We start from the raw sequence: 141289 nt of genomic DNA, 5'->3' as shown, positions 1-141289 counted from the left end.
TTGTCAAAAAAGGGTGCCGAACTCCCAGGGACCCCAAAAACATACATCTTCACTGCACACCACTTGGTTTGGGATAATATGGTGGCTTGTTCTTTGTCATTTGCAAAGAGGTTATGTGTGAAAATATGTTTTTTTACATTCATTACTTTCCAGTTTACATTGTGCTCAGATAGTGCACTAAAATACTGTAGTTTCAGGGGACAGCCAATCTTTGCCCAGGATCCTCTCAAGAGGTTAATTAAGCCAAAAAATGATTTGAGTCTATAAATCTGCAGCCGTGTTAAATGAATAAAACAGGTTACTGTGGCAGATGCTCAGACAGGTTGGGAAAAAGGACAACAGAGCTTTAAGAAGACCTGGTGACTGATAACACCCTGATTCAAGAGGCAGCGACGGAAGTGGGTACATACACACACACACACACACACACACACACACACACACACACACACACACTCACACTCACACTCACACTCAGACACACAGATCAAAACCGAGCGCTGGACCTCAGGGGTCGGACCATTATCAGGCAGTCGCTGCTTTCCCCTTGCTACGCTTCAGACTGGAAGGCTGTCCCATTGATCTCTGACTAATCCATACCTGTGACAGGTGATCGATGAGGCAGGTCACCTCATAACGGTGACCCCCGGGCCCGTCATCAAGTCCAACAAAGCAGGCAGGCGGGAAACAGCCAGCTGAGGAATGAGCAAGGGCATCGAGGACCAAGCAAACAAAAGAACCCTCCTTTCATTCCATCAATGTTTTGCATGTGTGTGCATGTTTGGTTTCCCTCTAGACTCGGGGTTTCACTTGCGCCGCTGGCCGCTGTGTTACACGCTCTTACAGCACATTGTTTATTGCAAGGTGTTGCATCAGACCCAGCCCTGCCGCCATGCAGGCCTGAGCGAGTCCCCAGCTGAGCACAATGAGTGACAATGCATATTGATCAGGTCCACGTAGAGGAAGGGAAGCAAATGGTTTCGATGTTGAAAGGTGGCTGTAAATATTTCATTAAAATGAAAAATGGAACACTTTTATCACTGTCGCCCCTGGTTTTATGTGTTTCAATGATCTGTGGAGGGAAAAGTCCTCCTGGGGTTAACACGGTACTAACAATACTGTGATTTATGTCACTTTGATTACAGTAAATATGGATAGTGCAGTCCAAGTATGCAAAGTAATTCATCATTAGTATGATTAATAGAGGGCTGAGTAATTACAATCTGTCCTTTCTTCGGTAACAGACTTGTCTGTGATCCATTTGTTTGTTTTTAAAAGCGTTAGTTTCCAAAGGACGGATTACCTGTAAACAGCCAGAATACCATGGGGAGCAGTACAAATGCAGATTCAGACAGGCAGGAATTGACTGAAGTCCTTTCAGTCAGTGGGGAAGCTGCTTGATAATGATCTGGTCGATCCAAAAAAAAAGAAAGCAGGTAACAGAAAAGTGTGCTGCTGCTGCTACGGTGCATTCAAACAGTCTGATTGCATCCTTTACCTTGTCAGAGTATGAAACGTGTGAATCTAAATATAGTCATATAGTCAATGGCAGCTGTCTGAGCAAACACGTCTCCTCCTTCGAGAATGAAAAACAATAGAATGAAATGCTTGACAGCCGTGTGGGGCGATGTGACTCACATGCATGCAGGAATATCCATGCACACACATGTACACACACACAGACACACACACACACACACACACACACACACACACACACACACACACACACACACACACACACACACACAGTGTCCTCTGCTTTAGAAACACAGTAACTATAACTCCTCATCTGGAAACAGATATGGCACAAAAATACGTTTCCATCACCAGGTTTGATTTTTCTACTTTACAACCCAGAGCAGCGTCGTCACACACAGCTCGATGTGCTGGATTTGTCACCACGCAGAGCATCCAAACATAATATCAAACGTTGGTGCCTTTGATACGTTCCTGATGTAAGAGTGCAGCACCAGGTGGTTGTTGACTCCGCTGACATTTTGAGGGGGGAATACCTGAGACGGTCATGCAGCATGTTGTTGTCAGTTGCATGTCAGCGTGAGTTGATTCACCAGGCACTGCTGGAAATGCTAAACCAGTCTCAGGCCGGTTACCTCGGCAACAAGCCATGCATGGCAGAAGAACGATGTTGTGAGAGAAAAAAGATGAGGAGCCTGTCGAGGAGCTCTGACACTCTTAAAGTGATAGGTCACCCTCAAAAATCCTTCTGCTATATACACAGCGGGCGCCCACCCCTCTTCTTTATTATTTCAGTAAACCTTGTAAACATGAGTTTATGGTCTCAATCTTTAGTTTCAAGTCTTCTTCAATACAGCATGATGTTCATTTAGTAAATCATGGTTCCATTTAGAGGTAAATAGACCAAAAAGCAGGATACGCTTTAGGGTGGGTCTACCTTGTAATTGACAGGTCCCTTCCACGGCGTTGTCCAGTCTGGGAGTCGTCCGTGTTTTCGTCTTACTACTTTAAACCGATAACAGTGTGTTGTGAAATTCAATTGTAACATTTTGATAGTCTAAAAATTCAGCGTTCAGTTGCAGCCACCCTCTCGTGTCACTTCTGGTTGTGAAAAAACAAAGATGAAGACCACCAGAAACCCAGAAGGCAACGGCCAAAATGCCAAACTCTATGCTTCAAAAAGCACAAACAAATGGATGATGTTTCTACATCTACTTCTTATATACAATTTATGCAACCGCCCCTAAGCATATACAAAAGCACTGAGCACTCTTTAAAGAACACATGATACAGTCTCCATTTAACAACTGCCCCTGTACACCTGTGAGGAGATAGAAAAGACAGAAAGTAAGAATGAAAAAGGGGAAACAATTTCAAAAATATGAAAGAAAAATCTGCTTTTGGGCAACTTTTATTTAGACATCCTCTTTCATTGCTATTTCAGAAATTACACCTGCCAGTTGAACGTACACACTAAATAAATAAATATTTATAAATGTCCTGTAAACCTCTGTAAAGACAGTCCCAACATGTTAAAGAATGATTTGTGGCGTATCATTGAATAAATAAAAAGAAGGGCTGGGTCTTAAGCATAAACAGGCCACAAAAACCAACCACTTACAGAATCAGCAGGAATTAAAAAGCCTGAACAAACTGGAGTGTCTGATTGACAGGTGCAAAGCAGAAACACCTCTGCTCTGAGCCCTGAGCACCACAGATGGAGACAAATAAAAGTTCACTTAGAGTTCACATCTTCAACTGCCAGATGATCTCATTCTTACAAAATGCTGAGGCCACATCTCTGCATTTTACCTCTTCTTTTATCTTATATAACTCGACAGATGAATCACAGGCACATTTAGCTCATACAAATTAAAAGGTCGCTTTCCTGACCTTGCCAATGCTATTTATGCAGCGGAAGTATTCTGCACTCACTGTTGCTAATTTCCCTCAGGTTACCAAGGAAACTGAAGCGAGTGCAATTCCACAGTCCTCCATGTTTTGCTGGTCATATTGCGTCTGCCATCTTCAGCTCCAGAGTTTCTACAATAATTCCCTTTTTATCCACGGCTAAATTTAACCGCCGAGCCGGTGTACAAACAGCAGAGCGCTAAACCGTGGGCTCACACACCTGGTTTCTTAAGCTCAGTATCACGATTGAGAAGAGAGAGAGAAAGAGAGAGACTGAAACATGACAGATTTTTTTGGATCTGGAACCTTTAGGAGGCCAGCTTGATATTAAAATAGTACAAAGCTCATATTGTATGGCTTGAATACCCACACCTTACAAGAATATATTTGTACTAAACAACGGGGCCTTCTTTTGAATTGTAATAAGTACCAGCATATCTTTCAGAGGCCAAAGTGACAGAAGTATTTACATTTTGTAGGCCATACCACATTGAACATTGGCCATTTCGGGGAGGGAAATTATGATACCAAAACATGATACCAGCTTAAATATACTGATTAAAAAGCTTGAAATTGTGGCTGTGGTGAACTAATACATTTTAAAGATTCTAGGTCTCTTCCTCTCCTCGTGATTTACAAGCACCAGCCACCAGATAGGTGCACAGTAGAGTGCAGATCTTCACCAGGTGTGTCAGCGGCGACCGCTGCTTTAATGTGTGATTGAATGAACACAACCCACAATTAGCAAACCGCTCAGTCAAGTCACCTACGGGCTATAATGCGTCGTAAAAAAACATGTTTAAACTCAAAAACAATCGTCAATGTATGCAGGCGATTGGTCGAATTCGTCTTATAACACACTTTAGAAAATCTTGATAAAGACAATATAAAACTCACCAAGCTCTCTGAATGCTTGGAAGTGGTAATGTTGTGGCGATGTACTGCAGTGGGTATATTGTGGTTCCGTTAGCTTTTCGCCAAACACAATGCGAACTGTTATATGGTCAAAGAGTAGCTTGGGGTCGGCCATGCACTCGGCTGTGCTATCAGTGGCGGCACTACCATGAGGAGTCAGCAGGCAGCTGATGGTAAAAACAGGAAATAAAAGGTGTTTAGAGAAAGTGGAGTTCATTGAGCATGAAGCCATAACTGGCCATCCTAAATATGTTGCAGAATGCGAGATTAGCCGTGGACAGACACCGAGGTGCACACTTACTCACCCGCTCGCTTCACCCACTGACTTACGGACGCACGCACAAACAAACACGCTCACACATGCCACAGCTCACATGATCCTCCTGGGGGAGATAAAAAACTTGTACACTTTTTAATTTGACTTAATCTAACAGTTTGTACAGCACTGCAGCTAACATTATGAACACTGAGGTCATGTCCTCGTTATTGTTTATGTCTCATACAGGATTTTAGTGACCTGTGGGGTTTATATCTGAAACTTAAAAACTTACATACACTGGGTATTTCACAGATATGTATATATATATATGTACAGTATATACAGGTATATAGATGTACTCAATATGATTAAATGGGACTACTTTTAGGCTAACAAAAAATAAATCCAATATATAAGTAGGCCTGGGTGTCAATATAATTGCCTATTTGATACCTTACTTTTGGTCATATCAACATGTTTCTATTTTTTTTTAATTTGACTATTATAACTGAAATAATAATTTGGACTTGCAACCTTTTTCTGCAGTACTGGCTTTTACTCTGAGTATGAATTCTTCCAAAATGTAATGTTGATACAGCATGTTAACACTTGATGATGATGATGATTAATAGTACAAGTAGTAGTAATACAATATGGGAAGTATGTCTGCTGATGTATACTGTACATTTCCAGTAACTGCTCTACAATCCAAACAGCCACTAGATGGCACCGAAGGTTTAATACTCACTTCAATATGTTCTGAGCTTCAAAATTAGTGAGGGCAGCAGATCCACTGAATACATGTATTTTGAGCAAGAACATCTTTATTTACCTTTGTGGACATCATCCATCATTGATTTTAATAGCCATTAGGATTGTTGTTGAATGAGATCAGTTCTTCATTATACAATATACCAGCATAATAAAGCATATCAATTAAACATTGCTTTCCATTGACAGAGCAGTGATTAAACATCTGACTGGTTGACCTTTGACACCCTTTCATTGATGTTTGTTCTCTCTCTTTGCAGCTTTTCACATTTCTCGATCTAATGCAATTAAAATATTGAGTAATGTCTTCGAAATATAACTTTGTGTTTTAAGTTCCTTTGTTCCTTTGTTTTTCATTAAAAGAACATCTAAAACTGCATCTATTAAAGTTCATTCAAACTTACAAACCTACTGGAACACGATTTGGACAAATAAAAAAAATTAAGGATGCAAGAAGAACGTTTTCGCACATTTTAGTTATATTTATTTGTATTTATTCATATATGTCGTGAAATGGACGCTTATAGCAGGAAGAGCTGATTTTCTATCCTCTTAGGGGGCCGATGAACAAGTTTAAAACACAAGAAGAACATATTTTCACTTTGTGAAGTTGTCGTGGTGGATGATGTGTTCACAAATAGTTTCCTATTTACACATTTGGGAGACACAGAATTCTTTGTTTGTGTTGTGTTCAATATTGACTATTCACAATAATATTTTAGCTCTGTTTTAGGTCTCCACAGACTCCTGAAGGAAAAATCTAGCTCTTTAATGTGCTTAACGCTCCACCATGTTCACCTGTTATTTTTCTAACTATATCTTGCTGCTGCTTAGTGCTGCTCAGGTAGTGTACAGTGGATTTATCAGAGCGTTTTCGCAAAAAGCAGCTGCAAGAAGTTAATACAGAGCAGTCAGAGTAAACCAAAACTATATTGTTGCATGCCAAAACAATGAGCTGAAAGATGCTAAAACGCTTTGTAGAGCTGAGCTGAACTTTAGAGTCGGCTAATTCTTCTTCTTCACATTACATGTGGGCACATGATCAATCGTCAACATATGTTAATAGGTGTAGCTTTAATTGTCTCACTGTATCAAACAGTGGACAGAATGATCTACTTGTGGGGTCCAACATGTACTGGCCCTTTAAATTGATCTTTAAATAACAACCATTTGTCAAGAGACAGATATTAAAGCCAGGTTTTTTAATTATGCCGTTTATTTATCAGTTTTTACAGGCCTGATGCCAACAGTAGTCACCAGCCTTACATCTGACACAAAACTGGCAAGCTCACCTAGCAGCTGCTGTTTCCCATGAAAACAAGGAAGGGAAGGGAAGGAGAGGCTTTGAGTTTTGTTTGGTCTAATGGTCCCGTTATCCAGACTTTGTAAGGACATTTTTTATCTCTATTTTGATTCTCTTTATCTTTACACCTTGAAGAAATCTCTAATGCTGAGCAACAGGCAAAGTACCTCAAAATTGTAAGTAGCCATGTCAGCAGTAGGTAAAGGGACATTTTACACACGTGGCCCCGCTAATGATAGAATATATATCTCGCTCACAGATTCAGCCCGGCGCTGCCTGTCTTAGAATGCATTTCCTGTTAACATCTGCACTTGTTCTTCCCAAAGCATGCTTATCAGATTAGCCCTCTACAGTATCTAGACCGCATGCTTTTAACTAAATGCTGCAAGCAGCTTATCTGATGATTGTTCTTGGCCAGCAAATAGTTGTAATGTAATCACTATATCATGACACAAAGCTTCCAGTTGTCTCAGTAACATTGCTGGCACATTAAAAGAGGGCATGGCTCGTTTTCTGCTGAGACTCTTTTGTTTTCAGCAGGATCGCTGAAGATTTATATGGTGAATATTTAGGTGCCGTATTTCTGTCAAGCTAATTCGTGATATTGATTATTTATATGTTAATATGACACTAGATCAGGTGTCAACTTAGCATCGCACTGGTTCCCTCGACGAAAAGCAGATGGGGTTTTTACATTCTTGTTTTGATTATTGCAGAAAATAAGCTCTGTGGAAATCGAGTTTATGATAGCCACTTATATGTGTTTTCTTCAGCAAGATAATCTTCACAAATGACCACCACTTTTATGTTTTTTAAAGCATGTATGCAATCGGCAGAAGTAAATTGCTATCGTTAGGTTACAAAATAACTACACCACGATTGCATGACCGCGAGTGTACAAAACGAGAGGGTAAAGGCAGACTAGCCGCCTGATGCTGCTTTGTATAATTATTTAGCCACTAGTTAGCAACCCCCTGTTATAAGACATTTAAAAGCTTCAAAATTAGAGTCAAGGATATTTAATAACATATCAGAAAACCTATTGATTTTGGAAGAAAACATCACAAAACCTATTGAGATGAGGGAAAACATCACAAAACCTATTGAGATGAGGGAACAGGAAGTGCAAAAATGCTGACTCATTTACGGGTTCTAGGACTCATTAAGTGCTGCAGGATTGAATATTCTCACGGAACAAAACATGTAGCCTAAGTATCATAATACTTGTTTGCCACTGAGCTAATTTTCTGCAATAATCCAAAACCCAATTAAAAAATCCCATTGGCTTTTTGTCGAGGGAACCAGTGTGATGCTCACAGCACCACTGATGATGAAAGTCCTTGCATTATAAGTATTACAAACAACATTTCCAGAGAAAATCAAAAGTGGCGCGCAGAGAGTGATACGTGTCCAATCACTAAGAAGTGGTATGTCCGCCAGCGAGGGTAGGGGGAGCAACAGTAGCCCAACGGAACGACCGATCTTAAACCTTCTACTGTGTGGAGGGGGGTACTGTTTTTTTCCGGTCTCTGCTAGCTTTGCAATTCAACTTATACGGCTGGAGAAACAAAGAAAAGAGTGATGCCTATGAAACTTCAAAAACAAAGTTTACTTTCATTATTATTCCTTTTAATTGTTGGGCAAAATGGAGATGTAATAAGTGATTTAAACAAGCCAACTCTAGGCTAGCCGCCCAGCAACAAACCAAGCAGAACGACAAAGTTAGCAACTAGCTTGTGAACATAAGCGATTTAACGTTAGTACTGTGGACACCAAAACAGAGATAAAGGGAGAATGAACAAGACGCACAAATGCCAGTTCATCAAACGAATGCTCAGGTTGCTCCATGTCTGCATAAGCAACTTTTTGCTCACGAGTTTGCCTTATCAACTCTATAATGTGATAACACAGAATGGCAATATTGTTTACAGGTTGTTCTGCTGCCCCCAAGTGGCCAAATAAATAAAATGAGCACATCTTTAAGAGCAAACACAAGTTAAATTTCCGCCGGTATATTTGTGCTCTTAGCTAATCACCATTTAGGACCGACATAAGAGAAGGACTTTGACATATGGCCTGTATTTCCTTCTTGCATCATAAATTATTCAGCGCACAGGGAAGTTACAACATGAAACCAGGATTTGTCTAACATGTTTAATTGTGTTTCATCAAAACAGTGCATTGGATAATGACTAATAAATGAAACATTAGTTCAAAAAATCAACTGTAAAGAGGATGGCAAACAATTCAGGTCGGAACGACGTGTAGTTAGTACCATGGTTTGTTGTCACCCTTTAGATAAAATTGTACGTGGCATCAATACGGAGTACACAATATTCGAACAATTTTCTTTTCCACAAGTCCATGTGATTCAGGCAATGTTGCAGAAAATCATCTGCAAACCAGTGCGCTCAGAGCTCTGCACTGTTGCTCAAATATTTACTCGAGGGTCTGTTAGTGTTTGATTATGAGTTGAATTTAATTAAGGTGTTTATCTTAAATCCTTACATAATGGAAAAGCATTGTGATGAGTCCTTTGGTGCAGCTTTAGTTTATGTCAGGAAGCAATTTAAGATTGTGTGCACACTGTATGTCGTGTTATATGATTTTGTTTACATTATTGCTGTCTTTGTGTGACTTATCTAATACCCTAAATGTTGTTGTAATTGGTGCTCCTACTATCAAGTATCGTTATTGAGGGTTTTCGTCACAATCATGACTCCAGAAATCAGTGTTCCAAGTCACCTGGTGCAAACATGCACCAGCAGGAATATGGAGATGACCGTTGTGACACAAAAAAATGATGTCGTTCTTCTTCACTGGGAGGATTATTAACCCCTGAAGTGATTTACACATTTGCTAGAAGGTATAATTCAAATTAGAATGTATTATCCTATTACCTACCCGTGGCATTCGCATAACTGAGTTAAGTGAGCTCTTATTGCACATGAAACCATTCAGATACACAGGCTACATGAAAAAAGAACAATTTGAAAAGATCACGGTGTATTCGAAAAACAAAACGTTTTACATGTGACACGTGGCATCGGACACAAAAAGCAACATCGGTATAAATATGATGTAACAATGGGACGAAACCTTCATTGCACAATCTGTAAGCAAAACGTATAATCATAATACACCTCAGCCTTTCTCTTAAAGCTGGAATTGAAATGCCCCCAATAAGTTATAGACACTGGGTTGAGTCCAAAACACCATGAGACAGTACATGTAAAAATATGACCACATTTGGGAATAAAAGTTTAATCCCATTCTGTCAGTTTTCATTGCTGAAGCTTCTGTGTTTACACCAAGAAACCCCAGATCCTCTACATGAGTGCCACCCTCCCTCCCCTAAGTGGCAAGATTTGGCCTGAAGGGATCCTCATTTATGAAGACAAATGAGTGATGAGAATAATAATATGGAGGGTAGACCTACATTGTTACCGTCCTAATCTCTTGAGGGCGGCTCACAAAATGAAACCATTCCTCATTTAGCTGCAGACCGTGAATCCCCCCACTGTCAGAGCTGGAGTTTGACACAATAGGAATGCTATCCATATAGATCTGATGCTTCAAAATATGTTAAAAACTAACGTAAGTGCAAAATCAGAACGTATGACTGTGATCGGTTGGATTCAGAAGAAAAATCACAGCGCGTTGCTCCCTCTAGTGGTTCCCCTTGCTCAAGATGTGAGAACTGAAGAACTTTCTGATCTGTGTGATGCCATGGAGAGGACCTAACAACCGACATATAGATACGTTTGTTCTGAGATCATTGATCACATCCCACCACAAGGCATCAGCCATATGTTTTTTGTGTGTGATCAGATGATCAACCCTGACCTGAAAGTCACTCAGTTTGATTCTATACATAATAATTCAGGTTGATATCGTCTTCTGTTCTCATGCTTGACTAAGATGGAGTTTTGAAAAAAGAAACTACAGCGAAAAACATAACACTTTATGTATTTTCAATTAGTTAAGTACATTTTTTTCTGACCCTATTGGATTTATACTCTATTAACTGGAATTGAAAGTTTATGGGCCTGTAGGTATATATTTTATACCACTGTCTTAATGTCACTTACAGTACTAAATTATTAATATACAAAGGTCTCAAAGTCCCTCTGAGACGAGGATGAACTGTATATGTATATATATATTAAACAAGGTGAGTCAGATCACACTCACCTTTTGTACATTTTGTGTCGGTAAATTACAATTTGAAAACATAACAGACTTTGCTCTGTAAGCACGAATCACAGAATTGAAACAAAGCAAAACACACTTCAAACCTCCATTTAAAAAATACAACTAAAAACGTCATCTCAGTGGTCTGTTTTGAAATTCTGAATACACCTTTGCCAGTGTGAATATATTAAGTAGACAGTGTCAGTGGGTTAATGGACGCCTTCCATTCTCTGCTTTGTTTCTGCGTTATTGTTAGCGTTCAGATTTTCAGCGGACCCAATCATGAGGAATTCAATGCAAATATGGTTGTGCTGATCAGTCAGCCATACAAGACGAGCAGATGCTTGAATTAAACTCTCATTACGAGGTAATTAATATACCTGACTGGCACAAAGCAGGATATCTCTCTCTACTGTGACATTCAACTGTTTCAAAAGAGCCTGTCTTACGATAGCATTGTGTTTAAAATGAAAAGGGGGGCAGTTGAACCACTAGAGGGAGCGGTACGCCATGATTTACTTCAAAAGTGCATGGGGCACCAAAATTACAATAAATGCCCCATTTTACCCAGACAGCTTCACACTGTGGTGATTGACACATTTTATTTTTTTTCAAAAGCTGTTTTGATGCTCTTGAACTATTAGAACAGCTGGAGTGACAACAATTAATTGAGAGCTCGGTCTCAGTTTGTGATTGAACTTTCCGTGTCAGCCTTCAAAATGGCTAGCGCGAGCATGTGGAGCATCGTCAGTCTGTCATCTAGAACAGCATGTTTGTCAGAAGAGAGAGAAAAAAAATAAAAAATAAACACAGAAAACCCACAACCTGGCGTTGGCAGCTCCATCAATCATGCACACATTTGGAGCAGCAGTCATACCACAAAAACATCAATCTGTTGTTGACAGGGTCCTCATTAGTACATGGTTATTCTGTGTTTTTTTTTACCAGGAGATGTATTTTGTGAGAGACAGAGCAAGAGACAGGGAGGGAGAGCAGGGGGTGGCCAACAGGGAGGCAATAATGGCAAAATCAATTTCACACACGACTGCGTTTGGGAGAGGTGAGTGGCAGCGGGCATCTTGATCTGTCCATCGGCCCGATGCATCATAACTCCTGTTAGACTAACCGATCGACGAGGGCCAACAAGCGTGACTGCATGGATGATGTGGCTATTAGAGCAGGAAACAGGGCAACCAGACATCTCTGTCTGCAGGTGTGCAGTGGAGCTGAGCTCATACACCAACTGTTTAACCTTCAGCTTCCACAAACGGACTCCGAGGAATAATAAATTAGGCCACGAGGAAACATATTTTACTCCTCTGGAAAGATATTTTTGTGATTCCCTCACCAAAATATACTGGAGATAATATCTTGGTAATTATCTTCTAACAGTTCAAAAGCTCTGTTCCTGATGTATGAGAAGGCCAGAAATTTGCACTTATACAAAACAAGTGATGACTGATATGTGTCTTTGTCCAGAAAACGACTCAATGACAATAAACCCCCTACTTCACCTCTACCGGTCAGTGACAGAACAGTCACAGGGGACAGCGGAGAGGACAATCTGTCTGACGTCATGTTTGTGATATTTAGATAATAACGTCCTTCACACGTTCAATGATTCAATTATCAGCCGTGTCCTTTATCATCACCCCTGAGGGTCATCGGAGTGCAAAACTGCGCAAGGTCCTGATCACAAAGGAGGCTATTTTCAGTGACTTTGTGGTTGGTTTAAGGTTTTCAGGGCTATGACTAGGAGGAGATTAGAAATGTGATTTATTTTGAGTCCAGAGAAATTAACAGAATTTCGAAAAAGTAAAATCAAGTTAAACGGAAAGTTCATGTTGTCAGTGGGTTTATTTGACTTTTTTGTTGAGCGCTAGATGAGAACATCGATGCCACTCTCATCTATTTGGCTATAAGCTAAACATGTGGCAATAAGCTAAACATGTAGCTACAGCAAGCAGCCAGTTAGCTTAGCTCAGCATAAATACTGTACACACAGGGGAAACTGCTAATCTCCTTGCCGACTTCCTAGAGTCTAATTGTAGAAGTTAATTAGCGAGCATGAAAGGTGCTAAATGCGAGTATGAGAGCATTTCTATTTCCGCCCAACGACTCTCAACATGGCGACCACTGAGCCAGTGGCTCGAGCTAATGGTGCTCCAGGGTTCAAACTACGGCAAAAGCGCTGACAGAGCTAACTGGAGGGTGTAGGCGACACTTCTGCAGCTGTAACCGCCATATGAGCGCGGTGCAGAGCGACGCCATAATCTAGACAGCAGGGCGCGCTAGCATGCACGAACATACACTACAAGACTCAAGCTTGAAACTCTGCTAAACAGCACACACAGAGGCAGTAGTTGTTTGCTGCAATATCATTTCTTAAAATATAATATAGCACAACTTTACAGGTGCTAGTAGGTTTTTTTTGTTACCTTTGCACGGAACCAGTCTTAAACTAAGCTAAGCTAAGCAACTAGCGACTGTAGCCTTATATTTAGTGTAGAGATGTGAGAGGTATCGGTGTTCTCATCTAACTCTCTGCAAAATGATGTCTTTAACGTGATCTAAACAGAGAGAGCCAGAGCATGAGGCATTGCTGGACTTTTATTAGTTTTTTCTCTTGTTGGTAATGTAGTGTAGCTACAGTAAATCCCATTACCCTACCTTAGCTGCCACAATTACCAGTAGCTGAATGAATGATTGAATAATAAAAAGTCCACAGGGCTGTTCTACTTTCGGCTTTTAACGAAAAAGAGCAAGCCTTTCTTCGCTCAACCTCGAACATGTGGTGTGATGGTGTTCCACTGCAGATTTATAATAATAATCATGATAACACTGCGTGAGCTCTGGTCCATAGACTTTGTGAAAGTTCCCAAGATTAATGCCACAAAATGCAGTGAAATATGTATGTAATGTGCGTAGGGCAGGTCACATCTGTTAGACACAATCTAAAGAAGTGGATGACAGCAGTCAGCATCTGAGTGTCTACCCTGGAGGAGCAGCTGTTGAGAGGTTCAGTCACATTCCTTTATTGTACATGCCAACAGGTCGCTTAATAAGCAGATGACTCACTGTTTTATTGCTGCAGTGATCTGCTGACTAATTGCTTTGCTTTCATTTACTTTTTATTCATGCTATGACACTGCTATGGCACAATCTTTGTCTGCCATTTGATTACACCATTGCGGCAGGAAAGAAGCTTAACTCCTACTGATACACGTTTAAATTATTTGCCTTTTCTACTTTCTACCCTACTGATCCCCGAATTTCATCTTTGACATTTCAATATCTTTGGATTATTTCATCCATTTTTGAACGTCATCTGGCCCGCATTCAGGATTTAAATTGAAAATCCAAGAAAATAATTTGCAAGGACCCTTTGTTCTTTCAAACAATTCAACTTTGAATCATCTAGCCTGCTGGCACCAAAAGCAACATGTCTAAATATTCAAATGGAAGTACACTGTAATCATTAAATATAAATCCGTTTTATCCTAATAAATTCATATATTTACACAGCATCGGTGCAGTTCATTCCAGGACGGCGGTGCACGCATCCAAACATCTTGCCAGGTGCACGGTACAAAAATAGGAAAATGAAAAAATCCCATGCTTTATCTTGACTGCAGGCCAAAAGGGATCATGAGGCAGTTGAAGCCGATGCAGACCTTTTAACAGTCATACGTAGCACGATATAAAGAGGACAGTGGCATCTTCCAGTGTGCAGGTGTTCTTCCTTATGTCGAGTCAGATATTTCTAATTTGGTTGATTTGCTCCCATGCTTGCTGTTTCGAGGACCTTAAGAAGAAGAAAATAAATGTGTTCTCCGGGATATGGAAGTGCTTGGTGAGCACATTTTGTTTATCTGTTTGGCAAGAACAATAGTTTTCCTCTTATTGTTTGCAAACTTCCGTAATCCTTGTTTGCTTCCCATCTGTTGAAGGAAGAGAGTCTTCACTCTCACCGGTACAGAGCCTAGCCCCCTTTAGCCACCATTGTGTCCTTTGATAGGTAAACCACCCAGTAGACCATGTTAAAAGCTCCGAAGGACACTGGGAACAGGATCCGTGCATACTTGTCAATTTTGCTGGTTCCTCCCATTCCGGCGGTGGTGGGCTGGGAGCATGGCGTCTGCTTCAGCTCCGGTTTGTTCCCCATCATCTGGATGCGCTCCAGCTTGGGCCCCAGCAGATGCTGCAGGGACGAGGAGCTGGCATTCTGCTTGCACGTCGTCGCCGCCATCACGTCTGGCGTGGACGCCGCAGCCTGGGGCGCGCTTTTCACCAGCTGGGCAGAGGAGGAGGCCACGCTGAGCAGGCTCTCCGACTTGGGGCTGGTGCGCGAGAGGGTGGAGGAGCTGCCGTTGACTCCGCCGGCCAAAGATCGCAGCGCTCTCGCTCGACCAACCCCCGAGATGTTGATGGTGGACATGGCTCTCTGGTGACTGCGGGCCTCTTGGTGGGAAACATAATTCATCCGCTTTCTCAGGTTACCGTTGCTGTCGGGATTCTGCTGAGACAGAGGGAAAAAAATAGATAGTGATATATCTACGTCTTAAGACCTTTAACCACAGGGGGCATTGTTTTTGTGCAAATGATTTGCATTATTTTGACATACATTTTTACAAAACTGTTTCACACAGAACGCAAGCACTATTTGGGGAAAAATCAACGGTTCAAAGACGAAACCTAGTTAAGACAAGGCTTTAGTTTGGCTAGTACAACCCACTCTAGAGACTGGTCTAAACAAAGACTGACTTAGCAGTTAGCACTAGGCTTAGTAAAGATGAGTTGTTGCAACCCGCCCCTTCTCATGTTCTACAGTAGAACCTGACCAATAGATCGACTAACCAGTATTATCTAATAACAGCTATGTTGGTAATGGTACATTTGTTGTAAGAAATTGACTGCTCGCTCAACCCCTCCCCCAAACACTGATGGTCCAACCACGGCTTAGCAAGCACGGCAGACCTGTAAAGCTTTGGACTCAATTACATGTTGAATTGATGGGGTAATCGGAATACAAAGTATTTGTAGAGTGGTGTCTTTTTTCGCCCTTAAAAAATCAATAAATCAAGAGTGAATATATGAGGAACGACAGTGTTCATGTTCTATAACAAGAGCTGCAAACGTTAGCATGGCCAAAGGGTAGCATATCATTAGCTGACTATATTTTGTGGGCTAACAGTGAATTTGAGTTTAAGCTAACGTAGGCAGCTCTCTCCTGCTCTTTGTTGGACCCATTGTTTCATACGTTTCTATGAATTTTGAGTCGTAAATGTTACGAGCATAGCAACAGTAACTAAGTGGATTTTGCCCATTGTGAATTGCATTACAGTATTGCCATCGATATGTTTGAGTTTGTTTAGAAACAGTGTTGGTAAGTTTATTTTTCAACTGTAAAATGTCCTGCTTATATTGTACACAACTCTTTGATAACCAAAGAATTATCAGCATAAATTGTTGTTTATGTCATGTGTTCATGTTTTACAAAGTAGTAATTGGTCATGATATAGTCATCAGCATTTAAAAACGTCAAATATCTATGTAGTAACGGCCTCTCAGTATCTGTCAGGCTCTGTTCTATAGTCCACATGTTTCATAACAGAAGTGTCAATTCATGGTCTGAAGGGTGATTCTGAGGCTTATATATCCTATTAAAGTAAAAATCAAGGATAATAAAATATCTGACCAAAACATTAAGCAAACTGATAGATATTGCTTTTTGTGATAATAATACATTACAGTTAAAGTTCTGGTCTCTTGTTTTGTTAAACTGTAGGCCAACATTTGAAAGAAAATCGTTGGAGGATTTATCGTGTGAATAATCACATTCCTCCCGTCTGCCTCATGTTTTAAGTTGTTTTGCAGTCAAGGTTCTATAAAGCTTTTTTTTCCCTCTCTGAAAACGTAAACCTTGTCATATTGGTCTGATTACGATCCCCCTGACACAGATGGCCTTCATCTTGAAGCAGACGATGTACAGATGTCACTTACCAAGGATTTCACTCATTTCACACAAGCTTAAGACAGAAAGTAGGTAGCACTTCATCGGGGCGGTTATGCAGTGCAGTGTCAAAGGAGCTTATCCTTTGAGAGTTGCTGTTTTCAGGCAGGGAGAGTGTGATGCTGGTTCTGAGGCATTTGCAGGATTTATCCACCCCCCCTCTGAAACTGAAAGGGTTTTATTGTGTCCCGTGTGTGTATGTGTGTATGTAGGTTTGCTTTTTTCTCACGGAGGAGGTCAATGGCTAAGGGGCTGGAACCGTCAACGCGGCCGGTCCCGCACGCCGAGCCCTCTGGTTAGAGCCAACAGGACTTGCTCTCGAGGAAAAGAGTATTAGTTATTTTCCCCAGAGCCCTTCTGAAACCTATACAGATGTACTCGGGCAGCGTTGCCGTGGCAACCTACTAATCCACTGAAGTGCTGTTGTCACTATACCGCATTCAGGCATGATTACGCCACACTGGGATTTGAACTGGAGGGGGTAACTTAAAGTAGTGAGTGTAAAACTGACATATGCATTGCTGGGTGATGTCAGCTCCAGTGATCGGTTAACAGTAGGCCTATATATATTCAATGTTGGCTCTTCGGGAAGAACATGAAGTCTAAGAAATATGCCCTTCTCCTTTCTTTCCACATTCCGTGTGTCAAAACAGTGTTTGCGCAGCACCATAAATACGTTGCTACAGTTACGCGAACAGCGATTTGTAACACGTTCATCATATCTGACTGGGAGCTCTAAAATAGCAGCATGGTATATTCATGAATTCTGATCCAATCCATATGTCAGCTGCCATGGTGTCAATGTGATTTGTCTCAACTAGTGGTGCAGAAATGGGAGATTATGGCAATGTATCCGTGTGGAATTTCAAAACTAGGCTTTCAAAGAAAACACCGTCATTGAGAAACGCCACGATCTGCCGTAAAAATCTGGCCTGTGAAGCTGTTTCAGATGCTTTCGTTGTATTTTTTTTCACACTTTCACATTTTTTATCTGTCAGCTTTAAGTCAGAGTCAAATAAACAGCTGCTAAATTTAAGGTTGAATAAAAGCTAATTTAGTCCAGGCAGATTTTTGGTGTAACAGGGATGGACTATTTTAAAGGGACAGTTTGTATTATTTTTAAAGTTGGGTTAAATGAGCTACCTGTCCATAGTCATTGTATTTCCTACAGTAGATGATGGTTCAGAGATACAGACAGGAGTACCAGCACAATGGCAAAGCAATGTACTGTTGTTGACGGGGGGCAGCAGCCTGAGAGAAAGGCCCAACTAAAAAAAACAATATCAGTTTAAGTGTACCTTATATTTCGAAAATTTGCACCACATTATCTTGCTGTCAGACGGCCATTTCCGTTGGGGATCAGAAGCTGTTTTCTATGCTCTATTAGAAGCCACTAGACTCCTTTGACAGAAAACAGTAACTTTGCCTTCAAAACACAGGAGTTGCTGATACAGATAACAGCTTTAGTTCCCCGTCGAAAAGGGCTGTCTGACAGCAAGGTAAAGGAAATATTCTAAATACAGCGCACAGTTTATGCATCCACAGCAGTACATTGTGTTGCTCCTGTGCTGGTACTACTGTCTACTGTAGGTAATACACTGACAAAAAATAAGTGCCTCATACAACCCCACTTCAAAAAACACCCGAACTATCCCTTTAAGTGTGTCATTTAAATGTCCACCTCATTTAACCACGTTACACAAGTATGTTTTTTCAACATGTCGAGCTATGATGGACAGAGCATTCATGTGTGTAATCAGATAGATATAATCCATGTTCTGACCTTTTCTCGGAACACTGGCAGTCCCAGAATCTTTTTTTGTAATTTTCCACATAAGCAAATATCATTTGTGGGCGGAGAAAGCTCAAACATGGTGGTTTTGTGTGTCACCTGCAATACATTAGTCTATTGTGGGATTTAAGTATAGTATGTTAAGATTGGCAGTGCTAAAAATGATCAGATAAAGGTTCTGGTGATACTTGGGAGTCTAGACTCACATCCTGGGCTCAGATTTCTCCTGTTCACTGTTACAGCTCAAATCCTCTCTGCTCTTCTGAGCAGGAGCACAGCTGACGGTCCTCAGGCAGGCCCACTCCTGGCTGCTCAAAAAGTCTAGGCTAAAGGCCAGATACAGTAAGCACATAATATGGGACACGCTGTGTAAGTGCTACTCAAAGTTAAGTGCTATCAGACTATTCGCCGGGGCCACTTTGAGGGAAGCTCAAAAATCACCTGCAGCGCCTCCTCAGTGTCCTTGACCTTGACAGGCGTGGTTTGGGGCACCGGAGGACATTTGGCCGGCTTCTTCTTGGCGTGCTCGATCTGCGCGTTGGTGAAGTAGTTCACGGCGGCGAACTCGATGAGGGCCGAGAAGACGAAGGCGAAGCAGACGGCGATGAACCAGTCCATGGCTGTGGCGTAGGAGACCTTGGGAAGGGAGTGGCGGGCACTGATACTGAGCGTCGTCATGGTGAGGACGGTGGTGATGCCTTCAATGGAATCAGAAACAGGAGAATGTCAAACATATGAACCTGCACATGAGTAATAGTTGACACGTGATCTGTGTTGGAGGCCAAGATATTCTAATTTAAGATTAAAGACTAAATATCTATATCTATATGCCTATGAAACAGCATGCATTGCATCAAACACCATCACATTGAAGATGAGAATGAAACTCCCAGAAAGACATTTCCTTCATGTAGTTGCCAAATAAATGGGTATAAAGATCATTTGCACAGTGTTCAATAACCCATGTACATTATGTTGCCCTCCATCAGCATATTTCATTAACTGAATGTGGGGGATAATGAACCAAATATATTTGGCTCTCTGAAGGGGGAGACATGTACAAAGAGAACCACAGTATTTACACCTGCATGGATTTTTTGGTCACTAGGAGGCAGCGCAACAAGCTGTAAACACAACATTAACATTTTATGACCTTATAACGTTGATTATTTCAGCCTGCAGATAATCTCTGCCTCAAAATAATATTTTTACAACTATAAATTTGATGTTTATCAAAAGATATTACACCACCAAGAGCTTCCAGTCGCGTACAGTACATCTCCTACTCTACAGCAGCAAATGTGGAATCTCTAACTTCACTCCTCGCAGTGGATCTGCAGTGGCACTGTTCTTAACGTAAGCAAACACTGAGATGGTTGATAGATATACTGGAAATCTGCATCTGTTAAAGCTTTTCTTGTTCCTAACCACGTGAGTTTAAAATTCCACTTACTGTGGCACTAATGGTGTATGCAGTACAGTATGTAATAATCATCAAAGAAATCCATCTTCTTACTGTTTAAGCTGGCATTTGGGTAGCTGTATTTTGGGGGATTTTTTCACAGTAAAAATATCACTTTCACTCAGGCAATGTTTGTGACGAGCGGCCCTTCACTAAATCAGATCTTTACACCAACTGTTTTAATTTTCACCTCCCCACAATAACAGGATTTCACCCTCTTGCCGCAGATATTTTGGTACTTCAGCTTCCTCTGAAAATAGAAAAACAGATGCTGAATCCCAGTTGAAGTTTAATGGATACACAAAAATCTAATCACTCCAAGTCCTCTCAAATAAAAAGTTCAAGATTTTGGGAAACACATGTATTCAATGGATTTCCAAGAGTTGGACGAGATGATTGATATAAATCTCATCTTTGTACGTTAAGTATGGAGACAGAGCCAGGAGGCGATTAGCTAAGCTAAACATAAACCGTGCATTACGAAACAGCTAGCCTTGCTAAATTTAAAGTAAGAAAATACATCTTCTGACAATCCTAAACGGCACTTTATCCAGCCTATCAGTACTTCTGCATCTAATTTAATGCTGTTTCCTTGGCAACCTCACTGAGACAACATGACTTTGGCAGGTCGTGTGCTTGGCTTTAGTTGGCCAAAATAGTAACATAATTCTCCTTAAAAACACAAAATAAATCTAAATCCTACACACTGGACCTTTAACACAGACATGACAGTGATTATAATAGTTTCTGTCTGTATATATAATATTTCAGTTACTGTGGATTCTTAACTGTTTTTTACGTTTTTTTTATTGCTCATTTGCTTAATTATAATACTTATTTTTGATCTTGTTTTTTTTTACTATGTCTCTTGTTTGCACTATCCTCTCTGCTGCTGTAATCCTGTAAATTTCCCCGCTGCGGGACTAATAAAGGATTATCTTGTATCCAGCCACTCATCAACTTTCGCAAGAAAAACAAACAAGCATATTTTGTTAAATGTTGAATTTTGCCTATGAAGTGCACACTGCAGTGATCGGTCTCTGACCCCTCCATCTGAAGCCAAGAATCTCCAGCTCTAATCCTCCCTCCACTCCTCTTTGTCTTCCTGACAAACTGCCTGTTCTGCGCTCCTAGCAGGACACTGTGGTTGAGTCACCCAGGCGGGAAGTCAAAACAGAGTTTGGCTTCAGGGAGGAAGAGGAGAAATCCAAACATCGACCACCCTCTTCCCTTCCCACCCCAGCCTCACCCACCACCGCCTCACGCACATTCAAACACAGCGGATAACGGCAGAAATCCGCTGCCTCAGAGGCTCGACTGATACAACAACAGTTGTGCGCTGTGGCGGGGGGCTGTTCATCTGGACTGTCAGATACATTGGTCACTGCAGGAGAGCGCCATTGATCCCCTACTACTTTATTACACTCCACGACACCGAGAGACATTTCTACTGAGGGTCACACTGTGTTTCTTCTGCTCAGCAGACTCGGACTCAAAAACACAAACTGCACTGTCAGCAGAAACACACGCTGTGTCAAATGCACTCTGAATGGATACAGGTGACACTGCAGTGTGTGTGTGTGTGTGTGTCTGTCACTAGCAGCAAAACCATTACCGTTGATGGTTGGGTCACCATTAGTGATTCAGTGTGCCTAAATGTCGCTGCCAGCCAAAAACAGGCGCGTTATGATAATTAAAGGGGAAGTGCTCCAGTTTTACACATCAGAGTCAGTCTAAAGGTGTTGGGCAGCACATGTTCATATGAAAAATGTTTCATGGGGCCTGATGTGGCTCAAGAGGGAGCTAGGTGAGGTCTGATAAATTACCTCAAGCGATGTCACTTGAAATAGATTAATGGTTTGTAGATCTTTTACTTTTGCTTTACAAATCAGTTTTAAGCCATTAATTGGAACTTGTGGTGTAATGTGTTTTTTAATGTGTGGATTTTAGTGCAGCTCCTTCACAGCCCTTTTCAAGAATGCAAATGGTCGAACAATTCAAACTGTCAGGAAGTTTTCAAAATCCAGCAGCTCAAGTGTTGTCCTAATTAATTTCTTATAACTGATTTATAAAGCATTAGTTAATGATTAACACTATGAACCATTAGTTATATTCATTAAATCTTATTGGAAAGTTGTGCATTTTCACTGTGAAAACCAAAACCAACATTAACTAGAGACAATCTTGAGACACCAAAGTCGTGACACCAAATGTGTTTAGGGGCCACTTCACCTCCTCCAACGCCCCGGCACCCTTGTACGGACCACATACATCTTCACATCGGCCTTCATCTTGATCTCAACTACACACCTGTAAAGTTTCGTGAATGCTTCTTGCAAAGTTGCTACGCTATTGTGTTGTCAAAATCTGTCCACCGATAGACAGAAACATAAACACAAAAGGACACAAAAGCATCTCTTTGGTAGTTCCCGCTACAAAAGTGTCTCCAGGACCACAAGACACAAAAAAACACAAAGAAAAAATTAAAACAATAAGACTATATTTCACTAACAGACCACTTTCATGTTGTAACTCCCCATACTTCTGGCATCATTAATAGTCAGCATGTCACAAAGCTGCTCAAAGAATCATTAATCACCACCGACACTCACATTTCTCTCATAACCCAAGTTAAAATGACCCCTCGAAAATGATGCTCCAAACAGATAATCTACCAGAGCTACTTTTGAAATGGCGGACGAGTGTGTTTGCCATTATCATTGAATGACTTTCCATCAACATAAGTGGAGGGACGTGGTGGACAAATTACCAGACTGAGACGTCCCTTGATAACAAACCAAAAACAGCCGGCAACACTGGTCTAGTTTTAGCAGCACTGTCTGTCACCCTGCCTCTCTATCGACACACACTCATCAGTCTATTCTAGGACAGGGACCCAAACGCTGTAACAGGGGAGCCATGGAGAGCGCAACTGGGTCACAGGCCAAAAAACGAAAGTTACTGATGATGTAGTGATGCTGGATAAAATGTGATAAAATGCCAGATAATGTTATAACATCACTCTTTTCATAAGCAATGTGTAGTTGTCAATTATTTTAACTGTAACAATACTACTGAGTAATACTGCATTGTTTTATTTTTATATAATTGAAAACTGGAAATCCCTGGTTTTGGAGCAAAACGTACTAAGTAACTTAATAACAATGCAGAGGGGTAAGATAGGTGATACGCTGCAACTACTTATAACTTAGCCTGACATTTAGTCAATGGGTCACATTTACAAACCTGTTCAAATCTGTTCATAAACTGTGTGAACCAAAATGTTATGCACAAATCAGGGATACATTTATATTTTCTTACCTAAATTTGTTTTTACACTGCAAATATATATTGAAATGCTACTGACAAAGCCTAAGCACAAAACATGAAGGCAAACCTCATTCATTGATGCTATTAATAAATATTACATTTCATTCAAAGCTTCTATTGAGGTTTTCAAATAAAGCTTAAACTGTCGGCCCTATACATTATATTTTATGACGCAATCACCCTAGAAAAAAGAAAATATGATTTGATGTTTTTGTGATTATATAAATGTAATTTATATATGGATTAAAGCAGTATTTCATCAGATAAAAACATGTTGTGAATTGTAGAAAATGATTACATCCATCTTTTTTTCACTAGTTTATGACTTTTGGACTTTGCAACGTTCTCGAGTAATTGGGTAAGGTTGAATCACACAAGTCGAAACCAACCTAGCCACCACTGAAATCTAGTAGTATAATACTAATAATATTAGTGTAGTCTGATCTCTTTCCGCCGTGCAAAATTACGGAATTATAACTTTGTAAAGTGTGCCTTTTCTGCCTTCCACCCAGACACTATTGTCTACATTTCTTAATTATTTAAAAAAAAAAATGCATAGAGCAAAATGTAGAATTTAATTTTCTGACTATTATACATGTGATTACATCTGAGACTATCCATTTGGAGCAAAATGTTCTGGGGGCATCATCACATCCTTTTTTTGATGAGTTAAAATTTGTTAAAAAGATCATAACCTCAATAAATTACACATTGCTCCTTGAAAAAGTACATTTACCAATACTCTACTAATTACTCAGCAGCAAAAATAACGTTCTATATTATCTATATAAGATAATATAGAACGTTATTACATTTTATTCTATTTGAGGTCCTTACTCTATAAAGCTGAACCTCATATAAGTACCATATACCCTTTTTTTAATTAACTGCTCTTGATTGGGTATTCTTTATGTAAAATAAAAAATCTGTCGACACTGAAATTCAAAGTTTCCTCTGGGGGCATCTTGCCTATAACAACTACTTAAATACTCTCACAGGGCATCCTTTCCCATCAAGGTTGTATAAGAGTTCCAACCCATCTAGAGAACATTTTATATCATTCACTATTTGAGAGCCAAAATCGTTTATGTAAAACTGCATTTCTGGTCGTAGCTTGAGGCGTCTCTGCTTAGAAGATGCATCCAAATGTTTTTTCCTAATGCTGTCAGCTGTTTATTCTAGCGTTTCAACCCAGTCTTAAAAAACTAACAGCAGGGAATTTGCATTGCATGAGGTAAAGGTAAAAAAAAAATAATCTAAAAACACTGAAGTTCTTTATATTCCTCATAATCACCTGGCACTGTAACATCACATTGTAGCGCAGAGTGGAGAGACACACATGCAGCAGGCATCAAGTAGAAAATAAACAGAGAGCAGAGACGAGGGATGAGGGATGTGTGAGGTCTACATACCGAAGACTGTGCGTGCCGGGACCGATTCTTTATTTATCCAGAAGGACACTTGGGAGAGGATTACTGTCATAATGCAGGGGATATACGTCTGAATCATGAAGTAGCCCATTTTACGTTTCAAGTGAAAGTAGACCGTCATCACCACGTATTCACCTGGAGGATCAACAGAAGTGAATTAGTTTGATTAACAAAGAATTTCAAAGTCTCGGCGCGACAGATTCCACTTAGCGTGGCTTCAGACCCCTTTTATTCTATTTGATGGCTTTTTCATGCTCCTCTACATTTTCACCCAGACGGACACATGGCAGCAAACTTTCTGCTGCTAAAATCTTTTTGGGAATGCTTCAGTATTTATTTATCTGAATCCGCCTCAATACACGATGTTGACAGGGTCTGACTTCAAAAGGCTGGTGCTGTCTGCTGGTGGAGGCCCAATGGAGGGTGTTACATTTTTTAAGTATTTTTCCTGTCATTCATGCGGAAAATACAGTGCAGACCTGGCAACATCTACCAGGTTTGACATAGTATAATACATGCAAACGTCTTTTCTATCCCCAAAAATATTTTACGCTCTTTTGTAATTCATCTGTAAAAGACAGAAAAGTATTTTGCTTTGAAGCATTGAGTATACCGTTTGATAAGTCATAAATGGTATGAGGAGGAGCGAGTCTCACCTGTGATGGATTTAATGGTTTCGCTGGAGACCGTCTGGCCGATGAGATCATACTGAACGAGGCTGGAGGACTCAGGAGGAACCTCCACTGAATGCTCAGGCCCTTTGGTCCACGTGTAGATCATCTCTGTTTTAGGATAGGCATCTGTGGGCAGACAGCAAAGCCCCCCGATGTGAGTCACTGACTGTAAGTTATGAGCAGTGCAGTAAAAAAAATGTGAATGTGTTGGTATGCTGTGTACTCATCTATGATATGATTTTACATAGCTGTAAGCGTGTATGTATATATATTTATATATATGTATATGTATATATCTGTTTTGTCAATATAGATACATTTGTAGGCCTTCTTGACACCCAACTGGTTGGATAACATCTTCTAATCCTACCATCTGTCTCCTGATTGGCTAAGAAATTGTTCATAAATTGGGCTCGTTATAGTCCTGCGACTGACACTTTTTTAGAAGCTTTTTGAGCGGAGATCAATAAACGGAGAGACTTGGTTTCTTCTCATGCTTGCACTTCGCGGTTGTACATTTTGGTCCTTATTCTATTTCCTCATTGCAGCAATCCACAGACAGAAATGAGCAGCAGGAAAGTGAGTGGACAGTCAGCCTCCCCCAGCTTATTTTATCGAATTCAATTCAAAATCTATCTAGCACTCATATAGTACTTAGTTCTTATGCGAGTGCTCTGATTAGTAGGCCTGTTTTTTGAAATAGCCATGTTGGTATTCATCAATGATCCATTGTTTGATTACAACATTTTCCTGTCACTGCTAAGAATCAACTGTGAGATTGGCTCCTTAGATCGAATCGTTGAATAATCAAGAACTCGGGGTTACCTCTTGGAAACGAGATGGCTGTGCTAAGCGTCACTTTGGGGCTGAACAACTGCAACTGCGTCAAACCTGATTGTACACTCATAAAGCAACTTGAAGACGTTTTTTCTTCTTCGCCTATCCTAGCTCCGCTGCGCAAGCCTTCCCAGCAGCTGATTGGCTGTGAGCTAAGACCTACACATGATCCAGGGGCGTGTACCCTAAAGAGATGATGCATCAATATAAAGGGGGAATAAAGAGTGTATTTTTAAAGTGCCTGGCCACACTGGCTATACACATCTGACACCACTTGTCAGCATTATTAATACTGTAAAAGAACATATACCATGAACTATGTATCAGGTGATTCTTTGGGTGTTAATGGGACAGTAGACATTTCATAAACTTAGATGTTATGGGGCATACATCCTCATACAACGGTTGGTATGATATCTTACGAATTAGTTACTCCTTATTTTTCATGTGTCAATTTCTGCTTATTACATACTATCGGTCTTCACAAGAAACATCTTAGTTAGGTGTGGGCAACGTGTCTAGTTGGTTAGGTTTTGGAAAAAGATCATGTTTGGGTTTAAATAACTACGGAGGTGGCGTGACTTAAAGAACGGAAGTTATGTGACACACAGCAGTCTCTTTGGTGAAAGACGTTTTTTTTGTTTGGTAGTGTACAGTGTACAGTTTGTCAGAGTTTTACTTACTGTAATAAAACAGCGGCCTGCTGCTGCTGGAGTTATTGATGTAAATAAGAGCCATGAGAGTGGATCAAAACATTAAAGTTGACATAAAACCAAAACAAGGAGCTTAAAGACACTTTATGAATAATATTTCATGATATATTTAATTTGATATTCATTGTTTCTCAGACAATTGTAATCATGGCAGGGTGGAAAACCTCTGAAGCAGCATTACAGGAAACTAAAACTCTCCACTGACTAATTCATCTTTTAAGGCTACCAGCTCTTTAGGCAGATTGACCGTTCGGTTCCATTCAAACTTTAGTGTGATTCATTTCATACTCTGCAGGTGTTTGTTTGGTTGATTGACGAGAACGATCACTTTCTGGTATTGCTGATACAAATACACAACAACAACCAATCCACTCTTTCAGACCCACTGAAACTAGTGCAGTGTGGTTGGAGTCAAAGTTTTTAGAGGTCCCATCTGTCACTTATTCACTCACTAATGCATCACGCTAACAGATACATTCTTAACTGTGTCTGACTTAAGGATACTTTAAATCCTAAAAGTCTCTTCTTTTTTTTTTATTTCCCAGCGTTTTTGCTGTATGTATCCTGGCCAGGTTGGCCGGTCTAAAAAGCCAGTCGTCTCTGCCTGCCACTCCCTATGGGACTCCACATCGGCAGGATACCAACTGTGCTGCCAAAACAAAATGACTCTGGTGTGTCATGGAGTGGAACGCCACGCAAGTCCAGATGGAGGAACAGAAAAAAGGAGTCGAAGCGAGGGAGCGAGGGAAGGAAAAGAGTGATGGAGGAACGATGAAGGCAGGGCAGACAGAGAGAGAAAATGAGCACATACACACACACACACACACACACACACACACACACACACACACACACACACACACACACACACACACACACATACACACACTTCAGCTATGGAAAATAGCTGCATAGGTCTGCACTATCCTGAGGCAGAGGAAGGGATTGTGACCTTTCCTTCGCTTCAGGCCCCATCAGATCCATGGTCGCTTCCTCCTGACTGGAGGCTAGCAGCAGCAGAGCAGGATGGTGAGAGGAGGGGGACGAGGAGGAGGGGGGGGGACGGATGACAATAACTGAGAAATGTGAATTTGTCCTCTGCAATGTCACCACACTGGGTAATTGTGTAGTGTAAAGGCAGACTCGTTGTCTTTTCCCTTTCCCTTTCTCTTGCAGATGTAAATCTTCAAATCGCTGCTCTCCTCCGATAAGACGGAGCCGAGAAACTCCTTTTATTCCAGATAAGTCGTTTCTGCTGACCAGTGGGCCCACTATGAACACTGATGCTGAGCCAGGACTCCATTGTTCCCAGTGAACAATGAAATACTTAATTATTAGTATTAGCAGTCTTTGTGTCTCACAGAGAGCTCAGCGTCTCGGCACTCTTTTCACCACGGAGACCGTCTCCCTTCAGGTCTCCCTTCAGGTCTCCCTTCAGGTCTCCCTTCAGGTCTCCCTTCAGGTCTCCCTTCACGTCTTCAGGTCTCCTTCACGTCTCCCTTCAGGTCTCCCTTCACGTCTCCTTCCGTCCCTTCAGGTCTCCCTTCAGGTCTCCCTTCAGGTCTCCCTTCAGGTCTCCCTTCAGGTGATCAGGGTTTTTGTCAAGACCGAGCCAGGACAAACTTTTGATTTGTGACAAGCTTCTTCACCTCCATAAACTCTTAAAAAACTTTACTTAAAAGCTAATTCCCCACCAGTTTCCAGTCTTTATGCAATGCTAAGCTTCATATTCACTGTACAGACATGAGAGTCTAAAAAATAAGTCAAACTATAATCTTTAAAGTTTTTTTCATTTTCTAATGTCCTTGCTCCTTCTTACCGAAGTCACTCCATTATCTCTGAGATGGATAAACAGCTTTTGAGGGTAAAACATTCAGAAACAACCTGCTGTGTATTACTTGCAAATTGCGACTCCCCTCCTGTTTAGTGATGCAAAGTGATCCGGTGGGGTCTCCTATGAAACGATGCAAAATGCAAAATGCAGTGTGGAGGCTTCTCAGCGACGGGGTTTATTTGTTTACAGCTACTATGATAACGACTCAGACACAAAGCGGTAAACGGCGTTAATGATTCATGGATGAAATATATCACACACGTACTGTAGCTATCTGTTCACGCTCTGTTAATGGCATCTTTTGCACGTCTCTCCCATATGTGAATGAAAACATGCATGACCGCTACATTTATTAGAAGCTGTAGAAAGGTCAGAGGTCAAGCAGCAGCTCAAGCATTGCAGTAATACACACACACACACACACACAACACATACACTGGACTTACAGCTTCCAAACTTGAGGGGGCACGCATGTCCATCCATGGGGAAGTCCACAAGCTTCATGGGACACTGAGCACTGATGGTCAACCTGTTGCAGTCCAGAGAAGAGTTGCTCAATTAAGAGACAAATAGACACACACACTCACACACACACACTAAATGTTAGCATGCACTGTTGTAAACTAGCAGTAGAGAAATCACAGCAATTGGTTGCAGAGCCTACGGTTGGTTATTGTGACATAAATCTCCATCAGCGATGAGATAGAGGGCTATCACACCAAAACCTTCTCATTTAAGAGGTAAAGGAGCAGTTACGTGACTGTTATATTGTACTAAAGTTTTTAAACGTTTGGCAGCCTCTGCACTGCCTCCACACAGCTCTGCACTGTTTACACAATATGAGCCAGTGGGTTTGGACTTCACAGCAAAACTGCACAATCGCTTTAAATCAAACAAAGTCTGTTTTTCTTTTTTAAATCGGTGCGAACACAAAAATATTTAAAACGAATTATGTGATGATACCCATCTTACCAAAATAAATATTCAAGTAGTAGGAGAATAGACAAACCCCAATGATGAAGTTCAGGCCAAAGTTATAGCTTTGAATATTCATCATCAGGTGTTTAATGCCAATAGACTTAATGTGACATTACATTACAGTCATTTAGCAGACGCTTTTATACAAAGCGACTTACAATCAGTAGTATATTGCATATCATTCACCCATTCACACACTGATGACAGGCTACCATCAAGGTGCCACCATCAGACTCTAACTAACATTCATGCAACATCCAGTCCACACCGATGGCAAGGCTTCGGGAGCAACGTGGGTTTCAGTGTCTTGCCCAGGGACACATCGACTGCCGAAGCCGGGTATCGAACCACCGACCCTCTGATTGGAGAACTACCTTGCTCTCCACTACGCCACAGCTGCCCCTGTGGTGATGTAGTATCGTACAGTACCTCATGGTGTACAGGATGGTGCCGTTCTTCATGATGCGGAAAAGCTTGTTGGGGGCCGTCATGTTGTGAGCCACGGACTTCTTGCCGTTCCTGAAGAAGGTGTCCGGGGTCCAAACTTTGGTCACCATCAGGTTGTTCAGCCTCAGGATCTCTATGGGGCCCTCGTACCTCAGCCTCCGGTCCACCCACGTCTGCCGAAAGAACACGTCCATCGTGTACTCCTAGGACAGGGAGATTGGCGAAAGCAAGAGAAAACATCTGAGGTCACGTGGGTTGGAACGATATCGCTCCGTGATTATCTGAATCTTGTTTTTGAGGGAACAATGGTTTCCCCTGTGCTCTTCTGTGATGACCAGATGTTTAACAAAGCAAGTATTAACAGTATTAATACAACAAACACGTGTGTTTAACTCCATTCAAAGCGTGGGTACGTACCATTTCAACATCCGAGACAGGCCCAAAACTGGTCACATAAATGTCCGTCTTGACCTCAGTCACAGTTCCTATTGAGCCAATGAAACAGACAACAAGTGTCACATTTCATTTCCCCATTTTAAACCCTGCAGTGATGTCACAGTCCAGCCTCAGTGAGACTCCAGTCTTAAACACTTCATATCAAACCTGCAGCTCATCAAACCCAGAAGACATGCAATAGCTTATATAGAGCTGTAGGGCCTTTGCATAATGGAATGGAGGAAAAACAGCTTTAAAGATGTAAAAGCATAATCCTGCGTGATTTCTTTCTACCAGTGAATGAATGTGGAGGCAGACCATTGTCTATAATTGCATAAGATAAGCAAAGCTACAGCGCATGCATGTCTGTTGACAGACTCTATGTTAGAATGACGCTGGTTCTTAACAACTTGGAGACACGATGTACAGAAAAACCAAATCCGCACTTTTAGCACTTGAAGTTCCATGCATCAAACGTTTGTCCTGCAACATACACACACAAACACACAAACACACACACACACACACACACGCTGGTTATATAACCACATTCGCTTAAATGTGTGAGCTTACAGGCCCCTCTTCCCTCGGCAAAACTACCAGGCTTACAGGATCAAGTCTGAACCATTGCGTGTGTTGTGACATACTAAAGCAACATGTTCTATATGATGCAAGTCTCCCACTCAGAGAGAAAAATAAAATGTATGCTGACGTGTTTTTGAGGGCCTAAAGATTGTAAAGCCATTTGATGCAGATTTATGATTTAAAGGGACAGTTCACCCCAAAATTGGGAATATAGGAGTCTATTTTTCCTTTATGTTTTGGTGTGAGTTGTCTTGCTTTGTAAGCAACTGCTCACAACAAGGTCTGTGGATTATTTTCAGCAACCGGGTCATGATTTCTGAAATGAGACCCTGCTGTTGAGTTTTTCAAATGTACTTTTTGCCGGTTTACACAAGTCAATATAGTCCCATTTTATTAGAGAGAAGGCAGACATCTCTATGTCAGATATCTCCAATAATATGCCACTCACAACAAAACAATCTAGAATTATAAATAGCACTACAGGTGGGAGCAAAAATGTCCATTTTTTATTTCGGGTGAACTGTCCCTTTAAGTCTATACAAATCAAACTGACTTAAAGGGTGTATTTGGTGCTCAATAGTGACTTAACAGTTTATTGCACTGTTTGAATATCATAGGCATGAAAAAAAGTCAAAGAAAAACTAAAATGTAAGTGTTTTAGAGGTGACATACAGTGTGTGTTTGCTGTTTAATGGTGGCTTTACAGCTACCTTTATTGCACCTATTATATACCGTTTTAAGCTGCTATGGCACACAAAAAAAGTCAAATAAATGATAAAGTTGCATCTTCCTTCTTTTAAAGAGAAGATGTCATGTGATTGCTATTGGTAGTTCTAGTATGCAAAATGCTTCCTACTGCACAAAATGCAGTTTCCTTCTTCTACCTACCGCCGAATCCAGGTCGCAGCCTGTTGTCATAGCCGTCCAGAAGTCGGTCCAAAATGCGAGTAAAATTCTCCGGATAAATCCTTTCATCCTTCTTTGTTTGTCCGGAGATTTTCTTAACACTAGAAAGAAGAGAAGAAACAAAAAAGAATCAGGGTACCATAACTTCAGCTCCAAAAAAAAAAAAAAAGAAGAAGAGGAAGAGGAGGAAGAGGAGGAGCGGGAGGTTTCAGCACCGCGGACAGCGGCGACACTTTGGGACTCACCAAGTGGCCAAACAGAAAAAGTAGAGGAGGGTCCGGATGGAAGCGGGCCACATCGCTGTCGCCGTCTCCTTCTTCTTCTTGGCAGAAAGCATCTCTGCATGCCATGCTTCAAGCCTCTTCACATCTCACCCCGACACACGCCCCACGTGTCCCGGGGAGCAGCGGGAGAGGGACGCGGCGGCACCGGGGAGAGCCTCTCTGCAGTCTCTCCAGACGGGCACAACACACGCACACGCACCTGCACACGCACGCACGCACACGCACACACACACACACACACACACACACACACACTACACCTTCAACCCCCAGCCCCGGTCACCTCTTGTCCGGATCCGAGGTGGTGCTGCTGCTGCTGCTGGCGTCCAGAGAAAGAAACAATCCTCTCTCTCTCTCTCTCTCTCTCTCTCTCTCTCTTCACTCTCTTGTTTGCTTCTCTGTCTCACCCTCTCCTCTCCATCCCTCCCTCCCTCTCTCTCTCTCTCTCCTGCTCACCCCCCTCTCTGCCTGTGTTTGCTTTCTCCTTCTCCCTCTCACACACACCTGCTCTGGTCAGGACACAGATTTTAGACGTGCACTGCTTTGAAAATGACTTCAGTAGAGTCATGCCCCCCCCCCCCCCCAAAGCCCTCCTCCTCCTATGTCAAAACTGGAAAAGGGTGGAGGCAGATAGGCCCGTTCATCTCCTCAACACCCGTCTGAGTATTTTAGGTGTTTCCTGACAGCATCACCCCCCCCCCCCCCCCCCACAGCCTTTCACAATCCCACATAAAGAAAAAAAAAAAAAACTTCCATTGGAGGACTTATTTTCCCAGATGTGTTCCCAGCGTGCCCTTTGACCTCCCCCCACCCCAGCATCAGTCAGCGTCCGCCGCTGCCTCTGCTTTGTGCCGACGCTAAACGCAGCCTAGGTTGCCTACATGTTGAACTAGTTTCAGCAATGCATTGGTGAGCGCCTGTATTAGGATTCAAATGGGTCAGTCTTGTCGCAATCACACAATCACACACACACACACACACACACACACACACACACACACACACACACACACACACACACACACACACACACACACAAAGGCACACAGGTACTGTAGAGGAACTGGGACAAGCCACATGCTGCTTCACAGATTTTTCTGCACCTGGGACAAGCACAAGACCTTCACTGTGTGTGTGTGTGTGTGTGTGTGTGTGTGTGTGTGTGTGTGTGTGTGTGTGTGTGTGGCTCTGAAGGTGAAGTGCGGGTAGATCTCGCAGGATAAACAAGATGTCTGGGTTCCACCACACTGGCTTTCCTGATTAGTTTTGAAGTGCATACAGTATAAATGCATACACACACACACACACACACAAACTGGACTAAAACAGAAGCCACTTAGTGCAAAGGGACGTCGAGGAGACATTATGCTGATACGTTTACATGCAGGGCTGAAGTCATGCAGTGTAGTCTTATAACGCAGCTCCCAATCCCCTGCACAGCCGCCCACCCCGTCCTCCCACAATACACTAGAGCAAGGCGGCTCTGTGGGGGATGAGTAATATGCGTGCTCTTTGTGGGGGCAGGCTTTCGTCCAAGTGATTTCTGTTTTTGTTTCTTTTTATTTGTCAGAAATTTGATTACAATATGCTCTTCTTAACGACAGCACTTTCGGAGCACTGTAGGAAAAAGGTTGTAATAGTATTTTAATATTCAACAGGAGTCGAATTCCTGTAAATGTCAGAAGTACAGTTTTAGGAAGAAGTCCCGTCGGCCTTATTATTATGCCACGCTGACCTTTCCCTGTAAGTCAGCCCTGTGTTTGAACTACAGTACATGATGTATTATTGTGTTCACATTTGTGGCCGTGAGTCACAAGCTGCGTACAGAGCACTAAATAATTCTTAGAGGTTTCTCATTTAATTTCTGTTTTATTGTGTGTGTGTGTGTGTGTCTCCGACAGAGTTTGTCCTGAGATTCCTTGAAACAGGTTATTCTGCTTTGTAAGCTTTATGCCCCGCAGCAGAAGGAACTGCTATGATAACCTAGTTCAGTGTGAGCGTGTGTGTGTGTGTGTGTGTGTGTGTGTGTGTGTGTGTGTGTGTGTGTGTGTGTGTGTGTGTGTGTGTGTGTGTGTGTGAAGGAGAAAGGTAGACGAGGTGAGGCACAGCTCTGTGATGGCTGCTGCTCGTGTTGTGAGGGGTTGAGGGCCACGGCAGCAGAGGGGCATTACATTACCTCCTGGAGGATCCACTCCGGGCCTGATGACAGCCTTCAGAGAGTCCCAACCTGACGACACACATACTCACGCACACACACACACACACACACACACACACCTACAGCTGCTGCAGCAGAGCTTGTTAGCTGGAGCTCAGAGCACATGAAAGACTGCTGTCTTTACTGTGTGGCAGCTACAGCGAGATCTCATTAACTCTGCAGATACCGATTTTTAGACTAGCAGTCCAATAATCCTCGTTATCATTCTTTCGATCGGCAGTAAACAGAAGTGAAATGTAACGTTTACTATCATACAATTTTGAGGTAATCACACTTTTTAAAGTATTTAATTTCTGTCAAGTATCTTAAAAGTATCACTTTTTACTTTTAATGATATAAAATATGATCCCAACCTACAAAAATACAAAACACTTTTGCTTTCAGACGTAGTGCATGTTCAGCCATACAGTACGATTCTTTACTATTATAAACCGACGCTAACACTGTGTCTGCTTAAGCTCCCAGGAAAGGAGCTGGGCTGTGAAGCTATTTCCTATTAATGGTCACATGGGGTTATTGCAACTTCCGCATTTAATATGTGATGCACATTGGTCCGAAAAAGTGTTTTCCCCTGTACAAAATCCCTGGAAAAAGAACGGCTGTAAAATAAAAACAAAAACCCCCCAAATGACTCCTTCTACCAAAATGTTATCCATTACGTACAATGACATTTGGAAAGTTTAAGAAGGCTCTATGATTAGATTACTCCAATCGTAATCACCCTTGGCTAAGCCCCGCCCCCGCTGCTACTCCTTAAAGCTCAGATACCATGGAGCCCACACTGTCACTAACTGCATTTAATGAACAAAATATGATCACATTTTTGAAAGAACTAAAAAAAGTAGTTTAAGAGAGAAGCAGACAGAAGAATTTACAATATGTGTTTGAAAAAAGCCTACAGGTCACAGAATAAAATCAGCTGACAATCGTGACAAAGGATAATGAAATTAAGAAACAATACTGTTCCCTTAAACGCAGTTACGTCTTTATTCGTGGTTACAATTGTCAAAACGCAAAAGCAGCATTTGTAGACATTAAGTATACCTTCAGAAGCTAGCGTAGCATAGAAGTGCTAACCCTCAGTATTTAGTGTGGTGTACCTTCTTTCTGGCAAAGCTCCACACGCACATATAGTATGAGTGAAACACAAGTTGTAACATGGATTGTGTGGACAGCTGTTTTGGTATAATAGTAGCTTATCTGTTTAATCAGGTGCACATGCGACGACAAGTGAAAAACACGCCTGAAACGCATCGTGTGTACACCCGCTGTAAGTCACCTTTTAGCTCTGTTTTGGACTCCACCAACTCCAGAGGGAAATATGAATACTGCAAACTGTGTCTATCGGTTGCTTGGTGGATAGGTAGCGTACAGTTGGTTTATCAAACTGTTTTGTCTGAAAACAGCTGCGTGCTAATGCTAGAAAACTAGATGCTAGGAGCGTCACCAGTGAACCAAATGTAAAGTTATGGGCCGTAAAAACAAATCAAGAACTGAAGGGAAATTCAGAGTTGGTGATTATTTGTCACTGTGAGTGACGTGTTTAACTTTATACACGATCATTTGATCCATTGTTAATATTAATGTATTGAGAAGTGCAGTTTTACGTTGAGTTAAGCTTAATAAAGTTATGTTGAGCTTCAGTTAGGTTAAGTTAAACTAAGTTAAGTTTTGTCAAATTAAGCCCTGGCAGGCGGAGGCGGGAGGCTTATAGAAGCTTAGATATCTCAGCCAATTGAAAGTATTGTTGGAGCATGTAAGTCTTTCCTACTTCCTGCTTGCTCAGTATCACAATAAAAGCCTCTGGCGACTGATCGGCAGGTCACTACATCTCTATCCTCAGTGTGTGATGGATCTTTGTAAAACTCACAGCTCAGACCTGCAGCCCACACTGTTTGTGCATGAATGCAACATGTGCCTACATGAGATACCAAATCGTGTTCTCCTGTCTGATATAGCCTGAATAGAATAATTGAGTGAGTCACTGTGAAAATACTCTCACTTTTGACAGCATTTATAAAAACGTTGCTGTTGTTTATCCCCCTGCATCGAGCCGAGCCACTCTGTTTTCTGGGCTTGTTGAGTTGTTGAGGAAAGAGAGCCGTAATGGCCAGGTAGGGAGAGAGCAGCTCTTTTGCGCTGGGGGTTACGATTGATGAGGCTCATTCTGGCAGTGCAGGAAGCTAATGAGTCAGAACCACGAGTCAAGCTGTCGGGAAATCACACCACCACAAAAAAACAAAACACAGCCCAACGAGACATCTTCAACACCAAACAAATGCAGGGAGAGAGACACGCAGACTGAAAATGAGACAGCAGAGAGCAGAGCTTATGCCACTGATTCACTTCAGCTGTAATTATTTTCTTTAACGTGCATTTCACATTAGCGGTGCTCAAACTTCAATCTGAAAGTGAATGTCAGCACATTTGCACTCAGTCTGATGAAGTCAATGTGTCTCTTTCTGGATTTCCCTAACATTTAAGGCATAAATAAACCACATCCTCATCAATCCTCCTCCTCTCTACTTTAAATGGGCGATCAGTTCTTAACACATCAGGGACCAGAGTGCCACATTAGACCTGTAGAGTTCCAATGTTAAAGCTGACTGTATTAGTGCTTTGTGCAACTTCACATGTTTTGATTGGTGGATGCTCTAAGTTTAAAGCTGCATTAATGGATTTTTTAGCCACTTGGGGCAGCAGAGCAAGCAGTCCTGCTCCAAGCATTACATTACATTACAGTCATTTAGCAGACGCTTTTATCCAAAGCGACTTACAATCAGTAGTATATTACATATCATTCACCCATTCACACACTGATGACAGGCTACCATGCAAGGTGCCACCATCAGACTCTAACTAACATTCATGCAACATCCAGTCCACACCGATGGCATTTATTAAACTGGCAACACTGACGACAATGGAGAACTTACACTTATATTTTATTGAATATTTATTAAATAACTATTTTTAAAGGCCGCTAATTTTAAATATATTTTTAAAAAATCTCACGTCCTGGAGTGCCTTCACGTACCCCCAGGGGTACACGTACCCCATTTGAGAACAGCCTTCGGGAGCAACTTGGGGTTAAGTGTCTTGCCCAAGGACACATCGACTGCCGAAGCCGGGTATCGAACCACCGACCCTCTGATTGGAGAACTACCTTGCTCTCCACTACGCCACAGCCGCCCTAGAGCAGTGGTTCTCAACCTTTTTTCAGTGAAGTACCCCCTGTGAAATACTTTTTTAGCCAAGGACCCCCTAACCAGCGCAAAGCATTTTTGGTTGAAAAAAAGATGTAATACTAAGCGCTCTGCCATCAGTGTCTGATTTATTAAACTGGCAACACTGACGATTGCATTGTTGCATTAAATTCAGTTTATGAACTTACACTTATATTTTATTGAATATTTATTAAATAACTATTTTTAAAGGATTTTTGAATGGATGCTAATTTTAAATATATTTTTTAAAAATCTCACGTACCCCCTGGAGTGCCTTCACGTACCCCCAGGGGTACACGTACCCCCATTTGAGAACCACTGCCCTAGAGGATAAGATTTGATAACTTCGGTATGCCCCTGACTTTTTATGCAGAGCCATCATCAGGTCATAACTACATTTGTCCAATATTTCTGTTTATGAACAAATAGCTACAGAACTAATCCCACCTTTTTTAAAGCCGATGAGATTCATCAGAAGCTACTTCTGGGAGTAGAGCTGCTGATGAATTCAACTCTTTATGTAGCAGCAACCATATATACAAATAAAGGAGGATCGTCCTCAAAGGGGCATGGTTTGTTGCATTGCATATTCACATAAGGGGATTACAATGTGCCCTGGTGCACAGACATGAAAAATGCCCTAACGACTCACAGAGGAGCAAGACATACAGACTTTATAGTTGTTAAACCTCTTTTTGTTTTGTTTTGTGACTTGTTGCAGTGGTAACGCATATCACTGCAGTTTTGTGTCTCTTTGTAGCCATGTTGTGTCTCTTTGCAGTTGTTTCGAGTCTCAGTCGGTACATCCCAAGTCTCTTATTTGTCGTTTCCTCGCTCCGATACTTGAACCGGAAGTCAGCATTGTTCTGCGCCGCCATCCTCCGAGGAGCGAGGATCGAGGAGCGAGGAGGGATCTCCGAGGAGCCATGAGCGAGGATGCACGAGGGCATCCTTCCAGGAAGTGTTGTGAGGGCCGACACCCCCCCTCATTGTTCATCAGTTATTTGATTGGACGCTGCAGCCGATCGTACTGATCTGATATAGCTCATCATCACTGGAGTTTCATACCAGAGTGATGACAGATCACAGATTGAACAGATTAAAAAGTCAGAGAGAGAGAGAGAGAGTTGGAGAGTCTGTCTGTTTGTCAGTAGAAACACTTTTTACATCATTTATCTTCATTTCCATTCATTCATATGAGGCTAATAACTCCTGAGTGTAGGTTTCATGAGTTATGTAATTCCAATTTACCCCGAAACATTGAGCCTAATAAATTAATTCCAGTGTTTAGGAGAAACCATAATCATATTCTTGATCATTTAATAATGACTTCACAATCCGAATTTCAAAACATACAGACGTTAATAATTAATAAATAAGACAAACGCATTCCGCTGGTAGAAATCGGTCCTGCGCTTATGAGCAGGACAGAGAACACAATATAAATACACAGAACACAGTATAAATACACAGAACACAGTATAAATACACAGAACATAGTATAAATACACAGAACACAGTATAAATACACAGAACATAGAATAAATACACAGAACACAGTATAAATACACAGAACACAGTATAAATACACAGAACACAGTATAAATACACAGAACACAGTATAAATACTCAGTGCAGTTTCTTAAACAGGTACCAGGTTGCAGAGAGAAATACATTTCTACTCTGGCAGTGATGATTACTTTGTTTCATTATTAATATTAGTACAGTGATCATGTGTGCAGACATAAAATCAAAAGTCTCTCCAGCTGTTAAAGCCGACTGACAGCTGATCCAGCTGTGATCAGCGGCCGCCGTCATCAGAAACAGACGTCGCTTCACGTGGCGCTACAGAGGAAAGGACGTCTCATTTCTCTTAAAACACATTTCCTCGTTTCCTCTCTCCTCGCAAGGAAACGACGCAAGTGAGGGAATCGAGGATGCAATTTAAGAGACTTGGGAGGTACCCTATGTGTTTGTCTTGCCTCTTTTTGTAGTTGTTTTATTGTCTTTGTAGTCATTTTGTGTCTCTTTGTAGTTGTTTGATTGATCTATGTGTTTGTCTTGCTTCTATTAATAGTTATTTTGTGTCTTTGTGTGTTTTTCTTGCTCTCTTGTAGATGTTTTGTCCCCTTTGTAGTCATTTTGTGTCTCTTTGTAGTCATTTTGTGTCTCTTTGTAGTTGTTTTGTGTCTCTATGTGTTTGTCTTGCTTCTCTTTGTAGTTGCTTTGTCCTCTTTGTAGTTCCTTTGGTCTCGTTGTGGTGGTTTTGCTTTGCATTGTTGTTTATGTTGTCCCTTTGTCGTCTTTTTGTAGTTGCTTTGTGTCTATTTGTTGCTGTTTTGCTTCGCTTTGTTCTTGTTTTGGTCTCTTTGTTGTCGTTTTGCGTCTCTTTATAGCTGTTCTTGTTTTTTTGTAGTCATTCTGAGTCTCTTTGAGTGACACTTACAGGCCTTTCACTCCATGTTTGGATTTCAATCATCAATACATTTTGAAATCCGAAATGACAGTGGTTATTTTACTGGGGCTGCTGCAGTTTCACTAATCCAATAAGATCCTTTTTGCCTTTCAAAAAAAAAGAAAAACTCCAGATTGCAAGTTAATCCATTTGCTTCATATTAAACTTGGCTGACGTCCACCATGGATGCATTTATCCACTGAGGCTGCACTTCCATGCCTCACTCAGCAGTTGGAAAACCCAGCTTGCTTTAATACAGGCTGAGGCAAACATGAGCATGAATATCGTCCTTCAGCTGAAAGACGGGGATGTTGTTTTGTAGCTGACCATGACCTCTGACCTTCCAGTAACCGCGGAGGAGGAGCCATAAGGAGAATCTCGCCCCAGGGTTAAAACAGCATAAAAAAAACACCTTCACTGACATAAAAGTCTATAAAAACAACAACAATTCCACTCATCCATGTTCAGAGGAAAGAATATTGACATAAATCCTTTCCTTCAGGGGTTCTAGTTACCACCTCACAGCCCACATTGCTGTTGGCCGGTTCCTCCCTTTATTAAGACTTTGTTGAAACAATGGGAAGATGTGACTGCAATAGATGAACGTCTTCACATCGAGTCTATAACCTTGTATGAGTATGATTGACAAATTAACACCTGTCCTCTGAAGCTGCTGTTGCTGCAGTCTGAAGGCTCTCCAATGGCCAAAAGGATCGTGATCATTTCCAGAGAAGCTTTCAGAAATCAGTGCCTTAATAACCCAACTCTTATTTAGTACTCTTTCTTCAGTGCTATTACTGCCCACAATCCTGGGGAATTAAGTCGTTTCATCCACAGGAAGCATCATCCTGAACCATTATCTACTTGTGAATCTGATTGGGAGTCATTTATGCTCTGCAGTGCCCTGAAGGCCTCTCATCTGCTTCGGTAAGCCTGCCCGCCCATTACATGCAAATACTTGACAACACTTAAGTGCCCTATAATGTACAGATGACAAATTTCCCTCTCTCTTGGCAATTCTGTCACCCTTACATGAAGTTTATGTCTGGGCTGTTGCGCAATGGGAAACCAACCAAAGAGGTGGGCACTGAGCTAAGCTTTGGTCAGAAGTGCACTGCATCCATCACCTCAAAACAGCCTCCTGAAAGTTAGGACTTTAACTTTAATTATTTTTTCTGTCAATCTCCAGTCAATTAAATAAAGTGTCCACCATAAGAAGCGTCCACTAGTTTACCTTAATGACCCACCGCCCTGTTGGTCTGACCTCCCGGGGTTCCAAGTTTAGGCATTGCCCTAATTTAAAGGGATAGTTTGGTTTTGGGAGAATTGTGCTATTTTTTTTCCCATTTGCAGTAAAACTTGTTCACACCTCCTTTATATTTATGCGAGAAGCTGTGCTGAATGCCAATGAAAAAGGAGTGATTGATGGGAATTTTTGGTAAATTCTGACAGGTTGAGATTGCAAATAAACACAAAGACACAAAGACACATTCCCACACAACACATTCTGAGCCCAATGTGTGAAATACCACAGCTCAGTCAGTTCTCCCGAGCTTCAATCTATGACGCTCTACGTAACCCTCTAGAGTCAGTTATGGACGTATCAGCGACAGAGTGTCAATACATCTTTGTCCATTGCCCCCCGCACATGGTTAGTGTGTCCATTTCTAGCAAGTTTAAAGCTAACGTCTGTATGGAGGCAGCTCTCAAATTTGCTTTCTGTTAACCAACTCAAAGCTCACGCTGTATCTCTGTCTAATACACAAACAGAAATGGACAGTTGAGGTGTCAGAGGGAGTAACGCTGTAACTATTTTGTTGTCATTCGTCTTCACACTACTTCTAAAAGCATCTGTGGCTAGCAGCTATTGTCATATAGGTAGAGACGGTGTAAGTGAGCAGAAGTTTTGGTTTTGGTTAGTGGTGCAACAGATCATTGTCAGTCCGTGATTCGTGATCCGCGTTGTGGCCCCCTCGCGGTTCGGCGTGCATGTGAACTGCGAATTAATTACACAATTTAACGTTAACATCACAGTGTGAAATAAAGTTTTACTGACGATCGTTATCTGTAGAAATAACTGTGTGGACATCGGCATTTATGCTTTCTGTTCACCGATCCCTGATAATGTCACATTGTAAACAACCAATTTGTGTATAAATCGACAGGAGGTGAGCCAGTAACCATGGCAGCATCGCTTACGGTGGCAAAATAAATTGCCTAGAGACTTGTAGACCATCTGCTATAACCAAAAAAAAACAGATCTGTATATAACAATATGGCTCATCAATGATCTGCAATTATTGTCGGTGGCAAAATAACGTGATTGGGGATCTCTAAAAGTTATGCTTGCCCCCCTTTTTCTATTGTGTTGATTGGATCCGTGACTCCAATCCGTGATACTATCCGAGCTGTCAGTTTTAATGATGCGTTCCATTAGTTTTGGTCTTTGTAGTGGTGTCACGATATACCAGTTTTGACCACAATCATGATATTAAAAGAATTGATTGAAAATGTATTCTGTGTTATCTGTTAATATTGTGTAAATTACCCAGCGCCTGTTAAAATGTTTTTTATACACAGTATGGTTAGTTATGGCTCTCTCTCCACCTCCCTATTTTGAGTGTAATTCATTAGCCAAAAAAGAGACAAAACGCACATGTTAAAGAATGAATTTCACTGATAGAATTATTATTGTTTTTTCAAACTACGTATATATATCGAAATACTGTTGTTATCCTGAATTGTTTTGTCCACGATAATCGTGTAGTGCAAATCATATATTCTGACAGCCCTAGTTCCTTATATAGACAAGTGTATGTTTTTAAACAGATACATTCTTCTGTCTGTGTGCCTCCTTTCTCTGACCCATATAATGTTCCAATGTGCTTCTTTTTTTTTTTTTACACAGACATAAATGAGGCGTTCATACATTTATAGATTGTTTCTGGTGATGATTTTGAATCCGTCTGTAGGGGACGTGGCCGGTGGGAGACGCAAGAAGAGGCGTAAATGAAGGTGGGAGAAGGTTTGCCCTGCAGCAAATGGTGTTTGAGTGCAATGTGTTTGTGTTTGGAAAATTTTATTCTTCTACGTTTGTATATTGAATCTCAAATACCTTACAGTTGGTTTGAATCCCATTAATGACATTTTTCTCTCTGTGCTACCGAAAATGAACAAATCCCATCCACTGGAAAAGGCTCACAGCATTTTCTGGTGGAAGACTTATTGGAAAACAGGGTCCCAGTTTGCTCCTGCTCCGCTTCCTCAGTCTTCTCCACAGCAGCCGGGCCCCCCACCGGCAGCAACAGATGTAGCCACAACACTTTACTGAGCCGTTTTGCTGAGCCATGGCAGAAACAGGGTGACACCAGATAACCTTGGTTTCGCAGACAGAGAACACACACACACACACACAAGGGCAAACTAGGCATGTCATTAAATGGCAACTGTGTCGTAATTTTCATTTCTGCAGGCAACATGAAGTCAAGAGACCAAGTTTGGATGTCAATTTTGGGAGGTGTTTGTCATGGTAGGGACATTATGGGCTCTTCCAAAAAGTAAAAAAAAAAACACCCTATAAAGAAAACAATATGTCCTTGCAGAAAGTCCCTTTAAGAGACATTTATACCTGAGCAGATGTGACGAAAAACACTTAGCAGACTGTTCCAGCGCCCTACAGGCATTTTAGCATCAGTAACCTGGAGCACATATATTATCCAGCCGCTCCAAACTCAGAAGATTGGGCTAATGAATTCAGTTCAGCTGTGATGGGATCCTCATCTCTGCAGTCGTCACCAGATCGTTAAGTTCGCCAACATGGTGCTATAACGCCTTGGCCAAACTGATCTCTAGTTTCCCTGAGCCTTTTTTAGCTCTGTTTCTACCTCTTCCAAATGTAAAAAAAACTAACTAATCAGAAATTATGACAATATGACATATTTGTAATAAGTGCCTAATTTCTTTTGTTGTATATCGTCCCATTTTCACTCCATTTGTCTTAACAAATGTAATTCTTTCCAAACACTTTGGATGAAAATGTACCCTAACCTTGTCATTGGAAAAAGTGTAATTTATTAATTTGCGCCCCCTGCCCTTCAGAAAGTCTGTGCATGCAACTATCACTCATAGCATAATTATAAAACAGATACATTCTTCAATTCAATTCATTGTTATTTGTGTAGCCCAATATCATGAATCAGAAACACACTTCCTATGTTACATAATTCTGCGGGTTTTTCTATTACAAAATATGACAAATTTCTGATAGATCACTTGTCTGATCATGGCATCTATATATCCAGCCCAGTATCACGGCAGTTAGTGAAATAGTCATGAAATGGAATGTATTGGTTTTTGTGTAAATGGAGACGAAATTGTGTTTCTTTCCGAGTTGCTCAGGACAATAGATATTGCAAAAGGAAAATCTAATAGGATCCCTTTTTGTGGTTGACACACTAATTAAATGCATCCACTTATAGTGAGTGCGACGGGAAGTGGATGGGTCCAACAACACAGGATTTTTAACCTGGGGACCAGTGTTTCACACCACATAGTCGGTTTATGTTTGTGGATTTGATGCCCAAACCTAACCTCCGTGACAGTTTTCCTAAACCTAATTATGTGGTTTTGTTGCCCTAACCTTACGTTCATTTTGTTGACTTAACCTAACTTTTTGAGTTATTTTAAGCCATAACATGTTTTTCAAAAAACCTAACTAAGTGGGTTTTGTTTCCTAAACATAACTTTTGTTTTTTAATGTAATGACGTCCTGAACAAAAAGTTGTTCCGAGCGAAACAAAAAATACGAACAATACGTGTCCCTGTACGTGAAACCAATAGATTGCATTTCCTGACTATATCACAAACTGCAGTGAGACTGTGTTGATATATCCGGGTTACAATGAACAGGCTTCAAGATGAAACTTCACCAGATAAAATGTGGACTACCTGAAGATCCCTACTACAGTATTGTAAAACCCAAGAGTGCATGTAACCAGGCAAAATCAATGCTGAATGCATCATCACCTATAATACCACTTGTAATCTGATGCTAAACAGGGTTTTAGTAAACTGAACACTTCCATACAAAATATAAGGTAATGTTGCATTGAGTGTATTCATTTTGGGAATGGTTGCAATGGCGGGATACATTCACATGTATCAAAGTGAAAATGTGATTTTGATCCATCGTAGCTCCTCCTCAGTTTCCTGGCCTGATTGCTGGGAAGATCTTGCTTCATTTTGCCTCTCTATTGAGGCAAGCACTGTATAAATAGGCACACTGGAAATAGATCCTCACTCTCAGAGGAGCCTCTCAGGAGAGGACCGATGGCCAGGTTTCCAACACTGAGATATAGGCCATACATTACAGACAGCTGGACTGCCAAGATGTTTTGTGGAATCCCTTCACTCTGAGAAGAAGGAGTTGTAAACAGTCAAATATCTGGAATCGGCATATCTGCCCGTTTTAGCAGATGTCTTTTATAGAGGAAACTTTGATGCACTGAATTCATTTCAAAAATAGATTCTTGCTCCTGCAGCTAAAAACATGTATTCATTTACTATCCATTTACTCTGCCATGCCTCATTTACTGTGTGCTATGACGTCCATTGCCGTTATCCTCAAAAGTGTGTGCAGGTCTCTTTACCCACCCTGTTTTGAGTAATGTTTTTGCAATTATATGTTTCACATGAGCGGACATGTTTCCCCTAAAGACGTCCATGTTCCTTTCAAGGCGCTAACGAACGATGATCTCACAATATCTTTCCGGATGCGTCAGATATTTGATGACTATGCAACTCCTGGGTAAACTTGTGAACTTTTTGATTAGATCCTTTTTTAGTTTTGATTCAGCCCGAGAAACTTCACTTGTCACTGTCAGAGAAAAAAAAATCAACCATATAGTCTTTGACTCAGAGTTAATAGCGAATGTTAGCTATTTATAGTCAACAAATAGACCCTGACTTGTTTCCTGTGAATACTTAAATGTTTGAAAACCTTGTAAAATGTGTAGTATTTAAATAAAAATTTTAACAATTGTATGCACACAGAACAGTTCAGTATATCACTGTTTAAAAACGATTCAAATTTAAAGCAGCAATTCAAAGTTATTTTGGGGGGAGAGAGAAACAAGCAGCAACAAGCACAACATTGACATATTATCATATAAAGCAGCGAATGGCAATACTTTTAGCAAACAGGTGCCTATTAACATATTTTTAGCTGCTAAATATATCACAAAGTTCAAAAGTTCATTACTATTAACTCTGTACCATTGGTATTGTAGGAAGCGTGCAGTGGGTTTGTCAGAGCTTGAAAAAAGCTGAATGGTGGTGCTGGATACAGTGCTGGTAAGAAACAACCAGAACAGTTTAACTAAAATGCTAAAACAGTTACGCTAAAACGCTCTGTAGCGCTGAGGGGAAAAGTGACTCCTTTCACAATCATTTGATGCATTTTTTATGTAAAAATATCAATTAATGCAGTTTTTTTTTTAAATTGTCAAGTCGTAGATGTAACTAATATAATTCAAGATCTGCATTTTTATGGATGTAGAAGCAAAAGACGAGCCAAATTACATCCATCACGGCGACAGATTTTCAGCATATTTCATTTACTGCCAGGTTGTCTATCATTTTTCTTTAAACATCTCCAATTCAGAGCGTATGAGTATTGTGACCACATCTGCTATGAGTTATCATGTCTGATTTGCACCAGTATTGTTTGCCAGCGTTCTGGCATGAGTGATGATCATCATGTCAGAGTCATTTAGGATGGTCCAGTTACACTGCCCACACAGTCAGAAGGTGCTGAATCTGATACCGGTGGAAGGCCTGTGGATCTTTATTTATTGACCAGGGACAGTGCACTTTAATGAACATTTCAGTTTTTAATGTGCAAGTAAACTAATAAGCAATTTTTCATCTGTAGTCCCTGGTTAAATTGGGATCAGATTTTTCAAAATGGTGCATTTGTCAATTAATAAAATTGCTTTTGATAATGAAAGGGGTTGTTTAGCAGTGAATGGAGTAGCTATGGTGTCATGTTGGCAAAAAAAGAGAGAGACAAAAAAACCTCCTCTCTGAGGAGTAAAATGGCTGCTGAAAGGAATCTAACCCAAATCTCCTTCATTTTCCGTCCCTCGACTGGCACAGCTCTTCAAAGGAAACTGATTTTCAAGCAATTGTCTTCTGATTAAATCCTAATCTATTTTTACAACTCAGTGAGGAGACAGTCTTCGTTATAATTCCTCTTTTACGCTGAGGTCTGTCGAACAGAAACCGGTCTTTCACTCAGGAGACTGTTGGTTATTCCCAGGTGTGTTAAAACAGGAATGTATTTGTCAAGTAACTTCCGTACTTTAGTAACGCCACCTCGGTAGATATTTTAACTCAAACTGTGACCTTTTCCTAAAACTAACCAAGTTGGGTTTTTTTCCTAAACCTAACTTTTCTCAAACCTAAGTAGTGTTATTGCCCAAACCAATCCAACTATTACACGATCTTTTCCTAAACCTAAATTTGTATTTCACGACCTATTTTTAACCTTACTAAGTAGTTTTATTTTCAAAACCTAACCAAGTTGTTTCCTGTGAAGATGGAAGTTTACGCATGTAAGAAGCAGAAATGATGTTGCTGGACTTTGGTAGAAAAATGCACAAAAAATGAGGAGTAACTTTTTTCCGTAAGATTTCATACTAACTGTTGTATGAGGATACGGCTCAATGTTTAGTCCAGGTGGTAGATTTGGTCAATTATTAATTGTAGGGTTGTTGTTTTAATTCACAGCTCTATATGTCAAGGTGTCTTTGATCAAGACACTGAACCCAAAATTACCTCCCAAATGTAAGTGACAGACTGTTAGTTTGACTGTCCTGTGGTGACAGAACTTACCTCTGGACACAGTGGAGCAATGGAGATACCGATTGGTACATTTATTTAAATGTACAGGGAACCGCAGATTATCAAAGTCAAACACATTATCTCTTAAATCCCACTGGAAAGAAAACAAATATCCAAGTTAAATAATTTAACACTATTATTATCCTCCCAGAGTCAATTTATCCACACTAATGGGTTTAAATAAAGTAAATTTGTGGGCCAAGGTGAAAGTACTCATTATCCTTTGTCATTAGTGGTGTATGTAGGAGGTGGATCCCATTATTCTCAACAGTCTGTATGGCAATTTCTAGGTTTGTAGTTGAAGTACTTCCTATTATGATAAATTTAAAATGCAAATAGGAAAGAACTGTTGAACAACATATACTGTGGGCATACTGTAGGTCAGAGGGAAATACTTTTGCATGTGCCTCAACACGAATAGTCCCCACAGATGGAATACAAAACTCTATTTAATTTCAAAAGTTCAATATTTTCCCCTTAAAATGTCCTTTTGCTGCCAAACAGTCACCCGAGTATCCAAATACAGACAGCATTTTCTCCAGACAAGACCAAGCGTCTGTCTGCTAACAAGTTTTTAATTATATGAGGATTAATTCTGCTGGGATCAAAGCCGACAGGCATGGACGGATCCCCCAAATATGCAGTTGTATATTCCCACAGCCACATGAACACATCACTCACAAGTACCTCAATTTGCAAATGGAAATGTAAACATGAAAGCATTAATTAATTAGGGCTTAGAGGACTAGCAATAAATGCAGTATTCATATATAGCCAGAAATAAGTCGAAGGTGTTCCGTTTGTATGTCTTCAGCAGCATGTTGAAGACATGATTTGGGACTTTTTTTTCTGAGTTATATGACTCAATAGTGATTCAGCTCAATATACATGGTGTTCAAGTGGTTAAGTTGTGAGAGAACCGCTTCTAGGCAGCAATATCAGCGTTAGGGTCGATGTCTAGAAGCAAGGCATACAGTTTAGCAACCTTCAAGCGGGTAACGTAATGCAGGAAATACAAAGCCAAAAGGACAGAGGAAAAAGATGAGGACTTTGGGAAAATCAAAAATGTTCCTCATACATTATAACATTAGGAACAAAAACTCTATTAGACTAAAATTACAATATATTATTATGTCATCCACCACAAAATGAACATGCATGTCCTCTGCCATTTATGACAACTCAAAGCTGACAACATCACAACTCGTGAACCCTGAGCTTTGAGAAAATGTCCAAGTACGACATTGTGAATATCACAAAAGAGGGGAGTTCGTATGGATTCTTCTCATGAACGTGGTAAACACTGCTCCATTGAAAAGCAGCATTATTTTCCTCTTAAAGCAGCTATAGCCTGTGTTGGGCTAGGCAAGTCACTTGAAAGATTGAATCAATTGTTCAACATTGGAAAATGTACACTTCATTTCGTTCGTTACCCAGCTCCGTCAAAAAATCATTTTAACAACGCCATAGCCCCCACACCCACAAGTCATGCGTTCTGTATTTAACACATGTAGAAAAAGAAAACAAGACACCACTGTGTTTTAACAAGCAGCCTACTGACTAGCAATAGCTAGCTAAACGTTAGCCGGAAGTCCTGTCCGCACTGTGAAGCCACTAGTTTCCTCTCCCTCCATCTCTAAACAAAACCCATTCTGGAACTGATAAGGGCAAGTAATGGCTAACGTTGGGAAGCCAGCTAAGAATATATATTATGCAAATAGCACAACTTTTTGTGCATTTATCTTTTGCCTCCACACACTTCCAGCCCCTGCACCAGGCTAACACGTCCTTGACTAGTCTTTCCACTGAAGGCGCAGGGATAAAACTGACATACACTAAACATTCCTGAAAAAGGTGTACTGTAACATCTTACGAAGTAGTGCGTTAACCCGCTGGTAAAGGCTAACGTGTTAGCATAACCAGCAGGTAGTCAAAGAGCAATTTGGAGTTTTAACATCTGACACATTTGAGGCCAAAACACACATTCCGCTTAGCTCTGTCCTCACCAAACCCTAAAAAAATGATCTGGCTCTGTTGTTTAGTAGATGTTCCATTGCTTCACCAGCTAGCCTCTAATTGTGTCTGTCAGTGATATATAATCAATTCTGATTCATTGAAGCATAAGCATAATTTTAACGCTGTAGCTGGTGGAGATGGTCCATCCACAGAGGTGTTTTCACGTCAGTTCCCTGATTAGTGCCGTCCTTGATTGAGATCTCCGTCACCCTCATGATGTACATGCCAGGAGGGGCAGCTCAATGTGTTATCATCCGTATTAGCAAATTGGTGAGGTCTCATACAACCACCCAACTTACACCTGATTAGAGTTTAAACCAGCCATGGTAATTGGAAACACCTGTGTGGCTGTGCACAGCCATTCATTTGCAAGGTAACTAGAAACTACACCTTTAAAAGCAACAAGGTGGTTTGATTAGAAATGCACAAAAAAAAGCACAATGGCCTGACTCTAGAGAAACTGTCTTGGCAAGATTTCAATTTAATTTCCCCGCCGGCTTTACTGCATTGAGCGTGTGTGTAAAAATGAATGTTGTTCATATTGATTTAAATTTAGACCATGTCCTCTTCTCCTCATCAAATATTTTTCTTAAGTACAAGGAAATGAAAATGCCAATACTGTAGAACCTTTCACAGGACCGTCTTGCCATAGAAAGAAAGTAGGAACTGAGCTGGCTCTGCTGAAAGACATTTGGAGGATTTGAATAATGTCTCAATTTCTGCGCTTCATGTCTAGCTGAAGATTCACTCAGTAAATAATTATTCAGTGTAAACTGGCATTAGACATGCTTATAAGTGTCCTATATTTAGAAAATATCTTTCATATTCACAGAGCAATAATTAATTCAATTAAAAATATTGTCTTTTACTCCAGGAGAGGAAGACCATAATACCAAATACAATTAATTAAGCATATTCATTACATTTTGAGACTTTGCCAATCACGGCCCTCCAATATTAATTTAATTATCAATGGCATGATTATTATTTGAAAGACTTGACAAAAATACATGTACGAGTCTGAAAATAAAGACTTTTCCATCTGAGGAAAAGCAATGGATCAAACGCAGAGGCCTTCAACTTTGTGCTGCAGTTCTTCGGTACCAGGCCAAAGTTAGTGACACACAGTACTGTGAGTGGATGTTACATTCTATAAGAGATGTTGCATTGCTTTTAATATCAAATGAGAGCACAGGAACAGATGTGCCTCTGCTGGTTGTGTGAAGAAAAGGCATGGTTGTCAGAATTCACTTCACATGGATAATAATGGATATATATAATAATGGATAAGTTTCCACATTTTTTTATAAATCAAATGTCATTACATCGATGAAAAAGATAGAACAGCTTTCTGTTCATTTATAAAGATTCATGTATGTGGATATGTTTCTTTTGACATTAGCTGATTACATGTCACAGCCCTTTGTGTCCAGAAAGATTATCTTTGTCAAAATTACTGTCTCGTCAATTATCCTAAACTCATATTCCCCTTACTAGCTTTTTCCCCCAAAATCTTTCGACCTTATCCCATGGCCTTCATCAGCAAGCGGAACCTGCCCAGGTGTCATCATGTAACCTAAGTATGCAACTTTGTTCACTTAATTGAATTGAATCTTCAAGATCAAGAATGAGTCTCATTACTCAAATCACAAACTAACAGTGTCAATTATCAACATATACACAATTCACATATTTGCATTTACAAAAAAGATGTTTTTATTTTGAGGGAGAGAATTAGCTTTTTAAAATCTGTCAATCTCACATTTATTATGAGCAGACTCAAAATGTATATATTAAAGTCTTATCTTCTGACTTTTTCTGTGTGTATTTATTATTCTGGGCATATATGGATTTGCATCTTTTTTCCCCTTTTTGTGTTGATTGAAGGTGGTGGTGTTAATTATGTGTAAAGAAAAGCTGTCTATGTCATTATGCATAGAGGGCTGAATGTTCACCTCTTATATAATATCAAATATCTACTGTCTTTGGGCTACAAAGCGGAGGAGGCGAAGGCAATGCTCAAGCAACCCATGCAGCACTGCAAGAAACCAGCTGCTTAGAGGCTTATCTACATTGTAAGACAGTTATACTGTATGCAGAGCAACTTTCTGGGAAACTGTACGAAAGGAGTGGCTTCAGAAACGTTGTTTAATAAACTTGAGAACAGTTGTGACAACATGTGACGTGACAATAATGTACGGAAAGTTTTAAATGTAAAGCACCTTAATTGGTTGCTTTATGCGTCCTTTCAATCCCTGAAAAGTATAAAACTGATCATTCAAATCTGAATAAAACATCATTCCTCTTTCCTAACACAACGTGCCCTTTTCTGTTGCTAGAGCCAACACTCCCCCATGTGTTTGCGTTACTTTGGCCTGACGATCTGACACTGGGATTTCCTACAAGCAAGAGTAGTGTGTGGGCTGCTTTGTTGAGCAGAGCTGTGCGGGGTCATGTGTGGATGCGTGGGAGGAAATGTACAGTATCAGGTTCTAAGTATATTCATTGGTACACACTGAGAACTAAAAGAAATGTTGGCAGACAAGTCAACTTAATTTAGGAAGAAATTATCATTCACACAGATACCGCACTTCTCCCTGCAAATACAAACATGTCTACATGTTTTTAAACAGCATCTCTTATAGTCCTGAAATCTGGGTTTCTCTACCTAAGAAGGCAATCCGACACAGGAAAGAGTTCTGCCAAGGACAAATTGCATGATATGTCTATGCCATCTAGTGGAGAATTAATATGACTGGCCCACAGAATTGAAGATCAATTGCTGTAACTCTGCCTGATGTTAGAAGGGCAATCATCACACCACAGTAAAATAGCAAAGTATTGTTATTTTACAAGCTTTCTGTTAATCTTATTTGATGTTTTTTTTAATATAAATTTTTTTCTTGTCCCAAAAGTAATCAATGAATCAATTTTAACACTCAATCAATTTTATAAAAATATATGAATGATAGCAGCTACAGACATATTTAAATGCATTCAAGGTACAGTACCAGTCAAAAGTTTGGACACACCTTCTCATTCAATGTTTTTTTATTTATTTATTTATTTATTTTTTCTAATGAATGTACACGTGATCATGATAATCTAAATATTTAAAGTGCTAATGAACAACAGTTAAACTTATTATCACCGCAACCAGATAACTTTATTATTTTTAATTACAGTACCAGTCAAAAGTTTGGACACAACTTCTCATTCAATGGTTTTTCTTTATTTTTATTTTTTTCTACATTGTAGATTAATATTGAAGACATCCAAACTATGAAGGAACACATATGGAATTATGTGGTAAACAAACAAATGCTCAACAAAACAGAATATGTTTTATATTTTACATTCTTCAAAGTAGTTGAATGAGAAGGTGTGTCCAAACTTTTGACTGGTACTGTACATACATATAATTAAGGTTGGGGGAATATGCACCATTTGTATATATACCATTTATATATATATATATATATACTGTATATATATATATATCTTCAAAGTAGTTGAATGAGAAGGTGTGAACAAACTTTTGACTGGTACTTACATATACTTATATTCTTCAAATATAGTTGATATGAGAAGGTGTGAACAAACTTTTGACTGGTACTATACATATATATAATTAAGGTTGGGGGAATATAACTTTTGATATATACCATTATATATATATATATATATATATATATATATATATACTGTATATATATATATTCTTCAAAGTAGTTGAATGAGAAGGTGTGAACAAACTTTTGACTGGTACTGTACATATATACATATATTTATATATATATATATATACTGTATGTATATATATATATATATATATATATATATATATATATATATATATATATATATATATATATATATATATATATATTCTTCAAAATAGTTGATATATATATATATATATACTATATATATATATATTCTTCAAAATAGTTGATTGAGAAGGTGTGAACAAACTTTTGACTGGTACTGTATATATATACATATATTTATATATGTATATATATATATATATATATATATATATATATACTGTATGTATATATATATATTCTTCAAAATAGTTGATTGAGAAGGTGTGAACAAACTTTTGACTGGTTCTGTATGAACTCCAGATTAGTAGAGAGGACTACTAGGAGGCCGTGAAGGCAGCAGTCTCCAGGACAACAGTACATAGAAACAGCGCAGCCTGTGACCGTGTGACCGTGTGGTTCTGCGCGTGTCACATCTATGCACAGCATGATCAGGCGGTAGGTTCAATGCGTTATTAATATCAGATTAAAGAAAGTTCATTGTTAGCCGATTATTTGCAGGATGCAATGTCCGTCCGTGATATGCTTGTTAAATACACAGCGCGTTTCTGTTTTTTAAACTAATGCTGCATCATAAACCCGCTGTATTTAGTTTAACGTCAGTAGGAATAAATGCAACTATCGTTTAGCTTACAGAAACACAACCTGCAGTGTAGCCTACTTCATCAAATAGATTAAAATGCATGTATGTATATAACATTAATTCACCAGGGCTGCTTGGCACCATTTATTCTCTGTTCATACCATGATGCCTTCAAGTACCATACACACTTAACCAGTATGTCAGCACATTTATGTACAGTACCAGTCAAAAGTTTGGACACACCTTCTCATTCAATGGTTTTTATTTATTTATTTTTATTTGTTTTTCTACATTGTAGATTAATATTGAAGACATCTAAACTATGAAGGAACACATGTGGAATTATGTGGTAAACAAACAAATGCTCAATAAACCAGAATATGTTTTATATTTTAATGTAGTTGAATGAGATGGTGTGTCCAAACTTTTGACTGGTACTGAATATAGAATCAGGAACAGTGTTGTAGTAGGAAAACATGTTTGATAAATGAATGTACACATGATCATGATAATCTAAATATTTAAAGTGCTAATGAACAACAGTTAAACTTATTATCACCGCAACCAGATAACTTTATTATTCTTAATTACGGTACCAGTCAAAAGTTTGGACACACCTTCTCATTCAATTGTTTTTTCTTTATTTTTTTTTTTTTTTTTTTTCTACATTGTAGATTAATATTGAAGACATCCAAACTATGAAGGAACACATATGGAATTATGTGGTAAACAAACAAATGCTCAACAAACCAGAATATGTTTTATATTTTACATTCTTCAAAGTAGTTGAATGAGAAGGTGTGTCCAAACTTTTGACTGGTACTGTATATACATATAATTAAGGTTGGGGGAATATGCACCATTTGAGCACAGTATACATTGAAATAAAGAAGTTGTAAACACTATGAAATGCTCTCTGTAGAATTATGTCTTGAAGTTGACACTCTAGCAAAAAAGCAGACAATAGTTCCAAAGCTAGTAATATAGTTTGAAAATCGACTATTAGGGCTCGTACTGTTTGTCACCCACAAGAAGGCTGAAATAATCTTTTTTTTTGTAACCAGCAGACAAACAAACTCTGAGCCAGCGCAGCGCCAGATGCCAGATTCAACCTCCGAGATGTTGTCGCCACATCCAAGTAAATATTTGTCATAATGCCGTGCGTCACACATAAGAAACTTTGTGAATACAGTCAGTGATTGATCATGTTTCCAACAGAAGGACCAACGATTTCTTCGGGCAGCATTGTTGTTTCAGAGACTGATAGTGCTGCCAAATCACCTAAACCAGGTACAGTGGGCAATGACAGATCTGTAAAATAGAAAACAGAAACAATGAAAATGCTTTCCCCCCCCCCTTATAAACACAATGTCTTCATTACGTTGTGTTTAGACACGAGGAGGAGAAGAGAGACTCGACAGAGCCCATTCAAAGTGCCAGACAGTAATAGCATTTTCCTGCTGAGTGTGAATGAAAGAGGAGAACAAAAAGAGGTTGGTGTGTGTTTTTCGAGTACAACTGTGTAAATACAAATAAGTTATTTTACACACACTGCATGATGACGCCTGTGACACAGTGTGTGCAAAGAGAAAAATCGAGCAACATTTCAAAGTCCTGCTGCCGTTCTCCCCCATGAACAGGAGATGCGTAAATTCCTGGCTTTGCCAATCAATGAGAAGACGACCCACGCTGCTCGAATGATGACCAGGCTGAGGAAGGAGCTGGGGGAACAAGGGGAGGAGGAGATAAAGGAGATGAAGAATCTGAAACAAATCAAGAGTAAGACAGTTCTCCCTAAACAGACACCCATCAGACAGGAGCTGAAGAAGGCCATGATGAAGCGAGGTGAGCAGAGTTTGAGAGTAGAGTGCACGCCATTGGCATACTTGCTAGCGTATATATTAACTGTTGTCTGTCCTCTGTCTGCAGAAAACGTTACCAAAGACAGCAAACATGACTTAATCTCAATGGAACGGCAGAAAGCAGTGTTGGAGGTAAATGGTTTCGAGGGTTGCTAAGATCATAATAGAGGTGGAGCCTTGACTCACGTTTTTCGAGTGTTTGCTCTTTGGGTCAAAATCAATAATTCAGCTATGTAATAAAAAAAAAAAGGATCTTGCTTCTCATGCCATTCCTCCCTCCCGCAGTTATCTCTGATGACGAAGAGGTCCGAGATTTTGAAGATGGACGGGGCCATTGCGAAAGAGGAGGAACAGCTTAGACGGCTCGAAAAGTTTATTGAGCAAGACAACCTCAAGTTCGAGGAGTTCCTCAGGGAGAACGAGAAGAAGTCCGTGGAGGCGAGGACCTTGTAAGAAGAAGCATCAAGTATACCACGTCAGGTGCACGTTGGACGTTTAAGGAGTCACGTTGCAAACGCTTGTCTTCTCTCTGCCGACAGTTTTGAATGCGAGGCCAAGTCCAAACAGGAGAAGAATGCTGAGATCAAGAAACTGACTTCTGAAATAGGGACCGTTACGAGGTTGACTCTGATAATGCTGTTGAATAACACCTATGAATGTGCACTTTACCCGTGTTTAAAACGGGCTGGCGGTGTTATGTCGTGGATTTAAATCTAACCTCTCTTTTTTCATAGCGATCTCGCCAAGTTTGGAGAAATCCTGATAGACTACAAGAGATACAAGGAGCTGCTGTTCGAATTGTCTCCTCCAGAGTGGCAGGAGGCCCAGAAAAACAAGGCTTTGAAAGTCCCGTCTGATGGAGACGCCAAGGACAAGCAGAACATGGAGCCTGAGGAGTCAGCCAATAAGAACGGCAAGTGCAAAACCATGTGAATCAACAGGAAAATAAACAAACAGGACCAGAGCAATACTGTTCCATGACCTGATATTGTTTATTTTTTATTCTAACTCCAAGGAGGGCATTGTTACAGTAAATATGGGTTGTTCTAGTAGAGTGATTTGAATGTACCGTGCCCACAGGTTTGGAGAGCAAGGTTTCCGATCCAGGTGGAGAGCTGCCTTCCATCAGAGAGACCAGGTTGTCCTCAGACGGTGGGAACACACTGTGAGGAGACACCAAGACACCCACCAACATCACAACACTGATGGCTGCACATCTAGTATTTATCCTTTACATTCACACACACTGATGTGGGGTTAAATCATGACAATGACTTCCTTAATGTGTTCAGGGGAAGGAACCACTTATATACATAAAAACATAGCTTTAGAAATCTTTTTTTACATAATAAAGACCTATGTCTTTGCATAAAGTATATTTCCTCTTATCGCTATACAGTGTCTGCATGTGGTCAAAACATCCTTTCACAGTAAATGTCTTTCCGTTGTAGGAAACTGTAGCATGCTGGTATCATTTTGAACACGTCATTTTAAAAGCTGCAAAAGCTTCTCCCGAAACGAAACTTTTTATTTTTCCTTTTCAGGAGCACAACCACTAAACTCGATAGCGACAACTCAGAATATGAGGTAAGTTTTCTAAAAAAAACGGAAATTCTGCGTCTCCGACTTATCGTCTCTTTCCATCTTGAGTATTTCGTTAGTTTGTTTTGGTCCATATTGTTTGTTGTCTCTGAAGGATGAGCCGGAGCTGTTCTTCACCGATCCCCAGCAGCTACTGGATCTGGTAACAGACCTGACGGAGCAGAACCTCTCCCTGATTCAGAACTCCACAAGGGTGGAAGTGACCGTGGAAGGGCTTCGACAGTCCATGGAGACAACCAGGAAGAAGATGTGAGCATCGGGGGTCGAGGGGTCAAGGCTCTGGGGATGAATGATTTTGGCATTTTTCCTGTTGTGTTTCTTAAAGAGGTGTCTCAATTTTCCCTTGGTGATTCAGACCTGACGTATTTTATTTACTCCCTTATCTCCTACACTTTACCGACATCTATCAAATGCTGAATCTCCCCTGTGTGAAGCGAAAAGGATGAGGAGCAGCTAACACTGCAGATAAACGACATGATCCGGAGGATCGACACAGAGAAGGCCAGAGGCACTAAGCTCAAACAGATGGTTGAGCTCCATGTGTCATTAAACACAGAAGACCAGGTCAGGGAGCAGAATGTGTTTGACTACATTTTAATCCAAGATCTGATTGGCAGCCGCAGCCAGCAATTGCGTGCAGTGGCATTAACAATTTAGAGCTGCAGATATTTTCCTCATTTGTCCCTCCTCTCCTTCCAAAGGACGTCATGTTGGACGCTCTGGGCGAGAAGGTGGCGGAGGTCCATCGGCGCTGTGTGGATGACAGGATTACCAACCTGAGCACCTTGGAGAAGCTGGCCAATATTGAGAACCGCATGGCGTTGCTGCTGCAGGGCCTCGAGAGCCTCCCAGAGGAGAGCTTGAAGATGATAAAGAAGATCAAGGACAGTGAGAGGAGGAGCAGGTACGTCTCAGTGAGCAGAAGTTGCTCTTTTTTGCTTTTCTGCAAGAAACAGTTAAAAGAACAAACTTGCTGAAGGTAATGCCAAATGGCAATAGTATTACAGAATAACTTCCCTTTAATTAATTGTTTCCAATTGTTTATTGCTTCCAAACATGAAAATAAACTTTGCTAATGATGACATCATCATGTCGCAGGCAGCGGGAGGAGAAGCTAAGAGAGCAGCAGGAGAAACAGAAGGAAAGGATGAGGAGGTACTTGGAGAGATCTCTGGCTGACTCCAAGAAAATAGTAGGTCCTTTATAATGTGAATACAGTACAGCTCATAGTAACAGAAAAACAAAATAATTTGTCTATAATAAATTAGAACTTTAACAGAAGCCGGCTGTGTATCCTTTGAAATGAGAACCTGTCTTAAAACGTGTCGGAAACTGAATTTACAGTAAAAGCTAAAACCAAAAAATGAAAGGGGAGCAGTGCTTTGACATTAGCCAATTTTCTTTTTCAGAGTGGGAAAAAGCTCATGTCCAGATGCAAGCCTGTTAACCAGAAAGTAAGAGTCAGTAAAGTGGACAACAGCCCCGCTGAAGATGAGATGTATTCCTACCTCTTCACCTCTGAGGACTTAGAGTAAAACATGTAAATACATTATTGGATATATCTGGTCACCACATTCATGACGTGAAATCAAATAGAATCAAATCAATAAATCAATAACAAGCTGAAATGTTCATTATAATTCATGTGTAAGAGAACTAATTAAGAACAATAAAGTTATCTGGTTGCGGTGATAATTTATATAACTGTTGTTCATTAGCACTTTAAATATTTGGATTATCATGATCACGTGTACATTCATTTATCAAACATGTTTTCCTACTACAACACTGTTCCTGATTCTATATTCAGTACCAGTCAAAAGTTTGTTCACACCTTCTCATTCAACTACTTTGAAGAATCTAAAATATAAAACATATTCTGGTTTGTTGAGCATTTGTTTGTTTACCACATAATTCCATATGTGTTCCTTCATAGTTTGGATGTCTTCAATATTAATCTACAATGTAGGAAAATAAAAAAATAAAGAAAAACCATTGAATGAGAAGGTGTGTCCAAACTTTTGACTGGTACTGTAATTAAAAATAATAAAGTTATCTGGTTGCGGTGATAATAAGTTTAACTGTTGTTCATTAGCACTTTAAATATTTAGATTATCATGATCATGTGTACATTCATTTATCAAACATGTTTTCCTACTACAACACTGTTCCTGATTCTATATTCAGTACCAGTCAAAAGTTTGGACACACCATCTCATTCAACTACATTAAAATATAAAACATATTCTGGTTTGTTTACCACATAATTCCATATGTATTCCTTCATAGTTTGGATTGTCTTCAATATTAATCTACAATGTAGAAAAAAATAAAAAAACAATTGAATGAGAAGTTGTGTCCAAACTTGTAACTGCTACTGTACAGTCTACTATTCCAGTTAAGTGCTTATATTGAAATATGCCTCCATCTTTTGCAAATACAATCAAATATTGTCTCAAAACGTGGTCAGAAGCGATCCTAATGAGGAGAAAGCGACAGTAGGTGGTGGTGTTGAACACGTGCGTCATCAGCCGGAGAGGAAGGAGGATGAGGAAGTGAAGGAGGATGAGGAAGTGGTGGAGAGCAGGACTGGACCTGGAGATGTAGTCGGCCTGCCTGCACCAATGCACCAGCAGCTGTCGGGAGGCCACCGTTAACATTTGACAATGCGATGGGTAACTGCTGGGCATACTGTGTGGGGCTCTTCAGGAGAGAAGCCAGCCGGATCCAGAGAGGAGGCGGGTGAGTGGCTTATGGCACAGGCTAGCTCCGTGAAGCTAACTTAGCACAGAAGGCATCTGAACATCCAGCCGATAGCTGACACCACAGTGCTGGGGGCAAAAGACGCACCGACAGCCCGGTGTGTTGGCAATGGTGGGACCCAGAGATGGAGCTCAGTCGGTCAGACACTGGTTAGCCTAGCCTGGGCCAACAGGCACCAAGACCCCACCCCTACTGTACACAGCACCTCAGTGGATCACAGCATGAGGCACATTAAGCTCATTCATGGCTGTGTGAGAAGTCCTTCAGAATGATGCTTAACTAATAACTGGAATTCAATATCATAATCATAATGCATGCATACTGAGTCTCAGCTGTCTGTGTTTGTTTGCAGGCCTTTATGTCATTACATGGAGGGTTAATAATTGATGTGTTTCTTCACTTGGTGCTTTGTTAGGATTACAGAAGGCTTTCCCTCTTCTGGCATCAAGCTGTGTCTCACTCTTTCATCACTTCTATATACGTATGTTGCATATTGGAGTTGACGGATACAGTAGTAAGTTAGTTATGATGGAATAGTCTTTGATTGTTGACCTCTATTATCAGTTTTTCTTAAGTGGAGTAATGATGAAAGTAGGTTTGGTGCCAGACTCAGTAAAGTGAAATAAAAAGAAGAATCTTAAGTTTTAAATGATTTCTTTTATTTGACCTCAACCTGGAGTGAGAGTATAAGAGCTTAAATCAATCTGAACTCAGTCAGGGCATCACTTAAACCAAAGAAAAGCAATAGACCTTTTTTTTTCTCACTGCAGATGTTTTGTCATGTCCTAGCACATGAACATAGGTGTGATCAATAACGTTGATTAGGGCTGCATTTAAATGAAACAAGCCTGTTCCAGGGTCCTGGTATTGTCCACGATGGCATCACTTACTGGGACACCAACATGGAGCTGAACCATTGTTAATGTTATATATGACACCTGTGCTTTTCATTTTTAGATTTTTGATTAACCTCTCAAATTCCTACATTTCTACATACCTTATCACAAATAGAGCTACAAATTGAAATGCCATTGTATGTACAGTACCAGTCAAAAGTTTGGACCCACCTTCTCATTCAATGGTTTTTCTTTATTTCTTTATTTATTTTTTTCTACATTGTAGATTAATATTGAAGACATCCAAACTATGAAGGAACACATATGGAATTATGTGGTAAACAAACAAATGCTCAACAAACCAGAATATGTTTTATATTTTAGACTCTTCAAAGTAGTTGAATGAGAAGGTGTGAACAAACGTTTGACTGGTACTGAACATTTATCCAAACAATAATTAGCCCCCCATTGTCGTTAATTGTTTGTCCATTCATTTAAAGATTTAAAATAAATGAATGACTCTCATCTTAGGCTTTTGTATTTTATGCTTATATACATATTGTACTGTGTTACACATGATGTGTTACTGTAACTGCTCAGTAACAGACACCAACCAAACCACACTAGTCAACCAAATAATCACAAATGTTGTCATTCAGTCATGCATTCTTAACAGCCTGTCTGGTATTCTCCACATCAATCCAAACCCGCACAGAAGTTAAAAACACAATACAAATAAATGATCATAATGTCATTTAGGTGACAGTGGTAGCCTATATCTGGGGGCAACTGTTGCTCAGTAGTATAGAGCGGGGTCGTCCTTCAATCAGAGGATCAGCGGTTTCGATCCCCGGCTCCACCAGTACATGTGGATGTGTACTTGGGCAAGACACTTAACCCCAAAAAGCGGTGTATGAATGATGAGGTAGCCCCCCATGGACAGGTGGCACGTTGCAGGCAGCCCCTGTGATCAATGTATGAATGGGTGAAGGATGACATGTAGTGTATAGTGCTTTGAGTGGGTGGAAGACTGGAAAAGTGCTATACAAGTACAGTCCAAGTAGCCATTAATATTCATACAACTCTGACATATTCAATTGCTGCTTTTCAATTACAATGTTTAAACCATCATCTACTTTCCACATGATTCAGATTATTGCCAGCGTGTTCAAACTCTCTTAATTATTCCGACAGGTCAAAGTACTTCCGAAGCACCACCACGGGGGAACATTATACAATAGAGGTATGAGTCGTAATTTTACTAGTATCGTTTTCTGTGATAAATAACGACTATTCACTATAATGCTCTATGTCTGATTGTGTCTTTTCTTCATTTTGCAGTTTGAAAATCTGGTAGAGAGCGATGAGGTAAGTCTGATCATGTTACGATGATAAGTTATTGAGTTTTCTCTCGTTATTGCTCTGCGGTTTAGGACTCGGTTACATTGCAAAAGACTGATTGGGTGTTTTATTAGACGTCCACTAATTAAAGCTGCATTATGCTGGTAGTCCTTGGATAAATTTGACTTCCAGACTGGCCTCTGGTAGCCCCTATCCTCCAGTGATGGATAGAAAACGATGGCTACAGCCACTGCGCAGCATCACTGTGGGAGTAACTCGATTACTGTCTGCAGAGTCCCAGACTAGTAGCACTTGAGTCAAACGGTGCAGCAGCAGTGAAGATGCATTTGACACTGATTGCTGTGTTGTGAAATGTCCTGTTTGTTGCATTGCAGGCTGAGAGTCCGGAGCCCTTCCTGAGGTAAGAGACCTGATGTGAATTTTAAAAGAAAATAATCAGTGTTCTCTGACAAAACTTTACTTACAAGTATGTTTTTGTTGCCCTTTTCATAAGGCCCATCAGTGAAGATGAGATCAAGCACCTCAAAGAGCACCGCTACACCGCGCTCACAGATCATCAGATCCTGATAGACCAGAAGATCAGAGTGGAGGTAAAGGCACAACCTGTCTTTGTTAGATTTACAAGCCACCGTTGTTTCATTTTCTGTTTTCAGAACCTGTTTTGCCTGATTTTTTTTTTAATTTGCTGCATTGTTTTTTCTGTTTGGTAATTATCTGTGTTTTTGTGTTTGTTTCATTTTTTATTTTTTTCATTTCTGCTTCAGTTAGAGGCACAAGAGGAGAAGTTGAGACTAGAAGAGGAGGCTAGAAATGCCGCCCAGCGCGAGGCTGCCAGGTTGGCGCGTGAACGCAAAATGAAGGAGGTGAGGCGGCGCAGAGCGCTCCCTTCTGCCAGTTTTGACTTACTGCTTGGCTAAAACAACTTCTCCTCTAACCAACTGCTGGCCCTGTGCAGAGGCTTCCCAGTGCCTTCTGTGTCTTAAAGGGACACAGGGATCTTCCCTCTGTTCTGTCTTCTGTTTGTCCTCATTAACAAGTCCTTGCTATCCAGCCTGGTAAACTGTTGTCAGTCTCAGTGCTTCATAGTGCTCGTTAGCATTTTCAATCATCCCTTTTTAGGTTGAGAAATCAAAAGTTACATCATAGCTGCAGTGGAACAATGTCATTTTAGATGGGGGAAAAATCCATTGCATTTATTAAAGTTGGGCACTCCAGAAGATGTGTTTATAATACACAGCCAGCACTAAAGTGTAAACAGACATTAAACTTGCCATGACCCCTGTTCATAAGAAAACCAGTGGAATGAGGAAAAGACAAGACCCACGCTGCAAATAATACCATTACTGCCTGGCTACAGTCTCCACATCATGAACAGAGGAATGTGGACTATTGGAGTATAATAGTATTGCAGCAAGATAAATATCATGGCTATATATATTTCCTATAGTGATTCAGGGCAAGGCCAGCTGCAGGGAAATGGCTTTGTGATATAATGAAAATAGGACTTCACAGCTGGGATTGAGATTCCTTTGTTTTTCATACCTCATTCCACTGCTTCTCTGGTGTTTTTCTCTTTGCTTTATGAAAGTTATTGGCTCACACTTTTCCTACATAGCACCAAAATTCTCATTTATAATGGTTATTGACATATTTTCATCATGGGAAAACAAGACTATCTTTTTACTTGATCTGTGTTTTTTTCTTTTGTTCTTTGTCAGCAGCTGCCTGCCCAGAGGACACGCGGGAAAGCAGATGGCTCCGGCGGTGAGACTCAGCAAAGAAAGTGAGTCACTGAAGTTCATCAGACAACAGGAGAGCTGTGTAGCTGAGGACGAGCCGCAGTCATGAGGCTCTGCATTTATATTAGTATTTGTACTTTAGTAGACTGTAATGCTGGATGTATTAAAAGTCTTTCATCCCTGGCAGCTGCAAAGAGACATTTGGTAACCAGAATTCCCAGCATCTGGCAAATCAGTCATTTAATAATTAGTATTGTATCTATCAGCACCTCAGATGTATGATATTTACACGTGTTTATATTTGGCAGACGGAATCTCACATATTTATTATGTTCTCAACAGAAACATTCATTTGATTATATGAGCACACAGTTTGTTCCTGCAGTGTGCAGGCTGCAAAACAGATGGTAAAGCACTGCAAAGGTATTCAATGCTTAACTCATATTCACTGTTCATGTGCATCAGTGAAAACCCTAGCAGGAGGTGTTTGTTATTCAGGCCCACTACGTTTTGTTTCAGAGCTATGAGTGACTGCTTTTATAAGTGTGTTGTTGTTGTGTTGACTGTTGTCATGGTTTTTCCAGACAAAACTCGGGGGAGGATTTTGACGTCTACCTCCAGAATGTAAAAGCCCAGTCCGACGCTTTCAGGGGCAACAGTAAGTGAGCCATCTGTCCTTGATTAGCTCTCCATAAAGGTAGACATCAGTTCAGGCTATACTATACCTCCATGAAAAGAGTTCAATCATGTTGTTGAAATAGACTCTCTGTTTCTAGGACTGCCGTCCGACACGAACGTGGTGACTCCCAACACCGAGTACAGCTGGGACTTCACCACCAAGACCCGCTCCACCAATGATGACGGGACCTCGCTGGATCTGGAGTGGGAAGACGAGGAAGGTGAGGGGGTTTCACTCTGGTCCATCTCAAATCACTAGACATTCTCTGAAACATTGTGACTGAAGTTCGATCACACCTGGGTGGGAAACCAGGCGGAGAGTTCTCTGCCTCAAGACCAGCGCTCCGGTTGTTCCTCAGCCAAGATTGATTCTGTCTTCATCAGTGCCACCGCAGCGAGGAGAGGGAGGGAGAGGGTGTTTCTTCTGCTGATCAGTTGGGACCAAAAGTTACTGACGAATTGGAAAATAGGAATCTGCAAACATTTTAAGCAACGTGTATTTAATTATCATGTCAATTATTTCTATTGAAACAAACTTAATATCATACACCCCTATTTTATTTAGATGTGATTACTTAAGGGTTAGTGGTGTATTATGTATTAGCTCTGACCATAGGAAAAGATCTTGTATACACATATATTGCATTTCATTTAGGTACCATGAAAGAAACGTTGCATGTTAAGTGTGGGATCTGGGGTTGGGACTGGTTGCTGATAAGCTCTCTGAGCCACCAGTTTACTTTCTGCTGTCATAATGAACGCCCGTGTCCCTGCTTTGCAGGAATAAATCGAGCTCTCCCGGCCTGGGAGAGGTCTCGGACGGAGGAGGACATCCTGCGAGCAGCCCTGAGGCCCGGCAGCAAGCCGGTGAACAGCGGCCCGACCTCGGCCTCGGAGGACTCCAATGCGCTGGAGTGGGAGAATGATTTTGTGAGTACTCACCCAGAGGACAATGCAGACACTGAGTTCGAAGGGTTCGTCAACCCGGTCCTGGACACTCCCTCCGAGGACGCCACGGACTGTGGCCTCAGGTCGGACAACCAGGACAGATAGTGTCCAGCACCAAAGGAGACGTTCGTTATGTCCTCTTCACGTCAAAGCTCACCAGCTTTTCTTTTTTTTTTTTTTTTTTTTGCCTCTTGAAAATGGAAACGTCCATAGTTGCTCGTCATATTCCGTAATATGAGACTGTAATGCTGCGGGGAAAGGTTGCGTGTCTCCACACTACAGTACAGTGTGGCGTGGCGTTTTTATCAGATACTCATTGTTTCCAGTGCCTTCATTTGCCATAATAGCCGACCATTTATGCATTGTGACTACAGAGATCAGTTACCATCCAATACAGTCTGACACATCATCAAGCACCATGAAACTGCAGAAGAAGTCCTCACTCATCCTTGAGTCACTTGTCTTAGTTTACAGCTCTGCCCGTCAGTTTTGATGATTGCATTATATCAAAAAAAAAAAAAAAAAAAGAGGCAGAATTCCATATAAAAGGAATAAATATTAGACCAAATCATTTTGACCAATCAGTGGACCCAGGATCGTTTCTTCCGTTGCTCTGGGTGGTGATGGCTTATCACCACCATCATCATCTGAGTCATGGACTGATTGATCGTCAGTACTTTTGTATCCCGTCTCTCACTGTTAGTGTGACAGTGATCTACGCCCCAGTGCCCAGCATGCCGTTAAGCAGCCGCACCATCAAATAAGGAGCGATTTCTGCGACGTGCCGTCAGTGCATGCTCTCTGATGAGAAACTGCTTAACTGTAATGTGCATTTTCTAATATTTGTACAGATCAACAAATAGGGCACCTATGAGACATTCATTTACAATTCAAAACGGCTAAAAAAAAAACTGTCAAGCTCTCGGATACGCAAGATAAATAAGCACACGCACAATGACTCCTCTTCGTTGGTCCATCGTAGGACATCTGGGCTTTAAACTGCCATTTTTCTTTCTTTTTTTCCCCCTACTTTTTTATATCAAAACCAACAGTACAGAACAGCGACATCATTGCCAGGTACCATGACATCCACAAAGTCCACACCTCAGACTTTCATAATGGATTATTAAGGACAGCAGTTCTTTATTCATCTCAACATTATTTGCATAGAATTATCTGTGATTGGCGAAGAATAAAGCAAGCCACAAGCCACGTTCTTTATTCCAGCAAATGTCTGATCTACGCTGGCCTGTTTCATAGACACACAGCTGCTAAACAGCATTCAACTGGTTGATGATGATGACGTTGATAGTACTTCATTTTGATATCCAGGGTTCCCACAACAGCCTGGAAAATATGGGTACAGAAATGGGAAATGCTCTCATTTAAGAAGCCGCATTGGGCAATATTTGACTTATTCCCTATCTAAGTATGTATGTATGTTATATGTCACAAATCCTAAAAACTAGGGTAAAGCTAAATTATAAAACTCTTAATGTCGACAATTGCTCTGAAATACAGGAGACAAAGTTCTCAGCAAAAAACTGAATTGACCAATGCTGATTTCTGACTGGTCGTCTGTATGTTTTCAGGAGACAAATCATTTTTAAGTGTAAAGACTTTTCCTTTAATCTGGTATGAAATCCAAAGCAGTTACTCTGAACTAAAGAGATGTATCAATCATAGATATTATAATGATTTTAGTTGAGATTGTCTGAGTCTGGATGAAAAAAAGATGAAGGTTATCAAACATACAAACATGACTCTGATGTAAACTTTGTTGTGTCCATGTAATCAATCTAATGCTGCTCTACCAAGGAATCTGTTGAATACATAATTGATATATATAATATCTTTTTTTTTTTACCTATTACTTAGTTTTTCACATCAATTAGTTAATCTGTTTGAATCAAAAGTAGTTCACTGATTGCACTGCAGTGTGTGTTAGAAGACATTCACTGAAATGAGCCACGTGTGTGAAGAGGAAACTGATCTGAGAACTGCGTTCTGCTGCTGTTGAAGTGTGTAGGCATCGAGACGCAGACATTTCACTTCTTAATATCTGAGTGTGTCATTAAAAAAATAGTTTGCTTTGAACACATTGCAATATTCTGTTTTGCTGTGATCACATGAACTCTGATTTAATCACTGTAACTTTCTGTAAAAAACAAATGTAACTTAACATTCCTTGTCTCACTGTAAAGACCAAGTGTAACTGAACCATAATCATCACAGTGAGTAGGTTGTTTATGTGGATTTTGTCATTTTCGCACTGAAAGTATGTTTCTAGTTTAAACACCTTAAATACATGTCTAAAGGAAAACAAACTAAAAAAACGCCTTTAGAGAACTACAGGAAGAACCAAAACCACACATTTAAATGGTTGAAGTTCTCTTAAACAAAAGGTACTATATGGATTTATTCTAAGACAAGAGACAGGTTTGCCTTTAATGTTTACACTGCACTGAGTTTCTTTGAATGTTTTCAGTTGGTTGAACTTGGCACCACTGTGGTTTGAGTCCATTTTTGTGAATCTATACCGTTAGAATACTGAAAGCTCATCCACCAAAGCTTCTTTACACTGTACAGCTAATCATATTTTTTATTAAAGTTAGTACTAGTAACCTACTCATGATTCATTCCTATGATTCACAAAAATCATATGACTTCGTCGTGGACAAACAACCAGGAACCCTCCTCATTTCTGTCGAATGTATTTATCCCCGTCGTGACGGAACAAAAGTGTGCACACCAGCATTAATATAAGTGTGTCCTCTCAGTGGATCATCCACATTGGTTCTACATCTGATTCTGGTTTGGAGGTGTCCCTAGTTTCAACATACAGGAATGGCTCGTTGATGATCTGTAACGGAGTCAACGTCCCTTTTTGCTGCTCTGTGTTAAAAATACTGCAGTGACTCGACTTCCCGACAGTTCATGACTGAAGTGTTGCTCACTGGCTGTTCTGAACACTCTGCCTGTTTAAAAAAAAAAATCCTTTCTGAAAAGGAAGTTGTTTCATATTTCTGTTTTTTTTATTAAGAGGAGGACATAGAGACCATGGCAGTCAAAAAAAAAAGTGTGACGCAAAAAAATACTCAAACAAATTCCAAACGTTTTACTTTTTATTTACTTAAACATCATCTCCCATCGCCAACTGACACTGCAAACCAAACCTACTCAATCGCTGACTTTCTACCTCTCTGATCACCTGTCAATCAAACCAGGTGATCTCTGGGATGTGTAGTGAATGAACAACAATCTGACTGCTGAATGTAGTCAATCCTACCGAATGTGTATGATAATGCAGCTACGTCATATACTTTATAAACAAAGCGGTTATAACTTCATAAGGGTGGCAACGTGGAAAAATTTGGAATGTGATAACTCAAGTTGTTAAATGAATCAATATTGACACATCCTGTTACATTCAGTAACGATGACAGCTAATACAACAATGTGACGTAGTTAATCACTGCATTTTTTTAATCAAATTGCAGCAAGATGTTTGGCACATCCACAGACGGTTACTCAAAAAAAATGCATCTATGTAATCACTCTTTTGTCTCTTGATGGTGGACTCTAGGAGGGAGTTTAACACAAAACTAGACTAGACTGTGCACATGTCTGACAAGAACACAAACGCTTTTCTTTTCTACTTTGCAACGATAGAGTCTGAACAGCTCGACAAGATGATTTGTGCTTCGTTTGTAGCTTGGACTTCTCTGTAAATAAAAGTTGTGTCTGCATATCTGCGTTGAGATTGTAATGATTTTTGTACATAAATGAATAAAATACATGATTACTTGAAACCAGGGTTTGGGTTTTTGTATGACTTACTTTTGGAGTATATACGAGTGCAGAATCAGCTCGGTGGCGCTGCACATCGTTCACTGTGAATATATAATCAGATCAAAGTGAACACTGTGGAGTTGGTGTTATCACAATCCTCTTCTGTGGTGTTGTCCTAAAAATATCTAATTAATACTTCCTCCTTATATTTGAACATGTCTCAACTTTCACAGGCTACTGTGTTGGGGATAGTACAGATTTAAGAAAAAGAAAGTGCACCTTTTGTAGGCAGAGATTTAAAGATTTCCTATAATGTTGTAGAAGTACACAATAAGTAGTAGGCTATACAGCTGGGTTTCTTATTTAAAAGTGCTTTGGAGCCCTTTTGTTTGGGGTACAATGAGTTAGAACAGTAACATAATTAAGTTTTTCATATCCAAACATCATAATAAATCTATATCTGTCTGGGGCCCTTTTAGTTTGCTTTACGGATTCAACTTATTGAAACAATATTTTATGATTATTTACGACGGGATACCATGTTTCTTGTAGCATATAGCACTTTGGGGTCACTTGATTGCTGTGACTCCAGCTTTGAAAAATAAACGGGTAGTTGTGTCATCTTTCCAGTTCCTGTAAGAATGGTTATCATAAATATGACACAGTCTGAAGTCTGAAGTCTGAAGTCAGCCATGTTTGACCTACTGTGGTAAAGGTCAGAGGCCTACCATTAATTTGTGCATCCCTCTTCTTACTGGCAGAATAGTGTTCATCCACCTTTTACCAGCAACACACTCTATGATGAACATTTCAGCAAGGAAGGCTCCTACACAGGTATGGAAAGATTAATATTGAAGACATCCAAACTATGAAGGAACACATATGGAATTATGTGGTAAACAAACAAATGCTCAACAAACCAGAATATGTTTTATATTTTACATTCTTCAAAGTAGTTGAATGAGAAGATGTGTCCAAACTTTTGACTGGTACTGTATATAGTGTGTGAATTTATGAAGGATTTATTTTTTTTGTTCACATTTTCACTGTTGACTAAGAGTGTCAAGGCAGGAATCATATTACCTTGCTAAAAGATAAGATAAGATAAGATAAGATAAGATAATCTTTTATTAGTCCCGCAGCGGGGACATTTACAGGATTACAGCAGCAGAGAGGATAGTGCAAACAAGAGACATAGTCAAAAATAAGTATTAAATAAGCAAATGAGCAATAAAAAAACAGTAAAGAATCCACAGTAACTGAAATATTATATATACACAGACAGAAACTATTTGTATTGCAGAGGTTTTTGGTGTCATGTGTCATGTGTCATGTGGTCTACTGGGAGCAGAGCTGGTTGTGCAACCTGACAGCAGCAGGAAGGAGAAGGAAAAAAATGTAGTTAATTGAATGGAAGTCTGGTTAAGCCTCAAATGTTACATCTCTGCATGCACGAGACGGGAGAGGCATCCATTTAAGAGAAACTATTAAAATCAAGTTCTATTATTATTGTACCGGTTCCAGTTAATTGGGGTTCTCTGATGGGGAACCTCTAACAGCTCAGAGCCGGGTGCATGTCGCCCCCTAGCGGCTAAACACGGACACTGCAGACTGAATGGAGAGTCCGCACTCCCGACACCCTGCTGCCAGAGAGAGGGAGAGAGAGAGAAGAGTCATTATTAGTCTGCTTAATTAAAGTCCAAAGGGGTTAACAGCTTGTGGGGGTGTTGAAGCTCGGCACAAGTGACTACAAAGGGCGACAACACACAAGAAGCCGCCGCAGCGCTGCAGACTGAGTGGAGCCAGAGCCGCAGCACCGCCACCGTAAGGACTACAACTTCACATTCAGGAACATCTTTAACGTGTTAAATCACCAGCACGGAAGCGTGTGGTTTGTTTCAGGGTGCAGCTGCTGGTGTCATGTTGTTATAACCCATCTAGAGTGTAATCACATCGCAACATGCCCGTATCGCACTAGTTCGTGCGTGCCGCGGAGTGATACGCACTGCGCCCTCCCCGGTCTACTTGGGTCTGGGATCTGGAGGACATGGCACGGGGAGGCGGAGGGAAGAAACCGGGGAAAAGGAGAGAAAAAGCCCGAAAGAGAGTAGGAAGTAGAGCCTGAGAGCAGCAGGAGCACGCACCTGGCCATGGCGCATGTGCGTTATTAAACACAGGTATGTGACCCAGCGCTCCTTGAAGTGGACCCGAACATAGCGCGCCTCCGCCGGGCACAGCCTCACCGCTCCCCCCCTCGGAGGGCTGGAGGCTAACAGCTAGCTTAGCTTAGCCTCAGTGGGGAGAAGTTCAAAAAAAAAAAAAAAAAAAGTTTGTGGAATGGAGGAAGAGGAGGAAGAGTGAAGAGTAGCTCTGAGCTAGTGCAGAGGAAGAGTAGGGAGGCTCGTTTAAAGAGGAGTGACCACCCTGAGAGGTTTGAGTGTTGGTTGTTATAGATGTTAGTGATGAGTTTAAACTAGTTGTGTGAATGTGAGCTAAGCTAGCTAGCAACAACTCTCGAGGCTACTTGCATTAGCATGCTACATAGCAGGGTTAGCTAATGCCACTGAGGTGATGTTTTCTATGTCATGACTGCTTAGTGTCTCTGCTCACTGTCCTTCTTCCATGTTGTCTGTCCCCTACATGTCAAGCATTTAGACAGATCAAAAAGTGTTGTTTTTGTTGTCTGGCTTCTTTCCCAGTTTGTTTCCAGTGGTTTGGGCCTTCAGATGTGTATTGATTCTCAGTGTGCATTATATCCATGGTATGTCTGACATTGTGCATAGAAAATAGGAAAATCACTGCCTCTTTTTTTAACAATCTAACCATGTTGGTCATTCTCTTTGTTGTAAATTGTGATCACACACACACACACACACACATATATATATATATATATATATATATATATATATATATATATATATATATATATATACCAGTCAAAAGTTTGGACACACCTTCTCATTCAACTACTTTGAAGAATCTAAAATATAAAACATATTCTGGTTTGTTTACAACATAATTCCATATGTGTTCCTTCATAGTTTGGATGTCTTCTAAAAAATAAAGAAAACCATTGAATGAGAAGGTGTGTCCAAACTTTTGACTGGTACTGTATATATTTAGGAGTTCTGAGGACCCACTGATGATTTTTTTTGTAAGATGGGCCACAAACTATCTGTAATCATTACAGTTCATTTAGGCAAGATCAGTTAATCAGGGACTTAAGTTCTCTTCCACCAAACCCCCCTTTTTTTTTTTTTTAAGTGACTTTGTGAAAGTATGTTAAGTCGAGATTTATTTGATTTGCAGCCTTCTGATGTCTTTGATGGTGAAAACACACAAAGAGGTAACGGTGTGAACAGTTCTCAGATCGTAGAGATGATGGGCCGTTATCTCAAGGGTTAATTCATTCAGATGCAGATCAGCTGTAACAGCTGCCAAGTCAGGGAAGTTCTATCTTCAGCGTGTTCACCAAACAGTACGTTTCTACTCGTTTCGGGAAGATCGGACACGTCCTTGTGTTGAAATCTCTCATTTGGCTACGCTCACTCTCTCACAATGGGCTGATGAATCACTGCTGATCCGGTCTAAATGAGGCCTAGCTGCATCCAGATCTCTGACTGATCAGGCTATGTGGAAACAGCTGCTGGAACATAGTCTGGTGAATGTCAGAGAGAAAAAAAACAAAGTTACAAGCTGGTCATTTTGTTGTGTGCGCCTACATGTTCCACTTCAGGAGGTTTCCCTCCGCTTTCAAGTGCATGTAGAACAATGAGTAGTGGAAGTGGGTGCAGTGCCGTCGGACAGCTGTGTGCTGGAAGGGAGGGATCGGGGCAGAGATGGGATGAGGGAGGAAGCAGCTCTTTGTGGTCACATCCTTTCTGACTGAGGCTGGTTTCACAGGCCCCCAAACAGCTGCTGCAGGCTACATGTGTTTGACTGTCTGCTCGCTGGGGCTGCATGATATGGGCAGAAGTGTCAGATATCACAGCATTTCGTTAGCGTAGCTGTGCATCAGGTTTGAGACCGTCAGTGTCTCTACATTAGTGGGTGGTAACGGTAGTTCGTTTGGACGCCCTGAAGCAATACTACATTCTTTTCAATGATTCAGTATTGTGTTTTTTTTGTGACTCATGGCTGTACAATGAGAAGTGATAATATCAAAGTATATTGAATAAAAGGAGCTTCATTCATTTATTTATTTCTAGCTAATTTGAGTTTGCATTTATTTAAGTTCAGATTGGTCATTTTAACTTACTGTTTGGTGCCCTTTTGCCACACCAGCATTTACTAACAGCTGTAGTTGTTAATTAAGAGAGCTAGACCTTGATTTTAAATGTAACGGTATCCGCTTACACTCTCTGCTGACATCCTCCCTCCTTCTGAGTGCAAATGTTGTTTTCAGCCGACACTTCATCATCATCTCTTATGTGCTTTAAACATGGTTACGAATAACTAGTATATGCACTAAATTTGCTCAACAAAGTTATGGATTCTGGTCATTATCGGATTTTTTGGGGGAAAAGTTGTGTGAAACTGTTTATAAATTGATGAACGTTTCCCCCTGTCATCCAAAGCACCTTGAGAGATAATATTTTTTACCTGTTACTTCACTTTAATTCACCAATCCATTTCAGTTTAACTAAATGTATATTTGAAACTATCCACCTCGTTTTAACAGTACGCCGTCAGATTGTCTCTCCTCGCGTTTGTCTTTTCATATGTATGACTGTCTGCAAGTTCTACGTGCGACACCCATCGGATAAGTGCTTCGTCCGAGTTTCAGCAAGAGTCTCGTAATTGAAATGATGTGTCCGATCAAAAAGGGGGTTGCTGACATGTTTCTGCTCTGTTCTCTGTTTTGCAGAAGGCTGGTGGAGCAGAACACTGACTGTGCACCGGTTGGAGAAGTCTATCCAGAGAGGAGCAGGGAGTTGTTGTTGTTGCAGTCATCTTGCACCGGTGAGACCTGCTGCAGCGTGTCACTTGGACAGAGGTCCTGATCTCCGCTCCTGCAGCCTGCACCACCACCCCCCCTTTCCTACATCAGTGGTGGTGACCCAGCTCCGGACCGCTTGCTGCAGGGCCCTTCCTGAGCAGCAGCAGCTGCGTCCTGCCTGCTGGCTCCCCTCCCTCCCCTGCTTCCTGTCCTTGGTCAGACAAGGCTAAATCCTCCTCTCCCCTACCCCACCCCTCATCCCATACTTCCACACACACTCTCAAGTGTTTTCTCTTGTTGACCAGACTACTAACGCTGATTGGAGATCATCAGCAGGGGACTTCTCCCCCCCCTCCCCCCCCCCTTGTTCCCCTGGAGTGAGCAGCCACTACAGAGGTCCTCCCTTTCACCTACACCACAGCATCCAGCATGACCTCCATGTCCAGTCTCTTCTCCTTCACGAGCCCAGCGGTAAAACGCCTGCTCGGCTGGAAGCAGGGAGACGAGGAGGAGAAATGGGCCGAGAAGGCGGTGGACGCGCTGGTGAAAAAGCTGAAAAAGAAGAAGGGCGCCATGGAGGACCTGGAGAAGGCTCTGAGCTGCCCCGGGCAGCCCAGCAAGTGTGTTACCATTCCACGATCACTGGACGGCCGGCTGCAGGTCTCCCACAGGAAAGGTCTGCCTCACGTCATCTACTGCAGAGTGTGGCGCTGGCCGGACCTCCAGTCCCACCATGAGCTCAAGCCACTGGAGGTGTGCGAGTACCCGTTTGGCTCCAAGCAGAAGGAGGTCTGCATCAACCCTTATCACTACAAGCGAGTGGAGAGTCCTGGTAGGTACTCAAAAATCAAAAAATATCTGATTTTTTTTAAATTTATTTTTATTTTTTATAAATACTGTAAAGTGAATGTTATTTGTCCTACCAAAGCGACCCATATTTGTATCATCATCTCTAGATGTGTTGTTTTTTATGGCACATTTGCAAACGGTTGTGCCATAAAGTCCAGTCATGACCAAATCTGTTCATTTGTATTTGTAAGAATTGAGACCGATAAGACTGGTGTGGAGCTCTGTGTAAACTGTGGAGCTGGTAAACATATCCACAGAGGTCAGGAGGCTGTCATCACACAGCCCCCCCCCCATCCATTTCACAGAAAATCAATATCGCCAGCTCTTTTGGAGTCTTATTAGATTATATGCTTCTAGGCACTCCAGATGGGGAGTGGCATCAGAGAGTGGCGTACTAAATGCATAAACCACTCAGACTAAACTCCCGGCACTTTCTCATCACTGCCCACTTTCTCTCTCTTTCTGTCACTAACGCACCACATCGCATACACCCAGGTGACCCCGAGGGCACCGCCCCTCTGACATTAGGCTAGTTCGGGATAGCCAGCTCTGCTTTGACCGGTCCAAAGACAGGGATCACATGTCAGTCAGGACACACCGCACGTCTTATCACTTTAAAGGGAGGCTTGCTCGGTATTTAAGAGGGACAGCCTTGGAGACGTGAGGCTTTAAGTCACTGAGGAGAGGATAACCAAGGCTGGGGAAACGCGCTCTATATCCTCTTGACGAAGTTGAAAGTGAAAATAAATGTATGTGACCTCTGTGGTTATATCTTAGCCAAGGTCTAAAGCGGCTTTTGATGAGCGCCAAATTGACGGCTAAACTGTTTGTTTAACAAAACAAGGACCAGTTACTGATATCGGCTGTGTATAGAAATGGCTTCAAAATGAGATTAAAGCGTTGTTATTATATTTAGGGAATTCTGAGGGGCCTTTTGTGACGTTTTCTGACATTTTAAAGGTGAAGTGATAAATCAAAAAACTAATTGGTAGAGCTTACGAAGGCTTTTCTCTCCCACATTGGCTGCATTTCCGTGTGAGTAATGGAGAGGATACATTATTAACAAGGAAACGCACTTAGGCACATTGAAACCCATACTGCGATCATATGATGATCCATTAGTTTTCAAAATGATTAAGTACCATGAGTCTGTGTGTGTTTGTGCTGTTTTTTTTTTTCAACGGCCAACTCATTTCCCTCCCCTGCCTTCTCCCTTCCAACCTCCAGTGCTCCCTCCTGTCCTGGTACCGCGGCACAGCGAGTTCAACCCACAGCACAGCTTGCTGGTACAGTTCCGCAACCTCACCCACAACGAGCCGCACATGCCCCTGAACGCCACCTTTCCAGAGTCCTTCCAGCAGCCACACAGCGGGGGCGGCAGCAACAGTGGCGGAGGAGGAGGAGGAGGAGGCGGCGGCGGCGGCGGCGGTGGTGGGGGCGGTTCTTTTCCCATCTCTCCCAACTCTCCGTATCCCTCTTCTCCAGCCAGCAGCGGTACTTATCCAAACTCTCCGGCCAGCTCGGGGCCCTCCAGTCCATTCCAGCTCCCAGGTACGTCAAACACACTCATGTACCTGACCCTGGGCAAGGGGCCAAACTATTGTGTTTATTCTGGAGCGCTGCTGTAAAGTAGCCAACGGCGGTCTCTGGTGATTTCTGTTTTTGAAGTTGTGTGTTGCGTAAATATATTTTTGAGAATAAACTTCTATCAGAGATCCAAGTAAATCCATTTTAATATGCATTTCATTTACAAAGCCCCCAGCGTTAGAATGAACAATAGTTTAAACCCATGCACAATACTCTTCATTACTATGCAATGGAAATGCTTTTAACAATACTCTAACCAGGTCAAGTTATTATATTCATCCAAATCAAGCTACACCCCTCAATGAGAACAAAGGAAATGCCAGCTAAGCAGTGTCCAACAGAGCCAGGGCTGCTGGCTGCTGTCAAGGCTGTAACTCAGCAGAGCCGGCTGCTTTTTCTGTCTCATTGTTACTGACTGGACACAGAACAGATACATGAAGACGTACCACTTAAACGAAACATTCATTTCTGCCATGTTCAATAATCCTAATATATTGGAGAAATACCTTTTTGGACCATTTGAATTTTGTACTATTTCAGTCTGCGTGTGCGCGCGAGCGTGCGTGTGTGTGTGTGGATGTCACTGCTGTGTGTGTGTCTGGTGACTAGAGCTCTATCCCGCTCCGGCTCAGATCTGCTGACACATCCGGTTGCTGCAGGCCGTCGGGCAGAAAAAGTATTTTCATGGCTATCTAGGATTTTATTTGTGCTGAAAGGCCCTGATGGTTATTTGAGCATCATAATCATAAACCTTTTCTCACTGCCATCCAAGTGGAGGTTCACTTTTTAGTTTTTTTTCCCCCTTGTGTGACTCAATATGGGTGCAGAAAGCTCAAATTGCATCTCTGTCGGGAATGGGTTAGCATGTGGCTTAGCAAGTGAGGGATCTGTGAAATGTGACACCGTTTCCGGGGTACAGATCCAGTGATGATTGTCCGAGTCTAGGGAGATGTGCGTGTGTGTGTGTGTGTGAGTGACTATTTTCCAGCAGCAACAACTGGTCTCATCCTCACTAACTGCTCTTTTAATGTCTCAGCTGACACCCCACCCCCAGCCTACATGCCCCCCGACGAGCAGCTGGGCCAGGAGAGCCAGTCCATGGAAACCAACAGCAGCGTGGTGCCTCAGAACATGCCCAGAGGAGGTGAGGAGAACACGCATTAGTATCAGTTGCACTTCACCAATAAAAATACAGAGGACCCAACTCTGAAAAGGATGAAATACCAACCAGGAAGTACAGTTTGAAAGCTTGTGGAAGTCCAAGATGCTGCACAGGATTTGGCTTTTTCCCCCAAAATTGATGTAAATTTTCTTCTCTGTCTCGACATATTATATACGCCAACATTTCCCACATGTGGCGTGAAACCGGCTTTTCTGTTGGGCAGCCCTTATTCTCTGCGGTGGCATTCACTCTGCACCACTACACTGGTCTCGTTGACATTTATGAGGAAGTTACGTTTTCAAGCCACATGTTCTGTTGTGTGATGAACATTTGGTCATTTCCATGCCTGAAATATTTCACCTTATTTGCCCCCAATCAGATAATACTTGCCTCCAGTGAAATATATAATGTTTCATTCCTTTATTTAAGCGCTTCTATAATATTTTGTATTTGAGGAGAGGAGAGAACTAAATGATGTGCTACAGATGTGTCAAAGTGGGAAACAAATTCAAATTTAAAATCTTTTGTAATATAGTTTAGGGATATAATTATCTTTATACTTTATAAAATTCTTTCCATTACAATGAGTGTTAACGAGCTGCTTCGCTCTTGTTAACTACACTTGTCCTTGATAATTAATGAATCCTGTCCCATCGGTTTTAACGAGGCTTTCATTGAGTTACTATACCAGTAAACTGTATTATTATATGATCAGTTGTGTTTAAACCGTGAAGAATTATTTTTTGGGGCTCACAATCTCACGCTGTCTAAATTCATTCACTTTAACTAAAACAATATTGTTTTGTACAAGAGATCTTAATCAACGTCGTGTGTGTGTGTGTGTGAAGATTTGTGTGTGTGTGTGTGTGTGTGTGTGTGTGTGTGTGTGTGTGTGTGTGTGTGTGTGTGTGTGTGTGTGTGTGTGTGTGTGTGTGTGTGTGTGTGTGTGTGTGTGTGTGTGTGTGTGTGTGTGTGTGTGTGTGTGATGTCATCGGCTAAGTAGATGACTCACCTGTTTTTTTTTTTTTTTGTTTTTTTTTTTAATCTAACCTGTTGTGCAATCCTTCAGATGTGCAGCCAGTGGAGTACGAGGAGCCGAGCCACTGGTGCTCCATTGTCTACTATGAACTCAACAACCGCGTTGGCGAGGCGTACCACGCCTCGTCAACCAGCGTGCTGGTGGACGGCTTCACCGACCCTTCCAACAACAAGAACCGCTTCTGCCTCGGGCTGCTGTCCAACGTCAACCGCAACTCGACCATCGAGAACACGCGCAGGCACATCGGCAAAGGTACGACTTAACAGATATGAACGTTTTTTTTTGTTTTGTTTTTTATCTCGCCGGCTGCAGTTTCAGATGTCCTTACCCATCGGTTGTCTGTCTCATTTAACCAGGAGTGCACCTGTACTACGTGGGGGGAGAGGTGTACGCAGAGTGCCTCAGTGACACCAGCATTTTTGTCCAGAGCCGTAACTGCAACTACCACCACGGCTTCCACCCGACCACTGTGTGCAAGATCCCCAGCGGATGCAGCCTCAAGATTTTCAACAACCAGGAGTTCGCTCAGCTCCTGGCCCAGTCGGTCAACCACGGCTTCGAGGCCGTGTACGAGCTCACCAAGATGTGCACCATTAGGATGAGCTTCGTCAAGGTAAGGCCTTACCATACACTAATAGCTAAACACGTCTCATCCTTTCCTTTTTACAAGAGGCAGAAATCATCACAATCGGTGTGTTTCGATTTGTTTTGCCTCCCTCAGGGCTGGGGAGCTGAGTATCACCGACAGGACGTCACCAGCACCCCCTGCTGGATCGAGGTGCACCTGCACGGGCCACTCCAGTGGCTGGACAAGGTGCTCACACAGATGGGTTCGCCCCTCAACCCAATCTCCTCTGTGTCCTAATGATGGACTCGTGGGAGCTCGGGAGATCCCTTCTACTATATATATTTTTTTTTTTACTTTTCTTCCCCCCCCCCCCTCAGCGATTGATAATTTAAGGTGGTCTTAATGGCTGAACTGTTTACACTTAACTTTGGGAAGGGATATTGAACTCTGGCTGGATATTCGACAACAGCAGCAGCCGGAATGAGTTGTTGAAACAGAGAACCGTTGAGTGCGGACGCCCGGAGAAAGGAGCGGTAACGGCACGGACACACTACTGCTCCACAATGCTACGACACCCAAAAGAATTGAGGGCTCCATTGTCACATTTGAATCTGTCAAATGTTCAATTTTTTTTTTTTTTTGCATCAAGTTTTTATTGTTTTTATCAAATGTTTTTAATTCTCTGTACGTGTAGTTTTTTTAATGTAGCAGTCTCACTACTCCGCCTTATGTCCGACAGACTAATTGGAATTTAACCGAACATATTTCTCACATCGTCGTCTCAGCATCAGATATTTACAATGAAGACGTGGACACGAGTATGTTTACCATTAGGCTCAGATATAACAGACGCTTTCTTTTTTTTAATAGTCTCTACTGATAAAAATGAACACTGAGCTACTGCCTTCTCAGAAGGTGATGTATGCCGACCTGGTAGTTTTTGATATGGGAGATCAATCACTAAACACATTCTAACATGCCATAAGCTAACAACATTGTGAATGTTACATCTATTGCAGCAGAAGTTGTCATCTATGATATAATCACACCATGGACATCATTGTTATTGATTCTTGTTTGTACTCTTGAGTTCAAGTAAGAGTGACTGTATTCTCCATACTCACTGTATTAACAATATTGTGCACTCGTGGATTTTGTGCAGGCATATTAAATTTTGACGTGGGTACCAAGGCATTATGTTGATAGATAATTGAATTCATTAGCGCAATGAAATAAACAGGTTATTTGGTAACAATGATATTATTTTGTTTTGTTTCTGTGTGTGTGTGTGTTCTCAAAGATTTTACAGACAGAAAATGTGTCTTATGATAAGTGAAGAGTGTGGAAATGTGTTAAATCAGGATGGATCCAGCATGAGCACAGACGTAAACGGTAATTTACACTGTTCTTTATACCAATGACAGATTAACAACACTTCACCGCCCAATTTTCTCCATTGAATATTGGTTTACCTATGATTATACTTGTTTGAATAGCTTAAAATGTTATGGTTGCCGTGGCAGAACCATAAAAGCACCAAAGCAAACAAGGACACTGGTACATTTTAATGAACGAAGTTTGCTGCTTAGTTTTCACAGTATCAATAAAACCGCTGTGGCTCAGAATGATCGCGTGCTTTATGATATTCAAATAATATGTTTCATTAAAAACATTTATTGGCTGAAATGGAAAACTCAATCGTAAAAGTAAATAAAAAGTAATCTTTACATCAGTTTTGGGTTAATTAACAATGATTAACTTAAACCAGCTGATATTAGATTAGAAATCCCAGTAGTTATCAGCAGCACAAAAATACATACAGTACCAGTCAAAAGTTTGTTCACACCTTCTCATTCAAGTACTTTGAAGAATGTAAAATATAAAACATTCTGGTTTGTTGAGCATTTGTTTGTTTACCACATAATTCCACATGTGTTCCTTCATAGTTTGGATGTCTTCAATATCAATCTACAATGTAGAAATAAAGAAAAACCATTGAATGAGAAGTTGTGTCCAAACTTTTGACTGGTACTGTAATTAAGAATAATAAAGTTATCTGGTTGCGGTGATAATAAGTTTAACTGTTGTTCATTAGCACTTTAAATATTTAGATTATCATGATCACGTGTACATTCATTAGAAAAAATAAAATAAAGAAAATAAAGAAAAATAAAAAACCATTGAATGAGAAGGTGTGTCCAAACTTTTGACTGGTACTGTACTTCAAAACTTCAATTCTGAAACTCAACCAGAGCATCTTTAGGGATGCATTGTGGAGTGGTTTTCTTATTGCATATATATTATCTTAATATATCTAGTGGAGTGATGTTGTGCCTGTGACCTCCCACTACAGCTCAGTGAGTCTAAAGTGACCGTGGAACGCAGGAGCAGCAGGACGACTTCCTATTGGTCCACGTTGGTAATTACCGTAAATCTCCGATAAAGGAGGCCACCTAAAACAAATACAATGACAAATACGACTCAAAAACGTGCTATCAAACACAAACACTCATGACTGAACTGTTAACGACAATTCATCCTTCTAACTGCTTTCTACACCACCGAACTGACTGGAGACAGGAAGTGTTTCGGTGACGCTTGAAAAAAATGCTCTTGCGTGAAATTACCGTACCAGCCGGATATGATGTGGCCGAGCCAAAGATAAACACGTAGCCGGACGGACAGGGGCGAGGACAACACACAGCACAGCACACAACACACAGTACACACAGGCTGCCTGCACGCCACAGAAATGGAGTAGCCGATGAGCATATAGAGACTTTTATAGGCGAGGAGACATCCGTGAAACCCGCGAAGGAGCGAGTCTTCCGCAGACACGACACGGTGAGTACTGACAGCTGCTAACAGCTAACAGCTAGCTAGCTAACAGCTAGCAGCAGCTAACTAAGCTAATCACCTCATGTAGCTGTGTAGCCTCTGGAGCAAAGGGTCGCTATAAACACACATGTATATTATATATGTGTTTATATATATATATATAAGTGTTAAGCTGATTTAATAGGAGCAGCAATAAGAGCTAAGCTAGTTTATAGTTGCATCAGTGTGAGACATGTAGCACAGGAGAGGCTGGTCAGGGGCTGCAGGGAGTGGGAGTGGACACAAAGCTGCACAAGTGCACAGCTTAGCATCTATGCAGGGATACATCCATTTGAATCCTTTTACTCAAAGCTCATTCAAGTGTTCAGATCAGATTGCTGTATTTAAAGGTGTCTTTGTAGTAGAGGATGACACTTTGGGTTCTCAAAGCTTTACATTACATTACAGTCATTTAGCAGATGCTTTTATCCAAAGTGACTTACAATAAGTGTATTCAACATAAGTATTCAAGAGAACTACTAGTCACCAGAAGTCATAAGTGCATCTCCTTTCTTAAACAAGCATCTTAAAGCATAAACCAGAGCAAAAGTACAGAAACAAACTAATATGAATACAATAAGTGCAACAAACAGCTCTCTCTTTTCTCCCCACATCATATTCTTATATGATTATGTAATAATTTGTGGTTAACACCTGAGAACAGTTTGGCTGATGTAAAACCCTGGAGGAAATCATTACTCTGCTCACACAAATGGTTTAAATGATCTACCCCAACCGGTTACAAACACATCACTGCGTTGCGTTCACTGGAGCTAATTATTATAGATGTAAAAAATAACATAATTGTTATCTAAGATATGGGACGTGATGCACACACGGACTGAGCAATGTAGGTCTGGCCGTTGGCCCGTCGGTTTAATTATTGAAAATGCCAGATTGTATTCATGAGATGCACAATTTCTCCGAGTTTTCTCAAAATCCAGAAATTGAAACGTTGGTAATTGGCATCTATATGTAAAGGTATATCTGGTGTATATATTGTACACATTTTCTGGAAATGGCCCTAAGGATTTGTCAAAACTGAGAGTCTTGAGAGTTTGTCCTCTTTTTTTGGTTTCAATGCTTTCACACACAGTTAATGTGTATACTAGATTTCTGAAAGCAGTGGCTTGAATGGTAACGAAAATAAACTTGAGCTGTGGATGGACTATGAACAAATGATAACCAGATTTCTCATTATTATTATGGTGTCAAGGCTTTGTAACAACACAATCTAGATACATTTTTGATGATAATCTGTACGTATCCATCCAAGTAAAATTAACATAGCAAAGAGACATTTGACCACCTTTTATTTGCATGCCGTTCCGCTACAATAGTCACCTTTCACTTGTAACAACCCTCTTCTTCTCTTCCCCATTTCATCCGTTTCCCCACCACAGTATCTGTAACTGAGTCCAAAATGGTGCGATCAACCTTGGTGACCGCCACCAGTCTGGCTCTGACTGGAGCTGTGGTGGCACACGCCTACCTCCTCAAACACCAGTTCTACCCGACTGTGGTCTACCTCACCAAGAGCAGCCCCAGCATGGCGGTAAGGGCAGTTGGTGTGAATTATATAGATATTTGACCCATCTTTTTAAATATCAATGACATTGTGACAAATCCGCTTTTTCCTTTCTGCTGTCAGGTGTTGTACATTCAGGCCTTTGTGTTGGTGTTCCTGCTGGGAAAGTTCATGAGGAAGGTCTTTTTTGGACAGCTAAGGGCTGCAGAAATGGAGGTAGAGTTGTTATTCATATTTATTACTCGCTTGGCTCATCATAACACACATTCAGCTTAATATGCAATGCACAGTCTCAGCTGTATCTAATTGGCCTACTTATGTTTGCGTGCATTCCCGCCCGTCCTCTCCGCCTTCAGCATCTCATCGAGCGTTCCTGGTACGCTGTGACCGAGACGTGCCTGGCATTCACTGTGTTCAGGGACGACTTCTCCCCTCGCTTTGTCGGCCTCTTCACACTCCTGCTCTTCCTCAAGTGCTTCCACTGGCTGGCCGAGGACCGGGTGGACTTTGTGAGTCATGAGAGAGAAAAATAACTTCCTTATCTTACATAGTACACAATTTACCTAATCTACTGTATTTGTGTTTAGTACATTGTTTAAAGGTAGAAAGTAAACACAAATTAATAAGATGGGACAGATGCTGTGTGACTGAGGCTGAATACAAGAGCTGATTTAAATCAACACGCAATCACCTGTATGAAGATCATTGAAAATCACAATCGGTGATTCAGTGACTAAATACACTGTACAGGTTTTACGTACCGTGTAAATGTTTATCTTTTTCTCTCAGATGGAACGGAGTCCAAACATATCTTGGATCTTTCACTTCAGAGTATTATGTAAGTACAGGTTATCAGACACGTCAGAAATCATTCTGCCAGCTCCTCTGTGTTGGCCTTGTCTTTATTTTTTTTGGATTTCTTTTCCTTCTGTTGTATCAACTCTACTTATGAAACAAGTCTTGGCTAAAACGAAACTGTATGCAAATCATTGCTGTTTGCGCACAAGGCCAGGTGCACCACAGTTAAACAGAGCCCCACAACAGACCACCAGAGTGGTTGACAGTAACCGACCATAATAACAGAACACCATTACAAAATCCATTCAGTCATCTTGTCAGATTTCATTTAGCAGCCAACTGTGTTTGCATTGAGGACAGCTGGGAGCTCTGTCAGTGCGTCCTGGCTGTATAACCAGCTTTATTTCCACATCAGCCCAGTAGCTATTTAAGTTTTAGATGAAGTGTCCATCAGACACACCTTTTAAATACTCAACATACTTGTTTATTCTGGGCCAAAACAAAGGTATTGTTTTCTACGTTTCTATGGAGCTTCTGCATGTAGACACCTAAACCCCTCACAGGAGTGTTATTCAGTTTTTATTTTTTGTTTCCTGCAGCTCTCATGGGACTGCTGGCTATCCTAGACTTCCTGTTTGTCAACCATGCCTGTCACAGCATCATCACCAGAGGAGCCTCAGTCCAGCTTGTTTTCGGATTTGAGGTTTGTCATACGTTAGTTTGAGCTCGAAGGCTTCAGTACTCCAGACTAACTTATCAACTGGTATCACTGGTGCTAAAGACGTTCTGGGTTTGTCACACCCTTCTTTATGGCACAGCTTCGTATTTATCACTGGTTGGAAAGCAACACAGTATATTTACTCAAGGACCGTACAAAAGCCCAATTCTGATGTTACTTTCTACTCCACTACATTTCAGAGGGAAGTATTGGACTTTTTACTTCAGTTTTTACATTAATTCATGATAAGTAAAGTAAATACAATGTGTCGTAATGCAGTAAATTAAACCAACCCACAGTATAAAAATGAATGGAATTAGCTGCACTGCAGTCAGCTACAGCATTAAAATGCATCATACATGTTACTGCATCAGAAATAATGAACTAAAAAGCCCATTTGGCTGCATAGTGAGTACTTTTACTTTTAGTACATTTTCTTGATTATATGCCTAATTACCTAAACTCAAGTAATATTCTGAATGCAGGACACATTTTGTTCACATTCTGGAGCCCTGGGCTTATTTAACCCAACTTTGCTCATTTAAAATCAAATGGAATACAATACCCATACAATACCCATATATAACCCCACATATATATCTTCTTAGATTCTAGATATTGTCATATGGAATAATTGTGTTTTTCTGGTTTTAAAGGCTGCTTTATAGTAAAGTAATGTCATTTTCTGAGCTTACCAGACTGTTCCAGCTGTTATGCTATTATTTTCCGTTACGCTTTTAGTCATTACATCCACTTTACTGATGATTGCTTATCAAAAATCTCATTGTGTAAATCTTTTGTTGAGGGAAAGTGTTGAATCCTGTCGCAATATTGAGGTAAAAAATATTGTGATAAGTGATTTTCTCCTAATGGCTCAGCCCTAACTCATCGATGATATAGGATTCAGAAATACAACCGTTAAGACGTGTTGGAGATAAAACACCCACATTTCCTCACCACAGCCTCTGACTTTGTGGTCATGTTCTTGTGTCGCCACACGGGTGTGACTGATAACACCTGCTACTATATACGCACGCACAATACAGGACACACATGGTGTCAATAGCATACCTTTCTCTCTGTGTGCTCCTCAGTACGCCATCCTGATGACCATGGTGCTGACGACCTTCATTAAGTACCTTCTGCACACCGTCGACCTGCAGAGCGAGAACCCCTGGGACAACAAGGCCGTCTACATGCTCTACACCGAGCTCTTCACAGGTACCGGCCTCAGCTGTGCTCCAAACTGTGACGCAGGATATCCTCCTTCTAGATAGATAGATGATTGATAGATAGATAGATAGATAGATAGATAGATAGATAGATAGATAGATAGATAGATAGATAGATAGATAGATAGATAGATAGATAGATAGATAGATAGTTTGTGTGTGTTTCTAAAGGTGGTGGCCATACTCCAACATTAGTTTCTGTTTTTTTTATCCCAGGTTTCATCAAAGTGCTCCTGTACATTGCCTTCATGACCATCATGATAAAGGTGCACACCTTCCCCCTGTTTGCCATCCGGCCCATGTATCTGGCTATGAGGTGAGCTGCTCAGAGGGTTTACTCTGTTTATAATACTTCCACTACTCTGATGTACAACTAATGAAAGTAGAGTTCAAACTTTAAATGTTTGGAATAGGAGTTTGGTCATTTCCAAAAATGATTGATGATATATCATATTTAAGCAACATTTCCAAGCTGTAACTTTAGCACAGATGTTTATTATTTTTATTCATTTTGTTTGAATTCACATTCAAGGCATGTTTTGAGTTTGCTGCCGTTTTCTTCTTTTTCTCTCAGGCAGTTCAAGAAAGCTGTAACAGATGCTATCATGTCTCGGAGAGCCATCCGCAACATGAATACACTGTGAGTTACAAGGTTATACCAGGTTATTTAACAGGGTTATACCAGGTTATACCAGGTTATACCAGGTTATTTAACAGGGTTATACCAGGTTATACCAGGTTATTTAACAGGGTTATACCAGGTTATTTAACAGGGTTATACCAGGTTATACCAGGTTATACCAGGTTATTTAACAGGGTTATACCAGGTTATTTAACAAGGTTATACATACCAGGTTATACCAGGTTATTTAACAGGGTTATACCAGGTTATACCAGGTTATTTAACAGGGTTATACCAGGTTATACCAGGTTATACCAGGTTATACCAGGTTGTACCAGGTTATACCAGGTTATTTAACAGGGTTATACCAGGTTATACCAGGTTATTTAACAGGGTTATACCAGGTTATACCAGGTTATTTAACAGGTTATACCAGGTTATTTAACAGGTTATACCAGGTTATACCAGGTTATACCAGGTTATACAAGGTTATACAAGGTTATTTAACAGGGTTATGCAAGGAAATGCAGTTTTAAGGCCCATTTTGCTACTTAAAAAACACAAAAAAAACTTGCTCCATTGATGTAAACATTGGGCCGTCTCTTCGCCTTCTTTTTTCTAAAATCAACAATAATCACAATTATGATTTGTATGATAAGACTTTTCTGATTGCACTGATGTATTTGTAAAAAGCATTAATCCCCAGTGGGTCTTTCTTATTCATTTATACAAGTTGGGTTTTAATTGTCCTTTAATGACATTAACTACAGCCCACATGCAAACGAGTGTCCGTTCTCTATTCAGAGTTCTGGTGCTGGTCTACACCAGTATGCTTTCAGTGTTGAGCTGTATGCAGACGTTTAGTTTGGCTGGTTAGTTTTTCCTGTCTGTGAGCCCCGCAGCATTCAGTGACTGTAGTGACCTTTAGCCAGGGATATTAAAAAGCAGACAACACATTTAGATATAAAGCTTATACGTTTTCTGCTGTTCCTTTCTCTCCTGATCTTTGCGTTTGTTCAGATACCCCGACGCTACTCCTGAAGATCTGCAGGCCTCTGACAACGTCTGTATCATCTGTAGAGAGGAAATGGTCACCGGCGCCAAGAAACTGCCTTGTAATCACATTTTCCACTCCAGGTAAGTCCTGAGGTCAGCAGGAAAGATGCTGGAATGCAAACAAACAAAAAACAATGTAGATTTCTGACGTGGTCAGCATCTACAGTATCTGATGTTACCCGCAGTTCCTCTGTACTCAAACAGAAAACCAGTCAGTGAAGTTATAAATTAAACATGACTCCAAACAAAAACCTCAGTGAACAATCGCGTTTCAATGTTGTGATTTGTCATTGTGGTACTTTAAATAATGCCGCTGCCCTCCTTTCCCCCCCACAGCTGCCTACGCTCCTGGTTCCAGAGGCAGCAGACCTGCCCGACCTGTCGCATGGACGTCCTTCGTGCATCCAACAACAATCAGACTCCTGCACCAGCACAGGCCCCGCCCCCTGCTCCAGCTGCCCCCGCCAACGCCCCCGCAGTCCCGCCCGCCAACGGTGAGAGTCGAAACCAAAGCACAGGTCACAGTGGCCTTTCACACTCTTATTCGTTCATCCATGAGTCGCTGTGGACTTTTAAGCTAAATTTTAAGAAATTCTGTATAAAAATTAGACAATCCTGGTCCGGAAATCTTGGTTCAATATGTTTTCAGTCCAACTTTTCTTTTTTTAACTAACCAGTGGGTTTGCGTTGACCACTTAGCAGAGCATATTAATAATGTTTTAACGTCCTCTGGTAGAAGCATGCTTGGAGCCTTTCTCAGGGGTTGGTAAAGGATCTCTATTATTCCGTTTCCTCTCCAGTGGCCCCTGGCATGTTACCCGGCTTTCCCCCCGGCGTCTTCCCCTTCTGGGGTCCCTTCCCCGCAGTGCCTCCCCCTGCTGCAGCGGCTGCAGCTCCGGGTGCCGATGCTCCACAGAGCAGCACGGAGGCTACACAGGCAGCCGGTAAGGACGACTCGCACTCCTCCTCCAACAGACCACTGCAGCTCGACGCTACCATTTGTGTCTGAAACTATTTGCTAATTTCATGTGTGTTTGTTTTCGTTGATTTTATTTTTCTCTGGGATTGCATGACCTTCTACCACAAACGTTGTGTTTGTCTCACCAGGCTCCAGCCAGTCCACCTCGTCCACCGCAGACGCCGCTGCAGGTGCTGCAGCTCCGGGATCAGCAATCCCAGGCTTCCCCTTCTCCTTCCCTCCTCCTCCCTTCCCCACTGCACCATGGCTCATGCCTCCCCCTCCTCCCTTCGGTAAGCACCGCCTGTCTGCCTTGCAGACTAAAATAAATGTTTGCTTGGTGACTTGGCACTCTAATTGCTGCAGAAAATACTGAGAAAGAATTGGAAGTATGTTTCTGTCAACACAGCTGTTGTTACGCCTCTATGAAAATAGAAATAATTAAATGCATGTGGATGAGTCTTCTTTGTTTGCCATTGTTTAAGGAAGTGCTTAGCATTACCATAGCAACGTACTATACAATCGCTCTGTGGGAAAGTCTCTGTTATTTCCAACTACATTTATAACCCTTTCATTTTCCGTCAAACAGCTTAAAGTTTCATCACAGTTGTCCATCAAACAGTCATGACCGAACCCTAACCCCTGAGGTCACATCACCTGATGTGATTTTTAATACTGATCTTAAATAGATCCATATAAAAAAGGTATATTTTCCCTTTTAAGTTCAGTAAATACAACTAACTCGAGTGATTAAACATTCAGCGTCAGCATCCATGACTTCATTTGTAAAATACAAAGTGCTTCACACAAGGCAACAAATGGAGTTACACATATATATTCCCTATTCGGTACATTGTCCATCGTGTGTTTTACCTGGACCGGTTTGTGTTAATGCCTCTCCTCCTCTCCTCTCCTCCAGTGTCGTCCATGCCTCCTCCTCCTCCTTCTCTGTCCCGGCTGTCCGAGGAGGAGCTGAGGGAGATGGAGGCGGAGGGTCGGCGGGGCCTCGAGGCCAGGCTCCAGTGTCTCCAGAACATCCACACCCTGCTGGACGCCGCCATGCTCAACATCCACCACTACCTCACCACCGTCACCACACTCGCGTAACTACATCCTTAAATTCAGCCAGCCTACTCGTACTGTTGTAGTATTTCCAAATGTTTTATGAATTAAGGGGTAAAATATTTTTCTAATAAGTTGAACCTAAAATGAGTAATCAAGTTTTACCACTTTAGAAATATTGAAACAGGAAGACTTGGAGTTGAGTCTTTGTCCCTCTGCTGATGTGTTCTGCACAGTCCTCCCCGGGCCGAGGCCAGCGCCGGAGCAGCCGGTGGGACAAACGACGCCGCCGCTTCGCCTCCGGAAGCTGGCAGCAGCACGGACATACCCAGCCAGGAGAAGGACTCCTCCAGCTGTGAGTAAACCCACAGTTTACACCAACTACCAAGACTAGTTAAATAAAAAAGAATTTAAAGTTTAATTCCTATTTTCATTGTTTCCAGCCGAGCAGGTGGACGGAGCTGTAGTCTCCTCTCAGCAGGCTGACTCTACTTCCACCGCCTCGGACACGGAGAGAAAAGAAGAGCTGGACGAAGGAGCGGCGGGCGCGGAGGGGGAGGAGGACGGAGAGCCCAACGCCGCCGAGCTGAGGCGCCGCCGCCTTCGTAAGCTGGAGACCTCATCGTCGCCATCGTCCTCCCCGCCTCCTGACAACTGATCACTCGCGCTCTGACTCGGGACTTATTGCTCTGGACCAGCAGGAACTGTGAGCTGATAGATCGTTGCTTTGGTTCTTCATCGCCTCTCTTCCTCGTGGCTCTCGCCTTCCACAGGCTCAGGTTCCTAACTGTTGTCGAGTTGGACTCAGACTACCGGGAGACGCGATGGTTGGTCGGTACCACTCACCTGGACCGTTTCTGTGTCAGAAAGCAATACCACGACTCCTATTTAATTTTTTTCATTAACCCCCCCCCCCAGATTGACTACTGCAATAAGAATACTGCAGCTGTTTGTAAGTTTAATCAGGTGGAAGAGGAATTTCGAACCCATCTATTTGGTCGGTGTAACGGAGACGGTGTTCGGACTTGTGTTTGGTAGTTTTACTGTCGGTGAGGTCTTTGCCTGCAATTTGATTTTTGTTTAAATTCAGCTTCCTTCAGGCATTAAGGTGGTGCCGCTCACCACGTCAACATGTTACACATCACCTGGATCGGTGTCAACAACCAGTGAATTCAAATCAATGGAAGTTTGATCAGCTGCTTTGGCTCTCTTTTTCTTTAACATTCATCACTCTTCTGTCGCCACTGCAGTCGCTGTATCATACGGATTTATTTGAATGTGTACATACTGTATAAAGAGTTTTAATAGGATGATCTGTACATAATGCAGAATAAACTGTTTGACTGAAATGGCAGTGGCACAACATGTACAATGGTGTGTATGTTCACAAACAAATACCATAGATGGATTTAAAGCACTTCTGTTCAGGCTTCCTGTGTCCGAGCTTTTAATGTTTCCTTTGAATTAGAGATGAATTATTCCAAAGATATTTAGGAAAGAAATTGGAATGTTCTCGCACCAGAAAAAGCAACACTCGAATCCCAGGCCAGCCCTTCCCAGTCAGATTATCGGGTCTGCTTTTATTGTTGTAAAAGCAATGTTGGTGTCGTTAAGTAAAGCAGTGATGTTTTAAGTTCCAGATGTGTTATTTCCCAGGAAGTTACCTGGATAGACACATGTGGTTTTTACTAATTATAGGTAAGAAATGCTCTTTTCAAACCAGGTACATTGTCATTCATATTCCTTTTATTATTAGAAAGGTACTATTTGTTGAAATGTGTGTTCTTTTCCACATTTTTCCAAATTAAGATTTATGTTCAGCTGACCTGTGAGTATCCAGCTAGTTATTTTCCCAATATGAGTACCAAATGCCATTAGTTATTCAGGGAAAATTCTTTAAAATATCTTAAGGAAAATAAGCAAAAATCATAGACCTGAAAATAAAGTGTAGTCAATATAAAAGACAAAAAAATAAGTGCCTTGAAATCCTGGGCACTAATTAAGTTCAGAGCTGGTAGTAAAACCGATCAGACACAGCACATGTTTTTAACTAAGCAACAGGCCAAACAAGCTCATTTAGATTCTTTTATTGGTTTGTTGTTTACATAGTAAATATCAATCATGGGGTAGAAATATGAGCGACTTGCTATGAGGAAGCCTCATTCCAGTTAAGACATAAAGGACAATCACATTTGATTTATTGCTACAGTTATAGGGTAGAAGCATTTTTTTATAAAATAAGTTAAACTTGCATCAAAATAATTAATAACTAATAACAATTTACACAAGAAGGGAATAAGAAATCAAAAGCAACTTTTAAAATTAAAAATTATAAAACTCTTTGCAAAAGTGACATACAATCTGAGACAGCAGACACCGGCCTTAAAGGAAACAACTCCGAGATGTGAATACCTGCAGTGATGTGTTGCTCTGAAGTTAGAAGATAGACAATGCTTATGTGGAATTATTTATCAAAAGTGACAAAAGACATTACTGTTCTTCAAGACACAGAACACCAAAGTGACCCGTTGATCAGATGTATTTTAGTCAATTTCAAAACTGCATATTTCTTTGGTCAGTGGTTGTTTCCAAGGCTTATATCACATGCTGGAAGCTTATGAACTACATTATGTACATTAATTACCTCTGCCAGGAGGATCACGCGATTGGTCATGTGCATCCGTGAGTGAGTGTGCATCTCTGTGTCTGTCCACGGCTACCCTCGCATTCTGCTGCAGCAAACTGCAAAATATTTTGTGCGGCCAGTTTTGGCTGCAGGCTCAAGGACCTCTCGTGGTTGAAGTGACTCCCACTTTCTCAAAACACCTTTTATTACCCGTTTCATATTGCCAATGACTGCTGGCTGACTCCTCACTTACTGCTCTCAACTCTTACCAGTCGGAGGCGGAGGCCAGAGAGTATTGCCGACCCCCAGTTGCTAATCTGCGCCCACAATCCCACACTTGTATTGTTTGAGAAGGTGTGTATGGCTTACAGCTAACTGAGCTACCAGTACACTGGTGAGCACATTGCCACCACTCAGTCGCTGCTACGGAGGCAGACAATGTGGTGAGTAGAAGTCTGTTTTTGGTAAGATCGTCTCAAATCGTCTGCATACATCATCGCTTTTTGGAGGAAGTGTGTTCTACGACGCTTTACAACCCCGTTAATGCCTAGAGGGCGTTGGTCCTTGGAAGTGGTCGATTCAGACACACTCTCTGGCGGAGATTTGCACTCTACTGAGTGCACTTTTCTAGTTCAATAAGGAATGCTTAGAAAAGCTAAATGTGCAATTTTTAGGGAATCGTAAGAGCTAGTTCACCTTATTTCATCAACAATAGGAAAATTACATATTTAAAATAAGCACACTGTAATAATAAACACATTGTAACTTTATCTCACTTTATCATTTATGAGAAGATCACTGAGCACAATGTTTTGTCTGTCGGGGCTTCTCCCACCAAAGTTCATTCCCTTTTAAGCCAAGAAAAAAAGAAATTCTATATATTCTCTGTTTCAAAACTACAAGGTGCATATTCACCGTTTGTTGATGAATTCCTGAGGTCTTCAGTGCAAAAAAAACTGTCCACAGAGGAAGGTACTACTTGCTGGTAGCTGTGTGCGGTCTGCCCTTCAGAAGAATGTCATCAGGGACACGAAGACCCTGATAGTGGTGAGAAGTGGAGGTCAGTTCTGGGGGGTGGAGTAGAACGAGTGGTGCTGGTGGCTCTGGTCTGGAGGATTGCTGGCAAACAGGAGAGGAGCGGTCTCTGCTCCGTACCAGCTGGAACACAGTGAGAAGAGGAACACATGAGAACACAACACCTAATCTGAAATCACTTTATTAAACTGTCGTAGATGTATAAAGGCCGTATGGTCATAATATGCGTTTTCAAACTTGCGAGACTTGTCCAGCAGACACCCTGGAGGACCTTTTTCACTGACTAATCTAACAACTATTTTCTCTATTAATCTATTACTTGTTTGGTCTTTAGAATGTTCGAAATCTGTGGAAGATGCTTGTCAAAGTTTTCCTGAGCCAAGAGTGAGGTCTTCCAATGTATTGTTTTGTCAGACCAACAGCCCAAAACCCAAAGATACTCAATTTACAATCATATTAAATTAGAGTTAAAATCCTTCATTGATCAACAGCCAACCGGAAAAAAATCATCAACTTTTGATAATCGATAATCGAACGGTTTCAGGCATTTGTTGAGCAAAAATGCCCCAAAATTCTCTGTTTCAAGCTTAAAATATGTAAAAATGCCTTGAGTTTCATTGTTTTCTAACATCGTCATTTAAAAAAATTCAAATAACGATGAATCGATAAAGTGAGCTGCAGGTTAATCAAAGGATTAAATTATTGTTTATCTGCAGCACTATAGAAAATGCACAGCAACGGATCAGATTGGAGCAGCTGGGCGAGGGAATGCTTGCATTTTTTTCTTAGTTTCCAACTTTAATCATTTAATCAAACATGAGAAGTGGATGAAGAGCTTTCTGTTGATTGACGAACTGATTGCTTGACTTATCGTTTCAACCCGTCCTGTGTGATGACAGTACCTTGAGTGCGGATGTGAACTGCGTGCCCATGGAACAGGTGCATCTTCATCGCTGCGTTGAGGGTCATCAAAGAAATAGGGACGAGGTAGGACCCTGTTGTTGATGGCCATGCTGCTGGTCTGTGAAGAGACACACCCACACACACACACCCCCACACACACAGCTTTAAATGACTTACACTGCTTCGTGTTTCATTTCTTCATTTCGTCATCCGATTGTGCCGACTACCTCTTGAGCCGGCCGGCGAACTCTGAAGATGAGGATGAGCAGACTGGTTGGGAGCAGTTCCCATATGAAGAGGATGGCGCCAAAGGCCATGTAGCCCCTGTCGCCCAGTTCACTGTGCAAGTCCGCCTGCAAGCGCACACACCACACCACACCACACCACACACACACACACACACACACACACACACACACACACACACACACACACACACACACACACACACACACACACACACACACACACACACACACACACACACACACAGGGTTATCTAGTGGTGTGTTGGCATTTTTACTGGCCATGACTTATCATGAGGTTTTGAGATATGAAAATATTGCCAACTGGAACAGTGCGCCGTGCTTTGGACTCAAACATTCACCTGGTCAGAGACGTTGTACCAGTCGAAGTTGAACGACTCCACCCGCTGGCTCTGTGACAGAAAGAGCACCGTCAGGTTGTAGCAGGCTCGGCTGGCGAACAACAAGATCACTGCTGCTCCCAGTGTTGCTGTGCGGCACACTGTGGTGCCCTGGTCGGGTGGAGAGAAAGACACCGTCAGCCTGGAGTACAATCAGAACTACAGAGAAGTGGCTTATGATTTGGGGGGGGCGTGTACTGCACTTCCCTAAAGATGACTTTTAGGTTCTTCTAGGTTGGGATCCTACAATTCCCAAAATGCAACTCTATATTCCCTTTCATTAGACCCTCCCAGACTGGTTAACACCCGCAATTCCAGTTTGTAGGGTTATAAATGTGTAATTTCTGAGCTCAAGCTGAGATAACCCTTATGATGTCATAGTGATGTCATTAGGCTCACTTTCTCAGACTTGATCAAGCTCCTTCAGTGCAACAGAAGACTACGAGTAGGACTAATCATGAGGAGTCAACTAATCTTGTGGTGCCCCTTTAATTTATATGTTTAAGTCAGTGCTGCGTCACTTCCAAGCCTGTTGCCGAGCACACCTTGCTGATCAGGTAGGGGCTGGTGGAGCGCGAGTGTTTGGTCAGCAGCAGCAGCAAAGCGGCCAGCAGCACCGCATCCAGGATGAAGAGCAAGTCGTTGATTAGGACTCGAACCAGGACCAGAGTCCAGGTCAGCTCACCCGACCCGCCGCCGGCTCCTCTGTCCCTGAGGGCCGCACAGACCACATTGACACCGAGGAAGATGGCGCTCAGGGCACCGTATATGCACCGCGCCAGCCACCTGAGGACGACACGGATTATTAACAATGGATTATTGCTCAACGAGGTTTGATCAAGACCAGGGTTCAGAACAAAAGCTTGCTACTGTATTGTTCTGAAGGAAAAGGGGCTCTTTGCTGTAGAGTGAAACTTACACTCCTCTGTCCACGTCTGAGCTATACGTCTCTTTCACTTTGAACAGCACCTGTGTTATAAGAGAGAAATAAGCAACAGAGTGAACAAAAACATCTGACATTAAGAATGAAACTGAAAGTCTTTTCTTTTCAGTCCCCCTAAAGCTCCACACGGTTTCATGTATTTCTTCGGCTAGTGAAAGCAATTCCCCTGCTCAACGATTGTGCAAAGACCTTGAAACTTGTTTTTACTTTCACTTATTTATCTATGACAGGAAATCAGTATTTCCCTCTAAATTGCAGCTGGTGTATCCGAGCTTAAACAAAAAACAAAAACCCCTGTCCCATTCTCCCCAGTCTGACCTGAGTGAAATACAGGTTGATAAGGCTGAGAGTGAAGAACTGCAGGCAGACAGGGAAGCAGTAGAGCAGCCAGTAGACGGCGGCAGGTAGGTGGTTGGCCTCCAGGGCGTTGCAGAAGTAAAAGGAGAACAGGGTGGTGCGGAGGGCAGCCCAGAGCAGGCAGAGGAACAGGAAGACGCTCTGGTAGCTCCATCGCTTGTGTCGGTAGAGGAAGAGGAGCCAGAGCTGCGCGTACACCACCAGGAACAGAGCGGCGTACAGAGCGGTGTAGAGGATGGTGAAGCCCAGCTCGACCGACGGGGCGACGGCTGGCTCCAGGGGGACCGGGACCGGCGGGGTGGAGGAGTTGGGAGGAGGGGCGGCTGTGACCGGAGCTTCCATTGGAGTACTGACGGGACTGACTAACTGTCCATCATCACAGAACAAACTGCTGAACCTTCCCCCTCTCAGCCCAGACGGTCCACATGGGAGACCTGAAACAAAGACACCAGGGGTCAACAGGTCACGAGCAGAACACTGAGCAAGAGATGGGCAATATGGAGGAAAAATGTATACCTTCATAACACGAATATGTATGGCCGATAAGACAATGTACACCATGAGACCTTAGGCCAATACAATAGGCTAATACTGGTTTTTATTTAATTTGTTTTACATCTTAATTAGTGTGCTGTTTAATTTGCTTGATATGCGAAACATCAGACAATCCTATTTTTATTTGAAGCTTTCATAGTTACTCAATAGATTTTCAAAATAAAGTGTACTATTTAATGAAATTACATAAACATAAAACAATCATTTATCCCTATTGCCCACCACAACTAGTTTTTTCTTTAAAAATATTCTGAAATGACCAATGGTCAGTGAGGAAATATTGCCAGACCATATACAGTACCAGTCAAAAGTTTGTTCACACCTTCTCATTCAACTACTTTGAAGAATCTAAAATGTAAAACATATTCTGGTTTGTTTACCACATAATTCCATATGTGTTCCTTCATAGTTTGGATGTCTTCAATATTAATCTATATAAAAACATAAATGAAAATAAAAATAAAGAAAAACCACTGAATGAGAAGGCGTGTCCAAACTTTTGACTGGTACTATATATATATATATATATATATATATATATATATATATATCAATATGAGGTTATTATGTTCTGCAATAACCATAAGGCCTCCCTCCAATATTGATATGAGTCATAGTACGGTTTTATAGCTGTTCTTGACACTGGCTCACGATGGTAACGGGAAGTCAAAACATGAGCTTTCATTCTCAGCTGCAGTATCACAGAATAAATTCATGCAGAAATCTCACTTTAAAAATTGTTCAAAATGAATGACAATGTAACAACCTCCCTGTTATATCAGTCTAATGTCATATGGTATGGTTTACATACTCTGACAGCTGTGTCAACCATTGTATTGACTCAAACCACAGACAGTGACCTGATTAGTTATAGGACAATCACAGAGAGGTTCCGGTTGAACAAATCAGCACAAAAGCTCAAACTTTCTCTTTCATTTTCAACAGTACTGTCAACATTTCAAACTTCTGAAAGTAACACTTGTGGAGCATTATATTGTACAAGTTTCTCACGTGCCCTGGGTACTTGTCAGTGACCTTTGACCTCAGCTCGCTCCATGTCTCAACTCTGGTCTCTGGGACATAAACAACCAGGTCATTTAAGTTCCACCACGGCTTAACTCCCTGAAACCAACTCTGTTAACCAGAAATCAATGTCAACTATTCCTTGTTACGTTTCGCTTTCTCACAAAACAACAAAGCAAACACACCAAATGTATAAACTAGTCAGTAATCATTTAACAACAACAACAGACCTGGTTTAAAGTGAACAACAAGCTCCTGGATCAACAGCAGACGACGGTAATCCCTCGCTTCCGGGTTGTGTGGCCTACGTAGTGCCTGGTGGGCGGGGCTACGAGGACCTACGTAGTGCCTGGTGGGCGGGGCTACGAGGACCTACGTAGTGCCTGGTGGGCGGGGCTACGAGGACATACGTAGTACCTGGTGGGCGGGGCTACGAGGACATACGTAGACCTGGTGGGCGGGGCCAATTGCTTTGAATCCAATCAGCCAATCAGCGAGGACAGGAAATCGCGGTTTCTTCAAGTTGTTGTTTACGTACCTGAAGAAACGCTTCAGGGCTCACCTCGCATTAAACGTCATATTATCAGTTTACGTCACAGAGGAAGGGGTTTCTGCTCGATGTCTCCACATTAAGCCGTCTTCCAGAGAGAGCGAATCCCTAACTCTACGTCCCGTGCCACTGCGTCCTTAAAGCGGGTTCCCCTCAGGATGCCGATGGTGCTGCGGTCCAGGAAATCCATCCGCCCCCGGCAGGCGGGTGAGGAAGAGTTCCGGGACACGACGCCGCCGCCGGCAGCACGGGGAAGGTCGAGCCTCCCGCCCGGGACGTCTGCGCACGAGGTGGGTCTTCTTTGTATTACTCAGCTTTTCCGCCTCCTCTTCCTCCCTCTGCTGCTGAAAACAAGCCTTCACAGTCAGCCACGTCGCTCAGCGGAGAGGTTGTAGTGAAGGAGGGCGTCTGCAGAGACCAGCCGGGCTTAAGCTGTCGTGTGTGTGTGTATATATACATACATACATACATATACATATATATACCTCTGTTACTACTTTATGTGTGCACCATCTGTTAGAATAACCCTTAATAGTTAATAACTGCATCGCGAGCGTCAACCCCTCTGCAAGTTACTGCACCATGGTAAGTGTTGCACTGTGTTTACTATGAGACTGTATGGCTTTAACCATTGGCCTTCTGTACATCCAGATGCATATCCTTCACCTGTGTGTCCTGTAATCGGTCTTGTCCCGTTAGGATTCGGATGAGTCAGACTCTGAGTCCGTCCGAGGCCAAGTGATGGAGACGCATTCAAGTGTCCCTGCTGACCTGGAGGAGGAAACCGCTGAGGAGGCTGGTGTCACGGTAGTCAATCATTCCTCTCACAGAGTAACACACACACACACACACACACACACACACACACACACACACACACACACACACGCACGCACGCACGCACGCGCGCGCACTCCTCTTGCTGTTAGGTGGAGCAGGACTCTTATTTATGCAGCCACGTGGTGAGAGAGATGATGCTGTGTGTCTGTGCAGCAGCATGTTGTCACCAACAGGACATATCGAATGACTAGTGCGGAAGTGTCCTAATCTCCTCTAGCCTGGTGTAGAGCAGTAAAGCCGAATTATATATTATACAGTACCAGTCAAAGGTTTGGACACACCTTCTCATTCAATGGGTTTTCTTTCTTTCTTTCTTTCTTTATACATTGTAGATTAATATTGAAGACATCCAAACTATGAAGGAACACATTATGTGGTAAACAAACAAATGCTCAACAAACCAGAATATGTTTTATATTTTACATTCTTCAAAGTAGTTGAATGAGAAGGTGTGTCCAAACTTTTGACTGGTTCTGTATGTTTAGCATCATGTGAGTTAGTTATTGACATATAAACATAAGAGCTCAACCAAAAGCTTTGAGATCAATATCACTTGATATTTGTGGGTTAATATTATCTTATTTGTGTTTTTTATTATTAAAAATATATATTTTGTGCATTTATGGAAAAAAAGACCATTGACTGATATCTATATTTGTACAAGAACAATCCTGTATTAGTTGGGCTGGATAGTTGTTGTTTTTTTCACAGCAGGCATTGTGTGTTGTCAGGACAAGCCCAGGTGTTACTGATAACATTAACGATGACCCTGCTCTATTCAAGCGTCGCTGTTAGCTGTGACAGTGAGCCAGCATGCTCGTTAGCAGGACCCTGAACCTGAAGCAGCTCAATTGCCCGTAGGTGTGGATGTGAGTGTGAATGGTTGTTTGTCTCTATATGTCAGCCCTGCGACAGACTGGCGACCTGTCCAGGTGTACCCTGCCTTCTCCCATTGACAGCTGAGATCGGCTCCAGCACCCCTGCGACCCTTAACTGGATAAGCAGGTTACGGACAATAAATGAATGAATGAATGAATGTCCTATTGTGACAAGAAAAAACTGTGACACAAAAAAAGGGAAAATAATCACTTCTTTTAACTTCTGGCAGGTGTTCAGTAGCATCAAGGTAGAGTAAATGAAACACTGTTTGGACAGTAACGTCATAGTCTATTGGAGGACTACAATACATCTTGTAGAATGAATGCAGCAGCTGCAGAAATATGACCAGCAGATCAGCCACGCCTTGATGAGCCATCCCGGCTTTCTTCTTTGGAATACTGAAACACGGTTGCCATGGGATGTCAGCGTATGTTTAATGGAAATGGAGCTTAAAGCAAAGCAAGTTTAGTGTCCAGCTTTTGACTGCCATCAGAATGTAAAGTTGAAGAATGTTTGTAGCCATGGTAACACTCATGTCTTGTGCATAAACAAGTAGGACAACATGTTGATCAGTGTGTGCCGGCCATGCTGAGGTGTACCAGACAGGGAGAGCTCATTTGAATAGGTGTGACTTGTCTAGTTAGCTGTTGCAGTGCTACGGAACCCTCTCCAGGTAATATATATAGTATACATATATGTAGTATATATAATATGCAGCGTTAGTGTCAAGACAAAAGACAACATTAGGTTTGCAAATATCTTCTTTTTTTAACTGTTTGCATTTTTTAAAAGATATTTCAGTTGTTATGTGCAGCAATGGGGGACGACATGAGAGTATTTTTTTTTTTAGAGCCATTGAGTTAAAACTTGTGTGTGAGATAGATATTCATATAAGCTACACAGGATGTAGGATGTATATATTTTTCCTCATAAAGTGCGATCCTCCTCAGGAGCTGAAGTATTGCAGTGTGGTGCTGGACCGCCTGCTGGTTGACGACAAGGCTGCAAGAAAAGAGTTTGAGGAGAAAGAAGACATGAACCGCAAAGGCGGTAAACTCGTCTCCCGAATCCCCACTTTCAACAAACGGCCGGCCATTGCCAGCGCGACCCCGGAGCCAGCTGCTCTCAAAAAAGATGCCCCCGTCCCCGGAGCTCAGCCTGCTGGGAAGGCTTCAGGTGGGAGTGCGGAGGCCTCGAAATCCAAGCCGCTCGAGGTCAGAGAAACGGCTCTCCCACTGCCAACAGTCCGCGTCCCCAAAGTCGGCCTGGAAGCCCCCCCTCCGTTCGGCAGTCCAGAACTAGCAGCAGCAGCCCGTAGTCCCCTGATTACTGCACCCAAGAGCTGGAGTTTGTCCGAGCCTGCACAGTACTCTTCAATGACTGCGAGCCCCAGGCCTGCCCTCAGACCAGACCACGGCTCGGAGCAGCATGTACCAGAGCGAGACCAGAGCAAAGAGTTTGAAACAGAAACTGACGGCGCACGGGCTGCCCCCGTATCTCGCCATCCAGCCGAGGCCTACGTCAGCCAAAAGCCACCGGAGGACGCAGAAGAGCAGCACGGAAGAAGCAGGATCATCCTCACTGCTTCTGGAGATACGGAAAAGTCAGAGCCCGCGGACATCCTTCACGCAGCCGAGGTTAGCCAAGAGGAGGCCATTATGGATGAACAGCCGCCGTGGGACACGAAGCCGACGCACCCGCTTGAATTAAATGACAGCAGATCCTCGTCAGACGTTGAATGCGAGGATGAGTTTGCGGATGAGAAGTCTGAGGGCCACGATTCAGCGGAGGAGCATCACGAACCGCTCATACTAAGCCAGCCTGAGGTTTCTGATGCCGCAGAGGAAAGGGCCGACGTCGATGAACCGACCTCTCCTGTAGCGCCAGAGAAACCCACTAAAGCTCAGTCGACCAGGTCAACCAAGGTGAGCCATGTTGATCTTATTGCCTCCCACTGTTGCCTCTGTGGTCTTATCAGAGTGAGACAGCCACACAAAATGGAATGTCACCACGCCCTGCAGCAACAGCTTTGGCATGCAACACGGTCCTCGGCTGTTCCCCAGTCTCCTGTCACAGCTGTGCTCGGGTCTTCACACATTCGCTCACAAGCTAAACTGGTTCTGGTTTTGTTCCGCAGAGCTCAGGATGCTCCAGTTTCGTCCTCTTCTGCTTCTTGCCCACCACCCTGCTGCTTCTAGGGGGGTTCGGCCAGCACGTTTGGCACTACGGCCTTCCCCTGTCCGTGGCTCAGCTCGCGGCTCAGCTGGAGCTGCACTGGCTGGAGGGCTTCGGCTTCGTACCAGAGCCTTGCAGCACCGACTGTCGGTAAGACAATTTGTTGTTGTGAACCACTAGCTGTGACAAAAGGAGTCATTTGTACCGGCCCCGAGTTCGTAATCTGCCCTGTGGCACTGTGCTGCATGTCATCCCTTCTCTCTCCCCCAAAATGGACATGATGCAACAGACATCATCGTCCATTTTGCCGTTTTAAAGCTGACATATGAGCAGTTAAAGAAATGTCATAAGAGCTCTGCAAAATCCAGGCCAACTTCAAAGTTGAGCGGCTCTAGTTTGAGATGATGGCAGCATTGTGTTTGGTTTGTACGTGGTTGGAGCTTTAGTTTCTCCCCCTCCTTTGCTCAGAGTGCAGTTGGTGGAGAGCATCCCCGTGGGTCTCTACCAGTCTTCTCCCTCGCCCAGAGGGAGCATCGCAGACAGCTGGCTGCGTCTGCTGGACAAGGCCAACAGCTCGGTGCAGATCGCTGCTTTCTACTTGACTCTGCGAGGCGACGAGTTGGCGGACTCCTCTGACTCTCAGGTTAGCTCAGTGGCGTGCTCTACTCTGATGATGCACTAATGTTTTGATCCTCTAATGTGTGTGATATCACGTCCACATATTTTGCAGGGAAGAATGGTCTTTGAGCAACTTAAACAGCTCAAATCCAAAGGCGTGAACCTCCAGATTGCCGTCAACGCCCCCCAGAGCTCGACTGAAGATACAGCACAACTGGCTGCAGCAGGTACGTTGTCACTACGACATGGAGCTCTCTGTGTTTCCTCAGTGCCGTGTGCACCATCAAATACAACTGAACTAGGCCACATCACCTGTATGTTAAAAACACACACATTTAGGATGGGTAAAACAACACAGGTTCATTTAATCTAAGATTAGTTCTATTCTGAATTTAGCAAAACTGGGTTTAAACTGAGCAATTATTTATAATTAAGTAGGGCTCTGTGGCATAAAAAACTTCTTCTCTGTATTATTAACAAAACATTATATTGCTAGCCAGCTAGCTAGCTAACTAAAACGTAAATGAGTTAGTCTAACGTTACTCATGATAGTTAGGCAGAAAACTTATTGGCCAAATTAATGAATCAAGACGGCCATATAATAGATTTTAACAGCACAATAAGAAAATACATTTCACAGGAAGGAAAGAAAGACAATCAGCTCCAGGACAGTTTCCTTGCTGAACAGTTATCTGGATATAAACTTAGCAGCAGCAGCATCATAAAACTCAGTTTGGTTGAGTCTGTCCCTTAACTTTTGTATAAGAACTAGATTATTTAGCTCTAACCGTCACAAAAAGGCAACCACTTCCTCCTTTCTCCTCAAGTGTAAGTTAACAGTTAATTCTGGATCAAATTTACATTGGAGTTTAAAGTTATGGTGCAACCGAATCTAAGCTAAACTGATGTTTAAACAGAGGTTTAACTTTATGGTTAAACCATGATTTAATCAGGTTCAAAAATTAAATTGACTCTGCACTAATTTCTGATCGTCTGTGTGTTTTTTTTAATTTTGTTTTCAGGTGCAGAAGTCAGAGAGGTGGACCTCGGGGCTGTGACTGGAGGCATTGTCCACACCAAGCTGTGGGTGGTGGATCAAAAGCACTTCTACCTGGGTAGTGCCAACATGGACTGGCGCTCCCTCAGTCAGGTAGGAGGGCTCTTTCCTACAGACAAATGTCCACTCTACATGTTTGACATAAAGTAACAGTCCCAGCGGTGGCGGTGGCAGAACTAACGCGTCCCGTGTGCTTTGTTAAAACCAGGTGAAGGAGGTCGGCCTGTCTGTGGAGGACTGCAGCTGCCTGGCTCAGGACGCCTCTCGGGTCTTTGGGGTGTACTGGAGCATCGGCGGCGCGGCCAACGGCTCCCTGCCGCCGTACTGGCCTGCTCGTCTCTCTGCCCTGTCCAGCTCCCAGAATCCCCTGCGACTGAAGTTCAACGGAGTGCCTGCTCAAGTCTACCTGTCTGTAAGTACTGGAATGCTTTTTTTTTTTTTTTTTTTTTTTTTTTTTTTTTTTACAGATATTTCTGAACATAATACATTTAAACCTGAAATATTTTTCAGATTTTAATGGAATAGGAGGATACGACACAGCATTTACATTGTCATATGACAAATAAGTTCACACCATTTTGAATTTTTGAATTTCATATCCTAACATAGCATATCCTCTCTGTGGTTGCTCCAGTGTTCCTCACTTCCTGTGTTGTATCCGTCTCCTGCAGAGCGCCCCTCCTCAGATCTCCGCCCGCGGCCGCTCCGACGATCTCTCCACCATCCTGTCGGTCATCGACGACGCCCAGAGATTCATTCACATCTCCGTCATGGACTACCTCCCTCTGTCTCAGTACACAGAACCGCTCAGGTGAGATGAGCCTCTCGACCCCAGAGTTGACCTCTGCACTGTTACAATGCTAGACACAAACCAACGCCTCATGCAAAACAATGGTTTAAATCTCTTTAAATCTAGATTTAGGTATTGCGCTGCGTTCACACAAACACAAAGGGAATTATTTGCGCCGCGTTTGGTGTGAACGCATCATTACAGTAACAAATAATGCAACACAGGATGTCTTGAGAATAGATAATGGGTATTCAATGACGACACTGGACCCTGATTGGCTGACAAAGCAACTCTTCTGAGTAAGATGAGATTCGTCCTCTGACTTCTAATTCAAATGTTGGAGACTTGCATAACTGGATTAAAGCTGATCAGCACTGTGATGCTTTTAGAAGTGTCCAAACACATTACAGAGGACATTCAAACTGAGGATAATGTATTCTGCTGTGTAATCCTTTTAAAGCAGCGCAGACATTTTCCATTTCTCGGCTTGGCTGGGTTTTTTCCTCTAATTTGCCCACCAGCACCACAGATGTTCTGATATTTCCCTGTCTTCTAGAAAGCTTTCCCCGCTATAGGGCTCAAACTGTGCGCTGGTCCTCCTCTCTCAGGTTCTGGCCGGCCATCGACTCCGCCCTGCGTGCTGCGGCCTGCACCAGAGATGTCCAGGTCAGACTCCTGGTCAGCTGCTGGAAGCACTCCCCTGCCCCCATGTTCCCCTTCCTGCAGTCCCTGCTGGCCCTCAACAGGCCTCAGCTGAAGTGTGACATTGACGTGGTGCGTTGGGAGATTTTTTTGGATTTGCTGTACAATGACTCAGACATGGTCACGTACACAGAACGCTGATATATCTTAAACCTCTGATGTTTTGTTTCCGTGCAGAAAATATTTACAGTGCCTTCAACGGCGGAGCAGATGAAGATTCCCTTTGCACGAGTCAATCATGCCAAGTACATGGTCACGGACAGAGTGGTCTACATAGGTACGCTATAACCAATACCTGACCCTTCAGACAAACAAAAGACCCACTGTGACAGGCTCAGAGGAAGAAAATAACTCCTATAGATGACTAATAATAAAGTAGATTTATGAAAGTATTGTACTTAAAGATTAACTTTAACCTGGACCTTATCAGTTTTTGAAACTGGTCCAGAATTATGGCAGCTTCTAAACAGGCTGTAATGTAATCTTCCAGGCAATTTCTCACCCTCACTGTACGTCCACTGTAAGTGCTTGATTTTGGCATTGACAGGTTTAGATTGTTATTTTAAGGGTCCGACAACATTATGGGACGGACACTGCAGAGAAATAAAAAGGTTTTCTTTACATATTGTCTCATTCGCTAACGCTAAGAACCCAACAAACTGACAACAATGGAACGCCTATCTCCAACTCTTTCTCTCGTTTCCACCGTTGTCTTCCTGCAACAAGTCACATGATGACATTAACAAACAGAGAGGTAAAGAAAAAGGTTTTATTTCTCTGTAGGGTCCATCCATAAATTTGTCGGACACTTTTAATAACGATCTATCAGGACGTTCATTTACAGAGAGGAATTTCCTGGAAGGATTTCAGGCTGCAGGGCCATCACTCCCTTAGTCACTTAGACAGAAAAACAGGAACATAGAGTCCAAGTCAAAACAACCAAGCTACCTCTTTAAGGACAGTCTTGAAATATATTGGAAATATTGTACTTATTACTCTCATACATTTGCCTTTCGATGTGCATATTGTGTGTGTAAAAAATTTTATTTGCTTTTTAAACATGATGCTTTGTTCAGAGAAGTAAACTTCTACCTTTTGAGTCATTATAATCTGGAATTGAGTTTATTTTTTGATTTCTTATAAAAAAGTTTCTCTTTTTTTTTAAGTTTGCCAGTGTAGGAGACATAATTCAACCTGTTTTTTATCCAGATCAACTTGCCTCCAGAAAAATCAAATGTCAAAAAATCCACTTTTTCTTAAATGGAACCCATGCGGTGGAGAGATTATGAATCTCACCAACATGTTAGCTGTTAGTCCTTTTTAGTTCCTGTGTCTTCTCATGCGATCGAACTGATGTGTCCGTGTTCACAGGGACGTCCAACTGGTCCCAGAACTACTTCACCCAGACAGCCGGAGTGGGCTTGGTGGTGAACCAGACCGGCTCCGTGGTTGAAAAAGGCCAAGAGACCCTGCAGAGCCAAGCAGAGGAGCTGTTCCTCAGAGACTGGACGTCTGAGTATGCCAGCAGTCTCTCTCTGGACGACGTGGACGTTTGCCCCCGCCACCCATACTGAGGGCCAATTGTTCAAATAAAGCACATTGAAGATGAGCATCCTGCCTGCTGCTGCCACTTGAACTTTATTCAGCTTCTGCAGAATCCGCTTGCTGTACCGTGTGAATGAACACACTTTATCTTATGGCCGTTTCCCGGCTGGCTGGCTGCCTTTCTGTATATAATTGCAAGTTTTTTTTTTAAAGTATTTTGTTCCGGAACGTATCATTTTTATACTCTGCATTGTTCTGAATATTTTCTTAAGAGTAAATGTGCAAGGGGAACTCGCTTTGTACAATTTATTTTCATGCCTGGAGCATTCTGTATATTTTCTCTTAAACATGTCGGTGCCAAGCTTTAACATCCTCACGCAGGAGATAAAACATTTCCAAAGAGGTTCATACACAGACGGCCATGTTTGCACCGCTGAAGCTATCAGCTGTTAATGTTTATGTAGTGAAACCATACGATATGTTACTCCAAGATGCTTGTAAATACTGATGTCTTGCTCACAAAGAAATCCAATTTGAATATGTACCACTACAGACAGTAAAAACCGAGCATGCTTTGCTTTATGATTAAAGTGTTCTGTACTTCTCAGGCACCTGTTACTGTATATAATTACTAAATGTGCCCGTTTCCTTCATTACCAGGGTCACATGTTCTATGCTTGACACACTGTTCCTGTTATCAGTGGACCTGTTTCTTTAGTAACAGAGCAGTTTGGTGGATGTTTCTGTATAAATAAAACCTTCTTGGATGGTGATCTTTGAGAGCGTCATGAGTACGAGGACAGGAGGGTTGTCGATTCACCCTAACTACCAAACTTGTTTCTTGCTTGCCTCTCCCGTATGCAGTTAGTTTTTGGTTAAATTGTGCCTTTTTTTTTTTTTTTTTAAAAAGGTGCAATATATGGAATTCAGAGCATTAACATAGCAGCAAACAACTATTTGCTATGTGAAGATATAGTGGAGTGATACTACCTGATCAGACAATAAAAAGGCCCTTTCCCTTGTGTGTTGTTATCAGAGCTTCTCCTTTATTGCTTACATTGCCGTAAACCGGGCATGTCACGTGTACTTTTAGTGCATGTGAGCTTGAACTATCTGCATGGATAGTCATGAAGAGACAACTCTTTAGGTAAGGGAGATAGTTGTTTTCTGGGTGAACTGACCTTTTTAAATATTCCTGATCATTTTTTTTTATTAGTTACAAGTTGGATGAAAATGTATTTTTTTTTTGTGCCATAAAATCAAATAAAAACAATACATTCAACTTAACTGACTTTGTCTCAGGCTTGGCTGATGGTTAATGTATCTTTATTTTCACATTTGAGAATCTTGATTTCACTACACAAATAACATAAAACATTTAACAGACAAATGGAAACAAACTGGAGCCTACGTTAAATCTGAAGGATCTTGTTCTATGTGCAAAAAAATCTTCATGATGGATCTTTTTTCTTTTTTTTTTTTTTTAAATCTCAGTGAGTATCTCAGTGACATCTGCTGCAGTTACAGGTTCATCACTTCTCGATCCATGTTAGAGTCTCTGCTCGATGCTAGAACCTTCCTGTGCTGCTTCTCCATCCATCCAGCTGTATTTACTCCACAGGTGATAGACGAACAAGAGACAACAGAGGGTGAACGAATACGCTTCTCAGCGTAGCGTCTTTTTGCTCCATCTCTGATCGTGACAGTCATCCAAATCCTTCCATTTTTCACGCACAGAGGCCTCAAAGACGCAGGAGTGTTTGCTCTGACGGAGAGGGATGAGCTCCATCCTGCTCTCATTCCATGGAGAGCTGCACACTGTCCGTCTGTCCCTGCTGCTGGTCAAATTTCCTGGCTAAAAAAAGACAAGAGAACATTTTAATTTACCCAGAAAGTCAACACGAAACACGGTCTAGGTCATCAAGCGAAAGCATCAGATAGATTTCTCAGTTATTGTTGGTTTACATGAGAGCACTTCCTGGTGTTTAACCAAAAAAGAATGGGTTGAAACATTGTTTAATGATCATATCTCTCTTCTATAGAATGGAACAGGGTAATAGATACATTTTGCATCATTAGCCCAGATCTTGTGCAAGCTCCACTGATGCTCACCCAGAGAGTACATCTCCAGCTGCTGCCTCAGGCGGACCTTCTGCAGGCTGTCGTAGAAGTTGGGCTCCGGGCTGCTGCCAACGGTGGGAGGCAGAGTGAAGATACGCATGATCTTCCTCTTGTTTCTAAGTCATAGGTGAACACAGAGACGGCTTTCAGGGAGACAAATAGGCCATGTTGCTTCTACAGAATCTCACCTTTTATTTCTGACGATTCACAACAACAAATTAAAATTGACATAAAATTTAAATATATTGAGTTTGGAGGATTACATGGATGCAGAGTGAGCCAGACGACCCAACAAATGATTCTTATTGCTAAAGTAATGAATATGATGTACGCTTATCATCCTGTAACCAACAAAACATTAAAATACGGACATTTTCAATTGAGTCTGGCTCGATTTTTTTATATTTTGAGAGAACACATGAAGGGAGAAACACTCTAATAACTTGCTGCCAAAAGGGAAGCAGAATGAATAATCTTTAATTATTCAATTATTTTTGTCTGATATTGAAGATATCAAGATGAAATGTTCTTTCTTCTTTGACATATTCAAAGTGACCTTTATTTTGACATATCCTCCTATCGTGTGACAAATAAGAGAGCCTACTGTCAAAGAAAACAGCTGACTATTGCATTGTGGGAAATAAGAGCATCACTCATCTTAAACTGGTTACATTTGTAACAGTTTGGAAAGAAGGTCAGCCAATTTCTCCATATCAGGGGGGAGGAAGTATTCACAATGTCATGTACATATATCCATGAATAAATAACACTGCATGACAATACTATTGCTATTTATATATTATTTAATATTTTCTATTTTCTTAAATGATTTATAGGACACATGTATGGTGCAGTTCAGTGAAAATGTTGTGAAATGTAATGATAAATTAACTCAAATATGAAAATTCACACACCATAAAAACGTATTTTTTCCAAAAATATTGTTTGTAAAAAAAAAATAAAAAAGCATATTTTACTGCATATAGCAGTTGCACCTCCATCTATAAGCAAACAACACAACAACAATGCAGTGACAGAGAGGAGACTTTAGTGCGCGTGCTCACTTCCTGGCGTACATCAGCAGGGCGAAGCTGACCAGGATCACGAGCAGGTACACGTTGGTCGCCTCGTTCCACGCCTCGTGCACCGAGTAGTCGATCGACTCGGGCTCGCTCCCGTGACCCCCCATTGCAATACGACGACACGCGCGGATAACCGTGTGAAACGAGGGGTTCTTTATCGGATGCGCTTTCGTTGCTCGCGTTAAGCTCGCGACCGGACACAACTGAGTGCAGTAAACACCGACGTCATTTCCATCGACGTCATCTTCTCGGTTTCCGGTAGCGAAAGCGCTGCGGTGCGCGTGGTTGCTTCCTACGGTCCGAGTTAGAACAGAACGCGAACGTGCAAAGCTGTTCTAAATGAGGGCTTGGAGGGGAGTCGAACTCGCAACCTTGAGTAGTATCATGAACGTGCTGTTGTTTTTCATTAGTCAAATAAATATACTTCACATCATCATCCTCATTTCCATTTTCTGCTCCAATATACTTTAAATTCTAGATATTCTATGTATTCTAAATAGCATAGGCATATTTGTATTATTTTATTATTTGTACTAGTACTAGTACATTGGCATATGAGACTTTATACAAACATGATCCTGTTCTATAATGCATTGCTATAGATTAAACTAGAAAAACAGTAGAAATATAAAATAATTGAACTCGTACTTTTAACTTTTATTCACTAGATAACAATAAATTTGGTATTTTTATATTGTAGTATTGATACTTTTACTTAGGTAAAGGAGCAGAATACTTCCTTTACCACAGATTTTATATTATTCATATTGTATTATTATTATTATTATTATTATTGTGAATCATACATTCATTAAGGCACTGATTGTTTAAACCTGTAAACAGAGTCTCTCTGGATGAGTTCTTAAGGAGCAACACAGTCAGACATTTGACCCACACAACGCTGGTAGTAACGACATTAGCACACTTAAAACAACATGTTTTCCTCTGAACGAACAGTGTCCATTGAAGCGTATGAGGCGGTCCGCGTCGCTCGTGATACTTTACAAGAGCGCGTGGAGTCAATCATGCAGCAAAATGAGATGTTGTTCAAACTAAACATGTCCCTCTATGAGCAGATGGAAGAGGTCCAGTCGGAGAGGGACGCAAAGGCCCGGGAAATGGAGGTAAGAGTCAGGGCCTTGGAGGAAGACAAGGTTACCGTGCTCCGATATATGTGGAGGAGCTGACGAGGAACCTCATGAGGGCGTTTGGTGTCGTGGACGAGTACATGAACGCAGAGCAGCAGAGGGAGGAGCAATCCAGGGAGGAGATGGAGGAGAGACGGGCAAGCCAGCCAAGAGAGAAGGAAGTTAGGAAGGAGACAGTGGACAGAAGGTCAGTGGAGGTCACAAAGCAGGGACAGACAACTCAGAAAAAGAGAGGAGGGAGTTAAAGGGGGAGACAGTGGACAAGAGGAGTGTGGAGTTGATAGATGAGGGACAGACAACCGAGCAAAGAGAGGAGGAAGTCATGGAGGAGACAGTGGACAATAGGTCCGTTGAGGTGACAGAGGAGAGAGAGGAGGGATGTAAGGGGGAGACAGCTGACAGGAGGTCCATGACGGTGAGAGTGGGAGTCGAGTCACAGCAAGATATCAACCCCGCGGTCCAAGAGGTGTTTGAAGGCGAGGCGGAGACCTTGGAGGACAGCGTCCCGCCGAGGTCCACCGGGACGAGGAGGGTGAGGAAGTTCTTCTCCTCCAAGTGGAAAAAGATGCAAGAGGGTCTTCATGTCAGGATAGAGGGGGGACGAAGGCCTGCGAGTGATTTGGCTCGAGGAGGAATGAGAACCAATGGGAACCAAAAAGAGTGAGACGAAAAAAATGATTAGGCCCATCAAACCCCCAAAAAGGAGGCAAATAATAACAATTACTAGGCAAGTAATTAATCAGTATGCAAAAAAATTAACATTCAGTAGCCCACCCCCCGAAAAAAAAGAAATTTATAGGCAATAAAAACTATTAATAGGCAAAAAGATTATTAATAGGCCCATAAAACAAACAAAAAACTAAGTAGGACAAATAATAAAAATTACGAGGCAAGTACCCCCCCCAAAAAATACACAATTAGTAGGCAATAAACATTCAGTAACCCCCCCAAAAAAAAAAATATCTATAGCAATAAAAAAAAAAATCAATAGGCCCATAAAATTATTAATAGGCCCATAAAACAAAAGTAGGACAAATAATACAAATTACTAGGCAAATGGGTTGGTTGGAACAATGTTAAAATGCTTTAGTTACAAAACATTGAACATCTGATTCAAACAAATACCAGAAAAATGTATAGAATAGAATAACCATTTCAAAAAACCAAATACTCCTTTTTAAACAATTCAACAGTAGGAATGTCCAAATACTTTTTCCATTGAACATTTATAATAATTCTAATAATATTAATAATTATAAGCTAACCATATAAAAAAAAAAACTTAAAAAAAATTGTTTTTAATATCTAAAAATATCACAACAAAATATACAGTAACAGTTCCATTTATGGATAACCACATTGGACCCTACTTTGTTGTAAAGTCATAGCCAGCTATCGCCTCTCATCACAGACGTCATATCTTGTACTACACTATCAGTTTTATACGTTTAGTCCACATACCACATATTTACTAGCGATACTATCAAATAGAAATGTTACCCTCGACAACAGCGTTACTGACTTTTAGATGTTTTAACATGGCAGCAAATATGTGTGTCAACTAACCCGTCTCCCCTAAACGATCATTAAGAGACTCCAGCGCTCTGTTAGTTATCAGTGCATGGAGAATAGGACCTTCATTAATGAGACAAGAACCAATAAACAAACTTCAATAAAAGAAGAAAATGTACATGTTTGCACTCTTTAACTCGAGGCTGGTTCACAGCCTGTAATGCACTCACACTTGAAAGAAAACGCCACCACAGACGAGAACAATAGGATGCAACAATGTAAGTTTATTTGTCGAGTTTACAGTCAGAACCATTGAGTGGACTGAACACAGTGCTGCCTGAAGCCCCAACATGGCATCTCTGGTATTCAATACGCTTCAGCCAGCGACAAGACAGGGGCCAACTGCAGGCAGCACCGCTTCATGGTGGTCTGTGAGGGACCAAAACATGTAGGAACACTGGTATTATTGTAGCTGATGGTTAAAAATCTGTTTGACTCAACCGGGGTCTCCCTGGTGTCAAATCATTCTGAGGGGAAAAACAGCTCAGTTTACTTCAAACTTCTTTTTAACCCACATTTAATCCTTCAATTATCAGCAATTACTTTATATACACTGACACTTTTGTTGCATCACGCTGGCTTATTTTTTAATTATTTTTTTTCAAAAGTATTTTATTTTTCAAAATAGAGTTTTACTAATTCAGACCTACAGAATACATAAAGCTGAATTTACCATAATTGCTGCGATTAATAACTTTATACATGAGACGGAGACGAGAGCCAAAGCTCAGCACACATAAAGGAAAAGGACAGCAGGCTTTCAGGCCCAGTAACTGCAGTGGTTCATCATGTGTGTAACAGCCGAGGAGCTGCGGGAAAGGAAAACAAACACACACACACACACAAACAAACAAAGGAAACAATCTCTCTGGTTGCTACTCCTAGCAAATATGATAACGGCATGGTAGCTACAACTCCACATAAAGCTGAAGGTGTGAGTGCTTTTTGTCAACGTGGACACGCTTCTGAAAGTTAATGGCTCAATGTCGGATGCACACGCGCTTAAGAAACCAGCTCCAAGTTCAGCGCCAAATACCAAACGGGCCATACAGTACGTGGACAGACGCAATATGATCTGTAAGAACTTCTTATAAAGACTTTACCGGTGCTCGAATGCTTCAAAGTTAATCACGGTGGTCAAATCATAAAATAAAAAAAAAGAGAATATTTAGGTCTGTCTCAGGCAATAATACACAGTAGGAGTGCTGTCGGAGAAACTAAAGAGGACTTTTCAAAAGATGTCTGAGACGATGACCAAACTCAAGTACTGGTGACAGAACAGCTAAATGCTTCAAAATAAGACTCCAAATATAGCAAAGAACCAGTGGCAATTGACAGCATTTCAGCTACGATAACCAATTAGTTCACTACCTTATTATAATATATATATATATATATATATATATATATATATATATATATATACACACAGACACAAAGGGGAGGAAAACTTCAAATCAAACCTTTATCACCAAGGAAAACCTTAAAGCAAGCGGTAAAATATGCTGTTATTTATCATGTATTTACAACACATAAGCTATTTTTTTTTTTTTTAAACAGGTGTAAGCGAATAACGAGGCGAGTTGTTAGTTATTGGACCACACGGGGACTCGGTGTGGGTGACGATGTAAACATGCAGATTCAGTGCTCCCTCTAGGCCTTCGGGGGGTGAAAAAAGGGGACCACGACACTCGGCAGGTAGAAAGACAAGAGCGGCTCACGTCAAGAGTCCAAACCAGGAACCCTCTTAATCCCAGACGGATGTTTGTCAAGCTTCGGAGGATAACTTCAAGCTTACCCAATGTGGAGAAATTCCTCATCAATGCAAGGTTTCAATCTCAGAATTGCTTTCCCCAGATGCGTTGCCATGACGACACTCAACATTTACAGTCAGTCACTCTGCTGTCACGTTAAAACTGCTACAGATACAATTCAGATTCAAGCCACTTTGACTTTAGGTGTGTAGTTTCGCTGAACAATACCTGCAGCAGTTTTAAACCAGGTCAGCAGGTGAACAGACTACTGCCACCATGCATACAGCTCCGCCCCCTTTGCATGTTAAAGAAGAAATAAATAACTGATTTTCTGCATAACGTGGTCCGAACTCTGCTTCTCTTGCCTGATCTGTCCTTCTGCCAGCGGTGAGTGTATTAGTAGCAGTGGCGGTGTGCTGTTACACCATCTACAAGCTGGGTAACCGTAGTAAGCTAAAATAACTGTCCGTTGTAGCACATATATGTGTGTGTGTTACAGCTGGCTTCAAGCAGGCTGGACTGAGGTCGAGGTCAGCATCTAATCAAAGCATTAGCTGTATTTTTGCATTATTGCTGTAGCTAGCTTATCCGTGACCGCGGCGGCTATCAGCTTTAGCACTAGCAGCGCTACACTAGTATCAGCAAGCGGTGTGTCAAGCTGTGTTGGAGGCGACTGCAAGCTATTCCTGCCCGTCTGACATGACTCGTTAGGTCAGCCTACTGGAAGCGGATGCGTGCGGCGGGTTCGGTGAGCAGCGTGGTCCATGAGCTCTGTGGCTCTGGGGGAGGGGGGGGGCAGAGATCAGGCGTAGAGGGAGCACCGATTGATTCACTGCTGTCACATCAGTATGTCCAGGTCGTCGCCGTGGTCGTCCTCCTCCGTCACCCGCATCGCCAGCACCTCCTCGTTCAGGAACAGACCGCTGAGGTGCTCCTTGCGGGCCTGCCGCTGCTCTTTCAGCTGCCGCTTACGCAGGGCCTTCTGCTGGAGCTTACGCTGCTTGGAACGTTTCTGAGAGAAGGTGTGGCGAGAGAGAGAGAGAGAGAGAGAGAGAGAGAGAGAGAGAGAGAGAGAGAGAGAGAGATCAGACATGACACAGAACTAGAGATCAAGGTGTTGAAAATGACGCGACAACAAATTAACCAGAGTGGGATCAGAAGTAGCCATGTACCCCTTTGGGATGCTTTCTCACGCTCACACTCACACTCACACTCACACTCACACTCACACTCACACTCACACTCACACTCACACTCCTTACTTTAGAGTCTCGTATACGTTCTGCAGCGCTGGAGAGGTTGCCATCGCTGTGAGCTCTGCTAATGTTAGCAACGCTGCCTCCGCTACAGGCCGATGCCGTTCCACCTGGAACACAACGTGACGTAAACAGTTTTATGACTTTAAAATAGTTGAAACTGAGCTTAAGATTTGTCTCGATGTTTCAATTTCCCATTATTCCGCCAGTAAAAGTTCCTTTCCGCCCCTTATCGCTCCTCCGGTGGCGGCACCGTTTATTGTATCTCACCTGCCACGGAGTTGGAGGCCGTGGAGCCAGCGGAGGAGCTGGCGGAGCTGACCATGCTGGCGTTGCTGCTGCTGGCCGCGCTGACGCCGCCGGTGCTGGCGCTGCTGTGGCTGCCCCTCTTCCAGCCCTCTCTGGTGCTGCTGGCCCGCTGCCGGGGGCTGTGCTCTCTGATGTAGTTACGCACCTGGTGACATCACACAGGTACAAAAAAAAATAAAAAAAATAATGAATGAGCTTTTTCACAGGCTGGTTAACTCTTCTATTCAATACACAGCTATGGCCACCAGATGAAACAAATTGGCAACTAAATGAAACCATGTAAACTGATGGATATACAGTGATATATTAACTTATATTAACTAGTTAAAGTGGAACAGCTCTTGCTAGAATCACAAAACATTTAACACAGTGGCTTTAAATATCCTAAATGAATATATATTTATCCTTCTCTGCATTTAATATATAAATCAGACTTTGATATTTATGGAAAACTCTTAAAACTATTCACAAGATGATATTACTTTTTTTTTTTTATTTGAGTGAATCCCTGAAGGTACGGCAAGAATTCAGCCAATAAAAAAAATCTATTTTTCTTTTATGAATCTGTTTTATTAACTGCTTTATTAGACCTGCGTGGTTGAAGCTGTGTGTTTCAGAGTTTCTGCCCACCTGCTTGAGTTTCTCGTCCGTGAGACAGTTGAGCTCTATGATGAACTCGCTGTCGGTGGGAGAGATCAGAGCACAGGGGTCGATGATCTTGATGATGTCCAGCTGCTCTCTCAGGCCCATCTCCGTGCTGACCTTCCGGCTCAGGTACTCGATGTACTCCACCTGGAAGCGGAAAACACAAGCATGTGGTTGGGATTTTTTTTTCTTCCTTTCGTCCAGGTATCAACGCAGCGTAACAGAGAGACGCGTCTGCTTTGTTCACCTGCTCGTCGTTGGTCATGGCACTCCATGGTAACTCATCCAGGTTGCGATGAGGGTGGGCCTTGGGCTTCCTCTTGGAAAACAGACAGGGCGAGCTCGGCACGCTGGGGATGATGTCAGAGAAGACATCGCTGCCGCTGGCGATGTCACTTCCTGGCAACTGGGAGGACAGAAGTGAGAGTGATTATTATTCCTTCCTCAAAGCACTTGAATTTAAAAATCAGCAGCGTTTCTTTTAAGAATTTGATTCTAGGTTAGATAAGCAGCCGGCCAACAACCAACCTGCCACTCAAACTCGCTGTCGGACCAATCCCAGTAGGTGCTGATAGAGGAGGAGACGTCACTGCAAACGCTGCCCTCTGGAAACAGGTCCAGAGAGGTCAGTTCCTGGTCATCCAGAAGGGAGTAGCAGTCGTCCTGGTCCCCCACAGACACAGAGGAGAAGAGCTCCTCGCTGCACTCCGAGCTGGCAACGCTGGTCCCACAGGAAGTAAGGTTCCACCTGCGGAGAACAGCGAGTGGGCGTCAAAGAGCATTCTGTGAGGCGTTTCTGGAAATGGTTCACATTGTTTTCCTGAGGCAGAGTTGTGAACACACAAGGAAAGGAAACACTTCAACTAAGTAAAATACTTTTTTATTATAAACATTCATCTAAACAAACGATAAACCAAAAAATATGATGCAGTAGTCACTGTGGGCAATGTTTATCCCAAGGATCCTTCAAAATAAGAGATTAAAAAGCTGCTCTTTCACATGATGCACATTCACTTTTCTCTGCCACTATCTTAAATTAATTTTCCAAAAAGTTTACCTCACAGAAAAGTGACACATGCTTGTGAACACAAATACACTCTCTCACTCTCTCTCCTTGCCTGTTGCTGTGGAAGCGGTGTAGGGGATCGGTTCTGTGACAAGATGAGAGTTGACAGCCAAAGTCGCTGACATCCAGGGTTCCCACATCGCTGAGGTTGGCTCTTTGGGAGAGGAGAGGGAAAGGCTCTTCCGGGGCCAAGAACTTCTCATACAGAGACTCAGACATGACTAGATGTACCTGACACAGAAACAGAGGCAAAGGCGAATGTTAGACAAACGTAACTTTTCAATAACTACCATCAGATTGAATAAACACATCTGACACACACTCCAAAAAAGCTTTACAGAAGGCAGCATGCATTGATCTCTATGAGCATTAGACTGCACTACGTGTCAGGGACTGTGTCAACATGATATTCATCTTGCATTGCATAAGCTTCCTTTGTATACAATAATCACTGATGCCAAGTCTCCAAAAACAGACACACTGCTGATGTTCTCCCATACTAATGAAGCTTGCTGTATTTAAAAATGAATACATAATCAACACCTTGTCTGTAACAAAGTTGAAGTATACTATTGGATTTTACATTATTACCTTAACATCACATTTTCTGTAAAGGAGACGTTGGAAGTAGTCAGGCAAAAATATATATATTTTTTTTCAATACTTCATAATTAGGCTAAGGGATATTATGTATCTATTTTACCAGATGTGCAGAGATTTATCATTAGGAAAATTGGTGCTTATAGTAGCAGTCAGAAGTTTGGACACACCTTCTCATTCAATGGTTTTTCTTTATTTATTTTTTCTACATTGTAGATTAATATTGAAGACATCCAAACTATGAAGGAACACATATGGAATTATGTGGTAAACAAACAAATGCTCAACAAACCAGAATATGTTTTATATTTTACATTCTTCAAAGTAGTTGAATGAGAAGGTGTGAACAAACTTTTGACTGGTACTGCATGTCTATTTTACCAGATGTGCAGAGATTTATCAATAGGTCAATTGGTGCTTATGTGCTGCAGATTCATGCATTTTATGATGATGATGATTGTTCATATTGTTGAGTGAAAGTGGAATAAACATCACATTGAGAAATGTTATCTTTCTCCAGCTGTATGGGCAGTACAGTGTGGCACCTTCAACCACAGACACAGAGATAAACAACAACAACAACAACATATTGAACGGATTCATAGTCATACTAATGCGTAATGTACACTGTGAGTACGTCACAGCTAAACTTCCATTCATTCACATACTAGACAGCAGCAACACCAGCTGCTCGAGCCAATGTTGCTCTTTAGTCTTCACTGGTCACATGTGTGACGTCAGTAGACAAGGCTCGTTCGTGTTGGTGACGTCATTTAGAACGCTAACGCGGCTGAGTGTTGTTTTTCAACAGACTGAAACGCTTTACGGTCTGTAAACATGCTGTCGTACGGAAATAAGAGTGCAGCGTTAAAGGAGGCGGCTACTCTAAACTGGAGACACGTGAACGTCGCATTACACGTTGTCGTACGTGGTGAAGCACAACACAAGCTAACACTGTTAGCTCACGCTGGTGGCTAATCCTCCAGCTGTCCACGTAGATCACCCACCCACATAACGACACTTTACTAACGTTGACGGCCATCTTGTTGCCCCACGACACAAACATCAGCGGAGTGTGAACGCTGTGACCTGCGTCTGAACACCAACCTTTACGCCGCTCACAGAAGGACCGTTTCTGCCACCTCCATTTTGCAAATCCTTTCTTTTCTAGCGATGACCTAAGTTGTCACCGCGAGACTCCCGGGAGCGAGCACAACGTCATGTGACGTGAACGCGGAAGCACAACGTCATGTGACGTGAAGGCGGAAGCACAATGTCATAAGATAAGATAAGATAAGATAAGATAAGATAAGATAATAATAATAATAATAATAATAATAATAATAATAATAATAATAATAATAATAATAATAATAATAATAATATATATATAATAATAATAACAATAATAATAATATAAGTATTATAATAATAATAATAAGTATTATAATAATAATAATAATAAATAATATATAATAATGTAAGTATTATAATAATAATAATAATAATATAAGTATTATAATAATAACAATAATAATAATAATAATAATTATAATAATAATAATAATAAGTAATAATAATAATAATAATATAAGTAATAATAATAATATAAGTATTATAATAATAATAATATAAGTATAATAATAATAATAATAAGTATTATAATAATAATAATAATATAAGTATTATAATAATAATAATAATAATAATAATAATAATATAAGTATTATAATAATAACAATAATAATAATAATAAAAGTATTATAATAATAATAATATAAGTATTATAATAATAATAATAATATAAGTATTATAATAATAATAATAATAATAATAATAATATAATAATAATAACAATAATAATAATAATAATGTAAGTATTATAATAATAATAATATAAGTAATTATAATAATAATAATAATAATAATAATAACTACATTAATAATAGCAGAGATAATGTGCAAACAAGGTACATAGTATAAAATACAAACAAGTATTTTAAATAAGTAAGTAAGAAAGAAAAAAAGAAAAAACCGTCATGTGACGTGAGGGCAGAAGCACAACGTCATAAGATAAGATGATAATAATAATAATAATAATAATAATAATAATAATAATAATAAAAGTATTATAATAATAACAATAATAATAATAACTACATTAATAATAAAAATAGGATAAAACTAAACTAAGAAATAAAATGACATAACAAGTGACAATCAAATAAACGAACAAAATAAATAAAATCAAGTGAAATAGATAAACATAAAATAGTAAACGAATATTAGATAAAATAGTAAAACCAAATAAGATAAGATAAAATAAAACAATCCTTTATTAGTCCTGCAGCGGAGGGGATTTGCAGGATTACAGCAGCAGAGATAATGTGCAAACAAGGTACGTAGTATAAAATACAAACAAGTATTTTAAATAAGTAAATAAGTAAGAAAAGTAAAAAAAAACGTCATGTGACGTGAAGGCGGAAGCACAACGTCATGTGACGTGAAGGCGGAAGCTATCCCGTAAACACACTTTATTTGTTATTCTGGTACTTGTTCGCTCAACATTAGACACGTTGTACATGGTTAGTCATGTCCTCGAGCCACACAAAGGACTCCAGCTTTCTGGGAGGAAGGATACCAGCAGAAATCGAGTCCCTGTCGAAAAACCTGAAGGATGTTGACCAAGAGATGTTCAGAACAACACTGAAAGGTAAATTACTGAGATGGTATAGTTACATGTTAGTGTCTCTTTAAAACAGGTTTAAATGGTTGTAGCTCATACATTAAATAGTTCTTTAGTAATATTAGTGTCATTTCAAAGGCCTCAGATAAGATAAGATAAGATAATACTTTATTATTATTATTTACAGGATTACAGCAGCATAGGTTATAGTGCAAACAAGAGTAAATAGTAAAAGAAAAACAAGATAAAAAACAAGTATTATAAATAAGCAATAAAAACAGTAAATAATCCACAATAACTGAAATATTATATATACAGACAGACTATTATAACTATAATTGCACAGTGTATTTGTATTGTTTGACATGGGTCACAATGTGTACGCTCCGAGACTCTGAACAAGAGCAGCACTAGCGGTTGAAGCCGTTAACTAAGTGAGCCAGATGTGCCTGTGGATTCATGTCTGTCCAGCTGTGGTCAGCGCCCTGGAGGGGAAGGACTGCAGGGAGGTGATGAAGTCCATAGCGGAGAGCAGCCCCATCCCCCAGGAGAGGCTCGGCCACATCGTGGCTGGGATGTACAGAGTGCTGTCTGAGGCCATCCGCATCCCCACATCATCACTGAAACAGGAGGTGAGCTGGTGTCAGACTCTGGAGATGAAAACACCCTTTTTCCACAGATGACATGTCATAGCAGGAAAAGACACAGGAAATACTATAACATTGGATTAAGGTGTATCAGTTTCATGATCCTGGTATTTGATCTCGCTTCCCTTACTGTCGTGGCTTACTAACACGCCAAAATGAAAAAGAAAAGCAATAATTAATGTTAGTAGTTTCACATGTCCTTCTATGCTCTTACAAGACATGTGACGTGTTTTAATTCCATGCTCCATATTAATTCTTATTGAGTATGTTTGGGCTGACATATAGGCCTTTCTCACTGAAGACATACAGTGGGACCCCTAATTTTTCACTCTTTGTTTCATTGCAGCCATTTGCTAAAATCGATTCAGCACCCATCTTTAGAAATTTTTAAAAAAAAAGAAAAACTGAAATATCACATGGTCATAAGTATTCAGACCCTTTGCTGTGACACTCATATTTAACTCACATGCTGTCCATTTCTTCTGATCCTCCTTGAGATGGTTCTACTCCTTCATTGGAGTCCAGCTGTGTTTAATTAAACTGATTGGACTTGATTAGGAAAGGCACACACCTGTCTATATAAGACCTTACAGCTCACAGTGCATGTCAGAACAAATGAGAATCATGAGGTCGAAGGAACTGCCCAAGGAGCTCAGAGACAGAATTGTGGCAAGGCACAGATCTGGCCAAGGTTACAAAAGAATTTCTGCAGCACTCAAGGTTCCTAAGAGCACAGTGGCCTCCATAATCCTTAAATGGAAGAAGTATGGGATGACCAGAACTCTTCCTAGACCTGGCCGTCCAGCCAAACTGAGCAATCGTGGGAGAAGAGCCTTGGTGAGAGAGGTAAAGAAGAACCCAAAGATCACTGTGGCTGAGCTCCAGAGATGCAGTAGGGAGATGGGAGAAAGTTCCACAAAGTCAACTATCACTGCAGCCCTCCACCAGTCGGGGCTTTATGGCAGAGTGGCCTAACGGAAGCCTCTCCTCAGTGCAAGACATATGAAAGCCCGCATAGAGTTTGCCAAAAAACACATGGAGGACTCCCAAACTATGAGAAATAAGATTCTCTGGTCTGATGAGACCAAGATTGAACTTTTTGGCGTTAATTCTAAGCGGTATGTGTGGAGAAAACCAGTCACCTGCCCAATACAATCCCAACAGTGAAACATGGTGGTGGCAGCATCATGCTATGGGGGTGTTTTTCAGCTGCAGGGACAGGACGACTGGTTGCAATTGAAGGAAAGATGAATGCGGCCAAGTACAGAGATATCCTGGAAGAAAACCTCCTCCAGAGTGCTCAGGACCTCAGACTGGGCCGAAGGTTCACCTTCCAACAAGACAATGACCCGAAGCACACAGCTAAAATAACAAAGGAGTGGCTTCGGAACAAGTCTGTGACCATTCTTGACTGGCCCAGCCAGAGCCCTGACCTAAACCCAATTGAGCATCTCTGGAGAGACCTGAAAATGGCTGTCCACCAACGTTCACCATCCAACCTGACAGAACTGGAGAGGATCTGCAAGGAAGAATGGCAGAGGATCCCCAAATCCAGGTGTGAGAAACTTGTTGCATCATTCCCAAGAAGACTCATGGCTGTACTAGCTCAAAAGGGTGCTTCTACTCAATACTGAGCAAAGGGTCTGAATACTTATGACCATGTGATATTTCAGTTTTTCTTTTTTAATAAATTTGCAAAAATTTCTACATTTCTGGTTTTTTCTGTCAAGATGGGTTGCTGAGTGTACATTAATGCGAAAAAAAAATGAACTTTTTCGATTTTAGCAAATGGCTGCAATGAAACAAAGGGTGAAAAATTTAAAGGGGTCTGAATACTTTCCGTACCCACTGTATTACTTGCACAGGAAAAAGAAAAAAGCACCGGTGTAAATAATACAAGTAATGATGGATTCCACACAACACACCTGTGTGGGTATCTAGGGCAAAACATTCTAATGTAATAATTAGCTTGGATATACACATTTTAAGATATAAACATTTTAAATCTTGTCTAAGATAATAATTAACGTTGTGTTTGTGTCCATGTTTAGGCCTTCAGAGAAGATCTTAGAGAACTAAGGTAAGGCTCGTCGATCAACCACAACCTTAATGTTTTGATTCACTATCACTTGTGCTTATACGCAGCACAATTTTAACCTCAAATGCTGAATTCGCTGTTGTCTGTTTTGTCTGTTAGGATACCTGAAGACTTTATCACAGATTTCTCCAGTGTGGTTTTTGGCAACAGGTGTGTTGAATTTACAGCCTCTTAATTTAGACTTTCATACATTAAGTCTCTAGTTTTGTGTCTCCTCATGAAGCTAACAGAGCTCGTTTGGTTAGAGTTGTGTTGGTTTTCATCACCAGAGGGCTGGAGTCAAAATATTTTGATGCCATTCATAGAGAAATCATTGCTGTGTGACCCCTGTCTTTGCAGGCGTGCAGCTCTAGATGCAGCGACCTCCCGGAATGACCCACACCTTCCCAAGGTAGAAGACTTTAAATGGAGGGTGGACGTCGCTATTTCCACAAGGTAATGTATCAACTGAGAGAAGCTTTTCTACTTGTTGTTTGTTTTGTGGTAGGTCTTTCCTGGGGAAAAACAAAATCTTACAGAGTGTGAGGTGTTTTTTATGTTTCTACTTTGTTCGTAATGAATACAAGACGAAGTGAGTAGTTGGTCTTAGCATTAATTGTCAACGTGGTTTAACAGACAGATGCGTACATTACGGAAACAATTCTTGAAAAATGAAATTTGTCTCCTCCGTCTCCACAGCTCTTTAGCCAGGGCCCTGCAGCCTTCTGTTCTGATGCAGATGAAACTATCAGATGGGAGCTTTCAACGCTTTGAGGTACACAAACAATTGATTGGTTCATGATGATACTGGCTAGTTTAATAACCTGTTTTCACTCTGAATGTCTGTGTTCCAGAACCTACTTAGTCTAATTGTAGTAATACTGAAGGTGTATAGACCAATATGCCTAGATTCATTAAAGAAACATTGACTCTAGTGGTTGTTGAAAGAGAGAACTCACCCAGGTGTTGGGCAATTCTTAAATCTTCTACAATATATCTAGATATCAGACACAGTACAGTCAGCGTGCATTACAAAGGTCTCTTGGTCTAGTATGAAAGGTTTGTCTTCCCATGGACGGTCATTTTGTCCACATTGCTAGTGTTAGTTCTGCACCGTAGTGGGTTTTTTTCAGCTTAGCTCCAGCCTGTTGTAACAAAGAAGTTGGTTGTTAGCCAGAGGGCTAATGTAGGTCTGTTTTTAGTTGTTACACAACAGGATCACGGGCGAATAATCAAGGTAATATTTATTAACTACAGCCTAACCTATAAACTATTTCTGATACACTGCGACGGTAAAGTCTATTTGTGTATGCAGTAACAGCCTGGTTCAACATTTATACAACACCCATTACAAAGCTAAACAGATATTATAGAACCTCTGACTGTGTTACTCTCTGTTCTTACAGACTCATTAGTTTAAATGACATTAGAACAGATCCAATCCGACAGAGTATTGTAGTTTCATTGTGCCGACAGAAGCAACCTTTCTGCCTCACATCCCAGAAACAAGCATTATAATGTCCGAATGACATTACTTGTGTTATAAACATACAAATGTGCCCATTATAAATAATTAGTTATAAAAAAATACAAAGAGAAACTCAACAGCAAAATGGATCAAATCTTCAACAAGTAAGTGAGGTGCATTGCTCAACAGGGGGCGCCATACTCCATACATACCTGCCTGATGATTTCAGGATAGATGCAGCCTTCAAAGTAGGCTACTAACGTGGACCGAAGCAGGGGGGGGGGGGACTTGTAGCAGTTATGTGATCAGATTACAGCAGAATTAGAAGATTAGCAGCAGCAGCATCCGGTTTGCAGATTCTATTGATGGATGGACCTTATCTCTACCTTATTTGTGTTTCTCAGGATCTGATCCAGAGTCTGCTGCCGTAATCTCTCTTCTTGATCAGCAGATGTATCTTTTTTAGTACAGTTACAAAGGGGTTGATGACTCACTGTCAGCTTGAGTCTTTTATACAGGAATAAGAGGCATAGAAATTATGTGTTGGTTTAGAATACATTGTTTTGGGATTGGCCCACTTTCATTATGTAGGGAGGTCAGAGGTCAAAGCAGGCAAGACTTGTTTAATGTGAAATACAAGGCCTGTTAGACTTTCAAGAACCCTTTCAGTGAGCATTTTGGCCTTTTTGATAACCCTTTAATGTTGGGGGAAACATAACAGCTATCAATGTTGATTTTGTAACAAAACCCACAGTTTTTTTAAAAGAATAGGCCTTTACCAAACGGTCAAGACGTATACTGTTATATATTTATATATTTATATATATATAATGGAATAGAATAAAATAAATCGTATCAAAAACAGTGAGTGTTCATAAATTGTTTGTTTTGGTTCAGAATTTTTTTTGATTTATTATTATAGCATCATTCCCTTTTTTCATGTTCCGTGGTCAGTGAATTGTTGTTTTCTCGTTCAGGTGCCTGTGTCTAAATTCCAGGAGCTCCGGTACAACGTGGCTCTGATTCTCAAAGAGATGAACGATCTAGAGAAGAGGAACATTCTCAAAATCCAAGACTGATTTACCACGGTGGCCTGTTCATTAATCTGTTATTTTAATCTGCCTGTCACGGTGTTCTGATTTCATGGTGTTTGGCATCCGACGATCTTAACTGCTGACAGAGTGCAAAATGATGAGAATGGTTATCCAGCTGGCAGCACCACAGGAGTACCAAACTGAAGACAAAATGACAAGGACTCACAGTCTTTATTTAAAAAGAAATCTATCAAAATAGACAGAACTTTCTTTTTCTTGCCTTGTAGTAAACTGTACATGTTAGCATTATTAGATTCCGAGGTTGTTGTGAGAGTTGAGACGGCTGCAAAGCCTCTGAATTGTGCCAAAATACAAATGCAGTCAATTGAGCACTCAGACTCTCTCTTACTCAGTAGCCACTCTAACTGGTGTCATGCGGTCTGGTCTGAACATTTTGTCCCGATGCTTCTGAAACATGAGCATTCACAATTCAATGAATAAACCTTTTTCTACTCATGTTTTTTATACATGTATGTCAAACCACTGACAGAACAAAAATGTTTACTTGTCTTTTTGGTTGTAAGCATTGTTGTAAAAAAAATAACAATGGTGGATTTTCTGTTATTTTGTATGTTTGCCGTAATGGCATCAAGATGTTTTACCTTTTGAACCACATTTATCTAATAAAATCTGCCGATTCCTGTTTAGCAAATACTAATTTGTTCCGATTTTAACAGTGGTAACAATTCATTCATTCAACACTTTTCACCTACACAACACCATCAAGTAGTAGCCTCAACAGAAGCGATAAATAGCTGACAAGTCTTACAACGAAGCTGTTTCAAAAGCTCTTATTCAACAAAGTCTTTAATAATACGGTGATTCAAGGCTTATGTGCTTTATTGTGTAATTGAATTAACTGAAACAGAACGGGTGTGTTTTGTAAAGCCCACACCCAAGAGTTAAATCAGCACTGCCATATAGAAATTCTTCTCAACACTTGGAAGAGTTGCTCTCCAAATTTTCCCATTTATAGAACACTTAAATCTCCATGACTATCGTCTGATCGATGGTTTGTCAACCTCTGGTATTGTCTTAAAGGAGAGTGTGAAAGAGTTGAAGCAGCACTGAGCCATGCTAGCAGTTTTACTCTAGATGATGTCTGCTGGTCCACTAGTTTGGTCCAGACTGAAATATCTCAACAGCTGTACGATTCATGCTCCCCAGAGTATGAATCCTATTGACTCTGATGATCCCCAGACTTTCTATCTAGTACTACAAGAGTGTTGACATTTTTGTTTTTTGGGGAAATGTCCAATCCAAAAATATTGGCTGGCTGGTGATAAAAGTTGTTACACACACTCATGTTCCCTTAAGGATGATGCATTGCGATAACATTGTTGATTACTTTTTTTTTTTACATTTTAATAGTTAAGATGATGACCAAACAGCTGCAAAACTAATGACATCATATCAGCCTCAACTCGGCTTTGTGTTTACCACTGATCTTCAAATATTAGCATACCGGTATCCTGAAATAGAACAACACAGATGTCCCCTTAATGAGACCACACACTAAGAATGATGGGATTTAACTTTCCCCTGTTGAGCCTCCCAGTAGCTCTGTGTCAGCAGCAAGCTTTAGGTCCTTCAGGAGGTAAAGTCTTAGAGGCTAGTACTGTCTTAATCAAAAACATATATTCATATTTATTATAAAATAGTAGTATAATTAAAAATCAGTTGCCTAGGCATTCGTTATTATTCACAAAGCACTACATAGTCTTTAAAAGCAGGAAGTATACAGTAATAGAAAATGTAAAAACAATAACTATTTATTTAGTATTTAAAATCTTTAAATTGTTTGGATTAAACATTTAAAAGAAAACACAAGAGTAGTCTGTGTAGGATTTTGATGTAAAAGTTGCAGACACTTTGAGTTCTTTAGTGATAATATCATTCATCACTGTTATAAGACAGCTTCTATAATTCTCCATCCTTCCGTTATGACCATACAGATAAAAAAAAGGCTATATCTTACACAAAATATCTGTTCTTTACTTTTATAAATGACAGATCTGTTCCTGTCTCGCTCGACCAAAAAGAAACCTACATAAATCTACTTGTTCAGACAACCATTAAAGAACAAATCTGCTCCATATAGTGGCAAACATGTCATATCCAATGGCACAACCAGAAGCTAAAACAGATTTAATTCCCTTGTCATATGCAAACTTGTTTCTTTCATGCCTCTTTATCCTGTTTGTAATAACATTATTTCAATAAGAAAAAAGTATGAAATATCTCTGGTGTTTTAGACAAGCACAAGTGCATGCTTCCTATCGATCACATGAATCACTCTCTCTTGTATAATAGTGGGAGAAAAAAACTGCTGGTCTCTCTCAGCCTAGTATAAAATGTCCAGACAGTCTGTGCTACCAAGACCTGTCTAGATTGCATTGTTGGCCTATTTAGATATACACACACGCACGCACACACACACACACACACACACACACACACACACACACACACACACACACACACACACACACACACACACACACACACACACACACACACACACACACACACAAGGACATTTCAAGGTGTAGAGGGACACAACGATCTGTGCTTTTTGCGTGTGTGTTGCCGTGCTTGCGTAATACTCGTGATTGTCCCCATTTGCATATATATGTCAGTCCGGCTGTTTTTGCATGTGTGTCAGTCTGTCTCCGTCTGCTGCAGTGTGCATGTAAGTCAGCATTTGTGTCTGTGCGTGGGATTGAGTTCACGGGCTAGACCGGCCGACCTAAATTTCCAGCACTGCTACTACTGACATGGACACTGAACGACTGACCAGCCTCTAATCTCCACACTCACACACACACACACACACACACACACACACACACACACACACACACACACACACACACACACACACACACACACACACACACACACACACACAGCAAACAGGTTTTATTTTGAGGCTGCAGGATATGCTACTTCAGGTTGTGCTAATAATACCATGTGGTCTGGTATCAGATCAATTCGGAGGACAATCCTGTAACCAGAGTCATTAAACTCTGACCTTAACCCACTTCTGGTGTTATAGTGAGTCTATGTAACTGGCTGAACACCAGCCACTGTGGACAAAAGTCACTATTTCAGGATGATGAAAAATGCTAAAAAATATAGCATAACAGTAACAGTAATGTCAGTTACACAGCAATATCAGTTCAGTCCGGAGCAGCAAAACACCAGAGTTTATTGTATTGAAAAAAAGGGTATATTTTATCAGTATTATTTTAATCTCTGCCAGGAGGATCATGGGCAGTGACCTGCATAATATTTTGGGTGCTTGGATATGGCTGCATGCTCAAGAACCTTTTTTTTTTTGCGGTGACTCAGACTTCCTCAACACACCTTTCATTTTCAATTTTTTTTTTACTGCCATTGACTGCCTGCTTATTGCTCACTCACTGCTGTTAACCTGCACCTGGCCGTTAGGGGCCGCTAAAGATGACACAGCTGAGTGCATCGCCGACCCCCAGCCGCTACTCTGGGCCCACAGTTTGAGTGTTTGGTGAAAATGTTATGACGTGTCTTATACAACGTATAAGTGTGCTTTATAACACCTTACAGCACATTGGTGCCTAGACGGGGGGGTCTATTCATTCAATCACACAATGCAACATTGGTCATTGCAGACACACCTGGCAGAGATCTGAACTCTACTAAGTGCTCGACTCTAGTTGCTTATGAATTCAACTTGCAAGATGAAGAATATGTCCTTTAATAGTCCCATCGTCTTGCTTTAACTGAGGATTTAAATAATAATGCTACAAGTGCCATGCCACAATTTGCTCTTAACAGGAACCAGTTTTAAATCATTATACTTTTTATTTATTTGTATGCATACAATATAACATTATAACGCAACCATTGACGTTTTTTTCAAATTCTCACTCAATGTGTTTTGTAAGATGTCACTTTTTGTCATTATAAAACATTTATGCAACACCAACTGAGGACAATGACCAGAGCATCAAAGTGCTGAGAGATTGCTGCCTGTCACAGTGATCAAACCCAGTTTGATTGGTTAATATCTCGCCAGGATTTGTTGCCTTACCTTGTCTGTCATTCAGGAAATTGATCTGAGGGGCAGTGACAAGGGATGACATGCTCTTCTGTTAGTATATGTAATGAAATGATCCCTCCTCAGATGTACAGTTTGTGTAAGAACCATCTCTACATTGTACTCAAACTGCTGCCTGTGTGCAATAACAGTTAGTATATATTTTCTAAATATATGGAATTTTACTTGATCTATAAAAGAATAAATGATTAAATGACGAAAAAAAATATGTAAAGCAATTTTGACTGTCACATAACTGCTTTACCTTGTTACATGACAGGTGAAGCAGTCACATAACAGGTAACTCCAGCAACCTGTAGCAGGTTACATATTTGCTTTTTTCCCCCTGTATAATTATATACACATACGCAAGAGAGGGAATGCCCCTGAAAGAGATCTCCCATGGGTTAATTATTGTGCACCAGATCAGTTGTATAACTAAACCACATAAACTATTATTTATGACAATCAAAAGGACTGACAGATCACATATGTCCACTTAATGACACCACACACCAATACACCATGTTTGGGAAGATCTGTGTAGAATTATTATTTTTCTTAAAAGAAGAATTACTTGTGATAACTTCTATAAATGTGATACAGCTAAAGTCCATTATTTGGTGTCCCCCCTGCCCTCATGCGCTCCCACATTGACCCGCCAATGCTTACCAAATTCCTGCATGCAGGTCAGACAGGCTCCGGCCCCCGACACCGGCTCTATTACATGGCAGAGTGTTTTATAACCCTTTCCCTTAACCCGTCCAATGAGAACAGCTTACCAGCATCACATGACACAACTTTTTACGTAACATTTTTTTTTTTTTTTTTTTTTGTCCCTCCTGCTCTGCTCCATTGAGAATTACATGGGTGCTTCCTGGACCTGGTCATGACCGCGCAATATAGTCAGAGGACTTCCCAGCAGCAGACGCAGACATGCACGGCAGCGGGTGTTTTAACCAGGTGCGCACCGCATAGGTGAGGGGACAGACTGCCGACAGCTCAGCGGGGATGGGGACAGAGAGTGAGAGCATGCTGCAGCTCGCAGCGGAGGCTTTCCAGTCAAAAAACTTCGACCTGGCTGCGGACATCTACGAGTGCCAGCTGGCGGGGCACGGAGATCCAGGGAGCCGGCAGGAGCTGATGGTCAAGCGGGCTGACGCGCTCGCCTTCGGGGGCAAATTCACCGAAGCTTTCGATGTTTACCGACAAGCCTCGGAGCCAGAGAGACTGAGACCGGTTCACCTGAGCAAGCTCATAGAGTACCTGTCGGGGAGTATCGGGAGGCAGGAGGGGGGTGACGGTCTAAACGGGACCCAGAGGAGAGGGGAGGAGGACGGGGCGGCGGCGGCTCGGTGCCCGGGACTCGGCGCCGCGGGCTCCGGGTACGAGGACTTCTCCTGCCGGGTCTGTCTGAGCTTTCTGTTCGAGCCCGTGACTCTGCCGTGCGGACACTGCTTCTGTAAGAAGTGTCTGGAGAGGGAGAGGAAGGAGAAGGAGCGGCCGGTGGTGTGTAAGGAGTGCGGGGACAGCTCCGGAGCCGCCGACCTGCAGACGTACCGGGTCAACGTGGTGCTCAGCAGCCTGCTGGCCAAGTGGTTCCCGACCCTGCACCGGGCCGGCCTGCTGAGGCGGGAGGGCAACGGGCTGTACGCGGAGAGGAAGATGGAAGCAGCGCTGGAGAAATACAACCAGGCCGTGCTGATAGGTAGGACACCCAAATAACACGCTGGCTTCACGGACAGACGTCTCCTGCGTACGTGACCGGGACAAAACACATATTCCTACTTTTAACTTGATATTCTTTTCACATTTGTTTGTCTACTTTTTAGGTGATTGCTACATAATATCTCGTCATGAGGCGATACAGTAACAATATAGCGCTGTTATGTGACTTAGTTACTGTGTGACACACTTTGTAGCGGCTTGCTGCCATGTGTTGGATAACACGGTTATGTATGCTGGGCTCGCGGACCAAACATTGCGTAAGCGCGTAACCCGCTGGCCCCCCCCTCCCTCCTCCTCTTATTGTATAACGAGAAACAATGTATCCTGCATATTTGGGTCAAGGGTACTATCTCAGGTCACCACTAGGGTCTCCAGTGCTCGCGGCCATGCCAGAGGTTTCATTGAGCCAGAGGTGAGACAGGTGAGACAGGTGAGCTGTGGCCTACAGACAGGGGGGATTAGTAGCAGTTAAATAGCCTGTTAATAAGGATATGTAGTCTGGTATTGAGTACCTATGCCACATTACACACACATTGTGAACTTCTTCATCACATTGTTATGATATATATAAGTCATTCCCAAATTCTGGAAATGTAAAGAATGATAGTTTGTTAACTCTCTCAAGTGTATATGTTTAATTACATATGCATTAAACAAAGTTAGGATTTCTCAAACATATAGCTCTTTACAATGGCTGGTTAACCTATTCAAGATAGTATAAGGTGGTGAGAAAATTGCAATAAAGACGCTCAGTAATGTTAATTTACACGCAAATTCACACATATGTCCTTCTATAGATGTGGGTTGTTATTAATTTGGTCGCGATGGTTTATGGTTATGGTTTTTTTTTTAAAGTGGGTCCCCAGAAAAACACTGTGATTATTATGCAAAGCTGGATGAAGTAAATCCAGCCAGAGTGTGTCAGACCCTGTGGCACTTTGTCAACCACTGAAATGGATCCTCCTCTGGCTCAGAAGTCTACTTGACCTGATCTCATTTGACCTCACTATGTGGTGCTGCGGCAGCTCAGTCACTGTATACCCCGGTTGTGTAAGTCCAAAAATCCTCTGAATCCCTGTCGATGAGCTAAACTGCTGATAGAAGCACCAGTTTGAATTACACCATCATCTCTTTCTGCTGGGTCCCCGCCAGTGGAGCATGAATCTCCCAGCTGATGCAGTGAAGCTGCTCAGACACCATATACAGACTGTTGTTGAGCTGGGTAGCTCCCACAGTGATATAATCAGATTGCACTGGGTTGTTTCCAGGATGTTGAAGTAATTCAGCACGTTAAGCAAAGGTGATTTAATTGATAAAAAAATCAAATATCTGTCCTATTTTGGAAGGACCAGCTTCCAAGATAGGAGCTTGGCCTGTAGGAGATGTGGGAGAAAGGTTGCCCCATCACTCTGACTCATTTTCCGTTATTAACTAAAGGCACAGAATTACCTAATGGAACACTTGCTTAACTAAAGAATTTATCGGCACTCGTTTAACATGTAGAATTTGTACATTACCCTATTTATCGCTATATTTTCTGCACCTAAACAAGGTCCAGTGGCATGCATAGCGTTTGTACCGGGCTGCTTGGGTGTGTGTGTGTGCGTGTGTATGTGTGTGTGTGTGTGTGTGTGTGCGTGTGCGTGTGCGTGCGCGTGCGCGTGCGTGTGTGTGTGTGTGTGTGTGCAATGCATTTATCACATATTATAGGGTTCAGACGTAGTTTTAGTTTTGGATCTGGACTAAGATTAACAGACACTGTCGTAGCTGCGACATTTGCATACATTATTCTAGTTATGAAACCTGGAATGTGGGTGACCTTGATAGTGCTGCACAGTTTTGTAAGGCAGCACTTTTTTTTTTTTTTTTTTTTTTTTGCATAACGCGTTTTGTAATATGGGGGGAAGTGTTCCATTTGAAACATTCCTTCTTTCGATTAACCTAAAACCTTTATATAACCAGTGAATTCAGCTTTTTCAGAAATAAGAAAATAAACAAGTGGTTGCTGTGTTTTGTTATTTATTTTATCTGCAGTATGTTGTGAAACAGTTTCCTCAGTATATTGAGCAAAGACATCACTGTAAATTGACATCACTGTAAATTTGAATATCTTTGACTTTCTTTGCCGTTGATCAGACAAATACAAGCAAGTTCAACACATCACTTAGTACTTTTGGAATCAACGTTACACCAACACTCTAACTATCAACCTAACTAACTGACTGTCCCTCCTCTCCTCCTCAGCACCCATGGACCACATACTGTTCAGTAACCGCTCCCAGATCCTCTCCAGCCTGAGACGCTATGAGAAGGCCCTGAGAGACGCTGAGATGGCCTGCAGACTCATGCCTCAATGGTCCAAGGTATGGCAGACTAACAGTATCTTAACATGTATACAATATGTAATAATGTGCTGATGTTATTAAAATGCACGGATGCTAGATAAGTGATGCCTCTTCCTCCTTCCTGCAGGGTCATGTTCGTAAGGCCCAGGCCCTGGTGTCGCTGGGCAGGACCGAGGAGGCTCTGAGGGAGTACCTGGTCTGTCTGTCCATAGAGCCGGACTGTAGAGTGGCCAAGACCGAGGCTCACAGGGTAAATCTACATTAGTGTTGTAGTGGACAACCACAGATGACCCACAGTCATTTATTCCACGTGTCACCCCTCAAAAGTTCCTACGTTGTTTTGTCCAGTATTGTCACGATTATTATTATTTAATTTTCTTGGGTCTATAAAATGTTGAATTTAATTTAATTTAACAAATGTATCGATATTCAAAGTAGTTGATTGATTTAATAGTTGAAAACAAATTGATTACTTGTTGCAGCCCCTAGAATTGTGATATTTTCAAAGCATGTAAAATAATCTCATCCTTGTGTGTCGTCTTCTCTTAGCTCCTCTCTGATCTCCTGACTCCGGTTACCGATCAGGTCCCTGAACACATCTCGGACTACTCCAACGCGCATTTGTCTTTCAGAGACCACGTCAAGAACAGCATCAACACTCCACATCAGGTAAAAGATGCTGCTTCTCCCGCAGTCAGCACTTTTTTTAAAAGTCGAAGCATGACGTTGAGCCGACGTGACGTTTCATTATCCTTCTCCCTCTCGCAGATCTTTAGTCCCAGCCTGTTCTCATCAGCCTCCAGTCTTTCCCCAACTCCTCTTACACCCAAGAGGACAGAGGGGGATGAGGTCAGAGGTCAGGGGAAGCTGGCGGTCAGAAGGCTGGACCACTGCTTCCTCCTCAAAAGGAAACGGAGGAGCTCGGAGGAGGAAGGAGGACAGGAGAGGAGAGATGATCACAAGAGAGCCAAATCAGGTGAGCTTTTTTGTAGTTTGCGTGCAAACTCATGCACGTAGCCGAGCAGCACATGACCACTGACTCTCCGCTAGCGGCACATGTGTCTTATTGAGTGTTTGATGATCTCTCCAGCAGAGGGGCCAGATCCACTGAGTTCTGCAGCTGGTGACGTCTTGGACCCGACAGATCTGGAGTGTTCTCTTTGTATGAGGTGAGGTTTGCTTCACAGCATCAGATCTAAATATTTACCAACAGTCACATGCCGTCATTTAATAGTTGCGTAACGTTTGCTTAACTGCCTCGGACGATGTAATCATGTGATATGCAGCTGCAGCTTTTGAATGGGTCTTTGTCTCGGCCAGTCGGCAACCTAGAATTTATATTTGTTTTTACTTCTTTCTTTTGACAATTTGTAGTCTTAAAATGGAAAATAACTGGGACATAAATGTGTAATTAAAAATAATCACCCGTTGCAGCAGCACACTTTTGCATCCAGGATTTTGAGGTGTTGTGTTTCCTGTGTGTTCCCCACCCAGACTTTTCTACGAGCCGGTGGCGACGTCGTGCGGTCACACCTTCTGTCTGCGCTGTCTGGAGAGATGTCTGGACCACAACCCAAAGTGTCCGCTCTGTAAAGAGGAGCTGTCTGAGGTAGGACACTACCCTACGCTGTTTTACCGTGTTGCCATTAAGCGTGATCTGAACTGAATCCAGTGGGGATGCAGGGGAAGCATCCCCCCTACATTTAAAAACCTACCTCACTGTGGAACTCATGGGGGGTCCTCTTTATGGAAAGTAACGTGACACCAGGGATTGCTATGTAACTAAAAACAGAGTTGGTGGCCTGACATGACCGATTGAATTGGAATTTGGATCGGTCATGTCATGGACGATACCCGATGACTCCATAAGGTCACTATCGAAAGGCCAATCAAGATCCGGCACATTTTATTGGTATAACCCCACAATTCAGAATCAGCGACAGAATGAGAGGATGTTATGGGGTAAAATATAGAGCGGACATTGAAACTCTTTCTATGTTTCTGCCACTATAAACGTATTTCTAATACAGTCTGTATCTCTCCCTAGTACCTGGTCCAGAGGCAGTACTGTAAGACAGTACTAACGGAGAGCCTGATATCGAAGTATCTTCCCTCGGAGTTCATAGAGAGACAGAAAATCCACCAGGAGGAGATGGCCGAGTTTTCTAAGTAAGTTTGTGTCCTCCTCTGCTCTTCTCAGCCATCATAATATACCTGTCCTTTATGCTCTACTCAGCTCGCTGACACAACCTCTAGTGCTGTTTGACCCACTGACCTACTGTTGATACCACACGTCTGACATACTGACCGCTTAGCATGCGTCAACTCAGGCATCAAGTGTCACTTTCTTGGAGGCCGAAACTAATTCCAACATATAACTGGAGCAAAACTGATCCCCTTTCACAGCATAAAGTGTTTTTTTTTTGTTTTTAGGGGCATTTGGCCTTAAAGTTAGTTAGGAGTTATGGTGGAGATGTTTGCGCAGATGTTTGTGGAATTGTAGACCGTTTTCTGAACATTTAAAGGATTTCTCTACACTTTTAAAAAAACTGAACACCACATTTCCTTGTAGCATGACTCTGCTGTGCAGCGCATTAAACACACGCTCCTGCATTGTTTTCTATCCTCAGTCTTAACAAGAATGTGCCTATATTCGTGTGCACCATGGCCTTCCCCACCGTCCCGTGCCCTCTCCATATCTTCGAGCCGTGCTACAGACTGATGATCCGCCGATGCATGGAGACGGGAACCAACAGCTTCGGCATGTGTCTGGCAGACAACGTCAAAGGGTAAGTGCTGGGACAGCGCCTCGCGTTAGTCGCGGTTTTATGTGTGTTTTTAATTCACCAGTGTCTGAGTATTCATCCAGGAAGTGTAATAACGAGCCCTCTACCTCCTCCCGTCTCTAGGTTTGCAGACTACGGTTGCCTGCTGGAGATCCGCGATGTCAAGTTCTTCTCCGACGGCCGCTCGGTGGTGGACACCATCGGCAGACGGAGGTTCAAAGTGGTTCAGCACAGCGAGAGGGACGGATACAACACCGCCGATATCGAGTACCTGGAGGACGTTAAGGTATGAGGGGGGAGGAGGGAGAGAGGACAGATGAGGAGTAGCCGGGAGAGGGATGGCGGGATGGAGAAGTGATGGCTTGTCAGATAATTACCATTAGATGTTATAACTCAAAGGATTGTGTGTGTTTATGTGTGTGTGTGCAGGAGGAGGGTCTGGCAGAGCGTGAGCTGCGTACTCTGCATGACACGGTGTACGACCAGGCCCTGGTGTGGGTCAACTCCTTGAAGCCAGAGCAAAAGGAACGCATTGAGGGACACTTTGGACCCATGCCTCAGAAAGACTCTGAACTACAGGTACACGCACACACTTTACAAAGTCACGCTTTTAAAAAATCTAATTACTCCTCCTTCTTTTCAAATGTGATGATGTTTCTTTGAAAAAAGAATATGATTTGTGAGGCAGCATCTGCTGAAAACATATTTTACGAGGTTTATAATAATAAAGATAAAAACTTTATTTATACAGGACCTTTGAAAACAGAGTTTACGAAGTACTTTTGACAGACAAAGCAAAGCAAAAGCAAGATAATATGACAACAGACAGCCCACATTGAGGCACAATAAAAGCAGGAAAACTAAGGTAATGTTGAAACACTGATAAAACAGTAGATGAAACAATAAAACTAATTGATTCAATTGGAACAAACTGAATGATTTAAAAAAATGAATTAAATTAAATTGAATTGAATTGAATTACAAAATAAAAGCGGTAAAAGGCCATATCCCATGAAAGAAATAGAGGCTGCAGACACTGAGGCAGATCAGGTCAAAGAAAAGGGACTTTACTAAACAAATGTACATGATTACAGTCAGAAAAACAGCCTGACCCATAGCTATATTTATCATATTTATAGCTATATTTATCACAATAAGACCCAAGTAGAATTTTCCTCATATTCTCCTTTATTGTGTCTTAACCTCTCTACCTGTGTGCCCTCCTCCTTCAGGACAGTCCTAACGGTCCCTCGTGGTGTTGGTGGTTACTCGCCGTTCTTCCGTTAGAAGGCCGAGCCCAGCTGCCGTTCCTGGCCCTCACCTCTCTGAAAGATCGCCTCAGCGGCATCCGCAAGGTGCTGCTCTTCATGGCCCACAGCAAGCACCGGTGACGTTAACCCTCCACACCTGGAAAATGCAGTAACCCCCCTCCAGCGCACACACTCACAGACACAAACACCCTCCTCCCAAGCAGCAGTTGACCTGCTGTTCTTCCTTTTTGACGCACAAAGGAACAGACGTTGATCCCGTTGCACCTTCCCCCGTTGTAGCTACGTCCCATTCAGAAAGCTGCTGGACTCACCTACGCATCAACAGCAAACTTTTGACAAAAGAGTAAGAAAGAAAAAGAAAAGAAAAACAGCAACAGGGATAGTTGATGTGAAAAAACAAGAAAACCAACCGGGGAGACTTCAGCTATGTTCAGACAGGAAGTAAATCGGATTCATCTTCCCTTAAAAAAAGTATATGTTTTCCATGTCCATGAGTTCAACAACAAACTGTTGTGCTGATGGGACTCCACTTGTCCAGGTTCCACTGCTGCCTTTATGGCCTTCCTCCATTTTTGGTAGTTTATGGTCTTCCTCTGAAACGCAAACTAACTAACTCCAAAAAGCTGAGCCGCCTGTCTGAACGTAGCTTTCAGCTAACTCAACCAATCAACGTCCCCCACTCTCTGTGTCTTTAAAAGTACATATAAGCTCTGCAAGAGACCAAGCAATGAATTTGCCTCACTACTGATGAGTGAAAAAATTGTGAACTAACTGAAAGATCAATTGGTGTGCCCATTACTAAGTGTCGACATCTACAGAAGATGTGTTTACTATTCTGCCCACCTTTTAATATAACTTTTACATTTTGATTGGCTGCTATTCAGTCTTCCTTCCCTCCTTGCTTCCTCACTCATCACGTCATGCAGCTGAATAATAACTGACTGAA

The 141289-nt window shown here is 41.5% G+C and overlaps 11 protein-coding genes across 16 annotated transcripts; 7 read left to right on the top strand and 4 right to left on the bottom strand.

Moving 5' to 3' along the window:
* Window positions 1-14814: 14814 nt before the first annotated feature.
* gabra4 (gamma-aminobutyric acid type A receptor subunit alpha4) lies at window positions 14815-32605 on the bottom strand. Its single transcript, XM_054596918.1, has 9 exons — window positions 32514-32605; window positions 32251-32369; window positions 30760-30827; window positions 30325-30545; window positions 29364-29446; window positions 25516-25659; window positions 24842-24994; window positions 19079-19335; window positions 14815-15351 (listed from the first exon to the last, which is right to left on the bottom strand). The coding sequence occupies exons 1-9, from the start codon at window positions 32603-32605 to the stop codon at window positions 14815-14817; spliced, it is 1674 nt and encodes a 557-aa protein (XP_054452893.1).
* Window positions 32606-54570: 21965 nt separating this feature from the next.
* Window positions 54571-59782, top strand: cfap100 (cilia and flagella associated protein 100). Its single transcript, XM_054598107.1, has 16 exons — window positions 54571-54638; window positions 55848-55921; window positions 56002-56073; window positions 56176-56276; window positions 56424-56628; window positions 56713-56777; window positions 56931-57094; window positions 57185-57265; window positions 57380-57558; window positions 57726-57810; window positions 58190-58232; window positions 58342-58496; window positions 58682-58811; window positions 58949-59151; window positions 59346-59439; window positions 59657-59782. Exons 1-16 carry the CDS (start codon window positions 54619-54621, stop codon window positions 59780-59782), a joined length of 1797 nt encoding a protein of 598 aa, XP_054454082.1. The 5' UTR covers window positions 54571-54618.
* Window positions 59783-60769: 987 nt separating this feature from the next.
* On the top strand, window positions 60770-70368 carry ap1ar (adaptor related protein complex 1 associated regulatory protein). Of its 2 annotated transcripts, none has more exons than XM_054597359.1 (10): window positions 60770-60989; window positions 63041-63089; window positions 63188-63214; window positions 63583-63608; window positions 63702-63798; window positions 63973-64071; window positions 64930-64991; window positions 65532-65605; window positions 65724-65846; window positions 66407-70368. In XM_054597359.1, the coding sequence occupies exons 1-10, from the start codon at window positions 60919-60921 to the stop codon at window positions 66676-66678; spliced, it is 900 nt and encodes a 299-aa protein (XP_054453334.1). In that variant the 5' UTR covers window positions 60770-60918; the 3' UTR covers window positions 66679-70368. The 2 variants fall into 2 exon arrangements, with proteins under 2 accessions (XP_054453334.1, XP_054453332.1); XM_054597357.1 differs by having other exon boundaries at window positions 64927-64991.
* Window positions 70369-75661: 5293 nt separating this feature from the next.
* Window positions 75662-81808, top strand: smad5 (SMAD family member 5). The gene is made up of 6 exons (XM_054597568.1): window positions 75662-76139; window positions 77384-77707; window positions 78780-78887; window positions 79975-80196; window positions 80301-80557; window positions 80666-81808. The coding sequence occupies exons 1-6, from the start codon at window positions 75737-75739 to the stop codon at window positions 80807-80809; spliced, it is 1458 nt and encodes a 485-aa protein (XP_054453543.1). The 5' UTR covers window positions 75662-75736; the 3' UTR covers window positions 80810-81808.
* Window positions 81809-83156: 1348 nt separating this feature from the next.
* On the top strand, window positions 83157-92898 carry syvn1 (synovial apoptosis inhibitor 1, synoviolin). Its single transcript, XM_054597430.1, has 16 exons — window positions 83157-83356; window positions 84793-84944; window positions 85041-85133; window positions 85274-85426; window positions 85707-85755; window positions 86315-86418; window positions 87528-87654; window positions 87882-87981; window positions 88240-88305; window positions 89308-89424; window positions 89680-89837; window positions 90144-90287; window positions 90451-90594; window positions 91221-91404; window positions 91600-91718; window positions 91807-92898. The coding sequence occupies exons 2-16, from the start codon at window positions 84813-84815 to the stop codon at window positions 92019-92021; spliced, it is 1905 nt and encodes a 634-aa protein (XP_054453405.1). The 5' UTR covers window positions 83157-83356; window positions 84793-84812; the 3' UTR covers window positions 92022-92898.
* A 537-nt stretch (window positions 92899-93435) lies between these two features.
* Window positions 93436-100682, bottom strand: gpr137 (G protein-coupled receptor 137). 2 transcript variants are annotated; one of them, XM_054597064.1, is made up of 8 exons: window positions 100668-100682; window positions 97835-98307; window positions 97493-97542; window positions 97119-97359; window positions 96535-96684; window positions 96155-96280; window positions 95927-96045; window positions 93436-95147 (listed from the first exon to the last, which is right to left on the bottom strand). In XM_054597064.1, exons 2-8 carry the CDS (start codon window positions 98213-98215, stop codon window positions 95051-95053), a joined length of 1164 nt encoding a protein of 387 aa, XP_054453039.1. In that variant the 5' UTR covers window positions 98216-98307; window positions 100668-100682; the 3' UTR covers window positions 93436-95050. The 2 variants fall into 2 exon arrangements, with proteins under 2 accessions (XP_054453039.1, XP_054453038.1); XM_054597063.1 differs by lacking the exon at window positions 100668-100682 and adding an exon at window positions 99682-99768.
* Window positions 99934-109802, top strand: pld7 (phospholipase D family, member 7). Of its 3 annotated transcripts, none has more exons than XM_054597060.1 (12): window positions 99934-100291; window positions 100701-100808; window positions 102671-103645; window positions 103858-104045; window positions 104364-104538; window positions 104626-104740; window positions 105536-105663; window positions 105779-105982; window positions 106242-106381; window positions 106969-107134; window positions 107240-107339; window positions 108434-109802. In XM_054597060.1, the coding sequence occupies exons 1-12, from the start codon at window positions 100160-100162 to the stop codon at window positions 108634-108636; spliced, it is 2634 nt and encodes an 877-aa protein (XP_054453035.1). In that variant the 5' UTR covers window positions 99934-100159; the 3' UTR covers window positions 108637-109802. The 3 variants fall into 3 exon arrangements, with proteins under 3 accessions (XP_054453035.1, XP_054453036.1, XP_054453037.1); XM_054597061.1 differs by lacking the exon at window positions 99934-100291 and adding an exon at window positions 100306-100586; XM_054597062.1 differs by lacking the exons at window positions 99934-100291; window positions 100701-100808 and adding an exon at window positions 100964-101110 and having other exon boundaries at window positions 108434-109800.
* Window positions 109803-109918: 116 nt separating this feature from the next.
* On the bottom strand, window positions 109919-112116 carry smim19 (small integral membrane protein 19). Of its 2 annotated transcripts, none has more exons than XM_054597067.1 (3): window positions 111805-112116; window positions 110720-110844; window positions 109919-110462 (listed from the first exon to the last, which is right to left on the bottom strand). In XM_054597067.1, exons 1-3 carry the CDS (start codon window positions 111915-111917, stop codon window positions 110404-110406), a joined length of 297 nt encoding a protein of 98 aa, XP_054453042.1. In that variant the 5' UTR covers window positions 111918-112116; the 3' UTR covers window positions 109919-110403. The 2 variants fall into 2 exon arrangements, with proteins under 2 accessions (XP_054453042.1, XP_054453041.1); XM_054597066.1 differs by having other exon boundaries at window positions 109925-110462; window positions 111793-112107.
* A 2266-nt stretch (window positions 112117-114382) lies between these two features.
* Window positions 114383-121394, bottom strand: fam199x (family with sequence similarity 199, X-linked). The gene is made up of 8 exons (XM_054597400.1): window positions 121268-121394; window positions 119613-119791; window positions 119023-119242; window positions 118742-118900; window positions 118480-118641; window positions 117811-117994; window positions 117547-117650; window positions 114383-117296 (listed from the first exon to the last, which is right to left on the bottom strand). Exons 2-8 carry the CDS (start codon window positions 119777-119779, stop codon window positions 117123-117125), a joined length of 1170 nt encoding a protein of 389 aa, XP_054453375.1. The 5' UTR covers window positions 119780-119791; window positions 121268-121394; the 3' UTR covers window positions 114383-117122.
* A 1257-nt stretch (window positions 121395-122651) lies between these two features.
* Window positions 122652-128662, top strand: commd5 (COMM domain containing 5). Its single transcript, XM_054597720.1, has 7 exons — window positions 122652-122873; window positions 123318-123478; window positions 125545-125573; window positions 125691-125741; window positions 125931-126026; window positions 126270-126345; window positions 128016-128662. Exons 1-7 carry the CDS (start codon window positions 122753-122755, stop codon window positions 128115-128117), a joined length of 636 nt encoding a protein of 211 aa, XP_054453695.1. The 5' UTR covers window positions 122652-122752; the 3' UTR covers window positions 128118-128662.
* Window positions 128663-133150: 4488 nt separating this feature from the next.
* Window positions 133151-140748, top strand: LOC129090258 (LON peptidase N-terminal domain and RING finger protein 3-like). Its single transcript, XM_054597836.1, has 12 exons — window positions 133151-133921; window positions 136186-136304; window positions 136414-136536; window positions 136836-136955; window positions 137055-137262; window positions 137377-137455; window positions 137781-137895; window positions 138334-138455; window positions 138917-139075; window positions 139196-139358; window positions 139502-139651; window positions 140305-140748. The coding sequence occupies exons 1-12, from the start codon at window positions 133225-133227 to the stop codon at window positions 140461-140463; spliced, it is 2214 nt and encodes a 737-aa protein (XP_054453811.1). The 5' UTR covers window positions 133151-133224; the 3' UTR covers window positions 140464-140748.
* The last annotated feature ends 541 nt before the right edge of the window (window positions 140749-141289 follow it).

Source organism: Anoplopoma fimbria, chromosome 4 (assembly GCF_027596085.1).
Source record: "Anoplopoma fimbria isolate UVic2021 breed Golden Eagle Sablefish chromosome 4, Afim_UVic_2022, whole genome shotgun sequence".
Classification (NCBI taxonomy): Eukaryota; Metazoa; Chordata; class Actinopteri; order Perciformes; family Anoplopomatidae; genus Anoplopoma; species Anoplopoma fimbria.
The sequence above is the reverse complement of the archived record's forward strand: the minus strand, read 5'-3'. Positions and strand labels throughout refer to the sequence as shown.

What these genes read in the sequence shown, in the direction of transcription:
- gabra4 (XM_054596918.1), bottom strand. Translation starts at nt 32,605, where the DNA reads ATGCTTTCTGCCAAGAAGAAGAAGGAGACGGCGACAGCGATGTGGCCC. An exon ending in TTTTTCTGTTTGGCCACTTG is followed by an intron (nt 32,370 to 32,513) that starts GTGAGTCCCAAA and finishes TCTTCTTTCTAG; the next exon opens with TGTTAAGAAAATCTCCGGAC. An exon ending in GCTGCGACCTGGATTCGGCG is followed by an intron (nt 30,828 to 32,250) that starts GTAGGTAGAAGA and finishes TTGGCTCAATAG; the next exon opens with GAACTGTGACTGAGGTCAAG.
- cfap100 (XM_054598107.1), top strand. Translation starts at nt 54,619, where the DNA reads ATGCACAGCATGATCAGGCG. An exon ending in GAGACAACCAGGAAGAAGAT is followed by an intron (nt 58,497 to 58,681) that starts GTGAGCATCGGG and finishes CCCTGTGTGAAG; the next exon opens with CGAAAAGGATGAGGAGCAGC. An exon ending in CATTAAACACAGAAGACCAG is followed by an intron (nt 58,812 to 58,948) that starts GTCAGGGAGCAG and finishes CTCCTTCCAAAG; the next exon opens with GACGTCATGTTGGACGCTCT.
- ap1ar (XM_054597357.1), top strand. Translation starts at nt 60,919, where the DNA reads ATGGGTAACTGCTGGGCATACTGTGTGGGGCTCTTCAGGAGAGAAGCC. An exon ending in ATCTGGTAGAGAGCGATGAG is followed by an intron (nt 63,215 to 63,582) that starts GTAAGTCTGATC and finishes GTTGCATTGCAG; the next exon opens with GCTGAGAGTCCGGAGCCCTT. An exon ending in ACCAGAAGATCAGAGTGGAG is followed by an intron (nt 63,799 to 63,972) that starts GTAAAGGCACAA and finishes TTTCTGCTTCAG; the next exon opens with TTAGAGGCACAAGAGGAGAA.
- smad5 (XM_054597568.1), top strand. Translation starts at nt 75,737, where the DNA reads ATGACCTCCATGTCCAGTCTCTTCTCCTTCACGAGCCCAGCGGTAAAA. An exon ending in GCGCAGGCACATCGGCAAAG is followed by an intron (nt 80,197 to 80,300) that starts GTACGACTTAAC and finishes TCATTTAACCAG; the next exon opens with GAGTGCACCTGTACTACGTG. An exon ending in TTAGGATGAGCTTCGTCAAG is followed by an intron (nt 80,558 to 80,665) that starts GTAAGGCCTTAC and finishes TGCCTCCCTCAG; the next exon opens with GGCTGGGGAGCTGAGTATCA.
- syvn1 (XM_054597430.1), top strand. Translation starts at nt 84,813, where the DNA reads ATGGTGCGATCAACCTTGGTGACCGCCACCAGTCTGGCTCTGACTGGA. An exon ending in CGCAGTCCCGCCCGCCAACG is followed by an intron (nt 89,838 to 90,143) that starts GTGAGAGTCGAA and finishes TTTCCTCTCCAG; the next exon opens with TGGCCCCTGGCATGTTACCC. An exon ending in GGAGGCTACACAGGCAGCCG is followed by an intron (nt 90,288 to 90,450) that starts GTAAGGACGACT and finishes TTGTCTCACCAG; the next exon opens with GCTCCAGCCAGTCCACCTCG.
- gpr137 (XM_054597064.1), bottom strand. Translation starts at nt 98,215, where the DNA reads ATGGAAGCTCCGGTCACAGCCGCCCCTCCTCCCAACTCCTCCACCCCG. An exon ending in GGTACAACGTCTCTGACCAG is followed by an intron (nt 96,281 to 96,534) that starts GTGAATGTTTGA and finishes GTGCGCTTGCAG; the next exon opens with GCGGACTTGCACAGTGAACT. An exon ending in TTCGCCGGCCGGCTCAAGAG is followed by an intron (nt 96,046 to 96,154) that starts GTAGTCGGCACA and finishes GTCTCTTCACAG; the next exon opens with ACCAGCAGCATGGCCATCAA.
- pld7 (XM_054597060.1), top strand. Translation starts at nt 100,160, where the DNA reads ATGCCGATGGTGCTGCGGTCCAGGAAATCCATCCGCCCCCGGCAGGCG. An exon ending in AGCACAACTGGCTGCAGCAG is followed by an intron (nt 104,741 to 105,535) that starts GTACGTTGTCAC and finishes TTTTGTTTTCAG; the next exon opens with GTGCAGAAGTCAGAGAGGTG. An exon ending in GGACAGAGTGGTCTACATAG is followed by an intron (nt 107,340 to 108,433) that starts GTACGCTATAAC and finishes CCGTGTTCACAG; the next exon opens with GGACGTCCAACTGGTCCCAG.
- smim19 (XM_054597066.1), bottom strand. Translation starts at nt 111,917, where the DNA reads ATGGGGGGTCACGGGAGCGAGCCCGAGTCGATCGACTACTCGGTGCAC. An exon ending in CTGCTGATGTACGCCAGGAA is followed by an intron (nt 110,845 to 111,792) that starts GTGAGCACGCGC and finishes CCTATGACTTAG; the next exon opens with AAACAAGAGGAAGATCATGC. An exon ending in GCTGGAGATGTACTCTCTGG is followed by an intron (nt 110,463 to 110,719) that starts GTGAGCATCAGT and finishes GTCTTTTTTTAG; the next exon opens with CCAGGAAATTTGACCAGCAG.
- fam199x (XM_054597400.1), bottom strand. Translation starts at nt 119,779, where the DNA reads ATGTCTGAGTCTCTGTATGAGAAGTTCTTGGCCCCGGAAGAGCCTTTC. An exon ending in ACAGCGAGTTTGAGTGGCAG is followed by an intron (nt 118,901 to 119,022) that starts GTTGGTTGTTGG and finishes CTGTCCTCCCAG; the next exon opens with TTGCCAGGAAGTGACATCGC. An exon ending in AACGTATACGAGACTCTAAA is followed by an intron (nt 117,297 to 117,546) that starts GTAAGGAGTGTG and finishes ACCTTCTCTCAG; the next exon opens with AAACGTTCCAAGCAGCGTAA.
- commd5 (XM_054597720.1), top strand. Translation starts at nt 122,753, where the DNA reads ATGTCCTCGAGCCACACAAAGGACTCCAGCTTTCTGGGAGGAAGGATA. An exon ending in CATCATCACTGAAACAGGAG is followed by an intron (nt 123,479 to 125,544) that starts GTGAGCTGGTGT and finishes GTCCATGTTTAG; the next exon opens with GCCTTCAGAGAAGATCTTAG. An exon ending in AGTGTGGTTTTTGGCAACAG is followed by an intron (nt 125,742 to 125,930) that starts GTGTGTTGAATT and finishes CTGTCTTTGCAG; the next exon opens with GCGTGCAGCTCTAGATGCAG.
- LOC129090258 (XM_054597836.1), top strand. Translation starts at nt 133,225, where the DNA reads ATGGGGACAGAGAGTGAGAGCATGCTGCAGCTCGCAGCGGAGGCTTTC. An exon ending in TCACAAGAGAGCCAAATCAG is followed by an intron (nt 137,263 to 137,376) that starts GTGAGCTTTTTT and finishes TGATCTCTCCAG; the next exon opens with CAGAGGGGCCAGATCCACTG. An exon ending in GAGATGGCCGAGTTTTCTAA is followed by an intron (nt 138,456 to 138,916) that starts GTAAGTTTGTGT and finishes TTCTATCCTCAG; the next exon opens with TCTTAACAAGAATGTGCCTA.